Here is a 144,179-nt window from a genome sequence, read left to right as displayed (position 1 = left end):
ACGTATATCGGCTTGGCATGAAAACCAAGCCGATATACGTTCGTGTGAATGCACCCTTAGTCTGTGAGGGGCCTGTGATGTGGATTATAAGCCGTGTCGTATCTCCTTAAGGTGAGCACCCGAAAAGTGTGTGGAGACACCTAGGGGGTGAGTGAGTCAGGGGATACGGAGATACGACACTGCTTATAATCCACATCACAGGCCCCTCACAGACTGAGGGTACATTCACACGAATGTATATCGGCTCGGTTTTCACGCCGAGCCGATATACGTCGTCCTCATCTGCGGGGGGGGGGGGGAGGCTGGAAGAGCCAGGAGCGAGAACTGAGCTCCCACCTCCTCTCTGCCTCCTCTCCACCCCTTCTCCGCCCCTCTGCCATGCTGTCCATTGGTTTCTACAGTAACATAACAGCGCCCTCTATTGGTTTTACAGAAACGTGCTGCACCTCCTATTGGAATTACCCAAATTACAGCACCATGGAGATTAGCGGGTCACCTCCCAGTTCTCCATCTTTTTGCCCTAATTTTCTCTAGGGTGGTTTCAAACCGGCGGGAAAGTCGCGCCAATTTTACCCGATGCGTTGGTTATTGAAAAAAAAAGCAGATTCCGCAGCCAATGCTGAGGTAAAATGAAAGCTGTGCTGTGATTGGTTGCTATTTTTTATACTGTTAAGGTAACATGAAAGCTGTGCTGTGATTGGTTGCTATATATTATACTGCTGAGGCAACATGAAAGCTGTGCTGTGATTGGTTGATACTTCTTATACTACTCAGGTTACATGAAAGCTGTGCTGCGATTGGTTGCTATATATTATACCGGGAAGATCCTAGCAATACTGAGAATAATGAAAATAAAACACATCATAGGTTGAAGAAATTATACGCACGGCACGTCTTTTCTTCAGCCTTACATGACTATATATCTATATTTGTATACATCCATATATTTGGGTAGAAATCCATAAAAATATATATCGATATATATATGTATTTCTATATATTTATATAGATATTTATCTATACACAGAGACAGATAGATAGATAGATAGATAGATAGATAGATAGATAGATAGATAGATAGATAGATAGATAGATAGACTGCATGGAATAACCCTGGATGTCTGACAGTTGAAGCTGACTGGTGATGTCATTAAGGCTCTATTTTGACACGTACAGCTTGGAACCATAAACACTCATGCATGGCAGCCATTTACAGCCAGTCTCCATTGGAGATGGAATTGGGCAGAAATGTACTGGCCTATCTTCCTATTCTGACTCAATAACATGGCTGTAAGCGTATCGGCTGAAGTAACTTCTCTTGTAGTTATGAACCAGTACTCACAGAAGATATATGTTGTCAGACAGCATCCAACTCGACTGCAGAGGCATGTCAGAAGATTCCAGGGTTTATTCAGGTAGAAATCTTGTATAATGCACATTCAGCAGTAGGTAAAAAGAATGATGATTAGCCAAAGCACAGAGTAGAGACCTAGCACATAGGCTATAGACAGGAAACTCCCTAGCAGGAGGAAAAGGAGGAGTTATGCAATACAGGGGGTACAGAGGACCAGAAGGGACAAACTAAAGAAGGCAAACACTTGCAGATACAGTACAGGTTATACATGTCAATGAATAGAGTCAGGTAGATGAGACATGACACTTCCCAAGACGCCACAGCAGCCGGACAAATTGTATGTTTGACAGAATGGCTGTTTTATTCAGCCCATAAAGGTGACTACCCACTACAGTTCTTTTTTTCACTGCGAAATTCACAGCAGTTTTTTTTCTGCAGGCGTCTATGGGACTTGTAATGTTAAAATCGCAATCGCGCAAAATCGCGATTTTAACTGGAAGCAAAACAACAACACACACCCCCTACGTCTGTATGCTCCACGTATTCGGGTCATGGGCGTATGTACAGTGGATGCGGTCGCACCTGGGGCCCGGAGCCCTAGGGGGCCCATAAAGTCTCTCTTTCCCACATTGTAAACCAATGCTATCAATGAAGCTTTATAGTTGGGGGCCCAGTTCCAGACTTCGTACTGGGGCCCCACAGCTTCAAGTTACACCTCCGGATTAGGATAATGCTAGGCCATTCCAACCAGCCTGTGTGAGTGACCTACAGTCGCTGCTAGTTCAAAAGCGGCAAGCATGCAGGCTGGCCCCTGATGCGTGCTTCAGAGCCAACGCTTCTAGATGGAGCGACATTCGGGGAGCAAAGAACTCCAATGAACGGATGTCTACTTTAAAAGGATGTATTGCTTTATTCAATGCCTAGACACAGCAACAGTTCAACCGCTCGATAAAGACCGCAGTCAATAAAGGAAATAAAGAAATGTGTCTGTTTAATGTAAACTTGCATGGGAAACGTTTGCGAGCCACTGACTGACTGAATGCTGCTGGTGCCGCTGCTGCATGTCTGAAACTTGGTCTGACGTTACATGCACCACCAGGAATAAGGCCTTGCCTATAAGCATTCCCCAGCTGGCAAAAACGGAACATCCCTGCCTATTCCTCACCGTGGAAGGACAGAACCTACCTTTTTAAAAAAAAATAAAAAAAATAGGCCACAGCGGCAGCCAACTGGATTTTGGTAGGCCGCTGTCTCCCCCTTGTGTGCTGCATTCAAAATGCACTCTGCTAAAAATAAAAAGGATCCAGTTCTGTGGCTTCTCGGAGGAGATAGGGGTTCCCCCACCTCCCGTCTCCGAGCTGCAGCGGAGACTGACTAACATGGCTGCCAAGTCTGGTATTTATACTTCTAAATTGATGACATCACAATGCAGTGACATCAGCCTGCCAGACACCTGGCTCATTTGCATACAGTGTGTATGTATGTATGTATGAATGAATGAATGAATCTATCTATTTATTAATTATGTAGATTATAGATATAGATTATATCTGAATTATAGATTTTGTGCATATAGATAAAAGATAGATTTTAGATGAGATATATATATATATATATATATTTATATATCTACATACATACACAAACACATATAGCTGTATTATGTATATATGTAGATTCTATAATGTATGTTGATTATATAATAGATCTATTGATTGATAGATAGATAATCCATAGATCTATTATATAATTAATATACATGATAGAATCTACATAGATATAAATAATCTAAAATCTATCATCTGGATATAATGTATGTCTATAATGTACACTATCTATCTATCGCTATACAAATAGCAAGATTTATTTCTCTATATTATCTATAGTTATGGATGGGTGGATGGATGGATTTATTTATGTATGGCGGGAAAAAAAAAAAAAAAGGCCTGCTGTACATTTAAACTTCTTCAGATGACCATGCTGATCTATTCTTATTCTTACTAGGGTCTACTGATGCCAGCCCAGGGGAAGCCAATTTTCCTCATTTTTGGGAAAAAGTTTCCGTCCGTCCCCACTCGAAATGCGTCCACCAAAAGAGATCTCTCAAAACGACCGACGGACGCACCTTCAGAGGCAAACTAGTGCTTGCTTCTAGTGTCATCGCGTGCTTAACCATCCTGCGTAGGGAGGTGACGAGTCCTGCAGGCTCTGCAAGCCTAGGATGCGTGAGCACGGTGCAAGAGGAAGGACTGAGGAGGATGTGAGGGGGTGCGGTTGAGAAAGCGTTGGGTGGGGCTATGCAGAGGTCTTCCAGCTCCCTCAGTGCATTGTGGGTGCGCCCGGAGTGCTGCCTGAGCGTGTTGCATCTGATACGTCCCCTATCTGGGGATCATATATTAAAGGGAGCATAGGTGCAGCACGTTTCTGTAAAACCAATAGAGGGCGCTGCAATGTTACTGTAGAAACCAATGGACTGCATGGCAGGTAGCTATACATAGATTTTAATGACGACGACTGCCAAGGCTAAAGCCCGTGTATATTCCATAGACTATAGCTATCTCCAGGATAGCTGCATGCACAGTCGCGCCATTGTCTCACACGGCTGCTTTCATTCCGCGCTTCCTGACAAGGCAATGTACGCATACGTCACTAGTGACGTATGCGTACATTGACCTGAAGGAAGCGGAAGGTAGCGCAATGTACGCTTTTTGACCGGATGGAGGAAAATCGGGTTGCTGGAGGTCACGTGACCGAAGTGACAAGCGGCTCCAGGAGAAGATTTGGGATAAGAAGAAGAGGTAAGCAGGCTGCCTGGGGAGCAATAGGTAAGTATATATTTTTTTGTTTTTAATGACAGAACCCCTTTAAGGCTCTTTTATGACACTTTTCGAACCGTGGTATGGTTACATGTGGGGAGTGTGGTGACAATACGGTTACACTAGGAAAGTGGGCTTACATGAGGGGAGCGTGGAGGTGGTGCGGCTACACAAGGGGACTGTGATGGAACCCCTAACAATAATCTGTGCCGTGTCATTTCCATAAATGTCATAGAAGGTAATGAAAATGAAGTGAACAGTTTAGCATACAGTAATTCCCCTTTCACATGGGCCAAAACTCTCACTTACCCAAAGTAAGCTCTGTTAGACTACACATGTGATACTGGACAATGCACCCATCCTCAGCCCTAGTTGGCCTGTGGTTCACATTCCTATGTGGGTCAGAAGCGGTGTTGTGTCTCCTTAAGGAGAGCACCCAAAAAGTATGTGGAGACACCCATGGGGTAAATGGGTCAGGGGATGGTATAGTCACTACCCAAGCACTGCACACAGAAGAGGGGTTTGAAAACCTAAAAAATGAGTAAGAAAGCTTATAAGGTGATGCTAGCTCCTCTGGGATATCTATGCAAATAAGGATAAGACAATACCTCTATAGCGCCATCTATTGGATGCAGCATTCCTTCAAATCCAAGTGATTTATCACAAGCCTTAACAATGATTGGGAATATTAAACCAAGCCAGGAAGCCATGCACAGACACACTGTTTCAGGGCGAGCACCCACTGGCGTTTGCGTTTTCCGCGGGGAAAAAACGCAGCGTTTTCGCCGCGTTTCCCGCGTTTTTCCGCCCGTTTTCCGCGGCGTTTTTCGCGGCGTTTTCGCGGCTTTTCTATTAATTTCCATGGAGAAAAATAAGGACACATATGCAACTGACAGCTCCTATGTTAAAAACGCAAACGCAACGCAAAAAAAACGCCAGTGGACAGGAACACATGTTATCTCTATGCCTGTGCAGGAAAAACGCAAAACGCAAAACGCAGGTAAAAAAACGCCAGTGGGTGCTCGCCCTCATGGTGATTGGCCCTCCTCAGTGTGCAGCAGGCTTCTGGCTTAGGGTGCATTCACACGAACGTATATCGGCTCGGTTTTCACGCCGAGCCGATAGACGTTGTCTTCATATGCGGGGGGGGGGGAGGCTGGAAGAGCCCAGGAGCAGGAACTGAGCTCCCGCCCCCCTCCACCCCTCTGCACTATTTGCAATGGGGAGAGGCGGAACAGGGGTAGGGCTAATACCTGGAACTTAGCCCCGCCTCCGCTCTGCCTCCTCTCATTGTAAATAGTGCAGAGGGGCGGAGAGGAGGCAGAGAGGGGGCGGGAGCTCAGTTCCTGCTCCTGCGCTCTTCCAGCCTCCACCCCCTGCACATGAGGACAACGTATATCGGCTTGGCATGAAAACCAAGCCGATATACGTTCGTGTGAATGCACCCTTAGTCTGTGAGGGGCCTGTGATGTGGATTATAAGCCGTGTCGTATCTCCTTAAGGTGAGCACCCGAAAAGTGTGTGGAGACACCTAGGGGGTGAGTGAGTCAGGGGATACGGAGATACGACACTGCTTATAATCCACATCACAGGCCCCTCACAGACTGAGGGTACATTCACACGAATGTATATCGGCTCGGTTTTCACGCCGAGCCGATATACGTCGTCCTCATCTGCGGGGGGGGGGGGGAGGCTGGAAGAGCCAGGAGCGAGAACTGAGCTCCCACCTCCTCTCTGCCTCCTCTCCACCCCTTCTCCGCCCCTCTGCCATGCTGTCCATTGGTTTCTACAGTAACATAACAGCGCCCTCTATTGGTTTTACAGAAACGTGCTGCACCTCCTATTGGATTTACCCAAATTACAGCACCATGGAGATTAGCGGGTCACCTCCCAGTTCTCCATCTTTTTGCCCTAATTTTCTCTAGGGTGGTTTCAAACCGGCGGGAAAGTCGCGCCAATTTTACCCGATGCGTTGGTTATTGAAAAAAAAAGCAGATTCCGCAGCCAATGCTGAGGTAAAATGAAAGCTGTGCTGTGATTGGTTGCTATTTTTTATACTGTTAAGGTAACATGAAAGCTGTGCTGTGATTGGTTGCTATATATTATACTGCTGAGGCAACATGAAAGCTGTGCTGTGATTGGTTGATACTTCTTATACTACTCAGGTTACATGAAAGCTGTGCTGCGATTGGTTGCTATATATTATACCGGGAAGATCCTAGCAATACTGAGAATAATGAAAATAAAACACATCATAGGTTGAAGAAATTATACGCACGGCACGTCTTTTCTTCAGCCTTACATGACTATATATCTATATTTGTATACATCCATATATTTGGGTAGAAATCCATAAAAATATATATCGATATATATATGTATTTCTATATATTTATATAGATATTTATCTATACACAGAGACAGATAGATAGATAGATAGATAGATAGATAGATAGATAGATAGATAGATAGATAGATAGATAGACTGCATGGAATAACCCTGGATGTCTGACAGTTGAAGCTGACTGGTGATGTCATTAAGGCTCTATTTTGACACGTACAGCTTGGAACCATAAACACTCATGCATGGCAGCCATTTACAGCCAGTCTCCATTGGAGATGGAATTGGGCAGAAATGTACTGGCCTATCTTCCTATTCTGACTCAATAACATGGCTGTAAGCGTATCGGCTGAAGTAACTTCTCTTGTAGTTATGAACCAGTACTCACAGAAGATATATGTTGTCAGACAGCATCCAACTCGACTGCAGAGGCATGTCAGAAGATTCCAGGGTTTATTCAGGTAGAAATCTTGTATAATGCACATTCAGCAGTAGGTAAAAAGAATGATGATTAGCCAAAGCACAGAGTAGAGACCTAGCACATAGGCTATAGACAGGAAACTCCCTAGCAGGAGGAAAAGGAGGAGTTATGCAATACAGGGGGTACAGAGGACCAGAAGGGACAAACTAAAGAAGGCAAACACTTGCAGATACAGTACAGGTTATACATGTCAATGAATAGAGTCAGGTAGATGAGACATGACACTTCCCAAGACGCCACAGCAGCCGGACAAATTGTATGTTTGACAGAATGGCTGTTTTATTCAGCCCATAAAGGTGACTACCCACTACAGTTCTTTTTTTCACTGCGAAATTCACAGCAGTTTTTTTTCTGCAGGCGTCTATGGGACTTGTAATGTTAAAATCGCAATCGCGCAAAATCGCGATTTTAACTGGAAGCAAAACAACAACACACACCCCCTACGTCTGTATGCTCCACGTATTCGGGTCATGGGCGTATGTACAGTGGATGCGGTCGCACCTGGGGCCCGGAGCCCTAGGGGGCCCATAAAGTCTCTCTTTCCCACATTGTAAACCAATGCTATCAATGAAGCTTTATAGTTGGGGGCCCAGTTCCAGACTTCGTACTGGGGCCCCACAGCTTCAAGTTACACCTCCGGATTAGGATAATGCTAGGCCATTCCAACCAGCCTGTGTGAGTGACCTACAGTCGCTGCTAGTTCAAAAGCGGCAAGCATGCAGGCTGGCCCCTGATGCGTGCTTCAGAGCCAACGCTTCTAGATGGAGCGACATTCGGGGAGCAAAGAACTCCAATGAACGGATGTCTACTTTAAAAGGATGTATTGCTTTATTCAATGCCTAGACACAGCAACAGTTCAACCGCTCGATAAAGACCGCAGTCAATAAAGGAAATAAAGAAATGTGTCTGTTTAATGTAAACTTGCATGGGAAACGTTTGCGAGCCACTGACTGACTGAATGCTGCTGGTGCCGCTGCTGCATGTCTGAAACTTGGTCTGACGTTACATGCACCACCAGGAATAAGGCCTTGCCTATAAGCATTCCCCAGCTGGCAAAAACGGAACATCCCTGCCTATTCCTCACCGTGGAAGGACAGAACCTACCTTTTTAAAAAAAAATAAAAAAAATAGGCCACAGCGGCAGCCAACTGGATTTTGGTAGGCCGCTGTCTCCCCCTTGTGTGCTGCATTCAAAATGCACTCTGCTAAAAATAAAAAGGATCCAGTTCTGTGGCTTCTCGGAGGAGATAGGGGTTCCCCCACCTCCCGTCTCCGAGCTGCAGCGGAGACTGACTAACATGGCTGCCAAGTCTGGTATTTATACTTCTAAATTGATGACATCACAATGCAGTGACATCAGCCTGCCAGACACCTGGCTCATTTGCATACAGTGTGTATGTATGTATGTATGAATGAATGAATGAATCTATCTATTTATTAATTATGTAGATTATAGATATAGATTATATCTGAATTATAGATTTTGTGCATATAGATAAAAGATAGATTTTAGATGAGATATATATATATATATATATTTATATATCTACATACATACACAAACACATATAGCTGTATTATGTATATATGTAGATTCTATAATGTATGTTGATTATATAATAGATCTATTGATTGATAGATAGATAATCCATAGATCTATTATATAATTAATATACATGATAGAATCTACATAGATATAAATAATCTAAAATCTATCATCTGGATATAATGTATGTCTATAATGTACACTATCTATCTATCGCTATACAAATAGCAAGATTTATTTCTCTATATTATCTATAGTTATGGATGGGTGGATGGATGGATTTATTTATGTATGGCGGGAAAAAAAAAAAAAAAGGCCTGCTGTACATTTAAACTTCTTCAGATGACCATGCTGATCTATTCTTATTCTTACTAGGGTCTACTGATGCCAGCCCAGGGGAAGCCAATTTTCCTCATTTTTGGGAAAAAGTTTCCGTCCGTCCCCACTCGAAATGCGTCCACCAAAAGAGATCTCTCAAAACGACCGACGGACGCACCTTCAGAGGCAAACTAGTGCTTGCTTCTAGTGTCATCGCGTGCTTAACCATCCTGCGTAGGGAGGTGACGAGTCCTGCAGGCTCTGCAAGCCTAGGATGCGTGAGCACGGTGCAAGAGGAAGGACTGAGGAGGATGTGAGGGGGTGCGGTTGAGAAAGCGTTGGGTGGGGCTATGCAGAGGTCTTCCAGCTCCCTCAGTGCATTGTGGGTGCGCCCGGAGTGCTGCCTGAGCGTGTTGCATCTGATACGTCCCCTATCTGGGGATCATATATTAAAGGGAGCATAGGTGCAGCACGTTTCTGTAAAACCAATAGAGGGCGCTGCAATGTTACTGTAGAAACCAATGGACTGCATGGCAGGTAGCTATACATAGATTTTAATGACGACGACTGCCAAGGCTAAAGCCCGTGTATATTCCATAGACTATAGCTATCTCCAGGATAGCTGCATGCACAGTCGCGCCATTGTCTCACACGGCTGCTTTCATTCCGCGCTTCCTGACAAGGCAATGTACGCATACGTCACTAGTGACGTATGCGTACATTGACCTGAAGGAAGCGGAAGGTAGCGCAATGTACGCTTTTTGACCGGATGGAGGAAAATCGGGTTGCTGGAGGTCACGTGACCGAAGTGACAAGCGGCTCCAGGAGAAGATTTGGGATAAGAAGAAGAGGTAAGCAGGCTGCCTGGGGAGCAATAGGTAAGTATATATTTTTTTGTTTTTAATGACAGAACCCCTTTAAGGCTCTTTTATGACACTTTTCGAACCGTGGTATGGTTACATGTGGGGAGTGTGGTGACAATACGGTTACACTAGGAAAGTGGGCTTACATGAGGGGAGCGTGGAGGTGGTGCGGCTACACAAGGGGACTGTGATGGAACCCCTAACAATAATCTGTGCCGTGTCATTTCCATAAATGTCATAGAAGGTAATGAAAATGAAGTGAACAGTTTAGCATACAGTAATTCCCCTTTCACATGGGCCAAAACTCTCACTTACCCAAAGTAAGCTCTGTTAGACTACACATGTGATACTGGACAATGCACCCATCCTCAGCCCTAGTTGGCCTGTGGTTCACATTCCTATGTGGGTCAGAAGCGGTGTTGTGTCTCCTTAAGGAGAGCACCCAAAAAGTATGTGGAGACACCCATGGGGTAAATGGGTCAGGGGATGGTATAGTCACTACCCAAGCACTGCACACAGAAGAGGGGTTTGAAAACCTAAAAAATGAGTAAGAAAGCTTATAAGGTGATGCTAGCTCCTCTGGGATATCTATGCAAATAAGGATAAGACAATACCTCTATAGCGCCATCTATTGGATGCAGCATTCCTTCAAATCCAAGTGATTTATCACAAGCCTTAACAATGATTGGGAATATTAAACCAAGCCAGGAAGCCATGCACAGACACACTGTTTCAGGGCGAGCACCCACTGGCGTTTGCGTTTTCCGCGGGGAAAAAACGCAGCGTTTTCGCCGCGTTTCCCGCGTTTTTCCGCCCGTTTTCCGCGGCGTTTTTCGCGGCGTTTTCGCGGCTTTTCTATTAATTTCCATGGAGAAAAATAAGGACACATATGCAACTGACAGCTCCTATGTTAAAAACGCAAACGCAACGCAAAAAAAACGCCAGTGGACAGGAACACATGTTATCTCTATGCCTGTGCAGGAAAAACGCAAAACGCAAAACGCAGGTAAAAAAACGCCAGTGGGTGCTCGCCCTCATGGTGATTGGCCCTCCTCAGTGTGCAGCAGGCTTCTGGCTTAGGGTGCATTCACACGAACGTATATCGGCTCGGTTTTCACGCCGAGCCGATAGACGTTGTCTTCATATGCGGGGGGGGGGGAGGCTGGAAGAGCCCAGGAGCAGGAACTGAGCTCCCGCCCCTCTCCACCCCTCTGCACTATTTGCAATGGGGAGAGGCGGAACAGGGGCAGGGCTAATACCTGGAACTTAGCCCCGCCTCCGCTCTGCCTCCTCTCATTGTAAATAGTGCAGAGGGGCGGAGAGGAGGCAGAGAGGGGGCGGGAGCTCAGTTCCTGCTCCTGCGCTCTTCCAGCCTCCACCCCCTGCACATGAGGACAACGTATATCGGCTTGGCATGAAAACCAAGCCGATATACGTTCGTGTGAATGCACCCTTAGTCTGTGAGGGGCCTGTGATGTGGATTATAAGCCGTGTCGTATCTCCTTAAGGTGAGCACCCGAAAAGTGTGTGGAGACACCTAGGGGGTGAGTGAGTCAGGGGATACGGAGATACGACACTGCTTATAATCCACATCACAGGCCCCTCACAGACTGAGGGTACATTCACACGAATGTATATCGGCTCGGTTTTCACGCCGAGCCGATATACGTCGTCCTCATCTGCGGGGGGGGGGGGGGGGAGGCTGGAAGAGCCAGGAGCGAGAACTGAGCTCCCACCTCCTCTCTGCCTCCTCTCCACCCCTTCTCCGCCCCTCTGCCATGCTGTCCATTGGTTTCTACAGTAACATAACAGCGCCCTCTATTGGTTTTACAGAAACGTGCTGCACCTCCTATTGGATTTACCCAAATTACAGCACCATGGAGATTAGCGGGTCACCTCCCAGTTCTCCATCTTTTTGCCCTAATTTTCTCTAGGGTGGTTTCAAACCGGCGGGAAAGTCGCGCCAATTTTACCCGATGCGTTGGTTATTGAAAAAAAAAGCAGATTCCGCAGCCAATGCTGAGGTAAAATGAAAGCTGTGCTGTGATTGGTTGCTATTTTTTATACTGTTAAGGTAACATGAAAGCTGTGCTGTGATTGGTTGCTATATATTATACTGCTGAGGCAACATGAAAGCTGTGCTGTGATTGGTTGATACTTCTTATACTACTCAGGTTACATGAAAGCTGTGCTGCGATTGGTTGCTATATATTATACCGGGAAGATCCTAGCAATACTGAGAATAATGAAAATAAAACACATCATAGGTTGAAGAAATTATACGCACGGCACGTCTTTTCTTCAGCCTTACATGACTATATATCTATATTTGTATACATCCATATATTTGGGTAGAAATCCATAAAAATATATATCGATATATATATGTATTTCTATATATTTATATAGATATTTATCTATACACAGAGACAGATAGATAGATAGATAGATAGATAGATAGATAGATAGATAGATAGATAGATAGATAGATAGATAGACTGCATGGAATAACCCTGGATGTCTGACAGTTGAAGCTGACTGGTGATGTCATTAAGGCTCTATTTTGACACGTACAGCTTGGAACCATAAACACTCATGCATGGCAGCCATTTACAGCCAGTCTCCATTGGAGATGGAATTGGGCAGAAATGTACTGGCCTATCTTCCTATTCTGACTCAATAACATGGCTGTAAGCGTATCGGCTGAAGTAACTTCTCTTGTAGTTATGAACCAGTACTCACAGAAGATATATGTTGTCAGACAGCATCCAACTCGACTGCAGAGGCATGTCAGAAGATTCCAGGGTTTATTCAGGTAGAAATCTTGTATAATGCACATTCAGCAGTAGGTAAAAAGAATGATGATTAGCCAAAGCACAGAGTAGAGACCTAGCACATAGGCTATAGACAGGAAACTCCCTAGCAGGAGGAAAAGGAGGAGTTATGCAATACAGGGGGTACAGAGGACCAGAAGGGACAAACTAAAGAAGGCAAACACTTGCAGATACAGTACAGGTTATACATGTCAATGAATAGAGTCAGGTAGATGAGACATGACACTTCCCAAGACGCCACAGCAGCCGGACAAATTGTATGTTTGACAGAATGGCTGTTTTATTCAGCCCATAAAGGTGACTACCCACTACAGTTCTTTTTTTCACTGCGAAATTCACAGCAGTTTTTTTTCTGCAGGCGTCTATGGGACTTGTAATGTTAAAATCGCAATCGCGCAAAATCGCGATTTTAACTGGAAGCAAAACAACAACACACACCCCCTACGTCTGTATGCTCCACGTATTCGGGTCATGGGCGTATGTACAGTGGATGCGGTCGCACCTGGGGCCCGGAGCCCTAGGGGGCCCATAAAGTCTCTCTTTCCCACATTGTAAACCAATGCTATCAATGAAGCTTTATAGTTGGGGGCCCAGTTCCAGACTTCATACTGGGGCCCCACAGCTTCAAGTTACACCTCCGGATTAGGATAATGCTAGGCCATTCCAACCAGCCTGTGTGAGTGACCTACAGTCGCTGCTAGTTCAAAAGCGGCAAGCATGCAGGCTGGCCCCTGATGCGTGCTTCAGAGCCAACGCTTCTAGATGGAGCGACATTCGGGGAGCAAAGAACTCCAATGAACGGATGTCTACTTTAAAAGGATGTATTGCTTTATTCAATGCCTAGACACAGCAACAGTTCAACCGCTCGATAAAGACCGCAGTCAATAAAGGAAATAAAGAAATGTGTCTGTTTAATGTAAACTTGCATGGGAAACGTTTGCGAGCCACTGACTGACTGAATGCTGCTGGTGCCGCTGCTGCATGTCTGAAACTTGGTCTGACGTTACATGCACCACCAGGAATAAGGCCTTGCCTATAAGCATTCCCCAGCTGGCAAAAACGGAACATCCCTGCCTATTCCTCACCGTGGAAGGACAGAACCTACCTTTTTAAAAAAAAATAAAAAAAATAGGCCACAGCGGCAGCCAACTGGATTTTGGTAGGCCGCTGTCTCCCCCTTGTGTGCTGCATTCAAAATGCACTCTGCTAAAAATAAAAAGGATCCAGTTCTGTGGCTTCTCGGAGGAGATAGGGGTTCCCCCACCTCCCGTCTCCGAGCTGCAGCGGAGACTGACTAACATGGCTGCCAAGTCTGGTATTTATACTTCTAAATTGATGACATCACAATGCAGTGACATCAGCCTGCCAGACACCTGGCTCATTTGCATACAGTGTGTATGTATGTATGTATGAATGAATGAATGAATCTATCTATTTATTAATTATGTAGATTATAGATATAGATTATATCTGAATTATAGATTTTGTGCATATAGATAAAAGATAGATTTTAGATGAGATATATATATATATATATATTTATATATCTACATACATACACAAACACATATAGCTGTATTATGTATATATGTAGATTCTATAATGTATGTTGATTATATAATAGATCTATTGATTGATAGATAGATAATCCATAGATCTATTATATAATTAATATACATGATAGAATCTACATAGATATAAATAATCTAAAATCTATCATCTGGATATAATGTATGTCTATAATGTACACTATCTATCTATCGCTATACAAATAGCAAGATTTATTTCTCTATATTATCTATAGTTATGGATGGGTGGATGGATGGATTTATTTATGTATGGCGGGAAAAAAAAAAAAAAAGGCCTGCTGTACATTTAAACTTCTTCAGATGACCATGCTGATCTATTCTTATTCTTACTAGGGTCTACTGATGCCAGCCCAGGGGAAGCCAATTTTCCTCATTTTTGGGAAAAAGTTTCCGTCCGTCCCCACTCGAAATGCGTCCACCAAAAGAGATCTCTCAAAACGACCGACGGACGCACCTTCAGAGGCAAACTAGTGCTTGCTTCTAGTGTCATCGCGTGCTTAACCATCCTGCGTAGGGAGGTGACGAGTCCTGCAGGCTCTGCAAGCCTAGGATGCGTGAGCACGGTGCAAGAGGAAGGACTGAGGAGGATGTGAGGGGGTGCGGTTGAGAAAGCGTTGGGTGGGGCTATGCAGAGGTCTTCCAGCTCCCTCAGTGCATTGTGGGTGCGCCCGGAGTGCTGCCTGAGCGTGTTGCATCTGATACGTCCCCTATCTGGGGATCATATATTAAAGGGAGCATAGGTGCAGCACGTTTCTGTAAAACCAATAGAGGGCGCTGCAATGTTACTGTAGAAACCAATGGACTGCATGGCAGGTAGCTATACATAGATTTTAATGACGACGACTGCCAAGGCTAAAGCCCGTGTATATTCCATAGACTATAGCTATCTCCAGGATAGCTGCATGCACAGTCGCGCCATTGTCTCACACGGCTGCTTTCATTCCGCGCTTCCTGACAAGGCAATGTACGCATACGTCACTAGTGACGTATGCGTACATTGACCTGAAGGAAGCGGAAGGTAGCGCAATGTACGCTTTTTGACCGGATGGAGGAAAATCGGGTTGCTGGAGGTCACGTGACCGAAGTGACAAGCGGCTCCAGGAGAAGATTTGGGATAAGAAGAAGAGGTAAGCAGGCTGCCTGGGGAGCAATAGGTAAGTATATATTTTTTTGTTTTTAATGACAGAACCCCTTTAAGGCTCTTTTATGACACTTTTCGAACCGTGGTATGGTTACATGTGGGGAGTGTGGTGACAATACGGTTACACTAGGAAAGTGGGCTTACATGAGGGGAGCGTGGAGGTGGTGCGGCTACACAAGGGGACTGTGATGGAACCCCTAACAATAATCTGTGCCGTGTCATTTCCATAAATGTCATAGAAGGTAATGAAAATGAAGTGAACAGTTTAGCATACAGTAATTCCCCTTTCACATGGGCCAAAACTCTCACTTACCCAAAGTAAGCTCTGTTAGACTACACATGTGATACTGGACAATGCACCCATCCTCAGCCCTAGTTGGCCTGTGGTTCACATTCCTATGTGGGTCAGAAGCGGTGTTGTGTCTCCTTAAGGAGAGCACCCAAAAAGTATGTGGAGACACCCATGGGGTAAATGGGTCAGGGGATGGTATAGTCACTACCCAAGCACTGCACACAGAAGAGGGGTTTGAAAACCTAAAAAATGAGTAAGAAAGCTTATAAGGTGATGCTAGCTCCTCTGGGATATCTATGCAAATAAGGATAAGACAATACCTCTATAGCGCCATCTATTGGATGCAGCATTCCTTCAAATCCAAGTGATTTATCACAAGCCTTAACAATGATTGGGAATATTAAACCAAGCCAGGAAGCCATGCACAGACACACTGTTTCAGGGCGAGCACCCACTGGCGTTTGCGTTTTCCGCGGGGAAAAAACGCAGCGTTTTCGCCGCGTTTCCCGCGTTTTTCCGCCCGTTTTCCGCGGCGTTTTTCGCGGCGTTTTCGCGGCTTTTCTATTAATTTCCATGGAGAAAAATAAGGACACATATGCAACTGACAGCTCCTATGTTAAAAACGCAAACGCAACGCAAAAAAAACGCCAGTGGACAGGAACACATGTTATCTCTATGCCTGTGCAGGAAAAACGCAAAACGCAGGTAAAAAAACGCCAGTGGGTGCTCGCCCTCATGGTGATTGGCCCTCCTCAGTGTGCAGCAGGCTTCTGGCTTAGGGTGCATTCACACGAACGTATATCGGCTCGGTTTTCACGCCGAGCCGATAGACGTTGTCTTCATATGCGGGGGGGGGGGAGGCTGGAAGAGCCCAGGAGCAGGAACTGAGCTCCCGCCCCTCTCCACCCCTCTGCACTATTTGCAATGGGGAGAGGCGGAACAGGGGCAGGGCTAATACCTGGAACTTAGCCCCGCCTCCGCTCTGCCTCCTCTCATTGTAAATAGTGCAGAGGGGCGGAGAGGAGGCAGAGAGGGGGCGGGAGCTCAGTTCCTGCTCCTGCGCTCTTCCAGCCTCCACCCCCTGCACATGAGGACAACGTATATCGGCTTGGCATGAAAACCAAGCCGATATACGTTCGTGTGAATGCACCCTTAGTCTGTGAGGGGCCTGTGATGTGGATTATAAGCCGTGTCGTATCTCCTTAAGGTGAGCACCCGAAAAGTGTGTGGAGACACCTAGGGGGTGAGTGAGTCAGGGGATACGGAGATACGACACTGCTTATAATCCACATCACAGGCCCCTCACAGACTGAGGGTACATTCACACGAATGTATATCGGCTCGGTTTTCACGCCGAGCCGATATACGTCGTCCTCATCTGCGGGGGGGGGGGGGGGGAGGCTGGAAGAGCCAGGAGCGAGAACTGAGCTCCCACCTCCTCTCTGCCTCCTCTCCACCCCTTCTCCGCCCCTCTGCCATGCTGTCCATTGGTTTCTACAGTAACATAACAGCGCCCTCTATTGGTTTTACAGAAACGTGCTGCACCTCCTATTGGATTTACCCAAATTACAGCACCATGGAGATTAGCGGGTCACCTCCCAGTTCTCCATCTTTTTGCCCTAATTTTCTCTAGGGTGGTTTCAAACCGGCGGGAAAGTCGCGCCAATTTTACCCGATGCGTTGGTTATTGAAAAAAAAAGCAGATTCCGCAGCCAATGCTGAGGTAAAATGAAAGCTGTGCTGTGATTGGTTGCTATTTTTTATACTGTTAAGGTAACATGAAAGCTGTGCTGTGATTGGTTGCTATATATTATACTGCTGAGGCAACATGAAAGCTGTGCTGTGATTGGTTGATACTTCTTATACTACTCAGGTTACATGAAAGCTGTGCTGCGATTGGTTGCTATATATTATACCGGGAAGATCCTAGCAATACTGAGAATAATGAAAATAAAACACATCATAGGTTGAAGAAATTATACGCACGGCACGTCTTTTCTTCAGCCTTACATGACTATATATCTATATTTGTATACATCCATATATTTGGGTAGAAATCCATAAAAATATATATCGATATATATATGTATTTCTATATATTTATATAGATATTTATCTATACACAGAGACAGATAGATAGATAGATAGATAGATAGATAGATAGATAGATAGATAGATAGATAGACTGCATGGAATAACCCTGGATGTCTGACAGTTGAAGCTGACTGGTGATGTCATTAAGGCTCTATTTTGACACGTACAGCTTGGAACCATAAACACTCATGCATGGCAGCCATTTACAGCCAGTCTCCATTGGAGATGGAATTGGGCAGAAATGTACTGGCCTATCTTCCTATTCTGACTCAATAACATGGCTGTAAGCGTATCGGCTGAAGTAACTTCTCTTGTAGTTATGAACCAGTACTCACAGAAGATATATGTTGTCAGACAGCATCCAACTCGACTGCAGAGGCATGTCAGAAGATTCCAGGGTTTATTCAGGTAGAAATCTTGTATAATGCACATTCAGCAGTAGGTAAAAAGAATGATGATTAGCCAAAGCACAGAGTAGAGACCTAGCACATAGGCTATAGACAGGAAACTCCCTAGCAGGAGGAAAAGGAGGAGTTATGCAATACAGGGGGTACAGAGGACCAGAAGGGACAAACTAAAGAAGGCAAACACTTGCAGATACAGTACAGGTTATACATGTCAATGAATAGAGTCAGGTAGATGAGACATGACACTTCCCAAGACGCCACAGCAGCCGGACAAATTGTATGTTTGACAGAATGGCTGTTTTATTCAGCCCATAAAGGTGACTACCCACTACAGTTCTTTTTTTCACTGCGAAATTCACAGCAGTTTTTTTTCTGCAGGCGTCTATGGGACTTGTAATGTTAAAATCGCAATCGCGCAAAATCGCGATTTTAACTGGAAGCAAAACAACAACACACACCCCCTACGTCTGTATGCTCCACGTATTCGGGTCATGGGCGTATGTACAGTGGATGCGGTCGCACCTGGGGCCCGGAGCCCTAGGGGGCCCATAAAGTCTCTCTTTCCCACATTGTAAACCAATGCTATCAATGAAGCTTTATAGTTGGGGGCCCAGTTCCAGACTTCGTACTGGGGCCCCACAGCTTCAAGTTACACCTCCGGATTAGGATAATGCTAGGCCATTCCAACCAGCCTGTGTGAGTGACCTACAGTCGCTGCTAGTTCAAAAGCGGCAAGCATGCAGGCTGGCCCCTGATGCGTGCTTCAGAGCCAACGCTTCTAGATGGAGCGACATTCGGGGAGCAAAGAACTCCAATGAACGGATGTCTACTTTAAAAGGATGTATTGCTTTATTCAATGCCTAGACACAGCAACAGTTCAACCGCTCGATAAAGACCGCAGTCAATAAAGGAAATAAAGAAATGTGTCTGTTTAATGTAAACTTGCATGGGAAACGTTTGCGAGCCACTGACTGACTGAATGCTGCTGGTGCCGCTGCTGCATGTCTGAAACTTGGTCTGACGTTACATGCACCACCAGGAATAAGGCCTTGCCTATAAGCATTCCCCAGCTGGCAAAAACGGAACATCCCTGCCTATTCCTCACCGTGGAAGGACAGAACCTACCTTTTTAAAAAAAAATAAAAAAAATAGGCCACAGCGGCAGCCAACTGGATTTTGGTAGGCCGCTGTCTCCCCCTTGTGTGCTGCATTCAAAATGCACTCTGCTAAAAATAAAAAGGATCCAGTTCTGTGGCTTCTCGGAGGAGATAGGGGTTCCCCCACCTCCCGTCTCCGAGCTGCAGCGGAGACTGACTAACATGGCTGCCAAGTCTGGTATTTATACTTCTAAATTGATGACATCACAATGCAGTGACATCAGCCTGCCAGACACCTGGCTCATTTGCATACAGTGTGTATGTATGTATGTATGAATGAATGAATGAATCTATCTATTTATTAATTATGTAGATTATAGATATAGATTATATCTGAATTATAGATTTTGTGCATATAGATAAAAGATAGATTTTAGATGAGATATATATATATATATATATTTATATATCTACATACATACACAAACACATATAGCTGTATTATGTATATATGTAGATTCTATAATGTATGTTGATTATATAATAGATCTATTGATTGATAGATAGATAATCCATAGATCTATTATATAATTAATATACATGATAGAATCTACATAGATATAAATAATCTAAAATCTATCATCTGGATATAATGTATGTCTATAATGTACACTATCTATCTATCGCTATACAAATAGCAAGATTTATTTCTCTATATTATCTATAGTTATGGATGGGTGGATGGATGGATTTATTTATGTATGGCGGGAAAAAAAAAAAAAAAGGCCTGCTGTACATTTAAACTTCTTCAGATGACCATGCTGATCTATTCTTATTCTTACTAGGGTCTACTGATGCCAGCCCAGGGGAAGCCAATTTTCCTCATTTTTGGGAAAAAGTTTCCGTCCGTCCCCACTCGAAATGCGTCCACCAAAAGAGATCTCTCAAAACGACCGACGGACGCACCTTCAGAGGCAAACTAGTGCTTGCTTCTAGTGTCATCGCGTGCTTAACCATCCTGCGTAGGGAGGTGACGAGTCCTGCAGGCTCTGCAAGCCTAGGATGCGTGAGCACGGTGCAAGAGGAAGGACTGAGGAGGATGTGAGGGGGTGCGGTTGAGAAAGCGTTGGGTGGGGCTATGCAGAGGTCTTCCAGCTCCCTCAGTGCATTGTGGGTGCGCCCGGAGTGCTGCCTGAGCGTGTTGCATCTGATACGTCCCCTATCTGGGGATCATATATTAAAGGGAGCATAGGTGCAGCACGTTTCTGTAAAACCAATAGAGGGCGCTGCAATGTTACTGTAGAAACCAATGGACTGCATGGCAGGTAGCTATACATAGATTTTAATGACGACGACTGCCAAGGCTAAAGCCCGTGTATATTCCATAGACTATAGCTATCTCCAGGATAGCTGCATGCACAGTCGCGCCATTGTCTCACACGGCTGCTTTCATTCCGCGCTTCCTGACAAGGCAATGTACGCATACGTCACTAGTGACGTATGCGTACATTGACCTGAAGGAAGCGGAAGGTAGCGCAATGTACGCTTTTTGACCGGATGGAGGAAAATCGGGTTGCTGGAGGTCACGTGACCGAAGTGACAAGCGGCTCCAGGAGAAGATTTGGGATAAGAAGAAGAGGTAAGCAGGCTGCCTGGGGAGCAATAGGTAAGTATATATTTTTTTGTTTTTAATGACAGAACCCCTTTAAGGCTCTTTTATGACACTTTTCGAACCGTGGTATGGTTACATGTGGGGAGTGTGGTGACAATACGGTTACACTAGGAAAGTGGGCTTACATGAGGGGAGCGTGGAGGTGGTGCGGCTACACAAGGGGACTGTGATGGAACCCCTAACAATAATCTGTGCCGTGTCATTTCCATAAATGTCATAGAAGGTAATGAAAATGAAGTGAACAGTTTAGCATACAGTAATTCCCCTTTCACATGGGCCAAAACTCTCACTTACCCAAAGTAAGCTCTGTTAGACTACACATGTGATACTGGACAATGCACCCATTCTCAGCCCTAGTTGGCCTGTGGTTCACATTCCTATGTGGGTCAGAAGCGGTGTTGTGTCTCCTTAAGGAGAGCACCCAAAAAGTATGTGGAGACACCCATGGGGTAAATGGGTCAGGGGATGGTATAGTCACTACCCAAGCACTGCACACAGAAGAGGGGTTTGAAAACCTAAAAAATGAGTAAGAAAGCTTATAAGGTGATGCTAGCTCCTCTGGGATATCTATGCAAATAAGGATAAGACAATACCTCTATAGCGCCATCTATTGGATGCAGCATTCCTTCAAATCCAAGTGATTTATCACAAGCCTTAACAATGATTGGGAATATTAAACCAAGCCAGGAAGCCATGCACAGACACACTGTTTCAGGGCGAGCACCCACTGGCGTTTGCGTTTTCCGCGGGGAAAAAACGCAGCGTTTTCGCCGCGTTTCCCGCGTTTTCCGCCCGTTTTCCGCGGCGTTTTTCGCGGCGTTTTCGCGGCTTTTCTATTAATTTCCATGGAGAAAAATAAGGACACATATGCAACTGACAGCTCCTATGTTAAAAACGCAAACGCAACGCAAAAAAAACGCCAGTGGACAGGAACACATGTTATCTCTATGCCTGTGCAGGAAAAACGCAAAACGCAAAACGCAGGTAAAAAAACGCCAGTGGGTGCTCGCCCTCATGGTGATTGGCCCTCCTCAGTGTGCAGCAGGCTTCTGGCTTAGGGTGCATTCACACGAACGTATATCGGCTCGGTTTTCACGCCGAGCCGATAGACGTTGTCTTCATATGCGGGGGGGGGGGAGGCTGGAAGAGCCCAGGAGCAGGAACTGAGCTCCCGCCCCTCTCCACCCCTCTGCACTATTTGCAATGGGGAGAGGCGGAACAGGGGCAGGGCTAATACCTGGAACTTAGCCCCGCCTCCGCTCTGCCTCCTCTCATTGTAAATAGTGCAGAGGGGCGGAGAGGAGGCAGAGAGGGGGCGGGAGCTCAGTTCCTGCTCCTGCGCTCTTCCAGCCTCCACCCCCTGCACATGAGGACAACGTATATCGGCTTGGCATGAAAACCAAGCCGATATACGTTCGTGTGAATGCACCCTTAGTCTGTGAGGGGCCTGTGATGTGGATTATAAGCCGTGTCGTATCTCCTTAAGGTGAGCACCCGAAAAGTGTGTGGAGACACCTAGGGGGTGAGTGAGTCAGGGGATACGGAGATACGACACTGCTTATAATCCACATCACAGGCCCCTCACAGACTGAGGGTACATTCACACGAATGTATATCGGCTCGGTTTTCACGCCGAGCCGATATACGTCGTCCTCATCTGCGGGGGGGGGGGGGGGGGGAGGCTGGAAGAGCCAGGAGCGAGAACTGAGCTCCCACCTCCTCTCTGCCTCCTCTCCACCCCTTCTCCGCCCCTCTGCCATGCTGTCCATTGGTTTCTACAGTAACATAACAGCGCCCTCTATTGGTTTTACAGAAACGTGCTGCACCTCCTATTGGATTTACCCAAATTACAGCACCATGGAGATTAGCGGGTCACCTCCCAGTTCTCCATCTTTTTGCCCTAATTTTCTCTAGGGTGGTTTCAAACCGGCGGGAAAGTCGCGCCAATTTTACCCGATGCGTTGGTTATTGAAAAAAAAAGCAGATTCCGCAGCCAATGCTGAGGTAAAATGAAAGCTGTGCTGTGATTGGTTGCTATTTTTTATACTGTTAAGGTAACATGAAAGCTGTGCTGTGATTGGTTGCTATATATTATACTGCTGAGGCAACATGAAAGCTGTGCTGTGATTGGTTGATACTTCTTATACTACTCAGGTTACATGAAAGCTGTGCTGCGATTGGTTGCTATATATTATACCGGGAAGATCCTAGCAATACTGAGAATAATGAAAATAAAACACATCATAGGTTGAAGAAATTATACGCACGGCACGTCTTTTCTTCAGCCTTACATGACTATATATCTACATATGTATACATCCATATATTTGGGTAGAAATCCATAAAAATATATATCGATATATATGTATTTCTATATATTTATATAGATATTTATCTATACACAGAGACAGATAGATAGATAGATAGATAGATAGATAGATAGATAGATAGATAGATAGATAGATAGATAGATAGATAGACTGCATGGAATAACCCTGGATGTCTGACAGTTGAAGCTGACTGGTGATGTCATTAAGGCTCTATTTTGACACGTACAGCTTGGAACCATAAACACTCATGCATGGCAGCCATTTACAGCCAGTCTCCATTGGAGATGGAATTGGGCAGAAATGTACTGGCCTATCTTCCTATTCTGACTCAATAACATGGCTGTAAGCGTATCGGCTGAAGTAACTTCTCTTGTAGTTATGAACCAGTACTCACAGAAGATATATGTTGTCAGACAGCATCCAACTCGACTGCAGAGGCATGTCAGAAGATTCCAGGGTTTATTCAGGTAGAAATCTTGTATAATGCACATTCAGCAGTAGGTAAAAAGAATGATGATTAGCCAAAGCACAGAGTAGAGACCTAGCACATAGGCTATAGACAGGAAACTCCCTAGCAGGAGGAAAAGGAGGAGTTATGCAATACAGGGGGTACAGAGGACCAGAAGGGACAAACTAAAGAAGGCAAACACTTGCAGATACAGTACAGGTTATACATGTCAATGAATAGAGTCAGGTAGATGAGACATGACACTTCCCAAGACGCCACAGCAGCCGGACAAATTGTATGTTTGACAGAATGGCTGTTTTATTCAGCCCATAAAGGTGACTACCCACTACAGTTCTTTTTTTCACTGCGAAATTCACAGCAGTTTTTTTTCTGCAGGCGTCTATGGGACTTGTAATGTTAAAATCGCAATCGCGCAAAATCGCGATTTTAACTGGAAGCAAAACAACAACACACACCCCCTACGTCTGTATGCTCCACGTATTCGGGTCATGGGCGTATGTACAGTGGATGCGGTCGCACCTGGGGCCCGGAGCCCTAGGGGGCCCATAAAGTCTCTCTTTCCCACATTGTAAACCAATGCTATCAATGAAGCTTTATAGTTGGGGGCCCAGTTCCAGACTTCGTACTGGGGCCCCACAGCTTCAAGTTACACCTCCGGATTAGGATAATGCTAGGCCATTCCAACCAGCCTGTGTGAGTGACCTACAGTCGCTGCTAGTTCAAAAGCGGCAAGCATGCAGGCTGGCCCCTGATGCGTGCTTCAGAGCCAACGCTTCTAGATGGAGCGACATTCGGGGAGCAAAGAACTCCAATGAACGGATGTCTACCTTAAAACGATGTATTGCTTTATTCAATGCCTAGACACAGCAACAGTTCAACCGCTCGATAAAGACCGCAGTCAATAAAGGAAATAAAGAAATGTGTCTGTTTAATGTAAACTTGCATGGGAAACGTTTGCGAGCCACTGACTGACTGAATGCTGCTGGTGCCGCTGCTGCATGTCTGAAACTTGGTCTGACGTTACATGCACCACCAGGAATAAGGCCTTGCCTATAAGCATTCCCCAGCTGGCAAAAACGGAACATCCCTGCCTATTCCTCACCGTGGAAGGACAGAACCTACCTTTTTAAAAAAAAATAAAAAAAATAGGCCACAGCGGCAGCCAACTGGATTTTGGTAGGCCGCTGTCTCCCCCTTGTGTGCTGCATTCAAAATGCACTCTGCTAAAAATAAAAAGGATCCAGTTCTGTGGCTTCTCGGAGGAGATAGGGGTTCCCCCACCTCCCGTCTCCGAGCTGCAGCGGAGACTGACTAACATGGCTGCCAAGTCTGGTATTTATACTTCTAAATTGATGACATCACAATGCAGTGACATCAGCCTGCCAGACACCTGGCTCATTTGCATACAGTGTGTATGTATGTATGTATGAATGAATGAATGAATCTATCTATTTATTAATTATGTAGATTATAGATATAGATTATATCTGAATTATAGATTTTGTGCATATAGATAAAAGATAGATTTTAGATGAGATATATATATATATATATATTTATATATCTACATACATACACAAACACATATAGCTGTATTATGTATATATGTAGATTCTATAATGTATGTTGATTATATAATAGATCTATTGATTGATAGATAGATAATCCATAGATCTATTATATAATTAATATACATGATAGAATCTACATAGATATAAATAATCTAAAATCTATCATCTGGATATAATGTATGTCTATAATGTACACTATCTATCTATCGCTATACAAATAGCAAGATTTATTTCTCTATATTATCTATAGTTATGGATGGGTGGATGGATGGATTTATTTATGTATGGCGGGAAAAAAAAAAAAAAAGGCCTGCTGTACATTTAAACTTCTTCAGATGACCATGCTGATCTATTCTTATTCTTACTAGGGTCTACTGATGCCAGCCCAGGGGAAGCCAATTTTCCTCATTTTTGGGAAAAAGTTTCCGTCCGTCCCCACTCGAAATGCGTCCACCAAAAGAGATCTCTCAAAACGACCGACGGACGCACCTTCAGAGGCAAACTAGTGCTTGCTTCTAGTGTCATCGCGTGCTTAACCATCCTGCGTAGGGAGGTGACGAGTCCTGCAGGCTCTGCAAGCCTAGGATGCGTGAGCACGGTGCAAGAGGAAGGACTGAGGAGGATGTGAGGGGGTGCGGTTGAGAAAGCGTTGGGTGGGGCTATGCAGAGGTCTTCCAGCTCCCTCAGTGCATTGTGGGTGCGCCCGGAGTGCTGCCTGAGCGTGTTGCATCTGATACGTCCCCTATCTGGGGATCATATATTAAAGGGAGCATAGGTGCAGCACGTTTCTGTAAAACCAATAGAGGGCGCTGCAATGTTACTGTAGAAACCAATGGACTGCATGGCAGGTAGCTATACATAGATTTTAATGACGACGACTGCCAAGGCTAAAGCCCGTGTATATTCCATAGACTATAGCTATCTCCAGGATAGCTGCATGCACAGTCGCGCCATTGTCTCACACGGCTGCTTTCATTCCGCGCTTCCTGACAAGGCAATGTACGCATACGTCACTAGTGACGTATGCGTACATTGACCTGAAGGAAGCGGAAGGTAGCGCAATGTACGCTTTTTGACCGGATGGAGGAAAATCGGGTTGCTGGAGGTCACGTGACCGAAGTGACAAGCGGCTCCAGGAGAAGATTTGGGATAAGAAGAAGAGGTAAGCAGGCTGCCTGGGGAGCAATAGGTAAGTATATATTTTTTTGTTTTTAATGACAGAACCCCTTTAAGGCTCTTTTATGACACTTTTCGAACCGTGGTATGGTTACATGTGGGGAGTGTGGTGACAATACGGTTACACTAGGAAAGTGGGCTTACATGAGGGGAGCGTGGAGGTGGTGCGGCTACACAAGGGGACTGTGATGGAACCCCTAACAATAATCTGTGCCGTGTCATTTCCATAAATGTCATAGAAGGTAATGAAAATGAAGTGAACAGTTTAGCATACAGTAATTCCCCTTTCACATGGGCCAAAACTCTCACTTACCCAAAGTAAGCTCTGTTAGACTACACATGTGATACTGGACAATGCACCCATCCTCAGCCCTAGTTGGCCTGTGGTTCACATTCCTATGTGGGTCAGAAGCGGTGTTGTGTCTCCTTAAGGAGAGCACCCAAAAAGTATGTGGAGACACCCATGGGGTAAATGGGTCAGGGGATGGTATAGTCACTACCCAAGCACTGCACACAGAAGAGGGGTTTGAAAACCTAAAAAATGAGTAAGAAAGCTTATAAGGTGATGCTAGCTCCTCTGGGATATCTATGCAAATAAGGATAAGACAATACCTCTATAGCGCCATCTATTGGATGCAGCATTCCTTCAAATCCAAGTGATTTATCACAAGCCTTAACAATGATTGGGAATATTAAACCAAGCCAGGAAGCCATGCACAGACACACTGTTTCAGGGCGAGCACCCACTGGCGTTTGCGTTTTCCGCGGGGAAAAAACGCAGCGTTTTCGCCGCGTTTCCCGCGTTTTTCCGCCCGTTTTCCGCGGCGTTTTTCGCGGCGTTTTCGCGGCTTTTCTATTAATTTCCATGGAGAAAAATAAGGACACATATGCAACTGACAGCTCCTATGTTAAAAACGCAAACGCAACGCAAAAAAAACGCCAGTGGACAGGAACACATGTTATCTCTATGCCTGTGCAGGGAAAACGCAAAACGCAAAACGCAGGTAAAAAAACGCCAGTGGGTGCTCGCCCTCATGGTGATTGGCCCTCCTCAGTGTGCAGCAGGCTTCTGGCTTAGGGTGCATTCACACGAACGTATATCGGCTCGGTTTTCACGCCGAGCCGATAGACGTTGTCTTCATATGCGGGGGGGGGGGAGGCTGGAAGAGCCCAGGAGCAGGAACTGAGCTCCCGCCCCTCTCCACCCCTCTGCACTATTTGCAATGGGGAGAGGCGGAACAGGGGCAGGGCTAATACCTGGAACTTAGCCCCGCCTCCGCTCTGCCTCCTCTCATTGTAAATAGTGCAGAGGGGCGGAGAGGAGGCAGAGAGGGGGCGGGAGCTCAGTTCCTGCTCCTGCGCTCTTCCAGCCTCCACCCCCTGCACATGAGGACAACGTATATCGGCTTGGCATGAAAACCAAGCCGATATACGTTCGTGTGAATGCACCCTTAGTCTGTGAGGGGCCTGTGATGTGGATTATAAGCCGTGTCGTATCTCCTTAAGGTGAGCACCCGAAAAGTGTGTGGAGACACCTAGGGGGTGAGTGAGTCAGGGGATACGGAGATACGACACTGCTTATAATCCACATCACAGGCCCCTCACAGACTGAGGGTACATTCACACGAATGTATATCGGCTCGGTTTTCACGCCGAGCCGATATACGTCGTCCTCATCTGCGGGGGGGGGGGGGGGGAGGCTGGAAGAGCCAGGAGCGAGAACTGAGCTCCCACCTCCTCTCTGCCTCCTCTCCACCCCTTCTCCGCCCCTCTGCCATGCTGTCCATTGGTTTCTACAGTAACATAACAGCGCCCTCTATTGGTTTTACAGAAACGTGCTGCACCTCCTATTGGAATTACCCAAATTACAGCACCATGGAGATTAGCGGGTCACCTCCCAGTTCTCCATCTTTTTGCCCTAATTTTCTCTAGGGTGGTTTCAAACCGGCGGGAAAGTCGCGCCAATTTTACCCGATGCGTTGGTTATTGAAAAAAAAAGCAGATTCCGCAGCCAATGCTGAGGTAAAATGAAAGCTGTGCTGTGATTGGTTGCTATTTTTTATACTGTTAAGGTAACATGAAAGCTGTGCTGTGATTGGTTGCTATATATTATACTGCTGAGGCAACATGAAAGCTGTGCTGTGATTGGTTGATACTTCTTATACTACTCAGGTTACATGAAAGCTGTGCTGCGATTGGTTGCTATATATTATACCGGGAAGATCCTAGCAATACTGAGAATAATGAAAATAAAACACATCATAGGTTGAAGAAATTATACGCACGGCACGTCTTTTCTTCAGCCTTACATGACTATATATCTATATATGTATACATCCATATATTTGGGTAGAAATCCATAAAAATATATATCGATATATATATGTATTTCTATATATTTATATAGATATTTATCTATACACAGAGACAGATAGATAGATAGATAGATAGATAGATAGATAGATAGATAGATAGATAGATAGACTGCATGGAATAACCCTGGATGTCTGACAGTTGAAGCTGACTGGTGATGTCATTAAGGCTCTATTTTGACACGTACAGCTTGGAACCATAAACACTCATGCATGGCAGCCATTTACAGCCAGTCTCCATTGGAGATGGAATTGGGCAGAAATGTACTGGCCTATCTTCCTATTCTGACTCAATAACATGGCTGTAAGCGTATCGGCTGAAGTAACTTCTCTTGTAGTTATGAACCAGTACTCACAGAAGATATATGTTGTCAGACAGCATCCAACTCGACTGCAGAGGCATGTCAGAAGATTCCAGGGTTTATTCAGGTAGAAATCTTGTATAATGCACATTCAGCAGTAGGTAAAAAGAATGATGATTAGCCAAAGCACAGAGTAGAGACCTAGCACATAGGCTATAGACAGGAAACTCCCTAGCAGGAGGAAAAGGAGGAGTTATGCAATACAGGGGGTACAGAGGACCAGAAGGGACAAACTAAAGAAGGCAAACACTTGCAGATACAGTACAGGTTATACATGTCAATGAATAGAGTCAGGTAGATGAGACATGACACTTCCCAAGACGCCACAGCAGCCGGACAAATTGTATGTTTGACAGAATGGCTGTTTTATTCAGCCCATAAAGGTGACTACCCACTACAGTTCTTTTTTTCACTGCGAAATTCACAGCAGTTTTTTTTCTGCAGGCGTCTATGGGACTTGTAATGTTAAAATCGCAATCGCGCAAAATCGCGATTTTAACTGGAAGCAAAACAACAACACACACCCCCTACGTCTGTATGCTCCACGTATTCGGGTCATGGGCGTATGTACAGTGGATGCGGTCGCACCTGGGGCCCGGAGCCCTAGGGGGCCCATAAAGTCTCTCTTTCCCACATTGTAAACCAATGCTATCAATGAAGCTTTATAGTTGGGGGCCCAGTTCCAGACTTCGTACTGGGGCCCCACAGCTTCAAGTTACACCTCCGGATTAGGATAATGCTAGGCCATTCCAACCAGCCTGTGTGAGTGACCTACAGTCGCTGCTAGTTCAAAAGCGGCAAGCATGCAGGCTGGCCCCTGATGCGTGCTTCAGAGCCAACGCTTCTAGATGGAGCGACATTCGGGGAGCAAAGAACTCCAATGAACGGATGTCTACCTTAAAACGATGTATTGCTTTATTCAATGCCTAGACACAGCAACAGTTCAACCGCTCGATAAAGACCGCAGTCAATAAAGGAAATAAAGAAATGTGTCTGTTTAATGTAAACTTGCATGGGAAACGTTTGCGAGCCACTGACTGACTGAATGCTGCTGGTGCCGCTGCTGCATGTCTGAAACTTGGTCTGACGTTACATGCACCACCAGGAATAAGGCCTTGCCTATAAGCATTCCCCAGCTGGCAAAAACGGAACATCCCTGCCTATTCCTCACCGTGGAAGGACAGAACCTACCTTTTTAAAAAAAAATAAAAAAAATAGGCCACAGCGGCAGCCAACTGGATTTTGGTAGGCCGCTGTCTCCCCCTTGTGTGCTGCATTCAAAATGCACTCTGCTAAAAATAAAAAGGATCCAGTTCTGTGGCTTCTCGGAGGAGATAGGGGTTCCCCCACCTCCCGTCTCCGAGCTGCAGCGGAGACTGACTAACATGGCTGCCAAGTCTGGTATTTATACTTCTAAATTGATGACATCACAATGCAGTGACATCAGCCTGCCAGACACCTGGCTCATTTGCATACAGTGTGTATGTATGTATGTATGAATGAATGAATGAATCTATCTATTTATTAATTATGTAGATTATAGATATAGATTATATCTGAATTATAGATTTTGTGCATATAGATAAAAGATAGATTTTAGATGAGATATATATATATATATATATTTATATATCTACATACATACACAAACACATATAGCTGTATTATGTATATATGTAGATTCTATAATGTATGTTGATTATATAATAGATCTATTGATTGATAGATAGATAATCCATAGATCTATTATATAATTAATATACATGATAGAATCTACATAGATATAAATAATCTAAAATCTATCATCTGGATATAATGTATGTCTATAATGTACACTATCTATCTATCGCTATACAAATAGCAAGATTTATTTCTCTATATTATCTATAGTTATGGATGGGTGGATGGATGGATTTATTTATGTATGGCGGGAAAAAAAAAAAAAAAGGCCTGCTGTACATTTAAACTTCTTCAGATGACCATGCTGATCTATTCTTATTCTTACTAGGGTCTACTGATGCCAGCCCAGGGGAAGCCAATTTTCCTCATTTTTGGGAAAAAGTTTCCGTCCGTCCCCACTCGAAATGCGTCCACCAAAAGAGATCTCTCAAAACGACCGACGGACGCACCTTCAGAGGCAAACTAGTGCTTGCTTCTAGTGTCATCGCGTGCTTAACCATCCTGCGTAGGGAGGTGACGAGTCCTGCAGGCTCTGCAAGCCTAGGATGCGTGAGCACGGTGCAAGAGGAAGGACTGAGGAGGATGTGAGGGGGTGCGGTTGAGAAAGCGTTGGGTGGGGCTATGCAGAGGTCTTCCAGCTCCCTCAGTGCATTGTGGGTGCGCCCGGAGTGCTGCCTGAGCGTGTTGCATCTGATACGTCCCCTATCTGGGGATCATATATTAAAGGGAGCATAGGTGCAGCACGTTTCTGTAAAACCAATAGAGGGCGCTGCAATGTTACTGTAGAAACCAATGGACTGCATGGCAGGTAGCTATACATAGATTTTAATGACGACGACTGCCAAGGCTAAAGCCCGTGTATATTCCATAGACTATAGCTATCTCCAGGATAGCTGCATGCACAGTCGCGCCATTGTCTCACACGGCTGCTTTCATTCCGCGCTTCCTGACAAGGCAATGTACGCATACGTCACTAGTGACGTATGCGTACATTGACCTGAAGGAAGCGGAAGGTAGCGCAATGTACGCTTTTTGACCGGATGGAGGAAAATCGGGTTGCTGGAGGTCACGTGACCGAAGTGACAAGCGGCTCCAGGAGAAGATTTGGGATAAGAAGAAGAGGTAAGCAGGCTGCCTGGGGAGCAATAGGTAAGTATATATTTTTTTGTTTTTAATGACAGAACCCCTTTAAGGCTCTTTTATGACACTTTTCGAACCGTGGTATGGTTACATGTGGGGAGTGTGGTGACAATACGGTTACACTAGGAAAGTGGGCTTACATGAGGGGAGCGTGGAGGTGGTGCGGCTACACAAGGGGACTGTGATGGAACCCCTAACAATAATCTGTGCCGTGTCATTTCCATAAATGTCATAGAAGGTAATGAAAATGAAGTGAACAGTTTAGCATACAGTAATTCCCCTTTCACATGGGCCAAAACTCTCACTTACCCAAAGTAAGCTCTGTTAGACTACACATGTGATACTGGACAATGCACCCATCCTCAGCCCTAGTTGGCCTGTGGTTCACATTCCTATGTGGGTCAGAAGCGGTGTTGTGTCTCCTTAAGGAGAGCACCCAAAAAGTATGTGGAGACACCCATGGGGTAAATGGGTCAGGGGATGGTATAGTCACTACCCAAGCACTGCACACAGAAGAGGGGTTTGAAAACCTAAAAAATGAGTAAGAAAGCTTATAAGGTGATGCTAGCTCCTCTGGGATATCTATGCAAATAAGGATAAGACAATACCTCTATAGCGCCATCTATTGGATGCAGCATTCCTTCAAATCCAAGTGATTTATCACAAGCCTTAACAATGATTGGGAATATTAAACCAAGCCAGGAAGCCATGCACAGACACACTGTTTCAGGGCGAGCACCCACTGGCGTTTGCGTTTTCCGCCCGTTTTCCGCGGCGTTTTTCGCGGCGTTTTCGCGGCTTTTCTATTAATTTCCATGGAGAAAAATAAGGACACATATGCAACTGACAGCTCCTATGTTAAAAACGCAAACGCAACGCAAAAAAAACGCCAGTGGACAGGAACACATGTTATCTCTATGCCTGTGCAGGGAAAACGCAAAACGCAAAACGCAGGTAAAAAAACGCCAGTGGGTGCTCGCCCTCATGGTGATTGGCCCTCCTCAGTGTGCAGCAGGCTTCTGGCTTAGGGTGCATTCACACGAACGTATATCGGCTCGGTTTTCACGCCGAGCCGATAGACGTTGTCTTCATATGCGGGGGGGGGGAGGCTGGAAGAGCCCAGGAGCAGGAACTGAGCTCCCGCCCCTCTCCACCCCTCTGCACTATTTGCAATGGGGAGAGGCGGAACAGGGGCAGGGCTAATACCTGGAACTTAGCCCCGCCTCCGCTCTGCCTCCTCTCATTGTAAATAGTGCAGAGGGGCGGAGAGGAGGCAGAGAGGGGGCGGGAGCTCAGTTCCTGCTCCTGCGCTCTTCCAGCCTCCACCCCCTGCACATGAGGACAACGTATATCGGCTTGGCATGAAAACCAAGCCGATATACGTTCGTGTGAATGCACCCTTAGTCTGTGAGGGGCCTGTGATGTGGATTATAAGCCGTGTCGTATCTCCTTAAGGTGAGCACCCGAAAAGTGTGTGGAGACACCTAGGGGGTGAGTGAGTCAGGGGATACGGAGATACGACACTGCTTATAATCCACATCACAGGCCCCTCACAGACTGAGGGTACATTCACACGAATGTATATCGGCTCGGTTTTCACGCCGAGCCGATATACGTCGTCCTCATCTGCGGGGGGGGGGGGGGGAGGCTGGAAGAGCCAGGAGCGAGAACTGAGCTCCCACCTCCTCTCTGCCTCCTCTCCACCCCTTCTCCGCCCCTCTGCCATGCTGTCCATTGGTTTCTACAGTAACATAACAGCGCCCTCTATTGGTTTTACAGAAACGTGCTGCACCTCCTATTGGATTTACCCAAATTACAGCACCATGGAGATTAGCGGGTCACCTCCCAGTTCTCCATCTTTTTGCCCTAATTTTCTCTAGGGTGGTTTCAAACCGGCGGGAAAGTCGCGCCAATTTTACCCGATGCGTTGGTTATTGAAAAAAAAAGCAGATTCCGCAGCCAATGCTGAGGTAAAATGAAAGCTGTGCTGTGATTGGTTGCTATTTTTTATACTGTTAAGGTAACATGAAAGCTGTGCTGTGATTGGTTGCTATATATTATACTGCTGAGGCAACATGAAAGCTGTGCTGTGATTGGTTGATACTTCTTATACTACTCAGGTTACATGAAAGCTGTGCTGCGATTGGTTGCTATATATTATACCGGGAAGATCCTAGCAATACTGAGAATAATGAAAATAAAACACATCATAGGTTGAAGAAATTATACGCACGGCACGTCTTTTCTTCAGCCTTACATGACTATATATCTATATATGTATACATCCATATATTTGGGTAGAAATCCATAAAAATATATATCGATATATATGTATTTCTATATATTTATATAGATATTTATCTATACACAGAGACAGATAGATAGATAGATAGATAGACTGTATGCAATAACCCTGGATGTCTGACAGTTGAAGCTGACTGGTGATGTCATTAAGGCTCTATTTTGACACGTACAGCTTGGAACCATAAACACTCATGCATGGCAGCCATTTACAGCCAGTCTCCATTGGAGATGGAATTGGGCAGAAATGTACTGGCCTATCTTCCTATTCTGACTCAATAACATGGCTGTAAGCGTATCGGCTGAAGTAACTTCTCTTGTAGTTATGAACCAGTACTCACAGAAGATATATGTTGTCAGACAGCATCCAACTCGACTGCAGAGGCATGTCAGAAGATTCCAGGGTCTTCCAGCTCCCTCAGTGCATTGTGGGTACGCCCGGAATGCTGCCTGAGCGTGTTGCATCTGATACGTCCCCTATCTGGGGATCATATATTAAAGGGAGCATAGGTGCAGCACGTTTCTGTAAAACCAATAGAGGGCGCTGCAATGTTACTGTAGAAACCAATGGACAGCATGGCAGGTAGCTATACATAGATTTTAATGACGACGACTGCCAAGGCTAAAGCCCGTGTATATTCCATAGACTATAGCTATCTCCAGGATAGCTGCATGCACAGTCGCGCCATTGTCTCACACGGCTGCTTTCATTCCGCGCTTCCTGACAAGGCAATGTACGCATACGTCACTAGTGACGTATGCGTACATTGACCTGAAGGAAGCGGAAGGTAGCGCAATGTACGCTTTTTGACCGGATGGAGGAAAATCGGGTTGCTGGAGGTCACGTGACCGAAGTGACAAGCGGCTCCAGGAGAAGATTTGGGATAAGAAGAAGAGGTAAGCAGGCTGCCTGGGGAGCAATAGGTAAGTATATATTTTTTTGTTTTTAATGACAGAACCCCTTTAAGGCTCTTTTATGACACTTTTCGAACCGTGGTATGGTTACATGTGGGGAGTGTGGTGACAATACGGTTACACTAGGAAAGTGGGCTTACATGAGGGGAGCGTGGAGGTGGTGCGGCTACACAAGGGGACTGTGATGGAACCCCTAACAATAATCTGTGCCGTGTCATTTCCATAAATGTCATAGAAGGTAATGAAAATGAAGTGAACAGTTTAGCATACAGTAATTCCCCTTTCACATGGGCCAAAACTCTCACTTACCCAAAGTAAGCTCTGTTAGACTACACATGTGATACTGGACAATGCACCCATCCTCAGCCCTAGTTGGCCTGTGGTTCACATTCCTATGTGGGTCAGAAGCGGTGTTGTGTCTCCTTAAGGAGAGCACCCAAAAAGTATGTGGAGACACCCATGGGGTAAATGGGTCAGGGGATAGTATAGTCACTACCCAAGCACTGCACACAGAAGAGGGGTTTGAAAACCTAAAAAATGAGTAAGAAAGCTTATAAGGTGATGCTAGCTCCTCTGGGATATCTATGCAAATAAGGATAAGACAATACCTCTATAGCGCCATCTATTGGATGCAGCATTCCTTCAAATCCAAGTGATTTATCACAAGCCTTAACAATGATTGGGAATATTAAACCAAGCCAGGAAGCCATGCACAGACACACTGTTTCATGGTGATTGGCCCTCCTCAGTGTGCAGCAGGCTTCTGGCTTAGGGTGCATTCACACGAACGTATATCGGCTCGGTTTTCACGCCGAGCCGATAGACGTTGTCTTCATATGCGGGGGGGGGGGGGGAGGCTGGAAGAGCCCAGGAGCAGGAACTGAGCTCCCGCCCCTCTCCACCCCTCTGCACTATTTGCAATGGGGAGAGGCGGAACAGGGGCAGGGCTAATACCTGGAACTTAGCCCCGCCTCCGCTCTGCCTCCTCTCATTGTAAATAGTGCAGAGGGGCGGAGAGGAGGCAGAGAGGGGGCGGGAGCTCAGTTCCTGCTCCTGCGCTCTTCCAGCCTCCACCCCCTGCACATGAGGACAACGTATATCGGCTTGGCATGAAAACCAAGCCGATATACGTTCGTGTGAATGCACCCTTAGTCTGTGAGGGGCCTGTGATGTGGATTATAAGCCGTGTCGTATCTCCTTAAGGTGAGCACCCGAAAAGTGTGTGGAGACACCTAGGGGGTGAGTGAGTCAGGGGATACGGAGATACGACACTGCTTATAATCCACATCACAGGCCCCTCACAGACTGAGGGTACATTCACACGAATGTATATCGGCTCGGTTTTCACGCCGAGCCGATATACGTCGTCCTCATCTGCGGGGGGGGGGGAGGCTGGAAGAGCCAGGAGCGAGAACTGAGCTCCCACCTCCTCTCTGCCTCCTCTCCACCCCTTCTCCGCCACTCTGCCATGCTGTCCATTGGTTTCTACAGTAACATAACAGCGCCCTCTATTGGTTTTACAGAAACGTGCTGCACCTCCTATTGGATTTACCCAAATTACAGCACCATGGAGATTAGCGGGTCACCTCCCAGTTCTCCATCTTTTTGCCCTAATTTTCTCTAGGGTGGTTTCAAACCGGCGGGAAAGTCGCGCCAATTTTACCCGATGCGTTGGTTATTGAAAAAAAAAGCAGATTCCGCAGCCAATGCTGAGGTAAAATGAAAGCTGTGCTGTGATTGGTTGCTATTTTTTATACTGTTAAGGTAACATGAAAGCTGTGCTGTGATTGGTTGCTATATATTATACTGCTGAGGCAACATGAAAGCTGTGCTGTGATTGGTTGATACTTCTTATACTACTCAGGTTACATGAAAGCTGTGCTGCGATTGGTTGCTATATATTATACCGGGAAGATCCTAGCAATACTGAGAATAATGAAAATAAAACACATCATAGGTTGAAGAAATTATACGCACGGCACATCTTTTCTTCAGCCTTACATGACTATATATCTATATATGTATACATCCATATATTTGGGTAGAAATCCATAAAAATATATATCGATATATATGTATTTCTATATATTTATATAGATATTTATCTATACACAGAGACAGATAGATAGATAGATAGATGGATAGATAGATAGATAGATAGACTGTATGCAATAACCCTGGATGTCTGACAGTTGAAGCTGACTGGTGATGTCATTAAGGCTCTATTTTGACACGTACAGCTTGGAACCATAAACACTCATGCATGGCAGCCATTTACAGCCAGTCTCCATTGGAGATGGAATTGGGCAGAAATGTACTGGCCTATCTTCCTATTCTGACTCAATAACATGGCTGTAAGCGTATCGGCTGAAGTAACTTCTCTTGTAGTTATGAACCAGTACTCACAGAAGATATATGTTGTCAGACAGCATCCAACTCGACTGCAGAGGCATGTCAGAAGATTCCAGGGTCTTCCAGCTCCCTCAGTGCATTGTGGGTACGCCCGGAATGCTGCCTGAGCGTGTTGCATCTGATACGTCCCCTATCTGGGGATCATATATTAAAGGGAGCATAGGTGCAGCACGTTTCTGTAAAACCAATAGAGGGCGCTGCAATGTTACTGTAGAAACCAATGGACAGCATGGCAGGTAGCTATACATAGATTTTAATGACGACGACTGCCAAGGCTAAAGCCCGTGTATATTCCATAGACTATAGCTATCTCCAGGATAGCTGCATGCACAGTCGCGCCATTGTCTCACACGGCTGCTTTCATTCCGCGCTTCCTGACAAGGCAATGTACGCATACGTCACTAGTGACGTATGCGTACATTGACCTGAAGGAAGCGGAAGGTAGCGCAATGTACGCTTTTTGACCGGATGGAGGAAAATCGGGTTGCTGGAGGTCACGTGACCGAAGTGACAAGCGGCTCCAGGAGAAGATTTGGGATAAGAAGAAGAGGTAAGCAGGCTGCCTGGGGAGCAATAGGTAAGTATATATTTTTTTGTTTTTAATGACAGAACCCCTTTAAGGCTCTTTTATGACACTTTTCGAACCGTGGTATGGTTACATGTGGGGAGTGTGGTGACAATACGGTTACACTAGGAAAGTGGGCTTACATGAGGGGAGCGTGGAGGTGGTGCGGCTACACAAGGGGACTGTGATGGAACCCCTAACAATAATCTGTGCCGTGTCATTTCCATAAATGTCATAGAAGGTAATGAAAATGAAGTGAACAGTTTAGCATACAGTAATTCCCCTTTCACATGGGCCAAAACTCTCACTTACCCAAAGTAAGCTCTGTTAGACTACACATGTGATACTGGACAATGCACCCATCCTCAGCCCTAGTTGGCCTGTGGTTCACATTCCTATGTGGGTCAGAAGCGGTGTTGTGTCTCCTTAAGGAGAGCACCCAAAAAGTATGTGGAGACACCCATGGGGTAAATGGGTCAGGGGATAGTATAGTCACTACCCAAGCACTGCACACAGAAGAGGGGTTTGAAAACCTAAAAAATGAGTAAGAAAGCTTATAAGGTGATGCTAGCTCCTCTGGGATATCTATGCAAATAAGGATAAGACAATACCTCTATAGCGCCATCTATTGGATGCAGCATTCCTTCAAATCCAAGTGATTTATCACAAGCCTTAACAATGATTGGGAATATTAAACCAAGCCAGGAAGCCATGCACAGACACACTGTTTCATGGTGATTGGCCCTCCTCAGTGTGCAGCAGGCTTCTGGCTTAGGGTGCATTCACACGAACGTATATCGGCTCGGTTTTCACGCCGAGCCGATAGACGTTGTCTTCATATGCGGGGGGGGGGGGGAGGCTGGAAGAGCCCAGGAGCAGGAACTGAGCTCCCGCCCCTCTCCACCCCTCTGCACTATTTGCAATGGGGAGAGGCGGAACAGGGGCAGGGCTAATACCTGGAACTTAGCCCCGCCTCCGCTCTGCCTCCTCTCATTGTAAATAGTGCAGAGGGGCGGAGAGGAGGCAGAGAGGGGGCGGGAGCTCAGTTCCTGCTCCTGCGCTCTTCCAGCCTCCACCCCCTGCACATGAGGACAACGTATATCGGCTTGGCATGAAAACCAAGCCGATATACGTTCGTGTGAATGCACCCTTAGTCTGTGAGGGGCCTGTGATGTGGATTATAAGCCGTGTCGTATCTCCTTAAGGTGAGCACCCGAAAAGTGTGTGGAGACACCTAGGGGGTGAGTGAGTCAGGGGATACGGAGATACGACACTGCTTATAATCCACATCACAGGCCCCTCACAGACTGAGGGTACATTCACACGAATGTATATCGGCTCGGTTTTCACGCCGAGCCGATATACGTCGTCCTCATCTGCGGGGGGGGGGGAGGCTGGAAGAGCCAGGAGCGAGAACTGAGCTCCCACCTCCTCTCTGCCTCCTCTCCACCCCTTCTCCGCCACTCTGCCATGCTGTCCATTGGTTTCTACAGTAACATAACAGCGCCCTCTATTGGTTTTACAGAAACGTGCTGCACCTCCTATTGGATTTACCCAAATTACAGCACCATGGAGATTAGCGGGTCACCTCCCAGTTCTCCATCTTTTTGCCCTAATTTTCTCTAGGGTGGTTTCAAACCGGCGGGAAAGTCGCGCCAATTTTACCCGATGCGTTGGTTATTGAAAAAAAAAGCAGATTCCGCAGCCAATGCTGAGGTAAAATGAAAGCTGTGCTGTGATTGGTTGCTATTTTTTATACTGTTAAGGTAACATGAAAGCTGTGCTGTGATTGGTTGCTATATATTATACTGCTGAGGCAACATGAAAGCTGTGCTGTGATTGGTTGATACTTCTTATACTACTCAGGTTACATGAAAGCTGTGCTGCGATTGGTTGCTATATATTATACCGGGAAGATCCTAGCAATACTGAGAATAATGAAAATAAAACACATCATAGGTTGAAGAAATTATACGCACGGCACATCTTTTCTTCAGCCTTACATGACTATATATCTATATATGTATACATCCATATATTTGGGTAGAAATCCATAAAAATATATATCGATATATATGTATTTCTATATATTTATATAGATATTTATCTATACACAGAGACAGATAGATAGATAGATAGATAGATAGACTGTATGCAATAACCCTGGATGTCTGACAGTTGAAGCTGACTGGTGATGTCATTAAGGCTCTATTTTGACACGTACAGCTTGGAACCATAAACACTCATGCATGGCAGCCATTTACAGCCAGTCTCCATTGGAGATGGAATTGGGCAGAAATGTACTGGCCTATCTTCCTATTCTGACTCAATAACATGGCTGTAAGCGTATCGGCTGAAGTAACTTCTCTTGTAGTTATGAACCAGTACTCACAGAAGATATATGTTGTCAGACAGCATCCAACTCGACTGCAGAGGCATGTCAGAAGATTCCAGGGTCTTCCAGCTCCCTCAGTGCATTGTGGGTACGCCCGGAATGCTGCCTGAGCGTGTTGCATCTGATACGTCCCCTATCTGGGGATCATATATTAAAGGGAGCATAGGTGCAGCACGTTTCTGTAAAACCAATAGAGGGCGCTGCAATGTTACTGTAGAAACCAATGGACAGCATGGCAGGTAGCTATACATAGATTTTAATGACGACGACTGCCAAGGCTAAAGCCCGTGTATATTCCATAGACTATAGCTATCTCCAGGATAGCTGCATGCACAGTCGCGCCATTGTCTCACACGGCTGCTTTCATTCCGCGCTTCCTGACAAGGCAATGTACGCATACGTCACTAGTGACGTATGCGTACATTGACCTGAAGGAAGCGGAAGGTAGCGCAATGTACGCTTTTTGACCGGATGGAGGAAAATCGGGTTGCTGGAGGTCACGTGACCGAAGTGACAAGCGGCTCCAGGAGAAGATTTGGGATAAGAAGAAGAGGTAAGCAGGCTGCCTGGGGAGCAATAGGTAAGTATATATTTTTTTGTTTTTAATGACAGAACCCCTTTAAGGCTCTTTTATGACACTTTTCGAACCGTGGTATGGTTACATGTGGGGAGTGTGGTGACAATACGGTTACACTAGGAAAGTGGGCTTACATGAGGGGAGCGTGGAGGTGGTGCGGCTACACAAGGGGACTGTGATGGAACCCCTAACAATAATCTGTGCCGTGTCATTTCCATAAATGTCATAGAAGGTAATGAAAATGAAGTGAACAGTTTAGCATACAGTAATTCCCCTTTCACATGGGCCAAAACTCTCACTTACCCAAAGTAAGCTCTGTTAGACTACACATGTGATACTGGACAATGCACCCATCCTCAGCCCTAGTTGGCCTGTGGTTCACATTCCTATGTGGGTCAGAAGCGGTGTTGTGTCTCCTTAAGGAGAGCACCCAAAAAGTATGTGGAGACACCCATGGGGTAAATGGGTCAGGGGATGGTATAGTCACTACCCAAGCACTGCACACAGAAGAGGGGTTGAAAACCTAAAAAATGAGTAAGAAAGCTTATAAGGTGATGCTAGCTCCTCTGGGATATCTGTGCAAATAAGGATAAGACAATACCTCTATAGTGCCATCTATTGGATGCAGCATTCCTTCAAATCCAAGTGATTTATCACAAGCCTTAACAATGATTGGGAATATTAAACCAAGCCAGGAAGCCATGCACAGACACACTGTTTCATGGTGATTGGCCCTCCTCAGTGTGCAGCAGGCTTCTGGCTTAGGGTGCATTCACACGAACGTATATCGGCTCGGTTTTCACGCCGAGCCGATAGACGTTGTCTTCATATGCGGGGGGGGGGGGGGGGAGGCTGGAAGAGCCCAGGAGCAGGAACTGAGCTCCCGCCCCTCTCCACCCCTCTGCACTATTTGCAATGGGGAGAGGCGGAACAGGGGCAGGGCTAATACCTGGAACTTAGCCCCGCCTCCGCTCTGCCTCCTCTCATTGTAAATAGTGCAGAGGGGCGGAGAGGAGGCAGAGAGGGGGCGGGAGCTCAGTTCCTGCTCCTGCGCTCTTCCAGCCTCCACCCCCTGCACATGAGGACAACGTATATCGGCTTGGCATGAAAACCAAGCCGATATACGTTCGTGTGAATGCACCCTTAGTCTGTGAGGGGCCTGTGATGTGGATTATAAGCCGTGTCGTATCTCCTTAAGGTGAGCACCCGAAAAGTGTGTGGAGACACCTAGGGGGTGAGTGAGTCAGGGGATACGGAGATACGACACTGCTTATAATCCACATCACAGGCCCCTCACAGACTGAGGGTACATTCACACGAATGTATATCGGCTCAGTTTTCACGCCGAGCCGATATACGTCGTCCTCATCTGCGGGGGGGGGGGGGGGGCTGGAAGAGCCAGGAGCGAGAACTGAGCTCCCACCTCCTCTCTGCCTCCTCTCCACCCCTTCTCCGCCACTCTGCCATGCTGTCCATTGGTTTCTACAGTAACATAACAGCGCCCTCTATTGGTTTTACAGAAACGTGCTGCACCTCCTATTGGATTTACCCAAATTACAGCACCATGGAGATTAGCGGGTCACCTCCCAGTTCTCCATCTTTTTGCCCTAATTTTCTCTAGGGTGGTTTCAAACCGGCGGGAAAGTCGCGCCAATTTTACCCGATGCGTTGGTTATTGAAAAAAAAAGCAGATTCCGCAGCCAATGCTGAGGTAAAATGAAAGCTGTGCTGTGATTGGTTGCTATTTTTTATACTGTTAAGGTAACATGAAAGCTGTGCTGTGATTGGTTGCTATATATTATACTGCTGAGGCAACATGAAAGCTGTGCTGTGATTGGTTGATACTTCTTATACTACTCAGGTTACATGAAAGCTGTGCTGCGATTGGTTGCTATATATTATACCGGGAAGATCCTAGCAATACTGAGAATAATGAAAATAAAACACATCATAGGTTGAAGAAATTATACGCACGGCACATCTTTTCTTCAGCCTTACATGACTATATATCTATATATGTATACATCCATATATTTGGGTAGAAATCCATAAAAATATATATCGATATATATGTATTTCTATATATTTATATAGATATTTATCTATACACAGAGACAGATAGATAGATAGATAGATAGACTGTATGCAATAACCCTGGATGTCTGACAGTTGAAGCTGACTGGTGATGTCATTAAGGCTCTATTTTGACACGTACAGCTTGGAACCATAAACACTCATGCATGGCAGCCATTTACAGCCAGTCTCCATTGGAGATGGAATTGGGCAGAAATGTACTGGCCTATCTTCCTATTCTGACTCAATAACATGGCTGTAAGCGTATCGGCTGAAGTAACTTCTCTTGTAGTTATGAACCAGTACTCACAGAAGATATATGTTGTCAGACAGCATCCAACTCGACTGCAGAGGCATGTCAGAAGATTCCAGGGTCTTCCAGCTCCCTCAGTGCATTGTGGGTACGCCCGGAATGCTGCCTGAGCGTGTTGCATCTGATACGTCCCCTATCTGGGGATCATATATTAAAGGGAGCATAGGTGCAGCACGTTTCTGTAAAACCAATAGAGGGCGCTGCAATGTTACTGTAGAAACCAATGGACAGCATGGCAGGTAGCTATACATAGATTTTAATGACGACGACTGCCAAGGCTAAAGCCCGTGTATATTCCATAGACTATAGCTATCTCCAGGATAGCTGCATGCACAGTCGCGCCATTGTCTCACACGGCTGCTTTCATTCCGCGCTTCCTGACAAGGCAATGTACGCATACGTCACTAGTGACGTATGCGTACATTGACCTGAAGGAAGCGGAAGGTAGCGCAATGTACGCTTTTTGACCGGATGGAGGAAAATCGGGTTGCTGGAGGTCACGTGACCGAAGTGACAAGCGGCTCCAGGAGAAGATTTGGGATAAGAAGAAGAGGTAAGCAGGCTGCCTGGGGAGCAATAGGTAAGTATATATTTTTTTGTTTTTAATGACAGAACCCCTTTAAGGCTCTTTTATGACACTTTTCGAACCGTGGTATGGTTACATGTGGGGAGTGTGGTGACAATACGGTTACACTAGGAAAGTGGGCTTACATGAGGGGAGCGTGGAGGTGGTGCGGCTACACAAGGGGACTGTGATGGAACCCCTAACAATAATCTGTGCCGTGTCATTTCCATAAATGTCATAGAAGGTAATGAAAATGAAGTGAACAGTTTAGCATACAGTAATTCCCCTTTCACATGGGCCAAAACTCTCACTTACCCAAAGTAAGCTCTGTTAGACTACACATGTGATACTGGACAATGCACCCATCCTCAGCCCTAGTTGGCCTGTGGTTCACATTCCTATGTGGGTCAGAAGCGGTGTTGTGTCTCCTTAAGGAGAGCACCCAAAAAGTATGTGGAGACACCCATGGGGTAAATGGGTCAGGGGATGGTATAGTCACTACCCAAGCACTGCACACAGAAGAGGGGTTGAAAACCTAAAAAATGAGTAAGAAAGCTTATAAGGTGATGCTAGCTCCTCTGGGATATCTGTGCAAATAAGGATAAGACAATACCTCTATAGTGCCATCTATTGGATGCAGCATTCCTTCAAATCCAAGTGATTTATCACAAGCCTTAACAATGATTGGGAATATTAAACCAAGCCAGGAAGCCATGCACAGACACACTGTTTCATGGTGATTGGCCCTCCTCAGTGTGCAGCAGGCTTCTGGCTTAGGGTGCATTCACACGAACGTATATCGGCTCGGTTTTCACGCCGAGCCGATAGACGTTGTCTTCATATGCGGGGGGGGGGGGGAGGCTGGAAGAGCCCAGGAGCAGGAACTGAGCTCCCGCCCCTCTCCACCCCTCTGCACTATTTGCAATGGGGAGAGGCGGAACAGGGGCAGGGCTAATACCTGGAACTTAGCCCCGCCTCCGCTCTGCCTCCTCTCATTGTAAATAGTGCAGAGGGGCGGAGAGGAGGCAGAGAGGGGGCGGGAGCTCAGTTCCTGCTCCTGCGCTCTTCCAGCCTCCACCCCCTGCACATGAGGACAACGTATATCGGCTTGGCATGAAAACCAAGCCGATATACGTTCGTGTGAATGCACCCTTAGTCTGTGAGGGGCCTGTGATGTGGATTATAAGCCGTGTCGTATCTCCTTAAGGTGAGCACCCGAAAAGTGTGTGGAGACACCTAGGGGGTGAGTGAGTCAGGGGATACGGAGATACGACACTGCTTATAATCCACATCACAGGCCCCTCACAGACTGAGGGTACATTCACACGAATGTATATCGGCTCAGTTTTCACGCCGAGCCGATATACGTCGTCCTCATCTGCGGGGGGGGGGGGGGGCTGGAAGAGCCAGGAGCGAGAACTGAGCTCCCACCTCCTCTCTGCCTCCTCTCCACCCCTTCTCCGCCACTCTGCCATGCTGTCCATTGGTTTCTACAGTAACATAACAGCGCCCTCTATTGGTTTTACAGAAACGTGCTGCACCTCCTATTGGATTTACCCAAATTACAGCACCATGGAGATTAGCGGGTCACCTCCCAGTTCTCCATCTTTTTGCCCTAATTTTCTCTAGGGTGGTTTCAAACCGGCGGGAAAGTCGCGCCAATTTTACCCGATGCGTTGGTTATTGAAAAAAAAAGCAGATTCCGCAGCCAATGCTGAGGTAAAATGAAAGCTGTGCTGTGATTGGTTGCTATTTTTTATACTGTTAAGGTAACATGAAAGCTGTGCTGTGATTGGTTGCTATATATTATACTGCTGAGGCAACATGAAAGCTGTGCTGTGATTGGTTGATACTTCTTATACTACTCAGGTTACATGAAAGCTGTGCTGCGATTGGTTGCTATATATTATACCGGGAAGATCCTAGCAATACTGAGAATAATGAAAATAAAACACATCATAGGTTGAAGAAATTATACGCACGGCACATCTTTTCTTCAGCCTTACATGACTATATATCTATATATGTATACATCCATATATTTGGGTAGAAATCCATAAAAATATATATCGATATATATGTATTTCTATATATTTATATAGATATTTATCTATACACAGAGACAGATAGATAGATAGATAGATAGACTGTATGCAATAACCCTGGATGTCTGACAGTTGAAGCTGACTGGTGATGTCATTAAGGCTCTATTTTGACACGTACAGCTTGGAACCATAAACACTCATGCATGGCAGCCATTTACAGCCAGTCTCCATTGGAGATGGAATTGGGCAGAAATGTACTGGCCTATCTTCCTATTCTGACTCAATAACATGGCTGTAAGCGTATCGGCTGAAGTAACTTCTCTTGTAGTTATGAACCAGTACTCACAGAAGATATATGTTGTCAGACAGCATCCAACTCGACTGCAGAGGCATGTCAGAAGATTCCAGGGTCTTCCAGCTCCCTCAGTGCATTGTGGGTACGCCCGGAATGCTGCCTGAGCGTGTTGCATCTGATACGTCCCCTATCTGGGGATCATATATTAAAGGGAGCATAGGTGCAGCACGTTTCTGTAAAACCAATAGAGGGCGCTGCAATGTTACTGTAGAAACCAATGGACAGCATGGCAGGTAGCTATACATAGATTTTAATGACGACGACTGCCAAGGCTAAAGCCCGTGTATATTCCATAGACTATAGCTATCTCCAGGATAGCTGCATGCACAGTCGCGCCATTGTCTCACACGGCTGCTTTCATTCCGCGCTTCCTGACAAGGCAATGTACGCATACGTCACTAGTGACGTATGCGTACATTGACCTGAAGGAAGCGGAAGGTAGCGCAATGTACGCTTTTTGACCGGATGGAGGAAAATCGGGTTGCTGGAGGTCACGTGACCGAAGTGACAAGCGGCTCCAGGAGAAGATTTGGGATAAGAAGAAGAGGTAAGCAGGCTGCCTGGGGAGCAATAGGTAAGTATATATTTTTTTGTTTTTAATGACAGAACCCCTTTAAGGCTCTTTTATGACACTTTTCGAACCGTGGTATGGTTACATGTGGGGAGTGTGGTGACAATACGGTTACACTAGGAAAGTGGGCTTACATGAGGGGAGCGTGGAGGTGGTGCGGCTACACAAGGGGACTGTGATGGAACCCCTAACAATAATCTGTGCCGTGTCATTTCCATAAATGTCATAGAAGGTAATGAAAATGAAGTGAACAGTTTAGCATACAGTAATTCCCCTTTCACATGGGCCAAAACTCTCACTTACCCAAAGTAAGCTCTGTTAGACTACACATGTGATACTGGACAATGCACCCATCCTCAGCCCTAGTTGGCCTGTGGTTCACATTCCTATGTGGGTCAGAAGCGGTGTTGTGTCTCCTTAAGGAGAGCACCCAAAAAGTATGTGGAGACACCCATGGGGTAAATGGGTCAGGGGATGGTATAGTCACTACCCAAGCACTGCACACAGAAGAGGGGTTGAAAACCTAAAAAATGAGTAAGAAAGCTTATAAGGTGATGCTAGCTCCTCTGGGATAGCTGTGCAAATAAGGATAAGACAATACCTCTATAGTGCCATCTATTGGATGCAGCATTCCTTCAAATCCAAGTGATTTATCACAAGCCTTAACAATGATTGGGAATATTAAACCAAGCCAGGAAGCCATGCACAGACACACTGTTTCATGGTGATTGGCCCTCCTCAGTGTGCAGCAGGCTTCTGGCTTAGGGTGCATTCACACGAACGTATATCGGCTCGGTTTTCACGCCGAGCCGATAGACGTTGTCTTCATATGCGGGGGGGGGGGGGGAGGCTGGAAGAGCCCAGGAGCAGGAACTGAGCTCCCGCCCCTCTCCACCCCTCTGCACTATTTGCAATGGGGAGAGGCGGAACAGGGGCAGGGCTAATACCTGGAACTTAGCCCCGCCTCCGCTCTGCCTCCTCTCATTGTAAATAGTGCAGAGGGGCGGAGAGGAGGCAGAGAGGGGGCGGGAGCTCAGTTCCTGCTCCTGCGCTCTTCCAGCCTCCACCCCCTGCACATGAGGACAACGTATATCGGCTTGGCATGAAAACCAAGCCGATATACGTTCGTGTGAATGCACCCTTAGTCTGTGAGGGGCCTGTGATGTGGATTATAAGCCGTGTCGTATCTCCTTAAGGTGAGCACCCGAAAAGTGTGTGGAGACACCTAGGGGGTGAGTGAGTCAGGGGATACGGAGATACGACACTGCTTATAATCCACATCACAGGCCCCTCACAGACTGAGGGTACATTCACACGAATGTATATCGGCTCAGTTTTCACGCCGAGCCGATATACGTCGTCCTCATCTGCGGGGGGGGGGGGGGGCTGGAAGAGCCAGGAGCGAGAACTGAGCTCCCACCTCCTCTCTGCCTCCTCTCCACCCCTTCTCCGCCACTCTGCCATGCTGTCCATTGGTTTCTACAGTAACATAACAGCGCCCTCTATTGGTTTTACAGAAACGTGCTGCACCTCCTATTGGATTTACCCAAATTACAGCACCATGGAGATTAGCGGGTCACCTCCCAGTTCTCCATCTTTTTGCCCTAATTTTCTCTAGGGTGGTTTCAAACCGGCGGGAAAGTCGCGCCAATTTTACCCGATGCGTTGGTTATTGAAAAAAAAAGCAGATTCCGCAGCCAATGCTGAGGTAAAATGAAAGCTGTGCTGTGATTGGTTGCTATTTTTTATACTGTTAAGGTAACATGAAAGCTGTGCTGTGATTGGTTGCTATATATTATACTGCTGAGGCAACATGAAAGCTGTGCTGTGATTGGTTGATACTTCTTATACTACTCAGGTTACATGAAAGCTGTGCTGCGATTGGTTGCTATATATTATACCGGGAAGATCCTAGCAATACTGAGAATAATGAAAATAAAACACATCATAGGTTGAAGAAATTATACGCACGGCACATCTTTTCTTCAGCCTTACATGACTATATATCTATATATGTATACATCCATATATTTGGGTAGAAATCCATAAAAATATATATCGATATATATGTATTTCTATATATTTATATAGATATTTATCTATACACAGAGACAGATAGATAGATAGATAGATAGACTGTATGCAATAACCCTGGATGTCTGACAGTTGAAGCTGACTGGTGATGTCATTAAGGCTCTATTTTGACACGTACAGCTTGGAACCATAAACACTCATGCATGGCAGCCATTTACAGCCAGTCTCCATTGGAGATGGAATTGGGCAGAAATGTACTGGCCTATCTTCCTATTCTGACTCAATAACATGGCTGTAAGCGTATCGGCTGAAGTAACTTCTCTTGTAGTTATGAACCAGTACTCACAGAAGATATATGTTGTCAGACAGCATCCAACTCGACTGCAGAGGCATGTCAGAAGATTCCAGGGTCTTCCAGCTCCCTCAGTGCATTGTGGGTACGCCCGGAATGCTGCCTGAGCGTGTTGCATCTGATACGTCCCCTATCTGGGGATCATATATTAAAGGGAGCATAGGTGCAGCACGTTTCTGTAAAACCAATAGAGGGCGCTGCAATGTTACTGTAGAAACCAATGGACAGCATGGCAGGTAGCTATACATAGATTTTAATGACGACGACTGCCAAGGCTAAAGCCCGTGTATATTCCATAGACTATAGCTATCTCCAGGATAGCTGCATGCATAGTCGCGCCATTGTCTCACACGGCTGCTTTCATTCCGCGCTTCCTGACAAGGCAATGTACGCATACGTCACTAGTGACGTATGCGTACATTGACCTGAAGGAAGCGGAAGGTAGCGCAATGTACGCTTTTTGACCGGATGGAGGAAAATCGGGTTGCTGGAGGTCACGTGACCGAAGTGACAAGCGGCTCCAGGAGAAGATTTGGGATAAGAAGAAGAGGTAAGCAGGCTGCCTGGGGAGCAATAGGTAAGTATATATTTTTTTGTTTTTAATGACAGAACCCCTTTAAGGCTCTTTTATGACACTTTTCGAACCGTGGTATGGTTACATGTGGGGAGTGTGGTGACAATATGGTTACACTAGGAAAGTGGGCTTACATGAGGGGAGCGTGGAGGTGGTGCGGCTACACAAGGGGACTGTGATGGAACCCCTAACAATAATCTGTGCCGTGTCATTTCCATAAATGTCATAGAAGGTAATGAAAATGAAGTGAACAGTTTAGCATACAGTAATTCCCCTTTCACATGGGCCAAAACTCTCACTTACCCAAAGTAAGCTCTGTTAGACTACACATGTGATACTGGACAATGCACCCATCCTCAGCCCTAGTTGGCCTGTGGTTCACATTCCTATGTGGGTCAGAAGCGGTGTTGTGTCTCCTTAAGGAGAGCACCCAAAAAGTATGTGGAGACACCCATGGGGTAAATGGGTCAGGGGATGGTATAGTCACTACCCAAGCACTGCACACAGAAGAGGGGTTGAAAACCTAAAAAATGAGTAAGAAAGCTTATAAGGTGATGCTAGCTCCTCTGGGATATCTGTGCAAATAAGGATAAGACAATACCTCTATAGTGCCATCTATTGGATGCAGCATTCCTTCAAATCCAAGTGATTTATCACAAGCCTTAACAATGATTGGGAATATTAAACCAAGCCAGGAAGCCATGCACAGACACACTGTTTCATGGTGATTGGCCCTCCTCAGTGTGCAGCAGGCTTCTGGCTTAGGGTGCATTCACACGAACGTATATCGGCTCGGTTTTCACGCCGAGCCGATAGACGTTGTCTTCATATGCGGGGGGGGGGGGGGGGAGGCTGGAAGAGCCCAGGAGCAGGAACTGAGCTCCCGCCCCTCTCCACCCCTCTGCACTATTTGCAATGGGGAGAGGCGGAACAGGGGCAGGGCTAATACCTGGAACTTAGCCCCGCCTCCGCTCTGCCTCCTCTCATTGTAAATAGTGCAGAGGGGCGGAGAGGAGGCAGAGAGGGGGCGGGAGCTCAGTTCCTGCTCCTGCGCTCTTCCAGCCTCCACCCCCTGCACATGAGGACAACGTATATCGGCTTGGCATGAAAACCAAGCCGATATACGTTCGTGTGAATGCACCCTTAGTCTGTGAGGGGCCTGTGATGTGGATTATAAGCCGTGTCGTATCTCCTTAAGGTGAGCACCCGAAAAGTGTGTGGAGACACCTAGGGGGTGAGTGAGTCAGGGGATACGGAGATACGACACTGCTTATAATCCACATCACAGGCCCCTCACAGACTGAGGGTACATTCACACGAATGTATATCGGCTCGGTTTTCACGCCGAGCCGATATACGTCGTCCTCATCTGCGGGGGGGGGGGGGAGGCTGGAAGAGCCAGGAGCGAGAACTGAGCTCCCACCTCCTCTCTGCCTCCTCTCCACCCCTTCTCCGCCACTCTGCCATGCTGTCCATTGGTTTCTACAGTAACATAACAGCGCCCTCTATTGGTTTTACAGAAACGTGCTGCACCTCCTATTGGATTTACCCAAATTACAGCACCATGGAGATTAGCGGGTCACCTCCCAGTTCTCCATCTTTTTGCCCTAATTTTCTCTAGGGTGGTTTCAAACCGGCGGGAAAGTCGCGCCAATTTTACCCGATGCGTTGGTTATTGAAAAAAAAAGCAGATTCCGCAGCCAATGCTGAGGTAAAATGAAAGCTGTGCTGTGATTGGTTGCTATTTTTTATACTGTTAAGGTAACATGAAAGCTGTGCTGTGATTGGTTGCTATATATTATACTGCTGAGGCAACATGAAAGCTGTGCTGTGATTGGTTGATACTTCTTATACTACTCAGGTTACATGAAAGCTGTGCTGCGATTGGTTGCTATATATTATACCGGGAAGATCCTAGCAATACTGAGAATAATGAAAATAAAACACATCATAGGTTGAAGAAATTATACGCACGGCACATCTTTTCTTCAGCCTTACATGACTATATATCTATATATGTATACATCCATATATTTGGGTAGAAATCCATAAAAATATATATCGATATATATGTATTTCTATATATTTATATAGATATTTATCTATACACAGAGACAGATAGATAGATAGATAGATAGATAGACTGTATGCAATAACCCTGGATGTCTGACAGTTGAAGCTGACTGGTGATGTCATTAAGGCTCTATTTTGACACGTACAGCTTGGAACCATAAACACTCATGCATGGCAGCCATTTACAGCCAGTCTCCATTGGAGATGGAATTGGGCAGAAATGTACTGGCCTATCTTCCTATTCTGACTCAATAACATGGCTGTAAGCGTATCGGCTGAAGTAACTTCTCTTGTAGTTATGAACCAGTACTCACAGAAGATATATGTTGTCAGACAGCATCCAACTCGACTGCAGAGGCATGTCAGAAGATTCCAGGGTCTTCCAGCTCCCTCAGTGCATTGTGGGTACGCCCGGAATGCTGCCTGAGCGTGTTGCATCTGATACGTCCCCTATCTGGGGATCATATATTAAAGGGAGCATAGGTGCAGCACGTTTCTGTAAAACCAATAGAGGGCGCTGCAATGTTACTGTAGAAACCAATGGACAGCATGGCAGGTAGCTATACATAGATTTTAATGACGACGACTGCCAAGGCTAAAGCCCGTGTATATTCCATAGACTATAGCTATCTCCAGGATAGCTGCATGCACAGTCGCGCCATTGTCTCACACGGCTGCTTTCATTCCGCGCTTCCTGACAAGGCAATGTACGCATACGTCACTAGTGACGTATGCGTACATTGACCTGAAGGAAGCGGAAGGTAGCGCAATGTACGCTTTTTGACCGGATGGAGGAAAATCGGGTTGCTGGAGGTCACGTGACCGAAGTGACAAGCGGCTCCAGGAGAAGATTTGGGATAAGAAGAAGAGGTAAGCAGGCTGCCTGGGGAGCAATAGGTAAGTATATATTTTTTTGTTTTTAATGACAGAACCCCTTTAAGGCTCTTTTATGACACTTTTCGAACCGTGGTATGGTTACATGTGGGGAGTGTGGTGACAATACGGTTACACTAGGAAAGTGGGCTTACATGAGGGGAGCGTGGAGGTGGTGCGGCTACACAAGGGGACTGTGATGGAACCCCTAACAATAATCTGTGCCGTGTCATTTCCATAAATGTCATAGAAGGTAATGAAAATGAAGTGAACAGTTTAGCATACAGTAATTCCCCTTTCACATGGGCCAAAACTCTCACTTACCCAAAGTAAGCTCTGTTAGACTACACATGTGATACTGGACAATGCACCCATCCTCAGCCCTAGTTGGCCTGTGGTTCACATTCCTATGTGGGTCAGAAGCGGTGTTGTGTCTCCTTAAGGAGAGCACCCAAAAAGTATGTGGAGACACCCATGGGGTAAATGGGTCAGGGGATGGTATAGTCACTACCCAAGCACTGCACACAGAAGAGGGGTTGAAAACCTAAAAAATGAGTAAGAAAGCTTATAAGGTGATGCTAGCTCCTCTGGGATATCTGTGCAAATAAGGATAAGACAATACCTCTATAGTGCCATCTATTGGATGCAGCATTCCTTCAAATCCAAGTGATTTATCACAAGCCTTAACAATGATTGGGAATATTAAACCAAGCCAGGAAGCCATGCACAGACACACTGTTTCATGGTGATTGGCCCTCCTCAGTGTGCAGCAGGCTTCTGGCTTAGGGTGCATTCACACGAACGTATATCGGCTCGGTTTTCACGCCGAGCCGATAGACGTTGTCTTCATATGCGGGGGGGGGGGGGGGGAGGCTGGAAGAGCCCAGGAGCAGGAACTGAGCTCCCGCCCCTCTCCACCCCTCTGCACTATTTGCAATGGGGAGAGGCGGAACAGGGGCAGGGCTAATACCTGGAACTTAGCCCCGCCTCCGCTCTGCCTCCTCTCATTGTAAATAGTGCAGAGGGGCGGAGAGGAGGCAGAGAGGGGGCGGGAGCTCAGTTCCTGCTCCTGCGCTCTTCCAGCCTCCACCCCCTGCACATGAGGACAACGTATATCGGCTTGGCATGAAAACCAAGCCGATATACGTTCGTGTGAATGCACCCTTAGTCTGTGAGGGGCCTGTGATGTGGATTATAAGCCGTGTCGTATCTCCTTAAGGTGAGCACCCGAAAAGTGTGTGGAGACACCTAGGGGGTGAGTGAGTCAGGGGATACGGAGATACGACACTGCTTATAATCCACATCACAGGCCCCTCACAGACTGAGGGTACATTCACACGAATGTATATCGGCTCGGTTTTCACGCCGAGCCGATATACGTCGTCCTCATCTGCGGGGGGGGGGGAGGCTGGAAGAGCCAGGAGCGAGAACTGAGCTCCCACCTCCTCTCTGCCTCCTCTCCACCCCTTCTCCGCCACTCTGCCATGCTGTCCATTGGTTTCTACAGTAACATAACAGCGCCCTCTATTGGTTTTACAGAAACGTGCTGCACCTCCTATTGGATTTACCCAAATTACAGCACCATGGAGATTAGCGGGTCACCTCCCAGTTCTCCATCTTTTTGCCCTAATTTTCTCTAGGGTGGTTTCAAACCGGCGGGAAAGTCGCGCCAATTTTACCCGATGCGTTGGTTATTGAAAAAAAAAGCAGATTCCGCAGCCAATGCTGAGGTAAAATGAAAGCTGTGCTGTGATTGGTTGCTATTTTTTATACTGTTAAGGTAACATGAAAGCTGTGCTGTGATTGGTTGCTATATATTATACTGCTGAGGCAACATGAAAGCTGTGCTGTGATTGGTTGATACTTCTTATACTACTCAGGTTACATGAAAGCTGTGCTGCGATTGGTTGCTATATATTATACCGGGAAGATCCTAGCAATACTGAGAATAATGAAAATAAAACACATCATAGGTTGAAGAAATTATACGCACGGCACATCTTTTCTTCAGCCTTACATGACTATATATCTATATATGTATACATCCATATATTTGGGTAGAAATCCATAAAAATATATATCGATATATATGTATTTCTATATATTTATATAGATATTTATCTATACACAGAGACAGATAGATAGATAGATAGATAGATAGACTGTATGCAATAACCCTGGATGTCTGACAGTTGAAGCTGACTGGTGATGTCATTAAGGCTCTATTTTGACACGTACAGCTTGGAACCATAAACACTCATGCATGGCAGCCATTTACAGCCAGTCTCCATTGGAGATGGAATTGGGCAGAAATGTACTGGCCTATCTTCCTATTCTGACTCAATAACATGGCTGTAAGCGTATCGGCTGAAGTAACTTCTCTTGTAGTTATGAACCAGTACTCACAGAAGATATATGTTGTCAGACAGCATCCAACTCGACTGCAGAGGCATGTCAGAAGATTCCAGGGTCTTCCAGCTCCCTCAGTGCATTGTGGGTACGCCCGGAATGCTGCCTGAGCGTGTTGCATCTGATACGTCCCCTATCTGGGGATCATATATTAAAGGGAGCATAGGTGCAGCACGTTTCTGTAAAACCAATAGAGGGCGCTGCAATGTTACTGTAGAAACCAATGGACAGCATGGCAGGTAGCTATACATAGATTTTAATGACGACGACTGCCAAGGCTAAAGCCCGTGTATATTCCATAGACTATAGCTATCTCCAGGATAGCTGCATGCACAGTCGCGCCATTGTCTCACACGGCTGCTTTCATTCCGCGCTTCCTGACAAGGCAATGTACGCATACGTCACTAGTGACGTATGCGTACATTGACCTGAAGGAAGCGGAAGGTAGCGCAATGTACGCTTTTTGACCGGATGGAGGAAAATCGGGTTGCTGGAGGTCACGTGACCGAAGTGACAAGCGGCTCCAGGAGAAGATTTGGGATAAGAAGAAGAGGTAAGCAGGCTGCCTGGGGAGCAATAGGTAAGTATATATTTTTTTGTTTTTAATGACAGAACCCCTTTAAGGCTCTTTTATGACACTTTTCGAACCGTGGTATGGTTACATGTGGGGAGTGTGGTGACAATACGGTTACACTAGGAAAGTGGGCTTACATGAGGGGAGCGTGGAGGTGGTGCGGCTACACAAGGGGACTGTGATGGAACCCCTAACAATAATCTGTGCCGTGTCATTTCCATAAATGTCATAGAAGGTAATGAAAATGAAGTGAACAGTTTAGCATACAGTAATTCCCCTTTCACATGGGCCAAAACTCTCACTTACCCAAAGTAAGCTCTGTTAGACTACACATGTGATACTGGACAATGCACCCATCCTCAGCCCTAGTTGGCCTGTGGTTCACATTCCTATGTGGGTCAGAAGCGGTGTTGTGTCTCCTTAAGGAGAGCACCCAAAAAGTATGTGGAGACACCCATGGGGTAAATGGGTCAGGGGATGGTATAGTCACTACCCAAGCACTGCACACAGAAGAGGGGTTGAAAACCTAAAAAATGAGTAAGAAAGCTTATAAGGTGATGCTAGCTCCTCTGGGATATCTGTGCAAATAAGGATAAGACAATACCTCTATAGTGCCATCTATTGGATGCAGCATTCCTTCAAATCCAAGTGATTTATCACAAGCCTTAACAATGATTGGGAATATTAAACCAAGCCAGGAAGCCATGCACAGACACACTGTTTCATGGTGATTGGCCCTCCTCAGTGTGCAGCAGGCTTCTGGCTTAGGGTGCATTCACACGAACGTATATCGGCTCGGTTTTCACGCCGAGCCGATAGACGTTGTCTTCATATGCGGGGGGGGGGGGGGGGAGGCTGGAAGAGCCCAGGAGCAGGAACTGAGCTCCCGCCCCTCTCCACCCCTCTGCACTATTTGCAATGGGGAGAGGCGGAACAGGGGCAGGGCTAATACCTGGAACTTAGCCCCGCCTCCGCTCTGCCTCCTCTCATTGTAAATAGTGCAGAGGGGCGGAGAGGAGGCAGAGAGGGGGCGGGAGCTCAGTTCCTGCTCCTGCGCTCTTCCAGCCTCCACCCCCTGCACATGAGGACAACGTATATCGGCTTGGCATGAAAACCAAGCCGATATACGTTCGTGTGAATGCACCCTTAGTCTGTGAGGGGCCTGTGATGTGGATTATAAGCCGTGTCGTATCTCCTTAAGGTGAGCACCCGAAAAGTGTGTGGAGACACCTAGGGGGTGAGTGAGTCAGGGGATACGGAGATACGACACTGCTTATAATCCACATCACAGGCCCCTCACAGACTGAGGGTACATTCACACGAATGTATATCGGCTCGGTTTTCACGCCGAGCCGATATACGTCGTCCTCATCTGCGGGGGGGGGGGGAGGCTGGAAGAGCCAGGAGCGAGAACTGAGCTCCCACCTCCTCTCTGCCTCCTCTCCACCCCTTCTCCGCCACTCTGCCATGCTGTCCATTGGTTTCTACAGTAACATAACAGCGCCCTCTATTGGTTTTACAGAAACGTGCTGCACCTCCTATTGGATTTACCCAAATTACAGCACCATGGAGATTAGCGGGTCACCTCCCAGTTCTCCATCTTTTTGCCCTAATTTTCTCTAGGGTGGTTTCAAACCGGCGGGAAAGTCGCGCCAATTTTACCCGATGCGTTGGTTATTGAAAAAAAAAGCAGATTCCGCAGCCAATGCTGAGGTAAAATGAAAGCTGTGCTGTGATTGGTTGCTATTTTTTATACTGTTAAGGTAACATGAAAGCTGTGCTGTGATTGGTTGCTATATATTATACTGCTGAGGCAACATGAAAGCTGTGCTGTGATTGGTTGATACTTCTTATACTACTCAGGTTACATGAAAGCTGTGCTGCGATTGGTTGCTATATATTATACCGGGAAGATCCTAGCAATACTGAGAATAATGAAAATAAAACACATCATAGGTTGAAGAAATTATACGCACGGCACATCTTTTCTTCAGCCTTACATGACTATATATCTATATATGTATACATCCATATATTTGGGTAGAAATCCATAAAAATATATATCGATATATATGTATTTCTATATATTTATATAGATATTTATCTATACACAGAGACAGATAGATAGATAGATAGATAGATAGACTGTATGCAATAACCCTGGATGTCTGACAGTTGAAGCTGACTGGTGATGTCATTAAGGCTCTATTTTGACACGTACAGCTTGGAACCATAAACACTCATGCATGGCAGCCATTTACAGCCAGTCTCCATTGGAGATGGAATTGGGCAGAAATGTACTGGCCTATCTTCCTATTCTGACTCAATAACATGGCTGTAAGCGTATCGGCTGAAGTAACTTCTCTTGTAGTTATGAACCAGTACTCACAGAAGATATATGTTGTCAGACAGCATCCAACTCGACTGCAGAGGCATGTCAGAAGATTCCAGGGTCTTCCAGCTCCCTCAGTGCATTGTGGGTACGCCCGGAATGCTGCCTGAGCGTGTTGCATCTGATACGTCCCCTATCTGGGGATCATATATTAAAGGGAGCATAGGTGCAGCACGTTTCTGTAAAACCAATAGAGGGCGCTGCAATGTTACTGTAGAAACCAATGGACAGCATGGCAGGTAGCTATACATAGATTTTAATGACGACGACTGCCAAGGCTAAAGCCCGTGTATATTCCATAGACTATAGCTATCTCCAGGATAGCTGCATGCACAGTCGCGCCATTGTCTCACACGGCTGCTTTCATTCCGCGCTTCCTGACAAGGCAATGTACGCATACGTCACTAGTGACGTATGCGTACATTGACCTGAAGGAAGCGGAAGGTAGCGCAATGTACGCTTTTTGACCGGATGGAGGAAAATCGGGTTGCTGGAGGTCACGTGACCGAAGTGACAAGCGGCTCCAGGAGAAGATTTGGGATAAGAAGAAGAGGTAAGCAGGCTGCCTGGGGAGCAATAGGTAAGTATATATTTTTTTGTTTTTAATGACAGAACCCCTTTAAGGCTCTTTTATGACACTTTTCGAACCGTGGTATGGTTACATGTGGGGAGTGTGGTGACAATACGGTTACACTAGGAAAGTGGGCTTACATGAGGGGAGCGTGGAGGTGGTGCGGCTACACAAGGGGACTGTGATGGAACCCCTAACAATAATCTGTGCCGTGTCATTTCCATAAATGTCATAGAAGGTAATGAAAATGAAGTGAACAGTTTAGCATACAGTAATTCCCCTTTCACATGGGCCAAAACTCTCACTTACCCAAAGTAAGCTCTGTTAGACTACACATGTGATACTGGACAATGCACCCATCCTCAGCCCTAGTTGGCCTGTGGTTCACATTCCTATGTGGGTCAGAAGCGGTGTTGTGTCTCCTTAAGGAGAGCACCCAAAAAGTATGTGGAGACACCCATGGGGTAAATGGGTCAGGGGATAGTATAGTCACTACCCAAGCACTGCACACAGAAGAGGGGTTTGAAAACCTAAAAAATGAGTAAGAAAGCTTATAAGGTGATGCTAGCTCCTCTGGGATATCTATGCAAATAAGGATAAGACAATACCTCTATAGCGCCATCTATTGGATGCAGCATTCCTTCAAATCCAAGTGATTTATCACAAGCCTTAACAATGATTGGGAATATTAAACCAAGCCAGGAAGCCATGCACAGACACACTGTTTCATGGTGATTGGCCCTCCTCAGTGTGCAGCAGGCTTCTGGCTTAGGGTGCATTCACACGAACGTATATCGGCTCGGTTTTCACGCCGAGCCGATAGACGTTGTCTTTATATGCGGGGGGGGGGGGGAGGCTGGAAGAGCCCAGGAGCAGGAACTGAGCTCCCGCCCCTCTCCACCCCTCTGCACTATTTGCAATGGGGAGAGGCGGAACAGGGGCAGGGCTAATACCTGGAACTTAGCCCCGCCTCCGCTCTGCCTCCTCTCATTGTAAATAGTGCAGAGGGGCGGAGAGGAGGCAGAGAGGGGGCGGGAGCTCAGTTCCTGCTCCTGCGCTCTTCCAGCCTCCACCCCCTGCACATGAGGACAACGTATATCGGCTTGGCATGAAAACCAAGCCGATATACGTTCGTGTGAATGCACCCTTAGTCTGTGAGGGGCCTGTGATGTGGATTATAAGCCGTGTCGTATCTCCTTAAGGTGAGCACCCGAAAAGTGTGTGGAGACACCTAGGGGGTGAGTGAGTCAGGGGATACGGAGATACGACACTGCTTATAATCCACATCACAGGCCCCTCACAGACTGAGGGTACATTCACACGAATGTATATCGGCTCGGTTTTCACGCCGAGCCGATATACGTCGTCCTCATCTGCGGGGGGGGGGGGGGGGGAGGCTGGAAGAGCCAGGAGCGAGAACTGAGCTCCCACCTCCTCTCTGCCTCCTCTCCACCCCTTCTCCGCCCCTCTGCCATGCTGTCCATTGGTTTCTACAGTAACATAACAGCGCCCTCTATTGGTTTTACAGAAACGTGCTGCACCTCCTATTGGATTTACCCAAATTACAGCACCATGGAGATTAGCGGGTCACCTCCCAGTTCTCCATCTTTTTGCCCTAATTTTCTCTAGGGTGGTTTCAAACCGGCGGGAAAGTCGCGCCAATTTTACCCGATGCGTTGGTTATTGAAAAAAAAAGCAGATTCCGCAGCCAATGCTGAGGTAAAATGAAAGCTGTGCTGTGATTGGTTGCTATTTTTTATACTGTTAAGGTAACATGAAAGCTGTGCTGTGATTGGTTGCTATATATTATACTGCTGAGGCAACATGAAAGCTGTGCTGTGATTGGTTGATACTTCTTATACTACTCAGGTTACATGAAAGCTGTGCTGCGATTGGTTGCTATATATTATACCGGGAAGATCCTAGCAATACTGAGAATAATGAAAATAAAACACATCATAGGTTGAAGAAATTATACGCACGGCACATCTTTTCTTCAGCCTTACATGACTATATATCTATATATGTATACATCCATATATTTGGGTAGAAATCCATAAAAATATATATCGATATATATGTATTTCTATATATTTATATAGATATTTATCTATACACAGAGACAGATAGATAGATAGATAGATAGATAGACTGTATGCAATAACCCTGGATGTCTGACAGTTGAAGCTGACTGGTGATGTCATTAAGGCTCTATTTTGACACGTACAGCTTGGAACCATAAACACTCATGCATGGCAGCCATTTACAGCCAGTCTCCATTGGAGATGGAATTGGGCAGAAATGTACTGGCCTATCTTCCTATTCTGACTCAATAACATGGCTGTAAGCGTATCGGCTGAAGTAACTTCTCTTGTAGTTATGAACCAGTACTCACAGAAGATATATGTTGTCAGACAGCATCCAACTCGACTGCAGAGGCATGTCAGAAGATTCCAGGGTCTTCCAGCTCCCTCAGTGCATTGTGGGTACGCCCGGAATGCTGCCTGAGCGTGTTGCATCTGATACGTCCCCTATCTGGGGATCATATATTAAAGGGAGCATAGGTGCAGCACGTTTCTGTAAAACCAATAGAGGGCGCTGCAATGTTACTGTAGAAACCAATGGACAGCATGGCAGGTAGCTATACATAGATTTTAATGACGACGACTGCCAAGGCTAAAGCCCGTGTATATTCCATAGACTATAGCTATCTCCAGGATAGCTGCATGCACAGTCGCGCCATTGTCTCACACGGCTGCTTTCATTCCGCGCTTCCTGACAAGGCAATGTACGCATACGTCACTAGTGACGTATGCGTACATTGACCTGAAGGAAGCGGAAGGTAGCGCAATGTACGCTTTTTGACCGGATGGAGGAAAATCGGGTTGCTGGAGGTCACGTGACCGAAGTGACAAGCGGCTCCAGGAGAAGATTTGGGATAAGAAGAAGAGGTAAGCAGGCTGCCTGGGGAGCAATAGGTAAGTATATATTTTTTTGTTTTTAATGACAGAACCCCTTTAAGGCTCTTTTATGACACTTTTCGAACCGTGGTATGGTTACATGTGGGGAGTGTGGTGACAATACGGTTACACTAGGAAAGTGGGCTTACATGAGGGGAGCGTGGAGGTGGTGCGGCTACACAAGGGGACTGTGATGGAACCCCTAACAATAATCTGTGCCGTGTCATTTCCATAAATGTCATAGAAGGTAATGAAAATGAAGTGAACAGTTTAGCATACAGTAATTCCCCTTTCACATGGGCCAAAACTCTCACTTACCCAAAGTAAGCTCTGTTAGACTACACATGTGATACTGGACAATGCACCCATCCTCAGCCCTAGTTGGCCTGTGGTTCACATTCCTATGTGGGTCAGAAGCGGTGTTGTGTCTCCTTAAGGAGAGCACCCAAAAAGTATGTGGAGACACCCATGGGGTAAATGGGTCAGGGGATGGTATAGTCACTACCCAAGCACTGCACACAGAAGAGGGGTTTGAAAACCTAAAAAATGAGTAAGAAAGCTTATAAGGTGATGCTAGCTCCTCTGGGATATCTGTGCAAATAAGGATAAGACAATACCTCTATAGTGCCATCTATTGGATGCAGCATTCCTTCAAATCCAAGTGATTTATCACAAGCCTTAACAATGATTGGGAATATTAAACCAAGCCAGGAAGCCATGCACAGACACACTGTTTCATGGTGATTGGCCCTCCTCAGTGTGCAGCAGGCTTCTGGCTTAGGGTGCATTCACACGAACGTATATCGGCTCGGTTTTCACGCCGAGCCGATAGACGTTGTCTTCATATGCGGGGGGGGGGGGAGGCTGGAAGAGCCCAGGAGCAGGAACTGAGCTCCCGCCCCTCTCCACCCCTCTGCACTATTTGCAATGGGGAGAGGCGGAACAGGGGCAGGGCTAATACCTGGAACTTAGCCCCGCCTCCGCTCTGCCTCCTCTCATTGTAAATAGTGCAGAGGGGCGGAGAGGAGGCAGAGAGGGGGCGGGAGCTCAGTTCCTGCTCCTGCGCTCTTCCAGCCTCCACCCCCTGCACATGAGGACAACGTATATCGGCTTGGCATGAAAACCAAGCCGATATACGTTCGTGTGAATGCACCCTTAGTCTGTGAGGGGCCTGTGATGTGGATTATAAGCCGTGTCGTATCTCCTTAAGGTGAGCACCCGAAAAGTGTGTGGAGACACCTAGGGGGTGAGTGAGTCAGGGGATACGGAGATACGACACTGCTTATAATCCACATCACAGGCCCCTCACAGACTGAGGGTACATTCACACGAATGTATATCGGCTCGGTTTTCACGCCGAGCCGATATACGTCGTCCTCATCTGCGGGGGGGGGGGGGGGAGGCTGGAAGAGCCAGGAGCGAGAACTGAGCTCCCACCTCCTCTCTGCCTCCTCTCCACCCCTTCTCCGCCCCTCTGCCATGCTGTCCATTGGTTTCTACAGTAACATAACAGCGCCCTCTATTGGTTTTACAGAAACGTGCTGCACCTCCTATTGGATTTACCCAAATTACAGCACCATGGAGATTAGCGGGTCACCTCCCAGTTCTCCATCTTTTTGCCCTAATTTTCTCTAGGGTGGTTTCAAACCGGCGGGAAAGTCGCGCCAATTTTACCCGATGCGTTGGTTATTGAAAAAAAAAGCAGATTCCGCAGCCAATGCTGAGGTAAAATGAAAGCTGTGCTGTGATTGGTTGCTATTTTTTATACTGTTAAGGTAACATGAAAGCTGTGCTGTGATTGGTTGCTATATATTATACTGCTGAGGCAACATGAAAGCTGTGCTGTGATTGGTTGATACTTCTTATACTACTCAGGTTACATGAAAGCTGTGCTGCGATTGGTTGCTATATATTATACCGGGAAGATCCTAGCAATACTGAGAATAATGAAAATAAAACACATCATAGGTTGAAGAAATTATACGCACGGCACATCTTTTCTTCAGCCTTACATGACTATATATCTATATATGTATACATCCATATATTTGGGTAGAAATCCATAAAAATATATATCGATATATATGTATTTCTATATATTTATATAGATATTTATCTATACACAGAGACAGATAGATAGATAGATAGATAGACTGTATGCAATAACCCTGGATGTCTGACAGTTGAAGCTGACTGGTGATGTCATTAAGGCTCTATTTTGACACGTACAGCTTGGAACCATAAACACTCATGCATGGCAGCCATTTACAGCCAGTCTCCATTGGAGATGGAATTGGGCAGAAATGTACTGGCCTATCTTCCTATTCTGACTCAATAACATGGCTGTAAGCGTATCGGCTGAAGTAACTTCTCTTGTAGTTATGAACCAGTACTCACAGAAGATATATGTTGTCAGACAGCATCCAACTCGACTGCAGAGGCATGTCAGAAGATTCCAGGGTCTTCCAGCTCCCTCAGTGCATTGTGGGTACGCCCGGAATGCTGCCTGAGCGTGTTGCATCTGATACGTCCCCTATCTGGGGATCATATATTAAAGGGAGCATAGGTGCAGCACGTTTCTGTAAAACCAATAGAGGGCGCTGCAATGTTACTGTAGAAACCAATGGACAGCATGGCAGGTAGCTATACATAGATTTTAATGACGACGACTGCCAAGGCTAAAGCCCGTGTATATTCCATAGACTATAGCTATCTCCAGGATAGCTGCATGCACAGTCGCGCCATTGTCTCACACGGCTGCTTTCATTCCGCGCTTCCTGACAAGGCAATGTACGCATACGTCACTAGTGACGTATGCGTACATTGACCTGAAGGAAGCGGAAGGTAGCGCAATGTACGCTTTTTGACCGGATGGAGGAAAATCGGGTTGCTGGAGGTCACGTGACCGAAGTGACAAGCGGCTCCAGGAGAAGATTTGGGATAAGAAGAAGAGGTAAGCAGGCTGCCTGGGGAGCAATAGGTAAGTATATATTTTTTTGTTTTTAATGACAGAACCCCTTTAAGGCTCTTTTATGACACTTTTCGAACCGTGGTATGGTTACATGTGGGGAGTGTGGTGACAATACGGTTACACTAGGAAAGTGGGCTTACATGAGGGGAGCGTGGAGGTGGTGCGGCTACACAAGGGGACTGTGATGGAACCCCTAACAATAATCTGTGCCGTGTCATTTCCATAAATGTCATAGAAGGTAATGAAAATGAAGTGAACAGTTTAGCATACAGTAATTCCCCTTTCACATGGGCCAAAACTCTCACTTACCCAAAGTAAGCTCTGTTAGACTACACATGTGATACTGGACAATGCACCCATCCTCAGCCCTAGTTGGCCTGTGGTTCACATTCCTATGTGGGTCAGAAGCGGTGTTGTGTCTCCTTAAGGAGAGCACCCAAAAAGTATGTGGAGACACCCATGGGGTAAATGGGTCAGGGGATAGTATAGTCACTACCCAAGCACTGCACACAGAAGAGGGGTTTGAAAACCTAAAAAATGAGTAAGAAAGCTTATAAGGTGATGCTAGCTCCTCTGGGATATCTATGCAAATAAGGATAAGACAATACCTCTATAGCGCCATCTATTGGATGCAGCATTCCTTCAAATCCAAGTGATTTATCACAAGCCTTAACAATGATTGGGAATATTAAACCAAGCCAGGAAGCCATGCACAGACACACTGTTTCATGGTGATTGGCCCTCCTCAGTGTGCAGCAGGCTTCTGGCTTAGGGTGCATTCACACGAACGTATATCGGCTCGGTTTTCACGCCGAGCCGATAGACGTTGTCTTCATATGCGGGGGGGGGGGGGGAGGCTGGAAGAGCCCAGGAGCAGGAACTGAGCTCCCGCCCCTCTCCACCCCTCTGCACTATTTGCAATGGGGAGAGGCGGAACAGGGGCAGGGCTAATACCTGGAACTTAGCCCCGCCTCCTCTCATTGTAAATAGTGCAGAGGGGCGGAGAGGAGGCAGAGAGGGGGCGGGAGCTCAGTTCCTGCTCCTGCGCTCTTCCAGCCTCCACCCCCTGCACATGAGGACAACGTATATCGGCTTGGCATGAAAACCAAGCCGATATACGTTCGTGTGAATGCACCCTTAGTCTGTGAGGGGCCTGTGATGTGGATTATAAGCCGTGTCGTATCTCCTTAAGGTGAGCACCCGAAAAGTGTGTGGAGACACCTAGGGGGTGAGTGAGTCAGGGGATACGGAGATACGACACTGCTTATAATCCACATCACAGGCCCCTCACAGACTGAGGGTACATTCACACGAATGTATATCGGCTCGGTTTTCACGCCGAGCCGATATACGTCGTCCTCATCTGCGGGGGGGGGGGGGAGGCTGGAAGAGCCAGGAGCGAGAACTGAGCTCCCACCTCCTCTCTGCCTCCTCTCCACCCCTTCTCCGCCACTCTGCCATGCTGTCCATTGGTTTCTACAGTAACATAACAGCGCCCTCTATTGGTTTTACAGAAACGTGCTGCACCTCCTATTGGATTTACCCAAATTACAGCACCATGGAGATTAGCGGGTCACCTCCCAGTTCTCCATCTTTTTGCCCTAATTTTCTCTAGGGTGGTTTCAAACCGGCGGGAAAGTCGCGCCAATTTTACCCGATGCGTTGGTTATTGAAAAAAAAAGCAGATTCCGCAGCCAATGCTGAGGTAAAATGAAAGCTGTGCTGTGATTGGTTGCTATTTTTTATACTGTTAAGGTAACATGAAAGCTGTGCTGTGATTGGTTGCTATATATTATACTGCTGAGGCAACATGAAAGCTGTGCTGTGATTGGTTGATACTTCTTATACTACTCAGGTTACATGAAAGCTGTGCTGCGATTGGTTGCTATATATTATACCGGGAAGATCCTAGCAATACTGAGAATAATGAAAATAAAACACATCATAGGTTGAAGAAATTATACGCACGGCACATCTTTTCTTCAGCCTTACATGACTATATATCTATATATGTATACATCCATATATTTGGGTAGAAATCCATAAAAATATATATCGATATATATGTATTTCTATATATTTATATAGATATTTATCTATACACAGAGACAGATAGATAGATAGATAGATAGACTGTATGCAATAACCCTGGATGTCTGACAGTTGAAGCTGACTGGTGATGTCATTAAGGCTCTATTTTGACACGTACAGCTTGGAACCATAAACACTCATGCATGGCAGCCATTTACAGCCAGTCTCCATTGGAGATGGAATTGGGCAGAAATGTACTGGCCTATCTTCCTATTCTGACTCAATAACATGGCTGTAAGCGTATCGGCTGAAGTAACTTCTCTTGTAGTTATGAACCAGTACTCACAGAAGATATATGTTGTCAGACAGCATCCAACTCGACTGCAGAGGCATGTCAGAAGATTCCAGGGTCTTCCAGCTCCCTCAGTGCATTGTGGGTACGCCCGGAATGCTGCCTGAGCGTGTTGCATCTGATACGTCCCCTATCTGGGGATCATATATTAAAGGGAGCATAGGTGCAGCACGTTTCTGTAAAACCAATAGAGGGCGCTGCAATGTTACTGTAGAAACCAATGGACAGCATGGCAGGTAGCTATACATAGATTTTAATGACGACGACTGCCAAGGCTAAAGCCCGTGTATATTCCATAGACTATAGCTATCTCCAGGATAGCTGCATGCACAGTCGCGCCATTGTCTCACACGGCTGCTTTCATTCCGCGCTTCCTGACAAGGCAATGTACGCATACGTCACTAGTGACGTATGCGTACATTGACCTGAAGGAAGCGGAAGGTAGCGCAATGTACGCTTTTTGACCGGATGGAGGAAAATCGGGTTGCTGGAGGTCACGTGACCGAAGTGACAAGCGGCTCCAGGAGAAGATTTGGGATAAGAAGAAGAGGTAAGCAGGCTGCCTGGGGAGCAATAGGTAAGTATATATTTTTTTGTTTTTAATGACAGAACCCCTTTAAGGCTCTTTTATGACACTTTTCGAACCGTGGTATGGTTACATGTGGGGAGTGTGGTGACAATACGGTTACACTAGGAAAGTGGGCTTACATGAGGGGAGCGTGGAGGTGGTGCGGCTACACAAGGGGACTGTGATGGAACCCCTAACAATAATCTGTGCCGTGTCATTTCCATAAATGTCATAGAAGGTAATGAAAATGAAGTGAACAGTTTAGCATACAGTAATTCCCCTTTCACATGGGCCAAAACTCTCACTTACCCAAAGTAAGCTCTGTTAGACTACACATGTGATACTGGACAATGCACCCATCCTCAGCCCTAGTTGGCCTGTGGTTCACATTCCTATGTGGGTCAGAAGCGGTGTTGTGTCTCCTTAAGGAGAGCACCCAAAAAGTATGTGGAGACACCCATGGGGTAAATGGGTCAGGGGATGGTATAGTCACTACCCAAGCACTGCACACAGAAGAGGGGTTTGAAAACCTAAAAAATGAGTAAGAAAGCTTATAAGGTGATGCTAGCTCCTCTGGGATATCTGTGCAAATAAGGATAAGACAATACCTCTATAGTGCCATCTATTGGATGCAGCATTCCTTCAAATCCAAGTGATTTATCACAAGCCTTAACAATGATTGGGAATATTAAACCAAGCCAGGAAGCCATGCACAGACACACTGTTTCATGGTGATTGGCCCTCCTCAGTGTGCAGCAGGCTTCTGGCTTAGGGTGCATTCACACGAACGTATATCGGCTCGGTTTTCACGCCGAGCCGATAGACGTTGTCTTCATATGCGGGGGGGGGGGGGAGGCTGGAAGAGCCCAGGAGCAGGAACTGAGCTCCCGCCCCTCTCCACCCCTCTGCACTATTTGCAATGGGGAGAGGCGGAACAGGGGCAGGGCTAATACCTGGAACTTAGCCCCGCCTCCGCTCTGCCTCCTCTCATTGTAAATAGTGCAGAGGGGCGGAGAGGAGGCAGAGAGGGGGCGGGAGCTCAGTTCCTGCTCCTGCGCTCTTCCAGCCTCCACCCCCTGCACATGAGGACAACGTATATCGGCTTGGCATGAAAACCAAGCCGATATACGTTCGTGTGAATGCACCCTTAGTCTGTGAGGGGCCTGTGATGTGGATTATAAGCCGTGTCGTATCTCCTTAAGGTGAGCACCCGAAAAGTGTGTGGAGACACCTAGGGGGTGAGTGAGTCAGGGGATACGGAGATACGACACTGCTTATAATCCACATCACAGGCCCCTCACAGACTGAGGGTACATTCACACGAATGTATATCGGCTCGGTTTTCACGCCGAGCCGATATACGTCGTCCTCATCTGCGGGGGGGGGGGGGAGGCTGGAAGAGCCAGGAGCGAGAACTGAGCTCCCACCTCCTCTCTGCCTCCTCTCCACCCCTTCTCCGCCCCTCTGCCATGCTGTCCATTGGTTTCTACAGTAACATAACAGCGCCCTCTATTGGTTTTACAGAAACGTGCTGCACCTCCTATTGGATTTACCCAAATTACAGCACCATGGAGATTAGCGGGTCACCTCCCAGTTCTCCATCTTTTTGCCCTAATTTTCTCTAGGGTGGTTTCAAACCGGCGGGAAAGTCGCGCCAATTTTACCCGATGCGTTGGTTATTGAAAAAAAAAGCAGATTCCGCAGCCAATGCTGAGGTAAAATGAAAGCTGTGCTGTGATTGGTTGCTATTTTTTATACTGTTAAGGTAACATGAAAGCTGTGCTGTGATTGGTTGCTATATATTATACTGCTGAGGCAACATGAAAGCTGTGCTGTGATTGGTTGATACTTCTTATACTACTCAGGTTACATGAAAGCTGTGCTGCGATTGGTTGCTATATATTATACCGGGAAGATCCTAGCAATACTGAGAATAATGAAAATAAAACACATCATAGGTTGAAGAAATTATACGCACGGCACATCTTTTCTTCAGCCTTACATGACTATATATCTATATATGTATACATCCATATATTTGGGTAGAAATCCATAAAAATATATATCGATATATATGTATTTCTATATATTTATATAGATATTTATCTATACACAGAGACAGATAGATAGATAGATAGATAGATAGATAGATAGATAGATAGACTGTATGCAATAACCCTGGATGTCTGACAGTTGAAGCTGACTGGTGATGTCATTAAGGCTCTATTTTGACACGTACAGCTTGGAACCATAAACACTCATGCATGGCAGCCATTTACAGCCAGTCTCCATTGGAGATGGAATTGGGCAGAAATGTACTGGCCTATCTTCCTATTCTGACTCAATAACATGGCTGTAAGCGTATCGGCTGAAGTAACTTCTCTTGTAGTTATGAACCAGTACTCACAGAAGATATATGTTGTCAGACAGCATCCAACTCGACTGCAGAGGCATGTCAGAAGATTCCAGGGTCTTCCAGCTCCCTCAGTGCATTGTGGGTACGCCCGGAATGCTGCCTGAGCGTGTTGCATCTGATACGTCCCCTATCTGGGGATCATATATTAAAGGGAGCATAGGTGCAGCACGTTTCTGTAAAACCAATAGAGGGCGCTGCAATGTTACTGTAGAAACCAATGGACAGCATGGCAGGTAGCTATACATAGATTTTAATGACGACGACTGCCAAGGCTAAAGCCCGTGTATATTCCTCTCCAGGATAGCTGCATGCACAGTCGCGCCATTGTCTCACACGGCTGCTTTCATTCCGCGCTTCCTGACAAGGCAATGTACGCATACGTCACTAGTGACCGTTAATGCGTTACATTGACCTGAAGGAAGCGGAAGGTAGCGCAATGTACGCTTTTTGACCGGATGGAGGAAAATCGGGTTGCTGAGGTCACGTGACCGAAGTGACAAGCGGCTCCAGGAGAAGATTTGGGATAAGAAGAAGAGGTAAGCAGGCTGCCTGGGGAGCAATAGGTAAGTATATATTTTTTTGTTTTTAATGACAGAACCCCTTTAAGGCTCTTTTATGACACTTTTCGAACCGTGGTATGGTTACATGTGGGGAGTGTGGTGACAATACGGTTACACTAGGAAAGTGGGCTTACATGAGGGGAGCGTGGAGGTGGTGCGGCTACACAAGGGGACTGTGATGGAACCCCTAACAATAATCTGTGCCGTGTCATTTCATAAATGTCATAGAAGGTAATGAAAAATGAAAGTGAACAGTTTAGCATACAGTAATTCCCCTTTCACATGGGCCAAAACTCTCACTTACCCAAAGTAAGCTCTGTTAGACTACACATGTGATACTGGACAATGCACCCATCCTCAGCCCTAGTTGGCCTGTGGTTCACATTCCTATGTGGGTCAGAAGCGGTGTTGTGTCTCCTTAAGGAGAGCACCCAAAAAGTATGTGGAGACACCCATGGGGTAAATGGGTCAGGGGATGGTATAGTCACTACCCAAGCACTGCACACAGAAGAGGGGGTTTGAAAACCTAAAAAATGAGTAAGAAAGCTTATAAGGTGATGCTAGCTCCTCTGGGATATCTGTGCAAATAAGGATAAGAACAATACCTCTAATAGTGCCATCTATTGGATGCAGCATTCCTTCAAATCCAAGTGATTTATCACAAGCCTTAACAATGATTGGGAATATTAAACCAAGCCAGGAAGCCATGCACAGACACACTGTTTCATGGTGATTGGCCCTCCTCAGTGTGCAGCAGGCTTCTGGCTTAGGGTGCATTCACACGAACGTATATCGGCTCGGTTTTCACGCCGAGCCGATAGACGTTGTCTTCATATGCGGGGGGGGGGGGGGAGGCTGGAAGAGCCAGGAGCAGGAACTGAGCTCCCGCCCCTCTCCACCCCTCTCCACTATTTGCAATGGGGAGAGGCGGAACAGGGGCAGGGCTAATACCTGGAACTTAGCCCCGCCTCCGCTCTGCCTCCTCTCATTGTAAATAGTGCAGAGGGGCGGAGAGGAGGCAGAGAGGGGGCGGGAGCTCAGTTCCTGCTCCTGCGCTCTTCCAGCCTCCACCCCCTGCACATGAGGACAACGTATATCGGCTTGGCATGAAACCAAGCCGATATACGTTCGTGTGAATGCACCCTTAGTCTGTGAGGGGCCCTGTGATGTGGATTATAAGCCGTGTCGTATCTCCTTAAGGTGAGCACCCGAAAAGTGTGGGTGTGGGGAAGACACCTAGGGGGTGAGTGAGTCAGGGGATACGGAGATACGACACTGCTTATAATCCACATCACAGGCCCCTCACAGACTGAGGGTACATTCACACGAATGTATATCGGCTCGGTTTTCACGCCGAGCCGATATACGTCGTCCTCATCTGCGGGGGGAGGGGGGGGGGGGGAGGCTGGAAGAGCCAGGAGCGAGAACTGAGCTCCCACCTCCTCTCTGCCTCCTCTCCACCCCTTCTCCGCCCCTCTGCCATGCTGTCCATTGGTTTCTACAGTAACATAACAGCGCCCTCTATTGGTTTTACAGAAACGTGCTGCACCTCCTATTGGATTTACCCAAATTACAGCACCATGGAGATTAGCGGGTCACCTCCCAGTTCTCCATCTTTTTGCCCTAATTTTCTCTAGGGTGGTTTCAAACCGGCGGGAAAGTCGCGCCAATTTTACCCGATGCGTTGGTTATTGAAAAAAAAAGCAGATTCCGCAGCCAATGCTGAGGTAAAATGAAAGCTGTGCTGTGATTGGTTGCTATTTTTTATACTGTTAAGGTAACATGAAAGCTGTGCTGTGATTGGTTGCTATATATTATACTGCTGAGGCAACATGAAAGCTGTGCTGTGATTGGTTGATACTTCTTATACTACTCAGGTTACATGAAAGCTGTGCTGCGATTGGTTGCTATATATTATACCGGGAAGATCCTAGCAATACTGAGAATAATGAAAATAAAACACATCATAGGTTGAAGAAATTATACGCACGGCACATCTTTTCTTCAGCCTTACATGACTATATATCTATATATGTATACATCCATATATTTGGGTAGAAATCCATAAAAATATATATCGATATATATGTATTTCTATATATTTATATAGATATTTATCTATACACAGAGACAGATAGATAGATAGATAGATAGACTGTATGCAATAACCCTGGATGTCTGACAGTTGAAGCTGACTGGTGATGTCATTAAGGCTCTATTTTGACACGTACAGCTTGGAACCATAAACACTCATGCATGGCAGCCATTTACAGCCAGTCTCCATTGGAGATGGAATTGGGCAGAAATGTACTGGCCTATCTTCCTATTCTGACTCAATAACATGGCTGTAAGCGTATCGGCTGAAGTAACTTCTCTTGTAGTTATGAACCAGTACTCACAGAAGATATATGTTGTCAGACAGCATCCAACTCGACTGCAGAGGCATGTCAGAAGATTCCAGGGTCTTCCAGCTCCCTCAGTGCATTGTGGGTACGCCCGGAATGCTGCCTGAGCGTGTTGCATCTGATACGTCCCCTATCTGGGGATCATATATTAAAGGGAGCATAGGTGCAGCACGTTTCTGTAAAACCAATAGAGGGCGCTGCAATGTTACTGTAGAAACCAATGGACAGCATGGCAGGTAGCTATACATAGATTTTAATGACGACGACTGCCAAGGCTAAAGCCCGTGTATATTCCATAGACTATAGCTATCTCCAGGATAGCTGCATGCACAGTCGCGCCATTGTCTCACACGGCTGCTTTCATTCCGCGCTTCCTGACAAGGCAATGTACGCATACGTCACTAGTGACGTATGCGTACATTGACCTGAAGGAAGCGGAAGGTAGCGCAATGTACGCTTTTTGACCGGATGGAGGAAAATCGGGTTGCTGGAGGTCACGTGACCGAAGTGACAAGCGGCTCCAGGAGAAGATTTGGGATAAGAAGAAGAGGTAAGCAGGCTGCCTGGGGAGCAATAGGTAAGTATATATTTTTTTGTTTTTAATGACAGAACCCCTTTAAGGCTCTTTTATGACACTTTTCGAACCGTGGTATGGTTACATGTGGGGAGTGTGGTGACAATACGGTTACACTAGGAAAGTGGGCTTACATGAGGGGAGCGTGGAGGTGGTGCGGCTACACAAGGGGACTGTGATGGAACCCCTAACAATAATCTGTGCCGTGTCATTTCCATAAATGTCATAGAAGGTAATGAAAATGAAGTGAACAGTTTAGCATACAGTAATTCCCCTTTCACATGGGCCAAAACTCTCACTTACCCAAAGTAAGCTCTGTTAGACTACACATGTGATACTGGACAATGCACCCATCCTCAGCCCTAGTTGGCCTGTGGTTCACATTCCTATGTGGGTCAGAAGCGGTGTTGTGTCTCCTTAAGGAGAGCACCCAAAAAGTATGTGGAGACACCCATGGGGTAAATGGGTCAGGGGATGGTATAGTCACTACCCAAGCACTGCACACAGAAGAGGGGTTTGAAAACCTAAAAAATGAGTAAGAAAGCTTATAAGGTGATGCTAGCTCCTCTGGGATATCTGTGCAAATAAGGATAAGACAATACCTCTATAGCGCCATCTATTGGATGCAGCATTCCTTCAAATCCAAGTGATTTATCACAAGCCTTAACAATGATTGGGAATATTAAACCAAGCCAGGAAGCCATGCACAGACACACTGTTTCATGGTGATTGGCCCTCCTCAGTGTGCAGCAGGCTTCTGGCTTAGGGTGCATTCACACGAACGTATATCGGCTCGGTTTTCACGCCGAGCCGATAGACGTTGTCTTCATATGCGGGGGGGGGGGGGAGGCTGGAAGAGCCCAGGAGCAGGAACTGAGCTCCCGCCCCTCTCCACCCCTCTCCACTATTTGCAATGGGGAGAGGCGGAACAGGGGCAGGGCTAATACCTGGAACTTAGCCCCGCCTCCGCTCTGCCTCCTCTCATTGTAAATAGTGCAGAGGGGCGGAGAGGAGGCAGAGAGGGGGCGGGAGCTCAGTTCCTGCTCCTGCGCTCTTCCAGCCTCCACCCCCTGCACATGAGGACAACGTATATCGGCTTGGCATGAAAACCAAGCCGATATACGTTCGTGTGAATGCACCCTTAGTCTGTGAGGGGCCTGTGATGTGGATTATAAGCCGTGTCGTATCTCCTTAAGGTGAGCACCCGAAAAGTGTGTGGAGACACCTAGGGGGTGAGTGAGTCAGGGGATACGGAGATACGACACTGCTTATAATCCACATCACAGGCCCCTCACAGACTGAGGGTACATTCACACGAATGTATATCGGCTCGGTTTTCACGCCGAGCCGATATACGTCGTCCTCATCTGCGGGGGGGGGGGGGGAGGCTGGAAGAGCCAGGAGCGAGAACTGAGCTCCCACCTCCTCTCTGCCTCCTCTCCACCCCTTCTCCGCCCTCTGCCATGCTGTCCATTGGTTTCTACAGTAACATAACAGCGCCCTCTATTGGTTTTACAGAAACGTGCTGCACCTCCTATTGGATTTACCCAAATTACAGCACCATGGAGATTAGCGGGTCACCTCCCAGTTCTCCATCTTTTTGCCCTAATTTTCTCTAGGGTGGTTTCAAACCGGCGGGAAAGTCGCGCCAATTTTACCCGATGCGTTGGTTATTGAAAAAAAAGCAGATTCCGCAGCCAATGCTGAGGTAAAATGAAAGCTGTGCTGTGATTGGTTGCTATTTTTTATACTGTTAAGGTAACATGAAAGCTGTGCTGTGATTGGTTGCTATATATTATACTGCTGAGGCAACATGAAAGCTGTGCTGTGATTGGTTGATACTTCTTATACTACTCAGGTTACATGAAAGCTGTGCTGCGATTGGTTGCTATATATTATACCGGGAAGATCCTAGCAATACTGAGAATAATGAAAATAAAACACATCATAGGTTGAAGAAATTATACGCACGGCACATCTTTTCTTCAGCCTTACATGACTATATATCTATATATGTATACATCCATATATTTGGGTAGAAATCCATAAAAATATATATCGATATATATGTATTTCTATATATTTATATAGATATTTATCTATACACAGAGACAGATAGATAGATAGATAGATAGACTGTATGCAATAACCCTGGATGTCTGACAGTTGAAGCTGACTGGTGATGTCATTAAGGCTCTATTTTGACACGTACAGCTTGGAACCATAAACACTCATGCATGGCAGCCATTTACAGCCAGTCTCCATTGGAGATGGAATTGGGCAGAAATGTACTGGCCTATCTTCCTATTCTGACTCAATAACATGGCTGTAAGCGTATCGGCTGAAGTAACTTCTCTTGTAGTTATGAACCAGTACTCACAGAAGATATATGTTGTCAGACAGCATCCAACTCGACTGCAGAGGCATGTCAGAAGATTCCAGGGTCTTCCAGCTCCCTCAGTGCATTGTGGGTACGCCCGGAATGCTGCCTGAGCGTGTTGCATCTGATACGTCCCCTATCTGGGGATCATATATTAAAGGGAGCATAGGTGCAGCACGTTTCTGTAAAACCAATAGAGGGCGCTGCAATGTTACTGTAGAAACCAATGGACAGCATGGCAGGTAGCTATACATAGATTTTAATGACGACGACTGCCAAGGCTAAAGCCCGTGTATATTCCATAGACTATAGCTATCTCCAGGATAGCTGCATGCACAGTCGCGCCATTGTCTCACACGGCTGCTTTCATTCCGCGCTTCCTGACAAGGCAATGTACGCATACGTCACTAGTGACGTATGCGTACATTGACCTGAAGGAAGCGGAAGGTAGCGCAATGTACGCTTTTTGACCGGATGGAGGAAAATCGGGTTGCTGGAGGTCACGTGACCGAAGTGACAAGCGGCTCCAGGAGAAGATTTGGGATAAGAAGAAGAGGTAAGCAGGCTGCCTGGGGAGCAATAGGTAAGTATATATTTTTTTGTTTTTAATGACAGAACCCCTTTAAGGCTCTTTTATGACACTTTTCGAACCGTGGTATGGTTACATGTGGGGAGTGTGGTGACAATACGGTTACACTAGGAAAGTGGGCTTACATGAGGGGAGCGTGGAGGTGGTGCGGCTACACAAGGGGACTGTGATGGAACCCCTAACAATAATCTGTGCCGTGTCATTTCCATAAATGTCATAGAAGGTAATGAAAATGAAGTGAACAGTTTAGCATACAGTAATTCCCCTTTCACATGGGCCAAAACTCTCACTTACCCAAAGTAAGCTCTGTTAGACTACACATGTGATACTGGACAATGCACCCATCCTCAGCCCTAGTTGGCCTGTGGTTCACATTCCTATGTGGGTCAGAAGCGGTGTTGTGTCTCCTTAAGGAGAGCACCCAAAAAGTATGTGGAGACACCCATGGGGTAAATGGGTCAGGGGATGGTATAGTCACTACCCAAGCACTGCACACAGAAGAGGGGTTTGAAAACCTAAAAAATGAGTAAGAAAGCTTATAAGGTGATGCTAGCTCCTCTGGGATATCTGTGCAAATAAGGATAAGACAATACCTCTATAGTGCCATCTATTGGATGCAGCATTCCTTCAAATCCAAGTGATTTATCACAAGCCTTAACAATGATTGGGAATATTAAACCAAGCCAGGAAGCCATGCACAGACACACTGTTTCATGGTGATTGGCCCTCCTCAGTGTGCAGCAGGCTTCTGGCTTAGGGTGCATTCACACGAACGTATATCGGCTCGGTTTTCACGCCGAGCCGATAGACGTTGTCTTCATATGCGGGGGGGGGGGGGAGGCTGGAAGAGCCCAGGAGCAGGAACTGAGCTCCCGCCCCTCTCCACCCCTCTCCACTATTTGCAATGGGGAGAGGCGGAACAGGGGCAGGGCTAATACCTGGAACTTAGCCCCGCCTCCGCTCTGCCTCCTCTCATTGTAAATAGTGCAGAGGGGCGGAGAGGAGGCAGAGAGGGGGCGGGAGCTCAGTTCCTGCTCCTGCGCTCTTCCAGCCTCCACCCCCTGCACATGAGGACAACGTATATCGGCTTGGCATGAAAACCAAGCCGATATACGTTCGTGTGAATGCACCCTTAGTCTGTGAGGGGCCTGTGATGTGGATTATAAGCCGTGTCGTATCTCCTTAAGGTGAGCACCCGAAAAGTGTGTGGAGACACCTAGGGGGTGAGTGAGTCAGGGGATACGGAGATACGACACTGCTTATAATCCACATCACAGGCCCCTCACAGACTGAGGGTACATTCACACGAATGTATATCGGCTCGGTTTTCACGCCGAGCCGATATACGTCGTCCTCATCTGCGGGGGGGGGGGGGAGGCTGGAAGAGCCAGGAGCGAGAACTGAGCTCCCACCTCCTCTCTGCCTCCTCTCCACCCCTTCTCCGCCCCTCTGCCATGCTGTCCATTGGTTTCTACAGTAACATAACAGCGCCCTCTATTGGTTTTACAGAAACGTGCTGCACCTCCTATTGGATTTACCCAAATTACAGCACCATGGAGATTAGCGGGTCACCTCCCAGTTCTCCATCTTTTTGCCCTAATTTTCTCTAGGGTGGTTTCAAACCGGCGGGAAAGTCGCGCCAATTTTACCCGATGCGTTGGTTATTGAAAAAAAAAGCAGATTCCGCAGCCAATGCTGAGGTAAAATGAAAGCTGTGCTGTGATTGGTTGCTATTTTTTATACTGTTAAGGTAACATGAAAGCTGTGCTGTGATTGGTTGCTATATATTATACTGCTGAGGCAACATGAAAGCTGTGCTGTGATTGGTTGATACTTCTTATACTACTCAGGTTACATGAAAGCTGTGCTGCGATTGGTTGCTATATATTATACCGGGAAGATCCTAGCAATACTGAGAATAATGAAAATAAAACACATCATAGGTTGAAGAAATTATACGCACGGCACATCTTTTCTTCAGCCTTACATGACTATATATCTATATATGTATACATCCATATATTTGGGTAGAAATCCATAAAAATATATATCGATATATATGTATTTCTATATATTTATATAGATATTTATCTATACACAGAGACAGATAGATAGATAGATAGATAGATAGACTGTATGCAATAACCCTGGATGTCTGACAGTTGAAGCTGACTGGTGATGTCATTAAGGCTCTATTTTGACACGTACAGCTTGGAACCATAAACACTCATGCATGGCAGCCATTTACAGCCAGTCTCCATTGGAGATGGAATTGGGCAGAAATGTACTGGCCTATCTTCCTATTCTGACTCAATAACATGGCTGTAAGCGTATCGGCTGAAGTAACTTCTCTTGTAGTTATGAACCAGTACTCACAGAAGATATATGTTGTCAGACAGCATCCAACTCGACTGCAGAGGCATGTCAGAAGATTCCAGGGTCTTCCAGCTCCCTCAGTGCATTGTGGGTACGCCCGGAATGCTGCCTGAGCGTGTTGCATCTGATACGTCCCCTATCTGGGGATCATATATTAAAGGGAGCATAGGTGCAGCACGTTTCTGTAAAACCAATAGAGGGCGCTGCAATGTTACTGTAGAAACCAATGGACAGCATGGCAGGTAGCTATACATAGATTTTAATGACGACGACTGCCAAGGCTAAAGCCCGTGTATATTCCATAGACTATAGCTATCTCCAGGATAGCTGCATGCACAGTCGCGCCATTGTCTCACACGGCTGCTTTCATTCCGCGCTTCCTGACAAGGCAATGTACGCATACGTCACTAGTGACGTATGCGTACATTGACCTGAAGGAAGCGGAAGGTAGCGCAATGTACGCTTTTTGACCGGATGGAGGAAAATCGGGTTGCTGGAGGTCACGTGACCGAAGTGACAAGCGGCTCCAGGAGAAGATTTGGGATAAGAAGAAGAGGTAAGCAGGCTGCCTGGGGAGCAATAGGTAAGTATATATTTTTTTGTTTTTAATGACAGAACCCCTTTAAGGCTCTTTTATGACACTTTTCGAACCGTGGTATGGTTACATGTGGGGAGTGTGGTGACAATACGGTTACACTAGGAAAGTGGGCTTACATGAGGGGAGCGTGGAGGTGGTGCGGCTACACAAGGGGACTGTGATGGAACCCCTAACAATAATCTGTGCCGTGTCATTTCCATAAATGTCATAGAAGGTAATGAAAATGAAGTGAACAGTTTAGCATACAGTAATTCCCCTTTCACATGGGCCAAAACTCTCACTTACCCAAAGTAAGCTCTGTTAGACTACACATGTGATACTGGACAATGCACCCATCCTCAGCCCTAGTTGGCCTGTGGTTCACATTCCTATGTGGGTCAGAAGCGGTGTTGTGTCTCCTTAAGGAGAGCACCCAAAAAGTATGTGGAGACACCCATGGGGTAAATGGGTCAGGGGATGGTATAGTCACTACCCAAGCACTGCACACAGAAGAGGGGTTTGAAAACCTAAAAAATGAGTAAGAAAGCTTATAAGGTGATGCTAGCTCCTCTGGGATATCTGTGCAAATAAGGATAAGACAATACCTCTATAGTGCCATCTATTGGATGCAGCATTCCTTCAAATCCAAGTGATTTATCACAAGCCTTAACAATGATTGGGAATATTAAACCAAGCCAGGAAGCCATGCACAGACACACTGTTTCATGGTGATTGGCCCTCCTCAGTGTGCAGCAGGCTTCTGGCTTAGGGTGCATTCACACGAACGTATATCGGCTCGGTTTTCACGCCGAGCCGATAGACGTTGTCTTCATATGCGGGGGGGGGGGGGAGGCTGGAAGAGCCCAGGAGCAGGAACTGAGCTCCCGCCCCTCTCCACCCCTCTCCACTATTTGCAATGGGGAGAGGCGGAACAGGGGCAGGGCTAATACCTGGAACTTAGCCCCGCCTCCGCTCTGCCTCCTCTCATTGTAAATAGTGCAGAGGGGCGGAGAGGAGGCAGAGAGGGGGCGGGAGCTCAGTTCCTGCTCCTGCGCTCTTCCAGCCTCCACCCCCTGCACATGAGGACAACGTATATCGGCTTGGCATGAAAACCAAGCCGATATACGTTCGTGTGAATGCACCCTTAGTCTGTGAGGGGCCTGTGATGTGGATTATAAGCCGTGTCGTATCTCCTTAAGGTGAGCACCCGAAAAGTGTGTGGAGACACCTAGGGGGTGAGTGAGTCAGGGGATACGGAGATACGACACTGCTTATAATCCACATCACAGGCCCCTCACAGACTGAGGGTACATTCACACGAATGTATATCGGCTCGGTTTTCACGCCGAGCCGATATACGTCGTCCTCATCTGCGGGGGGGGGGGGGGAGGCTGGAAGAGCCAGGAGCGAGAACTGAGCTCCCACCTCCTCTCTGCCTCCTCTCCACCCCTTCTCCGCCCCTCTGCCATGCTGTCCATTGGTTTCTACAGTAACATAACAGCGCCCTCTATTGGTTTTACAGAAACGTGCTGCACCTCCTATTGGATTTACCCAAATTACAGCACCATGGAGATTAGCGGGTCACCTCCCAGTTCTCCATCTTTTTGCCCTAATTTTCTCTAGGGTGGTTTCAAACCGGCGGGAAAGTCGCGCCAATTTTACCCGATGCGTTGGTTATTGAAAAAAAAAGCAGATTCCGCAGCCAATGCTGAGGTAAAATGAAAGCTGTGCTGTGATTGGTTGCTATTTTTTATACTGTTAAGGTAACATGAAAGCTGTGCTGTGATTGGTTGCTATATATTATACTGCTGAGGCAACATGAAAGCTGTGCTGTGATTGGTTGATACTTCTTATACTACTCAGGTTACATGAAAGCTGTGCTGCGATTGGTTGCTATATATTATACCGGGAAGATCCTAGCAATACTGAGAATAATGAAAATAAAACACATCATAGGTTGAAGAAATTATACGCACGGCACATCTTTTCTTCAGCCTTACATGACTATATATCTATATATGTATACATCCATATATTTGGGTAGAAATCCATAAAAATATATATCGATATATATGTATTTCTATATATTTATATAGATATTTATCTATACACAGAGACAGATAGATAGATAGATAGATAGACTGTATGCAATAACCCTGGATGTCTGACAGTTGAAGCTGACTGGTGATGTCATTAAGGCTCTATTTTGACACGTACAGCTTGGAACCATAAACACTCATGCATGGCAGCCATTTACAGCCAGTCTCCATTGGAGATGGAATTGGGCAGAAATGTACTGGCCTATCTTCCTATTCTGACTCAATAACATGGCTGTAAGCGTATCGGCTGAAGTAACTTCTCTTGTAGTTATGAACCAGTACTCACAGAAGATATATGTTGTCAGACAGCATCCAACTCGACTGCAGAGGCATGTCAGAAGATTCCAGGGTCTTCCAGCTCCCTCAGTGCATTGTGGGTACGCCCGGAATGCTGCCTGAGCGTGTTGCATCTGATACGTCCCCTATCTGGGGATCATATATTAAAGGGAGCATAGGTGCAGCACGTTTCTGTAAAACCAATAGAGGGCGCTGCAATGTTACTGTAGAAACCAATGGACAGCATGGCAGGTAGCTATACATAGATTTTAATGACGACGACTGCCAAGGCTAAAGCCCGTGTATATTCCATAGACTATAGCTATCTCCAGGATAGCTGCATGCACAGTCGCGCCATTGTCTCACACGGCTGCTTTCATTCCGCGCTTCCTGACAAGGCAATGTACGCATACGTCACTAGTGACGTATGCGTACATTGACCTGAAGGAAGCGGAAGGTAGCGCAATGTACGCTTTTTGACCGGATGGAGGAAAATCGGGTTGCTGGAGGTCACGTGACCGAAGTGACAAGCGGCTCCAGGAGAAGATTTGGGATAAGAAGAAGAGGTAAGCAGGCTGCCTGGGGAGCAATAGGTAAGTATATATTTTTTTGTTTTTAATGACAGAACCCCTTTAAGGCTCTTTTATGACACTTTTCGAACCGTGGTATGGTTACATGTGGGGAGTGTGGTGACAATACGGTTACACTAGGAAAGTGGGCTTACATGAGGGGAGCGTGGAGGTGGTGCGGCTACACAAGGGGACTGTGATGGAACCCCTAACAATAATCTGTGCCGTGTCATTTCCATAAATGTCATAGAAGGTAATGAAAATGAAGTGAACAGTTTAGCATACAGTAATTCCCCTTTCACATGGGCCAAAACTCTCACTTACCCAAAGTAAGCTCTGTTAGACTACACATGTGATACTGGACAATGCACCCATCCTCAGCCCTAGTTGGCCTGTGGTTCACATTCCTATGTGGGTCAGAAGCGGTGTTGTGTCTCCTTAAGGAGAGCACCCAAAAAGTATGTGGAGACACCCATGGGGTAAATGGGTCAGGGGATGGTATAGTCACTACCCAAGCACTGCACACAGAAGAGGGGTTTGAAAACCTAAAAAATGAGTAAGAAAGCTTATAAGGTGATGCTAGCTCCTCTGGGATATCTGTGCAAATAAGGATAAGACAATACCTCTATAGTGCCATCTATTGGATGCAGCATTCCTTCAAATCCAAGTGATTTATCACAAGCCTTAACAATGATTGGGAATATTAAACCAAGCCAGGAAGCCATGCACAGACACACTGTTTCATGGTGATTGGCCCTCCTCAGTGTGCAGCAGGCTTCTGGCTTAGGGTGCATTCACACGAACGTATATCGGCTCGGTTTTCACGCCGAGCCGATAGACGTTGTCTTCATATGCGGGGGGGGGGGGGAGGCTGGAAGAGCCCAGGAGCAGGAACTGAGCTCCCGCCCCTCTCCACCCCTCTCCACTATTTGCAATGGGGAGAGGCGGAACAGGGGCAGGGCTAATACCTGGAACTTAGCCCCGCCTCCGCTCTGCCTCCTCTCATTGTAAATAGTGCAGAGGGGCGGAGAGGAGGCAGAGAGGGGGCGGGAGCTCAGTTCCTGCTCCTGCGCTCTTCCAGCCTCCACCCCCTGCACATGAGGACAACGTATATCGGCTTGGCATGAAAACCAAGCCGATATACGTTCGTGTGAATGCACCCTTAGTCTGTGAGGGGCCTGTGATGTGGATTATAAGCCGTGTCGTATCTCCTTAAGGTGAGCACCCGAAAAGTGTGTGGAGACACCTAGGGGGTGAGTGAGTCAGGGGATACGGAGATACGACACTGCTTATAATCCACATCACAGGCCCCTCACAGACTGAGGGTACATTCACACGAATGTATATCGGCTCGGTTTTCACGCCGAGCCGATATACGTCGTCCTCATCTGCGGGGGGGGGGGGGGGAGGCTGGAAGAGCCAGGAGCGAGAACTGAGCTCCCACCTCCTCTCTGCCTCCTCTCCACCCCTTCTCCGCCCCTCTGCCATGCTGTCCATTGGTTTCTACAGTAACATAACAGCGCCCTCTATTGGTTTTACAGAAACGTGCTGCACCTCCTATTGGATTTACCCAAATTACAGCACCATGGAGATTAGCGGGTCACCTCCCAGTTCTCCATCTTTTTGCCCTAATTTTCTCTAGGGTGGTTTCAAACCGGCGGGAAAGTCGCGCCAATTTTACCCGATGCGTTGGTTATTGAAAAAAAAAGCAGATTCCGCAGCCAATGCTGAGGTAAAATGAAAGCTGTGCTGTGATTGGTTGCTATTTTTTATACTGTTAAGGTAACATGAAAGCTGTGCTGTGATTGGTTGCTATATATTATACTGCTGAGGCAACATGAAAGCTGTGCTGTGATTGGTTGATACTTCTTATACTACTCAGGTTACATGAAAGCTGTGCTGCGATTGGTTGCTATATATTATACCGGGAAGATCCTAGCAATACTGAGAATAATGAAAATAAAACACATCATAGGTTGAAGAAATTATACGCACGGCACATCTTTTCTTCAGCCTTACATGACTATATATCTATATATGTATACATCCATATATTTGGGTAGAAATCCATAAAAATATATATCGATATATATGTATTTCTATATATTTATATAGATATTTATCTATACACAGAGACAGATAGATAGATAGATAGATAGACTGTATGCAATAACCCTGGATGTCTGACAGTTGAAGCTGACTGGTGATGTCATTAAGGCTCTATTTTGACACGTACAGCTTGGAACCATAAACACTCATGCATGGCAGCCATTTACAGCCAGTCTCCATTGGAGATGGAATTGGGCAGAAATGTACTGGCCTATCTTCCTATTCTGACTCAATAACATGGCTGTAAGCGTATCGGCTGAAGTAACTTCTCTTGTAGTTATGAACCAGTACTCACAGAAGATATATGTTGTCAGACAGCATCCAACTCGACTGCAGAGGCATGTCAGAAGATTCCAGGGTCTTCCAGCTCCCTCAGTGCATTGTGGGTACGCCCGGAATGCTGCCTGAGCGTGTTGCATCTGATACGTCCCCTATCTGGGGATCATATATTAAAGGGAGCATAGGTGCAGCACGTTTCTGTAAAACCAATAGAGGGCGCTGCAATGTTACTGTAGAAACCAATGGACAGCATGGCAGGTAGCTATACATAGATTTTAATGACGACGACTGCCAAGGCTAAAGCCCGTGTATATTCCATAGACTATAGCTATCTCCAGGATAGCTGCATGCACAGTCGCGCCATTGTCTCACACGGCTGCTTTCATTCCGCGCTTCCTGACAAGGCAATGTACGCATACGTCACTAGTGACGTATGCGTACATTGACCTGAAGGAAGCGGAAGGTAGCGCAATGTACGCTTTTTGACCGGATGGAGGAAAATCGGGTTGCTGGAGGTCACGTGACCGAAGTGACAAGCGGCTCCAGGAGAAGATTTGGGATAAGAAGAAGAGGTAAGCAGGCTGCCTGGGGAGCAATAGGTAAGTATATATTTTTTTGTTTTTAATGACAGAACCCCTTTAAGGCTCTTTTATGACACTTTTCGAACCGTGGTATGGTTACATGTGGGGAGTGTGGTGACAATACGGTTACACTAGGAAAGTGGGCTTACATGAGGGGAGCGTGGAGGTGGTGCGGCTACACAAGGGGACTGTGATGGAACCCCTAACAATAATCTGTGCCGTGTCATTTCCATAAATGTCATAGAAGGTAATGAAAATGAAGTGAACAGTTTAGCATACAGTAATTCCCCTTTCACATGGGCCAAAACTCTCACTTACCCAAAGTAAGCTCTGTTAGACTACACATGTGATACTGGACAATGCACCCATCCTCAGCCCTAGTTGGCCTGTGGTTCACATTCCTATGTGGGTCAGAAGCGGTGTTGTGTCTCCTTAAGGAGAGCACCCAAAAAGTATGTGGAGACACCCATGGGGTAAATGGGTCAGGGGATGGTATAGTCACTACCCAAGCACTGCACACAGAAGAGGGGTTTGAAAACCTAAAAAATGAGTAAGAAAGCTTATAAGGTGATGCTAGCTCCTCTGGGATATCTGTGCAAATAAGGATAAGACAATACCTCTATAGTGCCATCTATTGGATGCAGCATTCCTTCAAATCCAAGTGATTTATCACAAGCCTTAACAATGATTGGGAATATTAAACCAAGCCAGGAAGCCATGCACAGACACACTGTTTCATGGTGATTGGCCCTCCTCAGTGTGCAGCAGGCTTCTGGCTTAGGGTGCATTCACACGAACGTATATCGGCTCGGTTTTCACGCCGAGCCGATAGACGTTGTCTTCATATGCGGGGGGGGGGGGGAGGCTGGAAGAGCCCAGGAGCAGGAACTGAGCTCCCGCCCCTCTCCACCCCTCTCCACTATTTGCAATGGGGAGAGGCGGAACAGGGGCAGGGCTAATACCTGGAACTTAGCCCCGCCTCCGCTCTGCCTCCTCTCATTGTAAATAGTGCAGAGGGGCGGAGAGGAGGCAGAGAGGGGGCGGGAGCTCAGTTCCTGCTCCTGCGCTCTTCCAGCCTCCACCCCCTGCACATGAGGACAACGTATATCGGCTTGGCATGAAAACCAAGCCGATATACGTTCGTGTGAATGCACCCTTAGTCTGTGAGGGGCCTGTGATGTGGATTATAAGCCGTGTCGTATCTCCTTAAGGTGAGCACCCGAAAAGTGTGTGGAGACACCTAGGGGGTGAGTGAGTCAGGGGATACGGAGATACGACACTGCTTATAATCCACATCACAGGCCCCTCACAGACTGAGGGTACATTCACACGAATGTATATCGGCTCGGTTTTCACGCCGAGCCGATATACGTCGTCCTCATCTGCGGGGGGGGGGGGGGGAGGCTGGAAGAGCCAGGAGCGAGAACTGAGCTCCCACCTCCTCTCTGCCTCCTCTCCACCCCTTCTCCGCCCCTCTGCCATGCTGTCCATTGGTTTCTACAGTAACATAACAGCGCCCTCTATTGGTTTTACAGAAACGTGCTGCACCTCCTATTGGATTTACCCAAATTACAGCACCATGGAGATTAGCGGGTCACCTCCCAGTTCTCCATCTTTTTGCCCTAATTTTCTCTAGGGTGGTTTCAAACCGGCGGGAAAGTCGCGCCAATTTTACCCGATGCGTTGGTTATTGAAAAAAAAAGCAGATTCCGCAGCCAATGCTGAGGTAAAATGAAAGCTGTGCTGTGATTGGTTGCTATTTTTTATACTGTTAAGGTAACATGAAAGCTGTGCTGTGATTGGTTGCTATATATTATACTGCTGAGGCAACATGAAAGCTGTGCTGTGATTGGTTGATACTTCTTATACTACTCAGGTTACATGAAAGCTGTGCTGCGATTGGTTGCTATATATTATACCGGGAAGATCCTAGCAATACTGAGAATAATGAAAATAAAACACATCATAGGTTGAAGAAATTATACGCACGGCACATCTTTTCTTCAGCCTTACATGACTATATATCTATATATGTATACATCCATATATTTGGGTAGAAATCCATAAAAATATATATCGATATATATGTATTTCTATATATTTATATAGATATTTATCTATACACAGAGACAGATAGATAGATAGATAGATAGATAGATAGACTGTATGCAATAACCCTGGATGTCTGACAGTTGAAGCTGACTGGTGATGTCATTAAGGCTCTATTTTGACACGTACAGCTTGGAACCATAAACACTCATGCATGGCAGCCATTTACAGCCAGTCTCCATTGGAGATGGAATTGGGCAGAAATGTACTGGCCTATCTTCCTATTCTGACTCAATAACATGGCTGTAAGCGTATCGGCTGAAGTAACTTCTCTTGTAGTTATGAACCAGTACTCACAGAAGATATATGTTGTCAGACAGCATCCAACTCGACTGCAGAGGCATGTCAGAAGATTCCAGGGTCTTCCAGCTCCCTCAGTGCATTGTGGGTACGCCCGGAATGCTGCCTGAGCGTGTTGCATCTGATACGTCCCCTATCTGGGGATCATATATTAAAGGGAGCATAGGTGCAGCACGTTTCTGTAAAACCAATAGAGGGCGCTGCAATGTTACTGTAGAAACCAATGGACAGCATGGCAGGTAGCTATACATAGATTTTAATGACGACGACTGCCAAGGCTAAAGCCCGTGTATATTCCATAGACTATAGCTATCTCCAGGATAGCTGCATGCACAGTCGCGCCATTGTCTCACACGGCTGCTTTCATTCCGCGCTTCCTGACAAGGCAATGTACGCATACGTCACTAGTGACGTATGCGTACATTGACCTGAAGGAAGCGGAAGGTAGCGCAATGTACGCTTTTTGACCGGATGGAGGAAAATCGGGTTGCTGGAGGTCACGTGACCGAAGTGACAAGCGGCTCCAGGAGAAGATTTGGGATAAGAAGAAGAGGTAAGCAGGCTGCCTGGGGAGCAATAGGTAAGTATATATTTTTTTGTTTTTAATGACAGAACCCCTTTAAGGCTCTTTTATGACACTTTTCGAACCGTGGTATGGTTACATGTGGGGAGTGTGGTGACAATACGGTTACACTAGGAAAGTGGGCTTACATGAGGGGAGCGTGGAGGTGGTGCGGCTACACAAGGGGACTGTGATGGAACCCCTAACAATAATCTGTGCCGTGTCATTTCCATAAATGTCATAGAAGGTAATGAAAATGAAGTGAACAGTTTAGCATACAGTAATTCCCCTTTCACATGGGCCAAAACTCTCACTTACCCAAAGTAAGCTCTGTTAGACTACACATGTGATACTGGACAATGCACCCATCCTCAGCCCTAGTTGGCCTGTGGTTCACATTCCTATGTGGGTCAGAAGCGGTGTTGTGTCTCCTTAAGGAGAGCACCCAAAAAGTATGTGGAGACACCCATGGGGTAAATGGGTCAGGGGATGGTATAGTCACTACCCAAGCACTGCACACAGAAGAGGGGTTTGAAAACCTAAAAAATGAGTAAGAAAGCTTATAAGGTGATGCTAGCTCCTCTGGGATATCTGTGCAAATAAGGATAAGACAATACCTCTATAGCGCCATCTATTGGATGCAGCATTCCTTCAAATCCAAGTGATTTATCACAAGCCTTAACAATGATTGGGAATATTAAACCAAGCCAGGAAGCCATGCACAGACACACTGTTTCATGGTGATTGGCCCTCCTCAGTGTGCAGCAGGCTTCTGGCTTAGGGTGCATTCACACGAACGTATATCGGCTCGGTTTTCACGCCGAGCCGATAGACGTTGTCTTCATATGCGGGGGGGGGGGGGAGGCTGGAAGAGCCCAGGAGCAGGAACTGAGCTCCCGCCCCTCTCCACCCCTCTCCACTATTTGCAATGGGGAGAGGCGGAACAGGGGCAGGGCTAATACCTGGAACTTAGCCCCGCCTCCGCTCTGCCTCCTCTCATTGTAAATAGTGCAGAGGGGCGGAGAGGAGGCAGAGAGGGGGCGGGAGCTCAGTTCCTGCTCCTGCGCTCTTCCAGCCTCCACCCCCTGCACATGAGGACAACGTATATCGGCTTGGCATGAAAACCAAGCCGATATACGTTCGTGTGAATGCACCCTTAGTCTGTGAGGGGCCTGTGATGTGGATTATAAGCCGTGTCGTATCTCCTTAAGGTGAGCACCCGAAAAGTGTGTGGAGACACCTAGGGGGTGAGTGAGTCAGGGGATACGGAGATACGACACTGCTTATAATCCACATCACAGGCCCCTCACAGACTGAGGGTACATTCACACGAATGTATATCGGCTCGGTTTTCACGCCGAGCCGATATACGTCGTCCTCATCTGCGGGGGGGGGGGGGGAGGCTGGAAGAGCCAGGAGCGAGAACTGAGCTCCCACCTCCTCTCTGCCTCCTCTCCACCCCTTCTCCGCCCCTCTGCCATGCTGTCCATTGGTTTCTACAGTAACATAACAGCGCCCTCTATTGGTTTTACAGAAACGTGCTGCACCTCCTATTGGATTTACCCAAATTACAGCACCATGGAGATTAGCGGGTCACCTCCCAGTTCTCCATCTTTTTGCCCTAATTTTCTCTAGGGTGGTTTCAAACCGGCGGGAAAGTCGCGCCAATTTTACCCGATGCGTTGGTTATTGAAAAAAAAAGCAGATTCCGCAGCCAATGCTGAGGTAAAATGAAAGCTGTGCTGTGATTGGTTGCTATTTTTTATACTGTTAAGGTAACATGAAAGCTGTGCTGTGATTGGTTGCTATATATTATACTGCTGAGGCAACATGAAAGCTGTGCTGTGATTGGTTGATACTTCTTATACTACTCAGGTTACATGAAAGCTGTGCTGCGATTGGTTGCTATATATTATACCGGGAAGATCCTAGCAATACTGAGAATAATGAAAATAAAACACATCATAGGTTGAAGAAATTATACGCACGGCACATCTTTTCTTCAGCCTTACATGACTATATATCTATATATGTATACATCCATATATTTGGGTAGAAATCCATAAAAATATATATCGATATATATGTATTTCTATATATTTATATAGATATTTATCTATACACAGAGACAGATAGATAGATAGATAGATAGATAGACTGTATGCAATAACCCTGGATGTCTGACAGTTGAAGCTGACTGGTGATGTCATTAAGGCTCTATTTTGACACGTACAGCTTGGAACCATAAACACTCATGCATGGCAGCCATTTACAGCCAGTCTCCATTGGAGATGGAATTGGGCAGAAATGTACTGGCCTATCTTCCTATTCTGACTCAATAACATGGCTGTAAGCGTATCGGCTGAAGTAACTTCTCTTGTAGTTATGAACCAGTACTCACAGAAGATATATGTTGTCAGACAGCATCCAACTCGACTGCAGAGGCATGTCAGAAGATTCCAGGGTCTTCCAGCTCCCTCAGTGCATTGTGGGTACGCCCGGAATGCTGCCTGAGCGTGTTGCATCTGATACGTCCCCTATCTGGGGATCATATATTAAAGGGAGCATAGGTGCAGCACGTTTCTGTAAAACCAATAGAGGGCGCTGCAATGTTACTGTAGAAACCAATGGACAGCATGGCAGGTAGCTATACATAGATTTTAATGACGACGACTGCCAAGGCTAAAGCCCGTGTATATTCCATAGACTATAGCTATCTCCAGGATAGCTGCATGCACAGTCGCGCCATTGTCTCACACGGCTGCTTTCATTCCGCGCTTCCTGACAAGGCAATGTACGCATACGTCACTAGTGACGTATGCGTACATTGACCTGAAGGAAGCGGAAGGTAGCGCAATGTACGCTTTTTGACCGGATGGAGGAAAATCGGGTTGCTGGAGGTCACGTGACCGAAGTGACAAGCGGCTCCAGGAGAAGATTTGGGATAAGAAGAAGAGGTAAGCAGGCTGCCTGGGGAGCAATAGGTAAGTATATATTTTTTTGTTTTTAATGACAGAACCCCTTTAAGGCTCTTTTATGACACTTTTCGAACCGTGGTATGGTTACATGTGGGGAGTGTGGTGACAATACGGTTACACTAGGAAAGTGGGCTTACATGAGGGGAGCGTGGAGGTGGTGCGGCTACACAAGGGGACTGTGATGGAACCCCTAACAATAATCTGTGCCGTGTCATTTCCATAAATGTCATAGAAGGTAATGAAAATGAAGTGAACAGTTTAGCATACAGTAATTCCCCTTTCACATGGGCCAAAACTCTCACTTACCCAAAGTAAGCTCTGTTAGACTACACATGTGATACTGGACAATGCACCCATCCTCAGCCCTAGTTGGCCTGTGGTTCACATTCCTATGTGGGTCAGAAGCGGTGTTGTGTCTCCTTAAGGAGAGCACCCAAAAAGTATGTGGAGACACCCATGGGGTAAATGGGTCAGGGGATGGTATAGTCACTACCCAAGCACTGCACACAGAAGAGGGGTTTGAAAACCTAAAAAATGAGTAAGAAAGCTTATAAGGTGATGCTAGCTCCTCTGGGATATCTGTGCAAATAAGGATAAGACAATACCTCTATAGTGCCATCTATTGGATGCAGCATTCCTTCAAATCCAAGTGATTTATCACAAGCCTTAACAATGATTGGGAATATTAAACCAAGCCAGGAAGCCATGCACAGACACACTGTTTCATGGTGATTGGCCCTCCTCAGTGTGCAGCAGGCTTCTGGCTTAGGGTGCATTCACACGAACGTATATCGGCTCGGTTTTCACGCCGAGCCGATAGACGTTGTCTTCATATGCGGGGGGGGGGGGGAGGCTGGAAGAGCCCAGGAGCAGGAACTGAGCTCCCGCCCCTCTCCACCCCTCTCCACTATTTGCAATGGGGAGAGGCGGAACAGGGGCAGGGCTAATACCTGGAACTTAGCCCCGCCTCCGCTCTGCCTCCTCTCATTGTAAATAGTGCAGAGGGGCGGAGAGGAGGCAGAGAGGGGGCGGGAGCTCAGTTCCTGCTCCTGCGCTCTTCCAGCCTCCACCCCCTGCACATGAGGACAACGTATATCGGCTTGGCATGAAAACCAAGCCGATATACGTTCGTGTGAATGCACCCTTAGTCTGTGAGGGGCCTGTGATGTGGATTATAAGCCGTGTCGTATCTCCTTAAGGTGAGCACCCGAAAAGTGTGTGGAGACACCTAGGGGGTGAGTGAGTCAGGGGATACGGAGATACGACACTGCTTATAATCCACATCACAGGCCCCTCACAGACTGAGGGTACATTCACACGAATGTATATCGGCTCGGTTTTCACGCCGAGCCGATATACGTCGTCCTCATCTGCGGGGGGGGGGGGGGGGGGAGGCTGGAAGAGCCAGGAGCGAGAACTGAGCTCCCACCTCCTCTCTGCCTCCTCTCCACCCCTTCTCCGCCCCTCTGCCATGCTGTCCATTGGTTTCTACAGTAACATAACAGCGCCCTCTATTGGTTTTACAGAAACGTGCTGCACCTCCTATTGGATTTACCCAAATTACAGCACCATGGAGATTAGCGGGTCACCTCCCAGTTCTCCATCTTTTTGCCCTAATTTTCTCTAGGGTGGTTTCAAACCGGCGGGAAAGTCGCGCCAATTTTACCCGATGCGTTGGTTATTGAAAAAAAAAGCAGATTCCGCAGCCAATGCTGAGGTAAAATGAAAGCTGTGCTGTGATTGGTTGCTATTTTTTATACTGTTAAGGTAACATGAAAGCTGTGCTGTGATTGGTTGCTATATATTATACTGCTGAGGCAACATGAAAGCTGTGCTGTGATTGGTTGATACTTCTTATACTACTCAGGTTACATGAAAGCTGTGCTGCGATTGGTTGCTATATATTATACCGGGAAGATCCTAGCAATACTGAGAATAATGAAAATAAAACACATCATAGGTTGAAGAAATTATACGCACGGCACATCTTTTCTTCAGCCTTACATGACTATATATCTATATATGTATACATCCATATATTTGGGTAGAAATCCATAAAAATATATATCGATATATATGTATTTCTATATATTTATATAGATATTTATCTATACACAGAGACAGATAGATAGATAGATAGATAGACTGTATGCAATAACCCTGGATGTCTGACAGTTGAAGCTGACTGGTGATGTCATTAAGGCTCTATTTTGACACGTACAGCTTGGAACCATAAACACTCATGCATGGCAGCCATTTACAGCCAGTCTCCATTGGAGATGGAATTGGGCAGAAATGTACTGGCCTATCTTCCTATTCTGACTCAATAACATGGCTGTAAGCGTATCGGCTGAAGTAACTTCTCTTGTAGTTATGAACCAGTACTCACAGAAGATATATGTTGTCAGACAGCATCCAACTCGACTGCAGAGGCATGTCAGAAGATTCCAGGGTCTTCCAGCTCCCTCAGTGCATTGTGGGTACGCCCGGAATGCTGCCTGAGCGTGTTGCATCTGATACGTCCCCTATCTGGGGATCATATATTAAAGGGAGCATAGGTGCAGCACGTTTCTGTAAAACCAATAGAGGGCGCTGCAATGTTACTGTAGAAACCAATGGACAGCATGGCAGGTAGCTATACATAGATTTTAATGACGACGACTGCCAAGGCTAAAGCCCGTGTATATTCCATAGACTATAGCTATCTCCAGGATAGCTGCATGCACAGTCGCGCCATTGTCTCACACGGCTGCTTTCATTCCGCGCTTCCTGACAAGGCAATGTACGCATACGTCACTAGTGACGTATGCGTACATTGACCTGAAGGAAGCGGAAGGTAGCGCAATGTACGCTTTTTGACCGGATGGAGGAAAATCGGGTTGCTGGAGGTCACGTGACCGAAGTGACAAGCGGCTCCAGGAGAAGATTTGGGATAAGAAGAAGAGGTAAGCAGGCTGCCTGGGGAGCAATAGGTAAGTATATATTTTTTTGTTTTTAATGACAGAACCCCTTTAAGGCTCTTTTATGACACTTTTCGAACCGTGGTATGGTTACATGTGGGGAGTGTGGTGACAATACGGTTACACTAGGAAAGTGGGCTTACATGAGGGGAGCGTGGAGGTGGTGCGGCTACACAAGGGGACTGTGATGGAACCCCTAACAATAATCTGTGCCGTGTCATTTCCATAAATGTCATAGAAGGTAATGAAAATGAAGTGAACAGTTTAGCATACAGTAATTCCCCTTTCACATGGGCCAAAACTCTCACTTACCCAAAGTAAGCTCTGTTAGACTACACATGTGATACTGGACAATGCACCCATCCTCAGCCCTAGTTGGCCTGTGGTTCACATTCCTATGTGGGTCAGAAGCGGTGTTGTGTCTCCTTAAGGAGAGCACCCAAAAAGTATGTGGAGACACCCATGGGGTAAATGGGTCAGGGGATGGTATAGTCACTACCCAAGCACTGCACACAGAAGAGGGGTTTGAAAACCTAAAAAATGAGTAAGAAAGCTTATAAGGTGATGCTAGCTCCTCTGGGATATCTGTGCAAATAAGGATAAGACAATACCTCTATAGCGCCATCTATTGGATGCAGCATTCCTTCAAATCCAAGTGATTTATCACAAGCCTTAACAATGATTGGGAATATTAAACCAAGCCAGGAAGCCATGCACAGACACACTGTTTCATGGTGATTGGCCCTCCTCAGTGTGCAGCAGGCTTCTGGCTTAGGGTGCATTCACACGAACGTATATCGGCTCGGTTTTCACGCCGAGCCGATAGACGTTGTCTTCATATGCGGGGGGGGGGGGGGGGAGGCTGGAAGAGCCCAGGAGCAGGAACTGAGCTCCCGCCCCTCTCCACCCCTCTCCACTATTTGCAATGGGGAGAGGCGGAACAGGGGCAGGGCTAATACCTGGAACTTAGCCCCGCCTCCGCTCTGCCTCCTCTCATTGTAAATAGTGCAGAGGGGCGGAGAGGAGGCAGAGAGGGGGCGGGAGCTCAGTTCCTGCTCCTGCGCTCTTCCAGCCTCCACCCCCTGCACATGAGGACAACGTATATCGGCTTGGCATGAAAACCAAGCCGATATACGTTCGTGTGAATGCACCCTTAGTCTGTGAGGGGCCTGTGATGTGGATTATAAGCCGTGTCGTATCTCCTTAAGGTGAGCACCCGAAAAGTGTGTGGAGACACCTAGGGGGTGAGTGAGTCAGGGGATACGGAGATACGACACTGCTTATAATCCACATCACAGGCCCCTCACAGACTGAGGGTACATTCACACGAATGTATATCGGCTCGGTTTTCACGCCGAGCCGATATACGTCGTCCTCATCTGCGGGGGGGGGGGGGGAGGCTGGAAGAGCCAGGAGCGAGAACTGAGCTCCCACCTCCTCTCTGCCTCCTCTCCACCCCTTCTCCGCCCCTCTGCCATGCTGTCCATTGGTTTCTACAGTAACATAACAGCGCCCTCTATTGGTTTTACAGAAACGTGCTGCACCTCCTATTGGATTTACCCAAATTACAGCACCATGGAGATTAGCGGGTCACCTCCCAGTTCTCCATCTTTTTGCCCTAATTTTCTCTAGGGTGGTTTCAAACCGGCGGGAAAGTCGCGCCAATTTTACCCGATGCGTTGGTTATTGAAAAAAAAAGCAGATTCCGCAGCCAATGCTGAGGTAAAATGAAAGCTGTGCTGTGATTGGTTGCTATTTTTTATACTGTTAAGGTAACATGAAAGCTGTGCTGTGATTGGTTGCTATATATTATACTGCTGAGGCAACATGAAAGCTGTGCTGTGATTGGTTGATACTTCTTATACTACTCAGGTTACATGAAAGCTGTGCTGCGATTGGTTGCTATATATTATACCGGGAAGATCCTAGCAATACTGAGAATAATGAAAATAAAACACATCATAGGTTGAAGAAATTATACGCACGGCACATCTTTTCTTCAGCCTTACATGACTATATATCTATATATGTATACATCCATATATTTGGGTAGAAATCCATAAAAATATATATCGATATATATGTATTTCTATATATTTATATAGATATTTATCTATACACAGAGACAGATAGATAGATAGATAGATAGATAGACTGTATGCAATAACCCTGGATGTCTGACAGTTGAAGCTGACTGGTGATGTCATTAAGGCTCTATTTTGACACGTACAGCTTGGAACCATAAACACTCATGCATGGCAGCCATTTACAGCCAGTCTCCATTGGAGATGGAATTGGGCAGAAATGTACTGGCCTATCTTCCTATTCTGACTCAATAACATGGCTGTAAGCGTATCGGCTGAAGTAACTTCTCTTGTAGTTATGAACCAGTACTCACAGAAGATATATGTTGTCAGACAGCATCCAACTCGACTGCAGAGGCATGTCAGAAGATTCCAGGGTCTTCCAGCTCCCTCAGTGCATTGTGGGTACGCCCGGAATGCTGCCTGAGCGTGTTGCATCTGATACGTCCCCTATCTGGGGATCATATATTAAAGGGAGCATAGGTGCAGCACGTTTCTGTAAAACCAATAGAGGGAGCTGCAATGTTACTGTAGAAACCAATGGACAGCATGGCAGGTAGCTATACATAGATTTTAATGACGACGACTGCCAAGGCTAAAGCCCGTGTATATTCCATAGACTATAGCTATCTCCAGGATAGCTGCATGCACAGTCGCGCCATTGTCTCACACGGCTGCTTTCATTCCGCGCTTCCTGACAAGGCAATGTACGCATACGTCACTAGTGACGTATGCGTACATTGACCTGAAGGAAGCGGAAGGTAGCGCAATGTACGCTTTTTGACCGGATGGAGGAAAATCGGGTTGCTGGAGGTCACGTGACCGAAGTGACAAGCGGCTCCAGGAGAAGATTTGGGATAAGAAGAAGAGGTAAGCAGGCTGCCTGGGGAGCAATAGGTAAGTATATATTTTTTTGTTTTTAATGACAGAACCCCTTTAAGGCTCTTTTATGACACTTTTCGAACCGTGGTATGGTTACATGTGGGGAGTGTGGTGACAATACGGTTACACTAGGAAAGTGGGCTTACATGAGGGGAGCGTGGAGGTGGTGCGGCTACACAAGGGGACTGTGATGGAACCCCTAACAATAATCTGTGCCGTGTCATTTCCATAAATGTCATAGAAGGTAATGAAAATGAAGTGAACAGTTTAGCATACAGTAATTCCCCTTTCACATGGGCCAAAACTCTCACTTACCCAAAGTAAGCTCTGTTAGACTACACATGTGATACTGGACAATGCACCCATCCTCAGCCCTAGTTGGCCTGTGGTTCACATTCCTATGTGGGTCAGAAGCGGTGTTGTGTCTCCTTAAGGAGAGCACCCAAAAAGTATGTGGAGACACCCATGGGGTAAATGGGTCAGGGGATGGTATAGTCACTACCCAAGCACTGCACACAGAAGAGGGGTTTGAAAACCTAAAAAATGAGTAAGAAAGCTTATAAGGTGATGCTAGCTCCTCTGGGATATCTGTGCAAATAAGGATAAGACAATACCTCTATAGTGCCATCTATTGGATGCAGCATTCCTTCAAATCCAAGTGATTTATCACAAGCCTTAACAATGATTGGGAATATTAAACCAAGCCAGGAAGCCATGCACAGACACACTGTTTCATGGTGATTGGCCCTCCTCAGTGTGCAGCAGGCTTCTGGCTTAGGGTGCATTCACACGAACGTATATCGGCTCGGTTTTCACGCCGAGCCGATAGACGTTGTCTTCATATGCGGGGGGGGGGGGGGGGAGGCTGGAAGAGCCCAGGAGCAGGAACTGAGCTCCCGCCCCTCTCCACCCCTCTCCACTATTTGCAATGGGGAGAGGCGGAACAGGGGCAGGGCTAATACCTGGAACTTAGCCCCGCCTCCGCTCTGCCTCCTCTCATTGTAAATAGTGCAGAGGGGCGGAGAGGAGGCAGAGAGGGGGCGGGAGCTCAGTTCCTGCTCCTGCGCTCTTCCAGCCTCCACCCCCTGCACATGAGGACAACGTATATCGGCTTGGCATGAAAACCAAGCCGATATACGTTCGTGTGAATGCACCCTTAGTCTGTGAGGGGCCTGTGATGTGGATTATAAGCCGTGTCGTATCTCCTTAAGGTGAGCACCCGAAAAGTGTGTGGAGACACCTAGGGGGTGAGTGAGTCAGGGGATACGGAGATACGACACTGCTTATAATCCACATCACAGGCCCCTCACAGACTGAGGGTACATTCACACGAATGTATATCGGCTCGGTTTTCACGCCGAGCCGATATACGTCGTCCTCATCTGCGGGGGGGGGGGGGGGGGGGGGAGGCTGGAAGAGCCAGGAGCGAGAACTGAGCTCCCACCTCCTCTCTGCCTCCTCTCCACCCCTTCTCCGCCCCTCTGCCATGCTGTCCATTGGTTTCTACAGTAACATAACAGCGCCCTCTATTGGTTTTACAGAAACGTGCTGCACCTCCTATTGGATTTACCCAAATTACAGCACCATGGAGATTAGCGGGTCACCTCCCAGTTCTCCATCTTTTTGCCCTAATTTTCTCTAGGGTGGTTTCAAACCGGCGGGAAAGTCGCGCCAATTTTACCCGATGCGTTGGTTATTGAAAAAAAAAGCAGATTCCGCAGCCAATGCTGAGGTAAAATGAAAGCTGTGCTGTGATTGGTTGCTATTTTTTATACTGTTAAGGTAACATGAAAGCTGTGCTGTGATTGGTTGCTATATATTATACTGCTGAGGCAACATGAAAGCTGTGCTGTGATTGGTTGATACTTCTTATACTACTCAGGTTACATGAAAGCTGTGCTGCGATTGGTTGCTATATATTATACCGGGAAGATCCTAGCAATACTGAGAATAATGAAAATAAAACACATCATAGGTTGAAGAAATTATACGCACGGCACATCTTTTCTTCAGCCTTACATGACTATATATCTATATATGTATACATCCATATATTTGGGTAGAAATCCATAAAAATATATATCGATATATATGTATTTCTATATATTTATATAGATATTTATCTATACACAGAGACAGATAGATAGATAGATAGATAGACTGTATGCAATAACCCTGGATGTCTGACAGTTGAAGCTGACTGGTGATGTCATTAAGGCTCTATTTTGACACGTACAGCTTGGAACCATAAACACTCATGCATGGCAGCCATTTACAGCCAGTCTCCATTGGAGATGGAATTGGGCAGAAATGTACTGGCCTATCTTCCTATTCTGACTCAATAACATGGCTGTAAGCGTATCGGCTGAAGTAACTTCTCTTGTAGTTATGAACCAGTACTCACAGAAGATATATGTTGTCAGACAGCATCCAACTCGACTGCAGAGGCATGTCAGAAGATTCCAGGGTCTTCCAGCTCCCTCAGTGCATTGTGGGTACGCCCGGAATGCTGCCTGAGCGTGTTGCATCTGATACGTCCCCTATCTGGGGATCATATATTAAAGGGAGCATAGGTGCAGCACGTTTCTGTAAAACCAATAGAGGGCGCTGCAATGTTACTGTAGAAACCAATGGACAGCATGGCAGGTAGCTATACATAGATTTTAATGACGACGACTGCCAAGGCTAAAGCCCGTGTATATTCCATAGACTATAGCTATCTCCAGGATAGCTGCATGCACAGTCGCGCCATTGTCTCACACGGCTGCTTTCATTCCGCGCTTCCTGACAAGGCAATGTACGCATACGTCACTAGTGACGTATGCGTACATTGACCTGAAGGAAGCGGAAGGTAGCGCAATGTACGCTTTTTGACCGGATGGAGGAAAATCGGGTTGCTGGAGGTCACGTGACCGAAGTGACAAGCGGCTCCAGGAGAAGATTTGGGATAAGAAGAAGAGGTAAGCAGGCTGCCTGGGGAGCAATAGGTAAGTATATATTTTTTTGTTTTTAATGACAGAACCCCTTTAAGGCTCTTTTATGACACTTTTCGAACCGTGGTATGGTTACATGTGGGGAGTGTGGTGACAATACGGTTACACTAGGAAAGTGGGCTTACATGAGGGGAGCGTGGAGGTGGTGCGGCTACACAAGGGGACTGTGATGGAACCCCTAACAATAATCTGTGCCGTGTCATTTCCATAAATGTCATAGAAGGTAATGAAAATGAAGTGAACAGTTTAGCATACAGTAATTCCCCTTTCACATGGGCCAAAACTCTCACTTACCCAAAGTAAGCTCTGTTAGACTACACATGTGATACTGGACAATGCACCCATCCTCAGCCCTAGTTGGCCTGTGGTTCACATTCCTATGTGGGTCAGAAGCGGTGTTGTGTCTCCTTAAGGAGAGCACCCAAAAAGTATGTGGAGACACCCATGGGGTAAATGGGTCAGGGGATGGTATAGTCACTACCCAAGCACTGCACACAGAAGAGGGGTTTGAAAACCTAAAAAATGAGTAAGAAAGCTTATAAGGTGATGCTAGCTCCTCTGGGATATCTGTGCAAATAAGGATAAGACAATACCTCTATAGTGCCATCTATTGGATGCAGCATTCCTTCAAATCCAAGTGATTTATCACAAGCCTTAACAATGATTGGGAATATTAAACCAAGCCAGGAAGCCATGCACAGACACACTGTTTCATGGTGATTGGCCCTCCTCAGTGTGCAGCAGGCTTCTGGCTTAGGGTGCATTCACACGAACGTATATCGGCTCGGTTTTCACGCCGAGCCGATAGACGTTGTCTTCATATGCGGGGGGGGGGGGGGAGGCTGGAAGAGCCCAGGAGCAGGAACTGAGCTCCCGCCCCTCTCCACCCCTCTCCACTATTTGCAATGGGGAGAGGCGGAACAGGGGCAGGGCTAATACCTGGAACTTAGCCCCGCCTCCGCTCTGCCTCCTCTCATTGTAAATAGTGCAGAGGGGCGGAGAGGAGGCAGAGAGGGGGCGGGAGCTCAGTTCCTGCTCCTGCGCTCTTCCAGCCTCCACCCCCTGCACATGAGGACAACGTATATCGGCTTGGCATGAAAACCAAGCCGATATACGTTCGTGTGAATGCACCCTTAGTCTGTGAGGGGCCTGTGATGTGGATTATAAGCCGTGTCGTATCTCCTTAAGGTGAGCACCCGAAAAGTGTGTGGAGACACCTAGGGGGTGAGTGAGTCAGGGGATACGGAGATACGACACTGCTTATAATCCACATCACAGGCCCCTCACAGACTGAGGGTACATTCACACGAATGTATATCGGCTCGGTTTTCACGCCGAGCCGATATACGTCGTCCTCATCTGCGGGGGGGGGGGGGGGGAGGCTGGAAGAGCCAGGAGCGAGAACTGAGCTCCCACCTCCTCTCTGCCTCCTCTCCACCCCTTCTCCGCCCCTCTGCCATGCTGTCCATTGGTTTCTACAGTAACATAACAGCGCCCTCTATTGGTTTTACAGAAACGTGCTGCACCTCCTATTGGATTTACCCAAATTACAGCACCATGGAGATTAGCGGGTCACCTCCCAGTTCTCCATCTTTTTGCCCTAATTTTCTCTAGGGTGGTTTCAAACCGGCGGGAAAGTCGCGCCAATTTTACCCGATGCGTTGGTTATTGAAAAAAAAAGCAGATTCCGCAGCCAATGCTGAGGTAAAATGAAAGCTGTGCTGTGATTGGTTGCTATTTTTTATACTGTTAAGGTAACATGAAAGCTGTGCTGTGATTGGTTGCTATATATTATACTGCTGAGGCAACATGAAAGCTGTGCTGTGATTGGTTGATACTTCTTATACTACTCAGGTTACATGAAAGCTGTGCTGCGATTGGTTGCTATATATTATACCGGGAAGATCCTAGCAATACTGAGAATAATGAAAATAAAACACATCATAGGTTGAAGAAATTATACGCACGGCACATCTTTTCTTCAGCCTTACATGACTATATATCTATATATGTATACATCCATATATTTGGGTAGAAATCCATAAAAATATATATCGATATATATGTATTTCTATATATTTATATAGATATTTATCTATACACAGAGACAGATAGATAGATAGATAGATAGACTGTATGCAATAACCCTGGATGTCTGACAGTTGAAGCTGACTGGTGATGTCATTAAGGCTCTATTTTGACACGTACAGCTTGGAACCATAAACACTCATGCATGGCAGCCATTTACAGCCAGTCTCCATTGGAGATGGAATTGGGCAGAAATGTACTGGCCTATCTTCCTATTCTGACTCAATAACATGGCTGTAAGCGTATCGGCTGAAGTAACTTCTCTTGTAGTTATGAACCAGTACTCACAGAAGATATATGTTGTCAGACAGCATCCAACTCGACTGCAGAGGCATGTCAGAAGATTCCAGGGTCTTCCAGCTCCCTCAGTGCATTGTGGGTACGCCCGGAATGCTGCCTGAGCGTGTTGCATCTGATACGTCCCCTATCTGGGGATCATATATTAAAGGGAGCATAGGTGCAGCACGTTTCTGTAAAACCAATAGAGGGCGCTGCAATGTTACTGTAGAAACCAATGGACAGCATGGCAGGTAGCTATACATAGATTTTAATGACGACGACTGCCAAGGCTAAAGCCCGTGTATATTCCATAGACTATAGCTATCTCCAGGATAGCTGCATGCACAGTCGCGCCATTGTCTCACACGGCTGCTTTCATTCCGCGCTTCCTGACAAGGCAATGTACGCATACGTCACTAGTGACGTATGCGTACATTGACCTGAAGGAAGCGGAAGGTAGCGCAATGTACGCTTTTTGACCGGATGGAGGAAAATCGGGTTGCTGGAGGTCACGTGACCGAAGTGACAAGCGGCTCCAGGAGAAGATTTGGGATAAGAAGAAGAGGTAAGCAGGCTGCCTGGGGAGCAATAGGTAAGTATATATTTTTTTGTTTTTAATGACAGAACCCCTTTAAGGCTCTTTTATGACACTTTTCGAACCGTGGTATGGTTACATGTGGGGAGTGTGGTGACAATACGGTTACACTAGGAAAGTGGGCTTACATGAGGGGAGCGTGGAGGTGGTGCGGCTACACAAGGGGACTGTGATGGAACCCCTAACAATAATCTGTGCCGTGTCATTTCCATAAATGTCATAGAAGGTAATGAAAATGAAGTGAACAGTTTAGCATACAGTAATTCCCCTTTCACATGGGCCAAAACTCTCACTTACCCAAAGTAAGCTCTGTTAGACTACACATGTGATACTGGACAATGCACCCATCCTCAGCCCTAGTTGGCCTGTGGTTCACATTCCTATGTGGGTCAGAAGCGGTGTTGTGTCTCCTTAAGGAGAGCACCCAAAAAGTATGTGGAGACACCCATGGGGTAAATGGGTCAGGGGATGGTATAGTCACTACCCAAGCACTGCACACAGAAGAGGGGTTGAAAACCTAAAAAATGAGTAAGAAAGCTTATAAGGTGATGCTAGCTCCTCTGGGATATCTGTGCAAATAAGGATAAGACAATACCTCTATAGTGCCATCTATTGGATGCAGCATTCCTTCAAATCCAAGTGATTTATCACAAGCCTTAACAATGATTGGGAATATTAAACCAAGCCAGGAAGCCATGCACAGACACACTGTTTCATGGTGATTGGCCCTCCTCAGTGTGCAGCAGGCTTCTGGCTTAGGGTGCATTCACACGAACGTATATCGGCTCGGTTTTCACGCCGAGCCGATAGACGTTGTCTTCATATGCGGGGGGGGGGGGGGGAGGCTGGAAGAGCCCAGGAGCAGGAACTGAGCTCCCGCCCCTCTCCACCCCTCTGCACTATTTGCAATGGGGAGAGGCGGAACAGGGGCAGGGCTAATACCTGGAACTTAGCCCCGCCTCCGCTCTGCCTCCTCTCATTGTAAATAGTGCAGAGGGGCGGAGAGGAGGCAGAGAGGGGGCGGGAGCTCAGTTCCTGCTCCTGCGCTCTTCCAGCCTCCACCCCCTGCACATGAGGACAACGTATATCGGCTTGGCATGAAAACCAAGCCGATATACGTTCGTGTGAATGCACCCTTAGTCTGTGAGGGGCCTGTGATGTGGATTATAAGCCGTGTCGTATCTCCTTAAGGTGAGCACCCGAAAAGTGTGTGGAGACACCTAGGGGGTGAGTGAGTCAGGGGATACGGAGATACGACACTGCTTATAATCCACATCACAGGCCCCTCACAGACTGAGGGTACATTCACACGAATGTATATCGGCTCAGTTTTCACGCCGAGCCGATATACGTCGTCCTCATCTGCGGGGGGGGGGGGGGAGGCTGGAAGAGCCAGGAGCGAGAACTGAGCTCCCACCTCCTCTCTGCCTCCTCTCCACCCCTTCTCCGCCACTCTGCCATGCTGTCCATTGGTTTCTACAGTAACATAACAGCGCCCTCTATTGGTTTTACAGAAACGTGCTGCACCTCCTATTGGATTTACCCAAATTACAGCACCATGGAGATTAGCGGGTCACCTCCCAGTTCTCCATCTTTTTGCCCTAATTTTCTCTAGGGTGGTTTCAAACCGGCGGGAAAGTCGCGCCAATTTTACCCGATGCGTTGGTTATTGAAAAAAAAAGCAGATTCCGCAGCCAATGCTGAGGTAAAATGAAAGCTGTGCTGTGATTGGTTGCTATTTTTTATACTGTTAAGGTAACATGAAAGCTGTGCTGTGATTGGTTGCTATATATTATACTGCTGAGGCAACATGAAAGCTGTGCTGTGATTGGTTGATACTTCTTATACTACTCAGGTTACATGAAAGCTGTGCTGCGATTGGTTGCTATATATTATACCGGGAAGATCCTAGCAATACTGAGAATAATGAAAATAAAACACATCATAGGTTGAAGAAATTATACGCACGGCACATCTTTTCTTCAGCCTTACATGACTATATATCTATATATGTATACATCCATATATTTGGGTAGAAATCCATAAAAATATATATCGATATATATGTATTTCTATATATTTATATAGATATTTATCTATACACAGAGACAGATAGATAGATAGATAGATAGATAGACTGTATGCAATAACCCTGGATGTCTGACAGTTGAAGCTGACTGGTGATGTCATTAAGGCTCTATTTTGACACGTACAGCTTGGAACCATAAACACTCATGCATGGCAGCCATTTACAGCCAGTCTCCATTGGAGATGGAATTGGGCAGAAATGTACTGGCCTATCTTCCTATTCTGACTCAATAACATGGCTGTAAGCGTATCGGCTGAAGTAACTTCTCTTGTAGTTATGAACCAGTACTCACAGAAGATATATGTTGTCAGACAGCATCCAACTCGACTGCAGAGGCATGTCAGAAGATTCCAGGGTCTTCCAGCTCCCTCAGTGCATTGTGGGTACGCCCGGAATGCTGCCTGAGCGTGTTGCATCTGATACGTCCCCTATCTGGGGATCATATATTAAAGGGAGCATAGGTGCAGCACGTTTCTGTAAAACCAATAGAGGGCGCTGCAATGTTACTGTAGAAACCAATGGACAGCATGGCAGGTAGCTATACATAGATTTTAATGACGACGACTGCCAAGGCTAAAGCCCGTGTATATTCCATAGACTATAGCTATCTCCAGGATAGCTGCATGCACAGTCGCGCCATTGTCTCACACGGCTGCTTTCATTCCGCGCTTCCTGACAAGGCAATATACGCATACGTCACTAGTGACGTATGCGTACATTGACCTGAAGGAAGCGGAAGGTAGCGCAATGTACGCTTTTTGACCGGATGGAGGAAAATCGGGTTGCTGGAGGTCACGTGACCGAAGTGACAAGCGGCTCCAGGAGAAGATTTGGGATAAGAAGAAGAGGTAAGCAGGCTGCCTGGGGAGCAATAGGTAAGTATATATTTTTTTGTTTTTAATGACAGAACCCCTTTAAGGCTCTTTTATGACACTTTTCGAACCGTGGTATGGTTACATGTGGGGAGTGTGGTGACAATACGGTTACACTAGGAAAGTGGGCTTACATGAGGGGAGCGTGGAGGTGGTGCGGCTACACAAGGGGACTGTGATGGAACCCCTAACAATAATCTGTGCCGTGTCATTTCCATAAATGTCATAGAAGGTAATGAAAATGAAGTGAACAGTTTAGCATACAGTAATTCCCCTTTCACATGGGCCAAAACTCTCACTTACCCAAAGTAAGCTCTGTTAGACTACACATGTGATACTGGACAATGCACCCATCCTCAGCCCTAGTTGGCCTGTGGTTCACATTCCTATGTGGGTCAGAAGCGGTGTTGTGTCTCCTTAAGGAGAGCACCCAAAAAGTATGTGGAGACACCCATGGGGTAAATGGGTCAGGGGATAGTATAGTCACTACCCAAGCACTGCACACAGAAGAGGGGTTTGAAAACCTAAAAAATGAGTAAGAAAGCTTATAAGGTGATGCTAGCTCCTCTGGGATATCTATGCAAATAAGGATAAGACAATACCTCTATAGCGCCATCTATTGGATGCAGCATTCCTTCAAATCCAAGTGATTTATCACAAGCCTTAACAATGATTGGGAATATTAAACCAAGCCAGGAAGCCATGCACAGACACACTGTTTCATGGTGATTGGCCCTCCTCAGTGTGCAGCAGGCTTCTGGCTTAGGGTGCATTCACACGAACGTATATCGGCTCGGTTTTCACGCCGAGCCGATAGACGTTGTCTTCATATGCGGGGGGGGGGGGGGGAGGCTGGAAGAGCCCAGGAGCAGGAACTGAGCTCCCGCCCCTCTCCACCCCTCTGCACTATTTGCAATGGGGAGAGGCGGAACAGGGGCAGGGCTAATACCTGGAACTTAGCCCCGCCTCCGCTCTGCCTCCTCTCATTGTAAATAGTGCAGAGGGGCGGAGAGGAGGCAGAGAGGGGGCGGGAGCTCAGTTCCTGCTCCTGCGCTCTTCCAGCCTCCACCCCCTGCACATGAGGACAACGTATATCGGCTTGGCATGAAAACCAAGCCGATATACGTTCGTGTGAATGCACCCTTAGTCTGTGAGGGGCCTGTGATGTGGATTATAAGCCGTGTCGTATCTCCTTAAGGTGAGCACCCGAAAAGTGTGTGGAGACACCTAGGGGGTGAGTGAGTCAGGGGATACGGAGATACGACACTGCTTATAATCCACATCACAGGCCCCTCACAGACTGAGGGTACATTCACACGAATGTATATCGGCTCGGTTTTCACGCCGAGCCGATATACGTCGTCCTCATCTGCGGGGGGGGGGGGGAGGCTGGAAGAGCCAGGAGCGAGAACTGAGCTCCCACCTCCTCTCTGCCTCCTCTCCACCCCTTCTCCGCCCCTCTGCCATGCTGTCCATTGGTTTCTACAGTAACATAACAGCGCCCTCTATTGGTTTTACAGAAACGTGCTGCACCTCCTATTGGATTTACCCAAATTACAGCACCATGGAGATTAGCGGGTCACCTCCCAGTTCTCCATCTTTTTGCCCTAATTTTCTCTAGGGTGGTTTCAAACCGGCGGGAAAGTCGCGCCAATTTTACCCGATGCGTTGGTTATTGAAAAAAAAAGCAGATTCCGCAGCCAATGCTGAGGTAAAATGAAAGCTGTGCTGTGATTGGTTGCTATTTTTTATACTGTTAAGGTAACATGAAAGCTGTGCTGTGATTGGTTGCTATATATTATACTGCTGAGGCAACATGAAAGCTGTGCTGTGATTGGTTGATACTTCTTATACTACTCAGGTTACATGAAAGCTGTGCTGCGATTGGTTGCTATATATTATACCGGGAAGATCCTAGCAATACTGAGAATAATGAAAATAAAACACATCATAGGTTGAAGAAATTATACGCACGGCACATCTTTTCTTCAGCCTTACATGACTATATATCTATATATGTATACATCCATATATTTGGGTAGAAATCCATAAAAATATATATCGATATATATGTATTTCTATATATTTATATAGATATTTATCTATACACAGAGACAGATAGATAGATAGATAGATAGATAGATAGATAGACTGTATGCAATAACCCTGGATGTCTGACAGTTGAAGCTGACTGGTGATGTCATTAAGGCTCTATTTTGACACGTACAGCTTGGAACCATAAACACTCATGCATGGCAGCCATTTACAGCCAGTCTCCATTGGAGATGGAATTGGGCAGAAATGTACTGGCCTATCTTCCTATTCTGACTCAATAACATGGCTGTAAGCGTATCGGCTGAAGTAACTTCTCTTGTAGTTATGAACCAGTACTCACAGAAGATATATGTTGTCAGACAGCATCCAACTCGACTGCAGAGGCATGTCAGAAGATTCCAGGGTCTTCCAGCTCCCTCAGTGCATTGTGGGTACGCCCGGAATGCTGCCTGAGCGTGTTGCATCTGATACGTCCCCTATCTGGGGATCATATATTAAAGGGAGCATAGGTGCAGCACGTTTCTGTAAAACCAATAGAGGGCGCTGCAATGTTACTGTAGAAACCAATGGACAGCATGGCAGGTAGCTATACATAGATTTTAATGACGACGACTGCCAAGGCTAAAGCCCGTGTATATTCCATAGACTATAGCTATCTCCAGGATAGCTGCATGCACAGTCGCGCCATTGTCTCACACGGCTGCTTTCATTCCGCGCTTCCTGACAAGGCAATGTACGCATACGTCACTAGTGACGTATGCGTACATTGACCTGAAGGAAGCGGAAGGTAGCGCAATGTACGCTTTTTGACCGGATGGAGGAAAATCGGGTTGCTGGAGGTCACGTGACCGAAGTGACAAGCGGCTCCAGGAGAAGATTTGGGATAAGAAGAAGAGGTAAGCAGGCTGCCTGGGGAGCAATAGGTAAGTATATATTTTTTTGTTTTTAATGACAGAACCCCTTTAAGGCTCTTTTATGACACTTTTCGAACCGTGGTATGGTTACATGTGGGGAGTGTGGTGACAATACGGTTACACTAGGAAAGTGGGCTTACATGAGGGGAGCGTGGAGGTGGTGCGGCTACACAAGGGGACTGTGATGGAACCCCTAACAATAATCTGTGCCGTGTCATTTCCATAAATGTCATAGAAGGTAATGAAAATGAAGTGAACAGTTTAGCATACAGTAATTCCCCTTTCACATGGGCCAAAACTCTCACTTACCCAAAGTAAGCTCTGTTAGACTACACATGTGATACTGGACAATGCACCCATCCTCAGCCCTAGTTGGCCTGTGGTTCACATTCCTATGTGGGTCAGAAGCGGTGTTGTGTCTCCTTAAGGAGAGCACCCAAAAAGTATGTGGAGACACCCATGGGGTAAATGGGTCAGGGGATGGTATAGTCACTACCCAAGCACTGCACACAGAAGAGGGGTTGAAAACCTAAAAAATGAGTAAGAAAGCTTATAAGGTGATGCTAGCTCCTCTGGGATATCTGTGCAAATAAGGATAAGACAATACCTCTATAGTGCCATCTATTGGATGCAGCATTCCTTCAAATCCAAGTGATTTATCACAAGCCTTAACAATGATTGGGAATATTAAACCAAGCCAGGAAGCCATGCACAGACACACTGTTTCATGGTGATTGGCCCTCCTCAGTGTGCAGCAGGCTTCTGGCTTAGGGTGCATTCACACGAACGTATATCGGCTCGGTTTTCACGCCGAGCCGATAGACGTTGTCTTCATATGCGGGGGGGGGGGGGAGGCTGGAAGAGCCCAGGAGCAGGAACTGAGCTCCCGCCCCTCTCCACCCCTCTGCACTATTTGCAATGGGGAGAGGCGGAACAGGGGCAGGGCTAATACCTGGAACTTAGCCCCGCCTCCGCTCTGCCTCCTCTCATTGTAAATAGTGCAGAGGGGCGGAGAGGAGGCAGAGAGGGGGCGGGAGCTCAGTTCCTGCTCCTGCGCTCTTCCAGCCTCCACCCCCTGCACATGAGGACAACGTATATCGGCTTGGCATGAAAACCAAGCCGATATACGTTCGTGTGAATGCACCCTTAGTCTGTGAGGGGCCTGTGATGTGGATTATAAGCCGTGTCGTATCTCCTTAAGGTGAGCACCCGAAAAGTGTGTGGAGACACCTAGGGGGTGAGTGAGTCAGGGGATACGGAGATACGACACTGCTTATAATCCACATCACAGGCCCCTCACAGACTGAGGGTACATTCACACGAATGTATATCGGCTCGGTTTTCACGCCGAGCCGATATACGTCGTCCTCATCTGCGGGGGGGGGGGAGGCTGGAAAAGCCAGGACCGAGAACTGAGCTCCCACCTCCTCTCTGCCTCCTCTCCACCCCTTCTCCGCCCCTCTGCCATGCTGTCCATTGGTTTCTACAGTAACATAACAGCGCCCTCTATTGGTTTTACAGAAACGTGCTGCACCTCCTATTGGATTTACCCAAATTACAGCACCATGGAGATTAGCGGGTCACCTCCCAGTTCTCCATCTTTTTGCCCTAATTTTCTCTAGGGTGGTTTCAAACCGGCGGGAAAGTCGCGCCAATTTTACCCGATGCGTTGGTTATTGAAAAAAAAAGCAGATTCCGCAGCCAATGCTGAGGTAAAATGAAAGCTGTGCTGTGATTGGTTGCTATTTTTTATACTGTTAAGGTAACATGAAAGCTGTGCTGTGATTGGTTGCTATATATTATACTGCTGAGGCAACATGAAAGCTGTGCTGTGATTGGTTGATACTTCTTATACTACTCAGGTTACATGAAAGCTGTGCTGCGATTGGTTGCTATATATTATACCGGGAAGATCCTAGCAATACTGAGAATAATGAAAATAAAACACATCATAGGTTGAAGAAATTATACGCACGGCACATCTTTTCTTCAGCCTTACATGACTATATATCTATATATGTATACATCCATATATTTGGGTAGAAATCCATAAAAATATATATCGATATATATGTATTTCTATATATTTATATAGATATTTATCTATACACAGAGACAGATAGATAGATAGATAGATAGACTGTATGCAATAACCCTGGATGTCTGACAGTTGAAGCTGACTGGTGATGTCATTAAGGCTCTATTTTGACACGTACAGCTTGGAACCATAAACACTCATGCATGGCAGCCATTTACAGCCAGTCTCCATTGGAGATGGAATTGGGCAGAAATGTACTGGCCTATCTTCCTATTCTGACTCAATAACATGGCTGTAAGCGTATCGGCTGAAGTAACTTCTCTTGTAGTTATGAACCAGTACTCACAGAAGATATATGTTGTCAGACAGCATCCAACTCGACTGCAGAGGCATGTCAGAAGATTCCAGGGTCTTCCAGCTCCCTCAGTGCATTGTGGGTACGCCCGGAATGCTGCCTGAGCGTGTTGCATCTGATACGTCCCCTATCTGGGGATCATATATTAAAGGGAGCATAGGTGCAGCACGTTTCTGTAAAACCAATAGAGGGCGCTGCAATGTTACTGTAGAAACCAATGGACAGCATGGCAGGTAGCTATACATAGATTTTAATGACGACGACTGCCAAGGCTAAAGCCCGTGTATATTCCATAGACTATAGCTATCTCCAGGATAGCTGCATGCACAGTCGCGCCATTGTCTCACACGGCTGCTTTCATTCCGCGCTTCCTGACAAGGCAATGTACGCATACGTCACTAGTGACGTATGCGTACATTGACCTGAAGGAAGCGGAAGGTAGCGCAATGTACGCTTTTTGACCGGATGGAGGAAAATCGGGTTGCTGGAGGTCACGTGACCGAAGTGACAAGCGGCTCCAGGAGAAGATTTGGGATAAGAAGAAGAGGTAAGCAGGCTGCCTGGGGAGCAATAGGTAAGTATATATTTTTTTGTTTTTAATGACAGAACCCCTTTAAGGCTCTTTTATGACACTTTTCGAACCGTGGTATGGTTACATGTGGGGAGTGTGGTGACAATACGGTTACACTAGGAAAGTGGGCTTACATGAGGGGAGCGTGGAGGTGGTGCGGCTACACAAGGGGACTGTGATGGAACCCCTAACAATAATCTGTGCCGTGTCATTTCCATAAATGTCATAGAAGGTAATGAAAATGAAGTGAACAGTTTAGCATACAGTAATTCCCCTTTCACATGGGCCAAAACTCTCACTTACCCAAAGTAAGCTCTGTTAGACTACACATGTGATACTGGACAATGCACCCATCCTCAGCCCTAGTTGGCCTGTGGTTCACATTCCTATGTGGGTCAGAAGCGGTGTTGTGTCTCCTTAAGGAGAGCACCCAAAAAGTATGTGGAGACACCCATGGGGTAAATGGGTCAGGGGATGGTATAGTCACTACCCAAGCACTGCACACAGAAGAGGGGTTTGAAAACCTAAAAAATGAGTAAGAAAGCTTATAAGGTGATGCTAGCTCCTCTGGGATATCTGTGCAAATAAGGATAAGACAATACCTCTATAGTGCCATCTATTGGATGCAGCATTCCTTCAAATCCAAGTGATTTATCACAAGCCTTAACAATGATTGGGAATATTAAACCAAGCCAGGAAGCCATGCACAGACACACTGTTTCATGGTGATTGGCCCTCCTCAGTGTGCAGCAGGCTTCTGGCTTAGGGTGCATTCACACGAACGTATATCGGCTCGGTTTTCACGCCGAGCCGATAGACGTTGTCTTCATATGCGGGGGGGGGGGGGAGGCTGGAAGAGCCCAGGAGCAGGAACTGAGCTCCCGCCCCTCTCCACCCCTCTCCACTATTTGCAATGGGGAGAGGCGGAACAGGGGCAGGGCTAATACCTGGAACTTAGCCCCGCCTCCGCTCTGCCTCCTCTCATTGTAAATAGTGCAGAGGGGCGGAGAGGAGGCAGAGAGGGGGCGGGAGCTCAGTTCCTGCTCCTGCGCTCTTCCAGCCTCCACCCCCTGCACATGAGGACAACGTATATCGGCTTGGCATGAAAACCAAGCCGATATACGTTCGTGTGAATGCACCCTTAGTCTGTGAGGGGCCTGTGATGTGGATTATAAGCCGTGTCGTATCTCCTTAAGGTGAGCACCCGAAAAGTGTGTGGAGACACCTAGGGGGTGAGTGAGTCAGGGGATACGGAGATACGACACTGCTTATAATCCACATCACAGGCCCCTCACAGACTGAGGGTACATTCACACGAATGTATATCGGCTCGGTTTTCACGCCGAGCCGATATACGTCGTCCTCATCTGCGGGGGGGGGGGGGGGGGAGGCTGGAAGAGCCAGGAGCGAGAACTGAGCTCCCACCTCCTCTCTGCCTCCTCTCCACCCCTTCTCCGCCCCTCTGCCATGCTGTCCATTGGTTTCTACAGTAACATAACAGCGCCCTCTATTGGTTTTACAGAAACGTGCTGCACCTCCTATTGGATTTACCCAAATTACAGCACCATGGAGATTAGCGGGTCACCTCCCAGTTCTCCATCTTTTTGCCCTAATTTTCTCTAGGGTGGTTTCAAACCGGCGGGAAAGTCGCGCCAATTTTACCCGATGCGTTGGTTATTGAAAAAAAAAGCAGATTCCGCAGCCAATGCTGAGGTAAAATGAAAGCTGTGCTGTGATTGGTTGCTATTTTTTATACTGTTAAGGTAACATGAAAGCTGTGCTGTGATTGGTTGCTATATATTATACTGCTGAGGCAACATGAAAGCTGTGCTGTGATTGGTTGATACTTCTTATACTACTCAGGTTACATGAAAGCTGTGCTGCGATTGGTTGCTATATATTATACCGGGAAGATCCTAGCAATACTGAGAATAATGAAAATAAAACACATCATAGGTTGAAGAAATTATACGCACGGCACATCTTTTCTTCAGCCTTACATGACTATATATCTATATATGTATACATCCATATATTTGGGTAGAAATCCATAAAAATATATATCGATATATATGTATTTCTATATATTTATATAGATATTTATCTATACACAGAGACAGATAGATAGATAGACTGTATGCAATAACCCTGGATGTCTGACAGTTGAAGCTGACTGGTGATGTCATTAAGGCTCTATTTTGACACGTACAGCTTGGAACCATAAACACTCATGCATGGCAGCCATTTACAGCCAGTCTCCATTGGAGATGGAATTGGGCAGAAATGTACTGGCCTATCTTCCTATTCTGACTCAATAACATGGCTGTAAGCGTATCGGCTGAAGTAACTTCTCTTGTAGTTATGAACCAGTACTCACAGAAGATATATGTTGTCAGACAGCATCCAACTCGACTGCAGAGGCATGTCAGAAGATTCCAGGGTCTTCCAGCTCCCTCAGTGCATTGTGGGTACGCCCGGAATGCTGCCTGAGCGTGTTGCATCTGATACGTCCCCTATCTGGGGATCATATATTAAAGGGAGCATAGGTGCAGCACGTTTCTGTAAAACCAATAGAGGGCGCTGCAATGTTACTGTAGAAACCAATGGACAGCATGGCAGGTAGCTATACATAGATTTTAATGACGACGACTGCCAAGGCTAAAGCCCGTGTATATTCCATAGACTATAGCTATCTCCAGGATAGCTGCATGCACAGTCGCGCCATTGTCTCACACGGCTGCTTTCATTCCGCGCTTCCTGACAAGGCAATGTACGCATACGTCACTAGTGACGTATGCGTACATTGACCTGAAGGAAGCGGAAGGTAGCGCAATGTACGCTTTTTGACCGGATGGAGGAAAATCGGGTTGCTGGAGGTCACGTGACCGAAGTGACAAGCGGCTCCAGGAGAAGATTTGGGATAAGAAGAAGAGGTAAGCAGGCTGCCTGGGGAGCAATAGGTAAGTATATATTTTTTTGTTTTTAATGACAGAACCCCTTTAAGGCTCTTTTATGACACTTTTCGAACCGTGGTATGGTTACATGTGGGGAGTGTGGTGACAATACGGTTACACTAGGAAAGTGGGCTTACATGAGGGGAGCGTGGAGGTGGTGCGGCTACACAAGGGGACTGTGATGGAACCCCTAACAATAATCTGTGCCGTGTCATTTCCATAAATGTCATAGAAGGTAATGAAAATGAAGTGAACAGTTTAGCATACAGTAATTCCCCTTTCACATGGGCCAAAACTCTCACTTACCCAAAGTAAGCTCTGTTAGACTACACATGTGATACTGGACAATGCACCCATCCTCAGCCCTAGTTGGCCTGTGGTTCACATTCCTATGTGGGTCAGAAGCGGTGTTGTGTCTCCTTAAGGAGAGCACCCAAAAAGTATGTGGAGACACCCATGGGGTAAATGGGTCAGGGGATGGTATAGTCACTACCCAAGCACTGCACACAGAAGAGGGGTTGAAAACCTAAAAAATGAGTAAGAAAGCTTATAAGGTGATGCTAGCTCCTCTGGGATATCTGTGCAAATAAGGATAAGACAATACCTCTATAGTGCCATCTATTGGATGCAGCATTCCTTCAAATCCAAGTGATTTATCACAAGCCTTAACAATGATTGGGAATATTAAACCAAGCCAGGAAGCCATGCACAGACACACTGTTTCATGGTGATTGGCCCTCCTCAGTGTGCAGCAGGCTTCTGGCTTAGGGTGCATTCACACGAACGTATATCGGCTCGGTTTTCACGCCGAGCCGATAGACGTTGTCTTCATATGCGGGGGGGGGGGGAGGCTGGAAGAGCCCAGGAGCAGGAACTGAGCTCCCGCCCCTCTCCACCCCTCTGCACTATTTGCAATGGGGAGAGGCGGAACAGGGGCAGGGCTAATACCTGGAACTTAGCCCCGCCTCCGCTCTGCCTCCTCTCATTGTAAATAGTGCAGAGGGGCGGAGAGGAGGCAGAGAGGGGGCGGGAGCTCAGTTCCTGCTCCTGCGCTCTTCCAGCCTCCACCCCCTGCACATGAGGACAACGTATATCGGCTTGGCATGAAAACCAAGCCGATATACGTTCGTGTGAATGCACCCTTAGTCTGTGAGGGGCCTGTGATGTGGATTATAAGCCGTGTCGTATCTCCTTAAGGTGAGCACCCGAAAAGTGTGTGGAGACACCTAGGGGGTGAGTGAGTCAGGGGATACGGAGATACGACACTGCTTATAATCCACATCACAGGCCCCTCACAGACTGAGGGTACATTCACACGAATGTATATCGGCTCGGTTTTCACGCCGAGCCGATATACGTCGTCCTCATCTGCGGGGGGGGGGGAGGCTGGAAAAGCCAGGACCGAGAACTGAGCTCCCACCTCCTCTCTGCCTCCTCTCCACCCCTTCTCCGCCCCTCTGCCATGCTGTCCATTGGTTTCTACAGTAACATAACAGCGCCCTCTATTGGTTTTACAGAAACGTGCTGCACCTCCTATTGGATTTACCCAAATTACAGCACCATGGAGATTAGCGGGTCACCTCCCAGTTCTCCATCTTTTTGCCCTAATTTTCTCTAGGGTGGTTTCAAACCGGCGGGAAAGTCGCGCCAATTTTACCCGATGCGTTGGTTATTGAAAAAAAAAGCAGATTCCGCAGCCAATGCTGAGGTAAAATGAAAGCTGTGCTGTGATTGGTTGCTATTTTTTATACTGTTAAGGTAACATGAAAGCTGTGCTGTGATTGGTTGCTATATATTATACTGCTGAGGCAACATGAAAGCTGTGCTGTGATTGGTTGATACTTCTTATACTACTCAGGTTACATGAAAGCTGTGCTGCGATTGGTTGCTATATATTATACCGGGAAGATCCTAGCAATACTGAGAATAATGAAAATAAAACACATCATAGGTTGAAGAAATTATACGCACGGCACATCTTTTCTTCAGCCTTACATGACTATATATCTATATATGTATACATCCATATATTTGGGTAGAAATCCATAAAAATATATATCGATATATATGTATTTCTATATATTTATATAGATATTTATCTATACACAGAGACAGATAGATAGATAGATAGATAGACTGTATGCAATAACCCTGGATGTCTGACAGTTGAAGCTGACTGGTGATGTCATTAAGGCTCTATTTTGACACGTACAGCTTGGAACCATAAACACTCATGCATGGCAGCCATTTACAGCCAGTCTCCATTGGAGATGGAATTGGGCAGAAATGTACTGGCCTATCTTCCTATTCTGACTCAATAACATGGCTGTAAGCGTATCGGCTGAAGTAACTTCTCTTGTAGTTATGAACCAGTACTCACAGAAGATATATGTTGTCAGACAGCATCCAACTCGACTGCAGAGGCATGTCAGAAGATTCCAGGGTCTTCCAGCTCCCTCAGTGCATTGTGGGTACGCCCGGAATGCTGCCTGAGCGTGTTGCATCTGATACGTCCCCTATCTGGGGATCATATATTAAAGGGAGCATAGGTGCAGCACGTTTCTGTAAAACCAATAGAGGGCGCTGCAATGTTACTGTAGAAACCAATGGACAGCATGGCAGGTAGCTATACATAGATTTTAATGACGACGACTGCCAAGGCTAAAGCCCGTGTATATTCCATAGACTATAGCTATCTCCAGGATAGCTGCATGCACAGTCGCGCCATTGTCTCACACGGCTGCTTTCATTCCGCGCTTCCTGACAAGGCAATGTACGCATACGTCACTAGTGACGTATGCGTACATTGACCTGAAGGAAGCGGAAGGTAGCGCAATGTACGCTTTTTGACCGGATGGAGGAAAATCGGGTTGCTGGAGGTCACGTGACCGAAGTGACAAGCGGCTCCAGGAGAAGATTTGGGATAAGAAGAAGAGGTAAGCAGGCTGCCTGGGGAGCAATAGGTAAGTATATATTTTTTTGTTTTTAATGACAGAACCCCTTTAAGGCTCTTTTATGACACTTTTCGAACCGTGGTATGGTTACATGTGGGGAGTGTGGTGACAATACGGTTACACTAGGAAAGTGGGCTTACATGAGGGGAGCGTGGAGGTGGTGCGGCTACACAAGGGGACTGTGATGGAACCCCTAACAATAATCTGTGCCGTGTCATTTCCATAAATGTCATAGAAGGTAATGAAAATGAAGTGAACAGTTTAGCATACAGTAATTCCCCTTTCACATGGGCCAAAACTCTCACTTACCCAAAGTAAGCTCTGTTAGACTACACATGTGATACTGGACAATGCACCCATCCTCAGCCCTAGTTGGCCTGTGGTTCACATTCCTATGTGGGTCAGAAGCGGTGTTGTGTCTCCTTAAGGAGAGCACCCAAAAAGTATGTGGAGACACCCATGGGGTAAATGGGTCAGGGGATGGTATAGTCACTACCCAAGCACTGCACACAGAAGAGGGGTTTGAAAACCTAAAAAATGAGTAAGAAAGCTTATAAGGTGATGCTAGCTCCTCTGGGATATCTGTGCAAATAAGGATAAGACAATACCTCTATAGTGCCATCTATTGGATGCAGCATTCCTTCAAATCCAAGTGATTTATCACAAGCCTTAACAATGATTGGGAATATTAAACCAAGCCAGGAAGCCATGCACAGACACACTGTTTCATGGTGATTGGCCCTCCTCAGTGTGCAGCAGGCTTCTGGCTTAGGGTGCATTCACACGAACGTATATCGGCTCGGTTTTCACGCCGAGCCGATAGACGTTGTCTTCATATGCGGGGGGGGGGGGGAGGCTGGAAGAGCCCAGGAGCAGGAACTGAGCTCCCGCCCCTCTCCACCCCTCTCCACTATTTGCAATGGGGAGAGGCGGAACAGGGGCAGGGCTAATACCTGGAACTTAGCCCCGCCTCCGCTCTGCCTCCTCTCATTGTAAATAGTGCAGAGGGGCGGAGAGGAGGCAGAGAGGGGGCGGGAGCTCAGTTCCTGCTCCTGCGCTCTTCCAGCCTCCACCCCCTGCACATGAGGACAACGTATATCGGCTTGGCATGAAAACCAAGCCGATATACGTTCGTGTGAATGCACCCTTAGTCTGTGAGGGGCCTGTGATGTGGATTATAAGCCGTGTCGTATCTCCTTAAGGTGAGCACCCGAAAAGTGTGTGGAGACACCTAGGGGGTGAGTGAGTCAGGGGATACGGAGATACGACACTGCTTATAATCCACATCACAGGCCCCTCACAGACTGAGGGTACATTCACACGAATGTATATCGGCTCGGTTTTCACGCCGAGCCGATATACGTCGTCCTCATCTGCGGGGGGGGGGGGGAGGCTGGAAGAGCCAGGAGCGAGAACTGAGCTCCCACCTCCTCTCTGCCTCCTCTCCACCCCTTCTCCGCCCCTCTGCCATGCTGTCCATTGGTTTCTACAGTAACATAACAGCGCCCTCTATTGGTTTTACAGAAACGTGCTGCACCTCCTATTGGATTTACCCAAATTACAGCACCATGGAGATTAGCGGGTCACCTCCCAGTTCTCCATCTTTTTGCCCTAATTTTCTCTAGGGTGGTTTCAAACCGGCGGGAAAGTCGCGCCAATTTTACCCGATGCGTTGGTTATTGAAAAAAAAAGCAGATTCCGCAGCCAATGCTGAGGTAAAATGAAAGCTGTGCTGTGATTGGTTGCTATTTTTTATACTGTTAAGGTAACATGAAAGCTGTGCTGTGATTGGTTGCTATATATTATACTGCTGAGGCAACATGAAAGCTGTGCTGTGATTGGTTGATACTTCTTATACTACTCAGGTTACATGAAAGCTGTGCTGCGATTGGTTGCTATATATTATACCGGGAAGATCCTAGCAATACTGAGAATAATGAAAATAAAACACATCATAGGTTGAAGAAATTATACGCACGGCACATCTTTTCTTCAGCCTTACATGACTATATATCTATATATGTATACATCCATATATTTGGGTAGAAATCCATAAAAATATATATCGATATATATGTATTTCTATATATTTATATAGATATTTATCTATACACAGAGACAGATAGATAGATAGACTGTATGCAATAACCCTGGATGTCTGACAGTTGAAGCTGACTGGTGATGTCATTAAGGCTCTATTTTGACACGTACAGCTTGGAACCATAAACACTCATGCATGGCAGCCATTTACAGCCAGTCTCCATTGGAGATGGAATTGGGCAGAAATGTACTGGCCTATCTTCCTATTCTGACTCAATAACATGGCTGTAAGCGTATCGGCTGAAGTAACTTCTCTTGTAGTTATGAACCAGTACTCACAGAAGATATATGTTGTCAGACAGCATCCAACTCGACTGCAGAGGCATGTCAGAAGATTCCAGGGTCTTCCAGCTCCCTCAGTGCATTGTGGGTACGCCCGGAATGCTGCCTGAGCGTGTTGCATCTGATACGTCCCCTATCTGGGGATCATATATTAAAGGGAGCATAGGTGCAGCACGTTTCTGTAAAACCAATAGAGGGCGCTGCAATGTTACTGTAGAAACCAATGGACAGCATGGCAGGTAGCTATACATAGATTTTAATGACGACGACTGCCAAGGCTAAAGCCCGTGTATATTCCATAGACTATAGCTATCTCCAGGATAGCTGCATGCACAGTCGCGCCATTGTCTCACACGGCTGCTTTCATTCCGCGCTTCCTGACAAGGCAATGTACGCATACGTCACTAGTGACGTATGCGTACATTGACCTGAAGGAAGCGGAAGGTAGCGCAATGTACGCTTTTTGACCGGATGGAGGAAAATCGGGTTGCTGGAGGTCACGTGACCGAAGTGACAAGCGGCTCCAGGAGAAGATTTGGGATAAGAAGAAGAGGTAAGCAGGCTGCCTGGGGAGCAATAGGTAAGTATATATTTTTTTGTTTTTAATGACAGAACCCCTTTAAGGCTCTTTTATGACACTTTTCGAACCGTGGTATGGTTACATGTGGGGAGTGTGGTGACAATACGGTTACACTAGGAAAGTGGGCTTACATGAGGGGAGCGTGGAGGTGGTGCGGCTACACAAGGGGACTGTGATGGAACCCCTAACAATAATCTGTGCCGTGTCATTTCCATAAATGTCATAGAAGGTAATGAAAATGAAGTGAACAGTTTAGCATACAGTAATTCCCCTTTCACATGGGCCAAAACTCTCACTTACCCAAAGTAAGCTCTGTTAGACTACACATGTGATACTGGACAATGCACCCATCCTCAGCCCTAGTTGGCCTGTGGTTCACATTCCTATGTGGGTCAGAAGCGGTGTTGTGTCTCCTTAAGGAGAGCACCCAAAAAGTATGTGGAGACACCCATGGGGTAAATGGGTCAGGGGATAGTATAGTCACTACCCAAGCACTGCACACAGAAGAGGGGTTTGAAAACCTAAAAAATGAGTAAGAAAGCTTATAAGGTGATGCTAGCTCCTCTGGGATATCTATGCAAATAAGGATAAGACAATACCTCTATAGCGCCATCTATTGGATGCAGCATTCCTTCAAATCCAAGTGATTTATCACAAGCCTTAACAATGATTGGGAATATTAAACCAAGCCAGGAAGCCATGCACAGACACACTGTTTCATGGTGATTGGCCCTCCTCAGTGTGCAGCAGGCTTCTGGCTTAGGGTGCATTCACACGAACGTATATCGGCTCGGTTTTCACGCCGAGCCGATAGACGTTGTCTTCATATGCGGGGGGGGGGGGGGGGGGAGGCTGGAAGAGCCCAGGAGCAGGAACTGAGCTCCCGCCCCTCTCCACCCCTCTGCACTATTTGCAATGGGGAGAGGCGGAACAGGGGCAGGGCTAATACCTGGAACTTAGCCCCGCCTCCGCTCTGCCTCCTCTCATTGTAAATAGTGCAGAGGGGCGGAGAGGAGGCAGAGAGGGGGCGGGAGCTCAGTTCCTGCTCCTGCGCTCTTCCAGCCTCCACCCCCTGCACATGAGGACAACGTATATCGGCTTGGCATGAAAACCAAGCCGATATACGTTCGTGTGAATGCACCCTTAGTCTGTGAGGGGCCTGTGATGTGGATTATAAGCCGTGTCGTATCTCCTTAAGGTGAGCACCCGAAAAGTGTGTGGAGACACCTAGGGGGTGAGTGAGTCAGGGGATACGGAGATACGACACTGCTTATAATCCACATCACAGGCCCCTCACAGACTGAGGGTACATTCACACGAATGTATATCGGCTCGGTTTTCACGCCGAGCCGATATACGTCGTCCTCATCTGCGGGGGGGGGGGGGAGGCTGGAAGAGCCAGGAGCGAGAACTGAGCTCCCACCTCCTCTCTGCCTCCTCTCCACCCCTTCTCCGCCCCTCTGCCATGCTGTCCATTGGTTTCTACAGTAACATAACAGCGCCCTCTATTGGTTTTACAGAAACGTGCTGCACCTCCTATTGGATTTACCCAAATTACAGCACCATGGAGATTAGCGGGTCACCTCCCAGTTCTCCATCTTTTTGCCCTAATTTTCTCTAGGGTGGTTTCAAACCGGCGGGAAAGTCGCGCCAATTTTACCCGATGCGTTGGTTATTGAAAAAAAAAGCAGATTCCGCAGCCAATGCTGAGGTAAAATGAAAGCTGTGCTGTGATTGGTTGCTATTTTTTATACTGTTAAGGTAACATGAAAGCTGTGCTGTGATTGGTTGCTATATATTATACTGCTGAGGCAACATGAAAGCTGTGCTGTGATTGGTTGATACTTCTTATACTACTCAGGTTACATGAAAGCTGTGCTGCGATTGGTTGCTATATATTATACCGGGAAGATCCTAGCAATACTGAGAATAATGAAAATAAAACACATCATAGGTTGAAGAAATTATACGCACGGCACATCTTTTCTTCAGCCTTACATGACTATATATCTATATATGTATACATCCATATATTTGGGTAGAAATCCATAAAAATATATATCGATATATATGTATTTCTATATATTTATATAGATATTTATCTATACACAGAGACAGATAGATAGATAGACTGTATGCAATAACCCTGGATGTCTGACAGTTGAAGCTGACTGGTGATGTCATTAAGGCTCTATTTTGACACGTACAGCTTGGAACCATAAACACTCATGCATGGCAGCCATTTACAGCCAGTCTCCATTGGAGATGGAATTGGGCAGAAATGTACTGGCCTATCTTCCTATTCTGACTCAATAACATGGCTGTAAGCGTATCGGCTGAAGTAACTTCTCTTGTAGTTATGAACCAGTACTCACAGAAGATATATGTTGTCAGACAGCATCCAACTCGACTGCAGAGGCATGTCAGAAGATTCCAGGGTCTTCCAGCTCCCTCAGTGCATTGTGGGTACGCCCGGAATGCTGCCTGAGCGTGTTGCATCTGATACGTCCCCTATCTGGGGATCATATATTAAAGGGAGCATAGGTGCAGCACGTTTCTGTAAAACCAATAGAGGGCGCTGCAATGTTACTGTAGAAACCAATGGACAGCATGGCAGGTAGCTATACATAGATTTTAATGACGACGACTGCCAAGGCTAAAGCCCGTGTATATTCCATAGACTATAGCTATCTCCAGGATAGCTGCATGCACAGTCGCGCCATTGTCTCACACGGCTGCTTTCATTCCGCGCTTCCTGACAAGGCAATGTACGCATACGTCACTAGTGACGTATGCGTACATTGACCTGAAGGAAGCGGAAGGTAGCGCAATGTACGCTTTTTGACCGGATGGAGGAAAATCGGGTTGCTGGAGGTCACGTGACCGAAGTGACAAGCGGCTCCAGGAGAAGATTTGGGATAAGAAGAAGAGGTAAGCAGGCTGCCTGGGGAGCAATAGGTAAGTATATATTTTTTTGTTTTTAATGACAGAACCCCTTTAAGGCTCTTTTATGACACTTTTCGAACCGTGGTATGGTTACATGTGGGGAGTGTGGTGACAATACGGTTACACTAGGAAAGTGGGCTTACATGAGGGGAGCGTGGAGGTGGTGCGGCTACACAAGGGGACTGTGATGGAACCCCTAACAATAATCTGTGCCGTGTCATTTCCATAAATGTCATAGAAGGTAATGAAAATGAAGTGAACAGTTTAGCATACAGTAATTCCCCTTTCACATGGGCCAAAACTCTCACTTACCCAAAGTAAGCTCTGTTAGACTACACATGTGATACTGGACAATGCACCCATCCTCAGCCCTAGTTGGCCTGTGGTTCACATTCCTATGTGGGTCAGAAGCGGTGTTGTGTCTCCTTAAGGAGAGCACCCAAAAAGTATGTGGAGACACCCATGGGGTAAATGGGTCAGGGGATGGTATAGTCACTACCCAAGCACTGCACACAGAAGAGGGGTTGAAAACCTAAAAAATGAGTAAGAAAGCTTATAAGGTGATGCTAGCTCCTCTGGGATATCTGTGCAAATAAGGATAAGACAATACCTCTATAGTGCCATCTATTGGATGCAGCATTCCTTCAAATCCAAGTGATTTATCACAAGCCTTAACAATGATTGGGAATATTAAACCAAGCCAGGAAGCCATGCACAGACACACTGTTTCATGGTGATTGGCCCTCCTCAGTGTGCAGCAGGCTTCTGGCTTAGGGTGCATTCACACGAACGTATATCGGCTCGGTTTTCACGCCGAGCCGATAGACGTTGTCTTCATATGCGGGGGGGGGGGGGGGGGGGGGGAGGCTGGAAGAGCCCAGGAGCAGGAACTGAGCTCCCGCCCCTCTCCACCCCTCTGCACTATTTGCAATGGGGAGAGGCGGAACAGGGGCAGGGCTAATACCTGGAACTTAGCCCCGCCTCCGCTCTGCCTCCTCTCATTGTAAATAGTGCAGAGGGGCGGAGAGGAGGCAGAGAGGGGGCGGGAGCTCAGTTCCTGCTCCTGCGCTCTTCCAGCCTCCACCCCCTGCACATGAGGACAACGTATATCGGCTTGGCATGAAAACCAAGCCGATATACGTTCGTGTGAATGCACCCTTAGTCTGTGAGGGGCCTGTGATGTGGATTATAAGCCGTGTCGTATCTCCTTAAGGTGAGCACCCGAAAAGTGTGTGGAGACACCTAGGGGGTGAGTGAGTCAGGGGATACGGAGATACGACACTGCTTATAATCCACATCACAGGCCCCTCACAGACTGAGGGTACATTCACACGAATGTATATCGGCTCAGTTTTCACGCCGAGCCGATATACGTCGTCCTCATCTGCGGGGGGGGGGGGGGGGGAGGCTGGAAGAGCCAGGAGCGAGAACTGAGCTCCCACCTCCTCTCTGCCTCCTCTCCACCCCTTCTCCGCCACTCTGCCATGCTGTCCATTGGTTTCTACAGTAACATAACAGCGCCCTCTATTGGTTTTACAGAAACGTGCTGCACCTCCTATTGGATTTACCCAAATTACAGCACCATGGAGATTAGCGGGTCACCTCCCAGTTCTCCATCTTTTTGCCCTAATTTTCTCTAGGGTGGTTTCAAACCGGCGGGAAAGTCGCGCCAATTTTACCCGATGCGTTGGTTATTGAAAAAAAAAGCAGATTCCGCAGCCAATGCTGAGGTAAAATGAAAGCTGTGCTGTGATTGGTTGCTATTTTTTATACTGTTAAGGTAACATGAAAGCTGTGCTGTGATTGGTTGCTATATATTATACTGCTGAGGCAACATGAAAGCTGTGCTGTGATTGGTTGATACTTCTTATACTACTCAGGTTACATGAAAGCTGTGCTGCGATTGGTTGCTATATATTATACCGGGAAGATCCTAGCAATACTGAGAATAATGAAAATAAAACACATCATAGGTTGAAGAAATTATACGCACGGCACATCTTTTCTTCAGCCTTACATGACTATATATCTATATATGTATACATCCATATATTTGGGTAGAAATCCATAAAAATATATATCGATATATATGTATTTCTATATATTTATATAGATATTTATCTATACACAGAGACAGATAGATAGATAGATAGATAGATAGACTGTATGCAATAACCCTGGATGTCTGACAGTTGAAGCTGACTGGTGATGTCATTAAGGCTCTATTTTGACACGTACAGCTTGGAACCATAAACACTCATGCATGGCAGCCATTTACAGCCAGTCTCCATTGGAGATGGAATTGGGCAGAAATGTACTGGCCTATCTTCCTATTCTGACTCAATAACATGGCTGTAAGCGTATCGGCTGAAGTAACTTCTCTTGTAGTTATGAACCAGTACTCACAGAAGATATATGTTGTCAGACAGCATCCAACTCGACTGCAGAGGCATGTCAGAAGATTCCAGGGTCTTCCAGCTCCCTCAGTGCATTGTGGGTACGCCCGGAATGCTGCCTGAGCGTGTTGCATCTGATACGTCCCCTATCTGGGGATCATATATTAAAGGGAGCATAGGTGCAGCACGTTTCTGTAAAACCAATAGAGGGCGCTGCAATGTTACTGTAGAAACCAATGGACAGCATGGCAGGTAGCTATACATAGATTTTAATGACGACGACTGCCAAGGCTAAAGCCCGTGTATATTCCATAGACTATAGCTATCTCCAGGATAGCTGCATGCACAGTCGCGCCATTGTCTCACACGGCTGCTTTCATTCCGCGCTTCCTGACAAGGCAATGTACGCATACGTCACTAGTGACGTATGCGTACATTGACCTGAAGGAAGCGGAAGGTAGCGCAATGTACGCTTTTTGACCGGATGGAGGAAAATCGGGTTGCTGGAGGTCACGTGACCGAAGTGACAAGCGGCTCCAGGAGAAGATTTGGGATAAGAAGAAGAGGTAAGCAGGCTGCCTGGGGAGCAATAGGTAAGTATATATTTTTTTGTTTTTAATGACAGAACCCCTTTAAGGCTCTTTTATGACACTTTTCGAACCGTGGTATGGTTACATGTGGGGAGTGTGGTGACAATACGGTTACACTAGGAAAGTGGGCTTACATGAGGGGAGCGTGGAGGTGGTGCGGCTACACAAGGGGACTGTGATGGAACCCCTAACAATAATCTGTGCCGTGTCATTTCCATAAATGTCATAGAAGGTAATGAAAATGAAGTGAACAGTTTAGCATACAGTAATTCCCCTTTCACATGGGCCAAAACTCTCACTTACCCAAAGTAAGCTCTGTTAGACTACACATGTGATACTGGACAATGCACCCATCCTCAGCCCTAGTTGGCCTGTGGTTCACATTCCTATGTGGGTCAGAAGCGGTGTTGTGTCTCCTTAAGGAGAGCACCCAAAAAGTATGTGGAGACACCCATGGGGTAAATGGGTCAGGGGATAGTATAGTCACTACCCAAGCACTGCACACAGAAGAGGGGTTTGAAAACCTAAAAAATGAGTAAGAAAGCTTATAAGGTGATGCTAGCTCCTCTGGGATATCTATGCAAATAAGGATAAGACAATACCTCTATAGCGCCATCTATTGGATGCAGCATTCCTTCAAATCCAAGTGATTTATCACAAGCCTTAACAATGATTGGGAATATTAAACCAAGCCAGGAAGCCATGCACAGACACACTGTTTCATGGTGATTGGCCCTCCTCAGTGTGCAGCAGGCTTCTGGCTTAGGGTGCATTCACACGAACGTATATCGGCTCGGTTTTCACGCCGAGCCGATAGACGTTGTCTTCATATGCGGGGGGGGGGGGGGGGGGGGAGGCTGGAAGAGCCCAGGAGCAGGAACTGAGCTCCCGCCCCTCTCCACCCCTCTGCACTATTTGCAATGGGGAGAGGCGGAACAGGGGCAGGGCTAATACCTGGAACTTAGCCCCGCCTCCGCTCTGCCTCCTCTCATTGTAAATAGTGCAGAGGGGCGGAGAGGAGGCAGAGAGGGGGCGGGAGCTCAGTTCCTGCTCCTGCGCTCTTCCAGCCTCCACCCCCTGCACATGAGGACAACGTATATCGGCTTGGCATGAAAACCAAGCCGATATACGTTCGTGTGAATGCACCCTTAGTCTGTGAGGGGCCTGTGATGTGGATTATAAGCCGTGTCGTATCTCCTTAAGGTGAGCACCCGAAAAGTGTGTGGAGACACCTAGGGGGTGAGTGAGTCAGGGGATACGGAGATACGACACTGCTTATAATCCACATCACAGGCCCCTCACAGACTGAGGGTACATTCACACGAATGTATATCGGCTCGGTTTTCACGCCGAGCCGATATACGTCGTCCTCATCTGCGGGGGGGGGGGGGAGGCTGGAAGAGCCAGGAGCGAGAACTGAGCTCCCACCTCCTCTCTGCCTCCTCTCCACCCCTTCTCCGCCCCTCTGCCATGCTGTCCATTGGTTTCTACAGTAACATAACAGCGCCCTCTATTGGTTTTACAGAAACGTGCTGCACCTCCTATTGGATTTACCCAAATTACAGCACCATGGAGATTAGCGGGTCACCTCCCAGTTCTCCATCTTTTTGCCCTAATTTTCTCTAGGGTGGTTTCAAACCGGCGGGAAAGTCGCGCCAATTTTACCCGATGCGTTGGTTATTGAAAAAAAAAGCAGATTCCGCAGCCAATGCTGAGGTAAAATGAAAGCTGTGCTGTGATTGGTTGCTATTTTTTATACTGTTAAGGTAACATGAAAGCTGTGCTGTGATTGGTTGCTATATATTATACTGCTGAGGCAACATGAAAGCTGTGCTGTGATTGGTTGATACTTCTTATACTACTCAGGTTACATGAAAGCTGTGCTGCGATTGGTTGCTATATATTATACCGGGAAGATCCTAGCAATACTGAGAATAATGAAAATAAAACACATCATAGGTTGAAGAAATTATACGCACGGCACATCTTTTCTTCAGCCTTACATGACTATATATCTATATATGTATACATCCATATATTTGGGTAGAAATCCATAAAAATATATATCGATATATATGTATTTCTATATATTTATATAGATATTTATCTATACACAGAGACAGATAGATAGATAGATAGATAGACTGTATGCAATAACCCTGGATGTCTGACAGTTGAAGCTGACTGGTGATGTCATTAAGGCTCTATTTTGACACGTACAGCTTGGAACCATAAACACTCATGCATGGCAGCCATTTACAGCCAGTCTCCATTGGAGATGGAATTGGGCAGAAATGTACTGGCCTATCTTCCTATTCTGACTCAATAACATGGCTGTAAGCGTATCGGCTGAAGTAACTTCTCTTGTAGTTATGAACCAGTACTCACAGAAGATATATGTTGTCAGACAGCATCCAACTCGACTGCAGAGGCATGTCAGAAGATTCCAGGGTCTTCCAGCTCCCTCAGTGCATTGTGGGTACGCCCGGAATGCTGCCTGAGCGTGTTGCATCTGATACGTCCCCTATCTGGGGATCATATATTAAAGGGAGCATAGGTGCAGCACGTTTCTGTAAAACCAATAGAGGGCGCTGCAATGTTACTGTAGAAACCAATGGACAGCATGGCAGGTAGCTATACATAGATTTTAATGACGACGACTGCCAAGGCTAAAGCCCGTGTATATTCCATAGACTATAGCTATCTCCAGGATAGCTGCATGCACAGTCGCGCCATTGTCTCACACGGCTGCTTTCATTCCGCGCTTCCTGACAAGGCAATGTACGCATACGTCACTAGTGACGTATGCGTACATTGACCTGAAGGAAGCGGAAGGTAGCGCAATGTACGCTTTTTGACCGGATGGAGGAAAATCGGGTTGCTGGAGGTCACGTGACCGAAGTGACAAGCGGCTCCAGGAGAAGATTTGGGATAAGAAGAAGAGGTAAGCAGGCTGCCTGGGGAGCAATAGGTAAGTATATATTTTTTTGTTTTTAATGACAGAACCCCTTTAAGGCTCTTTTATGACACTTTTCGAACCGTGGTATGGTTACATGTGGGGAGTGTGGTGACAATACGGTTACACTAGGAAAGTGGGCTTACATGAGGGGAGCGTGGAGGTGGTGCGGCTACACAAGGGGACTGTGATGGAACCCCTAACAATAATCTGTGCCGTGTCATTTCCATAAATGTCATAGAAGGTAATGAAAATGAAGTGAACAGTTTAGCATACAGTAATTCCCCTTTCACATGGGCCAAAACTCTCACTTACCCAAAGTAAGCTCTGTTAGACTACACATGTGATACTGGACAATGCACCCATCCTCAGCCCTAGTTGGCCTGTGGTTCACATTCCTATGTGGGTCAGAAGCGGTGTTGTGTCTCCTTAAGGAGAGCACCCAAAAAGTATGTGGAGACACCCATGGGGTAAATGGGTCAGGGGATGGTATAGTCACTACCCAAGCACTGCACACAGAAGAGGGGTTGAAAACCTAAAAAATGAGTAAGAAAGCTTATAAGGTGATGCTAGCTCCTCTGGGATATCTGTGCAAATAAGGATAAGACAATACCTCTATAGTGCCATCTATTGGATGCAGCATTCCTTCAAATCCAAGTGATTTATCACAAGCCTTAACAATGATTGGGAATATTAAACCAAGCCAGGAAGCCATGCACAGACACACTGTTTCATGGTGATTGGCCCTCCTCAGTGTGCAGCAGGCTTCTGGCTTAGGGTGCATTCACACGAACGTATATCGGCTCGGTTTTCACGCCGAGCCGATAGACGTTGTCTTCATATGCGGGGGGGGGGGGGAGGCTGGAAGAGCCCAGGAGCAGGAACTGAGCTCCCGCCCCTCTCCACCCCTCTGCACTATTTGCAATGGGGAGAGGCGGAACAGGGGCAGGGCTAATACCTGGAACTTAGCCCCGCCTCCGCTCTGCCTCCTCTCATTGTAAATAGTGCAGAGGGGCGGAGAGGAGGCAGAGAGGGGGCGGGAGCTCAGTTCCTGCTCCTGCGCTCTTCCAGCCTCCACCCCCTGCACATGAGGACAACGTATATCGGCTTGGCATGAAAACCAAGCCGATATACGTTCGTGTGAATGCACCCTTAGTCTGTGAGGGGCCTGTGATGTGGATTATAAGCCGTGTCGTATCTCCTTAAGGTGAGCACCCGAAAAGTGTGTGGAGACACCTAGGGGGTGAGTGAGTCAGGGGATACGGAGATACGACACTGCTTATAATCCACATCACAGGCCCCTCACAGACTGAGGGTACATTCACACGAATGTATATCGGCTCGGTTTTCACGCCGAGCCGATATACGTCGTCCTCATCTGCGGGGGGGGGGGGAGGCTGGAAGAGCCAGGAGCGAGAACTGAGCTCCCACCTCCTCTCTGCCTCCTCTCCACCCCTTCTCCGCCCCTCTGCCATGCTGTCCATTGGTTTCTACAGTAACATAACAGCGCCCTCTATTGGTTTTACAGAAACGTGCTGCACCTCCTATTGGATTTACCCAAATTACAGCACCATGGAGATTAGCGGGTCACCTCCCAGTTCTCCATCTTTTTGCCCTAATTTTCTCTAGGGTGGTTTCAAACCGGCGGGAAAGTCGCGCCAATTTTACCCGATGCGTTGGTTATTGAAAAAAAAAGCAGATTCCGCAGCCAATGCTGAGGTAAAATGAAAGCTGTGCTGTGATTGGTTGCTATTTTTTATACTGTTAAGGTAACATGAAAGCTGTGCTGTGATTGGTTGCTATATATTATACTGCTGAGGCAACATGAAAGCTGTGCTGTGATTGGTTGATACTTCTTATACTACTCAGGTTACATGAAAGCTGTGCTGCGATTGGTTGCTATATATTATACCGGGAAGATCCTAGCAATACTGAGAATAATGAAAATAAAACACATCATAGGTTGAAGAAATTATACGCACGGCACATCTTTTCTTCAGCCTTACATGACTATATATCTATATATGTATACATCCATATATTTGGGTAGAAATCCATAAAAATATATATCGATATATATGTATTTCTATATATTTATATAGATATTTATCTATACACAGAGACAGATAGATAGATAGATAGATAGACTGTATGCAATAACCCTGGATGTCTGACAGTTGAAGCTGACTGGTGATGTCATTAAGGCTCTATTTTGACACGTACAGCTTGGAACCATAAACACTCATGCATGGCAGCCATTTACAGCCAGTCTCCATTGGAGATGGAATTGGGCAGAAATGTACTGGCCTATCTTCCTATTCTGACTCAATAACATGGCTGTAAGCGTATCGGCTGAAGTAACTTCTCTTGTAGTTATGAACCAGTACTCACAGAAGATATATGTTGTCAGACAGCATCCAACTCGACTGCAGAGGCATGTCAGAAGATTCCAGGGTCTTCCAGCTCCCTCAGTGCATTGTGGGTACGCCCGGAATGCTGCCTGAGCGTGTTGCATCTGATACGTCCCCTATCTGGGGATCATATATTAAAGGGAGCATAGGTGCAGCACGTTTCTGTAAAACCAATAGAGGGCGCTGCAATGTTACTGTAGAAACCAATGGACAGCATGGCAGGTAGCTATACATAGATTTTAATGACGACGACTGCCAAGGCTAAAGCCCGTGTATATTCCATAGACTATAGCTATCTCCAGGATAGCTGCATGCACAGTCGCGCCATTGTCTCACACGGCTGCTTTCATTCCGCGCTTCCTGACAAGGCAATGTACGCATACGTCACTAGTGACGTATGCGTACATTGACCTGAAGGAAGCGGAAGGTAGCGCAATGTACGCTTTTTGACCGGATGGAGGAAAATCGGGTTGCTGGAGGTCACGTGACCGAAGTGACAAGCGGCTCCAGGAGAAGATTTGGGATAAGAAGAAGAGGTAAGCAGGCTGCCTGGGGAGCAATAGGTAAGTATATATTTTTTTGTTTTTAATGACAGAACCCCTTTAAGGCTCTTTTATGACACTTTTCGAACCGTGGTATGGTTACATGTGGGGAGTGTGGTGACAATACGGTTACACTAGGAAAGTGGGCTTACATGAGGGGAGCGTGGAGGTGGTGCGGCTACACAAGGGGACTGTGATGGAACCCCTAACAATAATCTGTGCCGTGTCATTTCCATAAATGTCATAGAAGGTAATGAAAATGAAGTGAACAGTTTAGCATACAGTAATTCCCCTTTCACATGGGCCAAAACTCTCACTTACCCAAAGTAAGCTCTGTTAGACTACACATGTGATACTGGACAATGCACCCATCCTCAGCCCTAGTTGGCCTGTGGTTCACATTCCTATGTGGGTCAGAAGCGGTGTTGTGTCTCCTTAAGGAGAGCACCCAAAAAGTATGTGGAGACACCCATGGGGTAAATGGGTCAGGGGATGGTATAGTCACTACCCAAGCACTGCACAAAGAAGAGGGGTTTGAAAACCTAAAAAATGAGTAAGAAAGCTTATAAGGTGATGCTAGCTCCTCTGGGATATCTGTGCAAATAAGGATAAGACAATACCTCTATAGTGCCATCTATTGGATGCAGCATTCCTTCAAATCCAAGTGATTTATCACAAGCCTTAACAATGATTGGGAATATTAAACCAAGCCAGGAAGCCATGCACAGACACACTGTTTCATGGTGATTGGCCCTCCTCAGTGTGCAGCAGGCTTCTGGCTTAGGGTGCATTCACACGAACGTATATCGGCTCGGTTTTCACGCCGAGCCGATAGACGTTGTCTTCATATGCGGGGGGGGGGGGGGAGGCTGGAAGAGCCCAGGAGCAGGAACTGAGCTCCCGCCCCTCTCCACCCCTCTCCACTATTTGCAATGGGGAGAGGCGGAACAGGGGCAGGGCTAATACCTGGAACTTAGCCCCGCCTCCGCTCTGCCTCCTCTCATTGTAAATAGTGCAGAGGGGCGGAGAGGAGGCAGAGAGGGGGCGGGAGCTCAGTTCCTGCTCCTGCGCTCTTCCAGCCTCCACCCCCTGCACATGAGGACAACGTATATCGGCTTGGCATGAAAACCAAGCCGATATACGTTCGTGTGAATGCACCCTTAGTCTGTGAGGGGCCTGTGATGTGGATTATAAGCCGTGTCGTATCTCCTTAAGGTGAGCACCCGAAAAGTGTGTGGAGACACCTAGGGGGTGAGTGAGTCAGGGGATACGGAGATACGACACTGCTTATAATCCACATCACAGGCCCCTCACAGACTGAGGGTACATTCACACGAATGTATATCGGCTCGGTTTTCACGCCGAGCCGATATACGTCGTCCTCATCTGCGGGGGGGGGGGGGGGGGGAGGCTGGAAGAGCCAGGAGCGAGAACTGAGCTCCCACCTCCTCTCTGCCTCCTCTCCACCCCTTCTCCGCCCCTCTGCCATGCTGTCCATTGGTTTCTACAGTAACATAACAGCGCCCTCTATTGGTTTTACAGAAACGTGCTGCACCTCCTATTGGATTTACCCAAATTACAGCACCATGGAGATTAGCGGGTCACCTCCCAGTTCTCCATCTTTTTGCCCTAATTTTCTCTAGGGTGGTTTCAAACCGGCGGGAAAGTCGCGCCAATTTTACCCGATGCGTTGGTTATTGAAAAAAAAAGCAGATTCCGCAGCCAATGCTGAGGTAAAATGAAAGCTGTGCTGTGATTGGTTGCTATTTTTTATACTGTTAAGGTAACATGAAAGCTGTGCTGTGATTGGTTGCTATATATTATACTGCTGAGGCAACATGAAAGCTGTGCTGTGATTGGTTGATACTTCTTATACTACTCAGGTTACATGAAAGCTGTGCTGCGATTGGTTGCTATATATTATACCGGGAAGATCCTAGCAATACTGAGAATAATGAAAATAAAACACATCATAGGTTGAAGAAATTATACGCACGGCACATCTTTTCTTCAGCCTTACATGACTATATATCTATATATGTATACATCCATATATTTGGGTAGAAATCCATAAAAATATATATCGATATATATGTATTTCTATATATTTATATAGATATTTATCTATACACAGAGACAGATAGATAGATAGACTGTATGCAATAACCCTGGATGTCTGACAGTTGAAGCTGACTGGTGATGTCATTAAGGCTCTATTTTGACACGTACAGCTTGGAACCATAAACACTCATGCATGGCAGCCATTTACAGCCAGTCTCCATTGGAGATGGAATTGGGCAGAAATGTACTGGCCTATCTTCCTATTCTGACTCAATAACATGGCTGTAAGCGTATCGGCTGAAGTAACTTCTCTTGTAGTTATGAACCAGTACTCACAGAAGATATATGTTGTCAGACAGCATCCAACTCGACTGCAGAGGCATGTCAGAAGATTCCAGGGTCTTCCAGCTCCCTCAGTGCATTGTGGGTACGCCCGGAATGCTGCCTGAGCGTGTTGCATCTGATACGTCCCCTATCTGGGGATCATATATTAAAGGGAGCATAGGTGCAGCACGTTTCTGTAAAACCAATAGAGGGCGCTGCAATGTTACTGTAGAAACCAATGGACAGCATGGCAGGTAGCTATACATAGATTTTAATGACGACGACTGCCAAGGCTAAAGCCCGTGTATATTCCATAGACTATAGCTATCTCCAGGATAGCTGCATGCACAGTCGCGCCATTGTCTCACACGGCTGCTTTCATTCCGCGCTTCCTGACAAGGCAATGTACGCATACGTCACTAGTGACGTATGCGTACATTGACCTGAAGGAAGCGGAAGGTAGCGCAATGTACGCTTTTTGACCGGATGGAGGAAAATCGGGTTGCTGGAGGTCACGTGACCGAAGTGACAAGCGGCTCCAGGAGAAGATTTGGGATAAGAAGAAGAGGTAAGCAGGCTGCCTGGGGAGCAATAGGTAAGTATATATTTTTTTGTTTTTAATGACAGAACCCCTTTAAGGCTCTTTTATGACACTTTTCGAACCGTGGTATGGTTACATGTGGGGAGTGTGGTGACAATACGGTTACACTAGGAAAGTGGGCTTACATGAGGGGAGCGTGGAGGTGGTGCGGCTACACAAGGGGACTGTGATGGAACCCCTAACAATAATCTGTGCCGTGTCATTTCCATAAATGTCATAGAAGGTAATGAAAATGAAGTGAACAGTTTAGCATACAGTAATTCCCCTTTCACATGGGCCAAAACTCTCACTTACCCAAAGTAAGCTCTGTTAGACTACACATGTGATACTGGACAATGCACCCATCCTCAGCCCTAGTTGGCCTGTGGTTCACATTCCTATGTGGGTCAGAAGCGGTGTTGTGTCTCCTTAAGGAGAGCACCCAAAAAGTATGTGGAGACACCCATGGGGTAAATGGGTCAGGGGATGGTATAGTCACTACCCAAGCACTGCACACAGAAGAGGGGTTGAAAACCTAAAAAATGAGTAAGAAAGCTTATAAGGTGATGCTAGCTCCTCTGGGATATCTGTGCAAATAAGGATAAGACAATACCTCTATAGTGCCATCTATTGGATGCAGCATTCCTTCAAATCCAAGTGATTTATCACAAGCCTTAACAATGATTGGGAATATTAAACCAAGCCAGGAAGCCATGCACAGACACACTGTTTCATGGTGATTGGCCCTCCTCAGTGTGCAGCAGGCTTCTGGCTTAGGGTGCATTCACACGAACGTATATCGGCTCGGTTTTCACGCCGAGCCGATAGACGTTGTCTTCATATGCGGGGGGGGGGGGGGGGGAGGCTGGAAGAGCCCAGGAGCAGGAACTGAGCTCCCGCCCCTCTCCACCCCTCTGCACTATTTGCAATGGGGAGAGGCGGAACAGGGGCAGGGCTAATACCTGGAACTTAGCCCCGCCTCCGCTCTGCCTCCTCTCATTGTAAATAGTGCAGAGGGGCGGAGAGGAGGCAGAGAGGGGGCGGGAGCTCAGTTCCTGCTCCTGCGCTCTTCCAGCCTCCACCCCCTGCACATGAGGACAACGTATATCGGCTTGGCATGAAAACCAAGCCGATATACGTTCGTGTGAATGCACCCTTAGTCTGTGAGGGGCCTGTGATGTGGATTATAAGCCGTGTCGTATCTCCTTAAGGTGAGCACCCGAAAAGTGTGTGGAGACACCTAGGGGGTGAGTGAGTCAGGGGATACGGAGATACGACACTGCTTATAATCCACATCACAGGCCCCTCACAGACTGAGGGTACATTCACACGAATGTATATCGGCTCAGTTTTCACGCCGAGCCGATATACGTCGTCCTCATCTGCGGGGGGGGGGGGGGGCTGGAAGAGCCAGGAGCGAGAACTGAGCTCCCACCTCCTCTCTGCCTCCTCTCCACCCCTTCTCCGCCACTCTGCCATGCTGTCCATTGGTTTCTACAGTAACATAACAGCGCCCTCTATTGGTTTTACAGAAACGTGCTGCACCTCCTATTGGATTTACCCAAATTACAGCACCATGGAGATTAGCGGGTCACCTCCCAGTTCTCCATCTTTTTGCCCTAATTTTCTCTAGGGTGGTTTCAAACCGGCGGGAAAGTCGCGCCAATTTTACCCGATGCGTTGGTTATTGAAAAAAAAAGCAGATTCCGCAGCCAATGCTGAGGTAAAATGAAAGCTGTGCTGTGATTGGTTGCTATTTTTTATACTGTTAAGGTAACATGAAAGCTGTGCTGTGATTGGTTGCTATATATTATACTGCTGAGGCAACATGAAAGCTGTGCTGTGATTGGTTGATACTTCTTATACTACTCAGGTTACATGAAAGCTGTGCTGCGATTGGTTGCTATATATTATACCGGGAAGATCCTAGCAATACTGAGAATAATGAAAATAAAACACATCATAGGTTGAAGAAATTATACGCACGGCACATCTTTTCTTCAGCCTTACATGACTATATATCTATATATGTATACATCCATATATTTGGGTAGAAATCCATAAAAATATATATCGATATATATGTATTTCTATATATTTATATAGATATTTATCTATACACAGAGACAGATAGATAGATAGATAGATAGACTGTATGCAATAACCCTGGATGTCTGACAGTTGAAGCTGACTGGTGATGTCATTAAGGCTCTATTTTGACACGTACAGCTTGGAACCATAAACACTCATGCATGGCAGCCATTTACAGCCAGTCTCCATTGGAGATGGAATTGGGCAGAAATGTACTGGCCTATCTTCCTATTCTGACTCAATAACATGGCTGTAAGCGTATCGGCTGAAGTAACTTCTCTTGTAGTTATGAACCAGTACTCACAGAAGATATATGTTGTCAGACAGCATCCAACTCGACTGCAGAGGCATGTCAGAAGATTCCAGGGTCTTCCAGCTCCCTCAGTGCATTGTGGGTACGCCCGGAATGCTGCCTGAGCGTGTTGCATCTGATACGTCCCCTATCTGGGGATCATATATTAAAGGGAGCATAGGTGCAGCACGTTTCTGTAAAACCAATAGAGGGCGCTGCAATGTTACTGTAGAAACCAATGGACAGCATGGCAGGTAGCTATACATAGATTTTAATGACGACGACTGCCAAGGCTAAAGCCCGTGTATATTCCATAGACTATAGCTATCTCCAGGATAGCTGCATGCACAGTCGCGCCATTGTCTCACACGGCTGCTTTCATTCCGCGCTTCCTGACAAGGCAATGTACGCATACGTCACTAGTGACGTATGCGTACATTGACCTGAAGGAAGCGGAAGGTAGCGCAATGTACGCTTTTTGACCGGATGGAGGAAAATCGGGTTGCTGGAGGTCACGTGACCGAAGTGACAAGCGGCTCCAGGAGAAGATTTGGGATAAGAAGAAGAGGTAAGCAGGCTGCCTGGGGAGCAATAGGTAAGTATATATTTTTTTGTTTTTAATGACAGAACCCCTTTAAGGCTCTTTTATGACACTTTTCGAACCGTGGTATGGTTACATGTGGGGAGTGTGGTGACAATACGGTTACACTAGGAAAGTGGGCTTACATGAGGGGAGCGTGGAGGTGGTGCGGCTACACAAGGGGACTGTGATGGAACCCCTAACAATAATCTGTGCCGTGTCATTTCCATAAATGTCATAGAAGGTAATGAAAATGAAGTGAACAGTTTAGCATACAGTAATTCCCCTTTCACATGGGCCAAAACTCTCACTTACCCAAAGTAAGCTCTGTTAGACTACACATGTGATACTGGACAATGCACCCATCCTCAGCCCTAGTTGGCCTGTGGTTCACATTCCTATGTGGGTCAGAAGCGGTGTTGTGTCTCCTTAAGGAGAGCACCCAAAAAGTATGTGGAGACACCCATGGGGTAAATGGGTCAGGGGATAGTATAGTCACTACCCAAGCACTGCACACAGAAGAGGGGTTTGAAAACCTAAAAAATGAGTAAGAAAGCTTATAAGGTGATGCTAGCTCCTCTGGGATATCTATGCAAATAAGGATAAGACAATACCTCTATAGCGCCATCTATTGGATGCAGCATTCCTTCAAATCCAAGTGATTTATCACAAGCCTTAACAATGATTGGGAATATTAAACCAAGCCAGGAAGCCATGCACAGACACACTGTTTCATGGTGATTGGCCCTCCTCAGTGTGCAGCAGGCTTCTGGCTTAGGGTGCATTCACACGAACGTATATCGGCTCGGTTTTCACGCCGAGCCGATAGACGTTGTCTTCATATGCGGGGGGGGGGGGGGAGGCTGGAAGAGCCCAGGAGCAGGAACTGAGCTCCCGCCCCTCTCCACCCCTCTGCACTATTTGCAATGGGGAGAGGCGGAACAGGGGCAGGGCTAATACCTGGAACTTAGCCCCGCCTCCGCTCTGCCTCCTCTCATTGTAAATAGTGCAGAGGGGCGGAGAGGAGGCAGAGAGGGGGCGGGAGCTCAGTTCCTGCTCCTGCGCTCTTCCAGCCTCCACCCCCTGCACATGAGGACAACGTATATCGGCTTGGCATGAAAACCAAGCCGATATACGTTCGTGTGAATGCACCCTTAGTCTGTGAGGGGCCTGTGATGTGGATTATAAGCCGTGTCGTATCTCCTTAAGGTGAGCACCCGAAAAGTGTGTGGAGACACCTAGGGGGTGAGTGAGTCAGGGGATACGGAGATACGACACTGCTTATAATCCACATCACAGGCCCCTCACAGACTGAGGGTACATTCACACGAATGTATATCGGCTCGGTTTTCACGCCGAGCCGATATACGTCGTCCTCATCTGCGGGGGGGGGGGGGAGGCTGGAAGAGCCAGGAGCGAGAACTGAGCTCCCACCTCCTCTCTGCCTCCTCTCCACCCCTTCTCCGCCCCTCTGCCATGCTGTCCATTGGTTTCTACAGTAACATAACAGCGCCCTCTATTGGTTTTACAGAAACGTGCTGCACCTCCTATTGGATTTACCCAAATTACAGCACCATGGAGATTAGCGGGTCACCTCCCAGTTCTCCATCTTTTTGCCCTAATTTTCTCTAGGGTGGTTTCAAACCGGCGGGAAAGTCGCGCCAATTTTACCCGATGCGTTGGTTATTGAAAAAAAAAGCAGATTCCGCAGCCAATGCTGAGGTAAAATGAAAGCTGTGCTGTGATTGGTTGCTATTTTTTATACTGTTAAGGTAACATGAAAGCTGTGCTGTGATTGGTTGCTATATATTATACTGCTGAGGCAACATGAAAGCTGTGCTGTGATTGGTTGATACTTCTTATACTACTCAGGTTACATGAAAGCTGTGCTGCGATTGGTTGCTATATATTATACCGGGAAGATCCTAGCAATACTGAGAATAATGAAAATAAAACACATCATAGGTTGAAGAAATTATACGCACGGCACATCTTTTCTTCAGCCTTACATGACTATATATCTATATATGTATACATCCATATATTTGGGTAGAAATCCATAAAAATATATATCGATATATATGTATTTCTATATATTTATATAGATATTTATCTATACACAGAGACAGATAGATAGATAGATAGATAGACTGTATGCAATAACCCTGGATGTCTGACAGTTGAAGCTGACTGGTGATGTCATTAAGGCTCTATTTTGACACGTACAGCTTGGAACCATAAACACTCATGCATGGCAGCCATTTACAGCCAGTCTCCATTGGAGATGGAATTGGGCAGAAATGTACTGGCCTATCTTCCTATTCTGACTCAATAACATGGCTGTAAGCGTATCGGCTGAAGTAACTTCTCTTGTAGTTATGAACCAGTACTCACAGAAGATATATGTTGTCAGACAGCATCCAACTCGACTGCAGAGGCATGTCAGAAGATTCCAGGGTCTTCCAGCTCCCTCAGTGCATTGTGGGTACGCCCGGAATGCTGCCTGAGCGTGTTGCATCTGATACGTCCCCTATCTGGGGATCATATATTAAAGGGAGCATAGGTGCAGCACGTTTCTGTAAAACCAATAGAGGGCGCTGCAATGTTACTGTAGAAACCAATGGACAGCATGGCAGGTAGCTATACATAGATTTTAATGACGACGACTGCCAAGGCTAAAGCCCGTGTATATTCCATAGACTATAGCTATCTCCAGGATAGCTGCATGCACAGTCGCGCCATTGTCTCACACGGCTGCTTTCATTCCGCGCTTCCTGACAAGGCAATGTACGCATACGTCACTAGTGACGTATGCGTACATTGACCTGAAGGAAGCGGAAGGTAGCGCAATGTACGCTTTTTGACCGGATGGAGGAAAATCGGGTTGCTGGAGGTCACGTGACCGAAGTGACAAGCGGCTCCAGGAGAAGATTTGGGATAAGAAGAAGAGGTAAGCAGGCTGCCTGGGGAGCAATAGGTAAGTATATATTTTTTTGTTTTTAATGACAGAACCCCTTTAAGGCTCTTTTATGACACTTTTCGAACCGTGGTATGGTTACATGTGGGGAGTGTGGTGACAATACGGTTACACTAGGAAAGTGGGCTTACATGAGGGGAGCGTGGAGGTGGTGCGGCTACACAAGGGGACTGTGATGGAACCCCTAACAATAATCTGTGCCGTGTCATTTCCATAAATGTCATAGAAGGTAATGAAAATGAAGTGAACAGTTTAGCATACAGTAATTCCCCTTTCACATGGGCCAAAACTCTCACTTACCCAAAGTAAGCTCTGTTAGACTACACATGTGATACTGGACAATGCACCCATCCTCAGCCCTAGTTGGCCTGTGGTTCACATTCCTATGTGGGTCAGAAGCGGTGTTGTGTCTCCTTAAGGAGAGCACCCAAAAAGTATGTGGAGACACCCATGGGGTAAATGGGTCAGGGGATAGTATAGTCACTACCCAAGCACTGCACACAGAAGAGGGGTTTGAAAACCTAAAAAATGAGTAAGAAAGCTTATAAGGTGATGCTAGCTCCTCTGGGATATCTATGCAAATAAGGATAAGACAATACCTCTATAGCGCCATCTATTGGATGCAGCATTCCTTCAAATCCAAGTGATTTATCACAAGCCTTAACAATGATTGGGAATATTAAACCAAGCCAGGAAGCCATGCACAGACACACTGTTTCATGGTGATTGGCCCTCCTCAGTGTGCAGCAGGCTTCTGGCTTAGGGTGCATTCACACGAACGTATATCGGCTCGGTTTTCACGCCGAGCCGATAGACGTTGTCTTCATATGCGGGGGGGGGGGGGAGGCTGGAAGAGCCCAGGAGCAGGAACTGAGCTCCCGCCCCTCTCCACCCCTCTGCACTATTTGCAATGGGGAGAGGCGGAACAGGGGCAGGGCTAATACCTGGAACTTAGCCCCGCCTCCGCTCTGCCTCCTCTCATTGTAAATAGTGCAGAGGGGCGGAGAGGAGGCAGAGAGGGGGCGGGAGCTCAGTTCCTGCTCCTGCGCTCTTCCAGCCTCCACCCCCTGCACATGAGGACAACGTATATCGGCTTGGCATGAAAACCAAGCCGATATACGTTCGTGTGAATGCACCCTTAGTCTGTGAGGGGCCTGTGATGTGGATTATAAGCCGTGTCGTATCTCCTTAAGGTGAGCACCCGAAAAGTGTGTGGAGACACCTAGGGGGTGAGTGAGTCAGGGGATACGGAGATACGACACTGCTTATAATCCACATCACAGGCCCCTCACAGACTGAGGGTACATTCACACGAATGTATATCGGCTCGGTTTTCACGCCGAGCCGATATACGTCGTCCTCATCTGCGGGGGGGGGGGGAGGCTGGAAGAGCCAGGAGCGAGAACTGAGCTCCCACCTCCTCTCTGCCTCCTCTCCACCCCTTCTCCGCCCCTCTGCCATGCTGTCCATTGGTTTCTACAGTAACATAACAGCGCCCTCTATTGGTTTTACAGAAACGTGCTGCACCTCCTATTGGATTTACCCAAATTACAGCACCATGGAGATTAGCGGGTCACCTCCCAGTTCTCCATCTTTTTGCCCTAATTTTCTCTAGGGTGGTTTCAAACCGGCGGGAAAGTCGCGCCAATTTTACCCGATGCGTTGGTTATTGAAAAAAAAAGCAGATTCCGCAGCCAATGCTGAGGTAAAATGAAAGCTGTGCTGTGATTGGTTGCTATTTTTTATACTGTTAAGGTAACATGAAAGCTGTGCTGTGATTGGTTGCTATATATTATACTGCTGAGGCAACATGAAAGCTGTGCTGTGATTGGTTGATACTTCTTATACTACTCAGGTTACATGAAAGCTGTGCTGCGATTGGTTGCTATATATTATACCGGGAAGATCCTAGCAATACTGAGAATAATGAAAATAAAACACATCATAGGTTGAAGAAATTATACGCACGGCACATCTTTTCTTCAGCCTTACATGACTATATATCTATATATGTATACATCCATATATTTGGGTAGAAATCCATAAAAATATATATCGATATATATGTATTTCTATATATTTATATAGATATTTATCTATACACAGAGACAGATAGATAGATAGATAGATAGATAGACTGTATGCAATAACCCTGGATGTCTGACAGTTGAAGCTGACTGGTGATGTCATTAAGGCTCTATTTTGACACGTACAGCTTGGAACCATAAACACTCATGCATGGCAGCCATTTACAGCCAGTCTCCATTGGAGATGGAATTGGGC

This window comes from Eleutherodactylus coqui, unplaced genomic scaffold (assembly GCF_035609145.1).
Source record: "Eleutherodactylus coqui strain aEleCoq1 unplaced genomic scaffold, aEleCoq1.hap1 HAP1_SCAFFOLD_106, whole genome shotgun sequence".
In the NCBI taxonomy this organism is placed as follows: Eukaryota; Metazoa; Chordata; class Amphibia; order Anura; family Eleutherodactylidae; genus Eleutherodactylus; species Eleutherodactylus coqui.
The sequence above is the reverse complement of the archived record's forward strand: the minus strand, read 5'-3'. Positions refer to the sequence as shown.